Consider the following 143,390-nt stretch of genomic DNA (forward strand, 5'->3'; position numbering starts at 1 on the left):
AGAGTGATCAAAAGAAGGATTATTATACTTATCAATGGTTCATCCCAAGTAGGGTGTCTTCTCCGACTTGGTTCGTACCAAGTTTATGATATTGAGGCATTACTGCATGAGACAATAGTATTATTATTTTTCTAATGTTTTATTTCTTATTATTAATGTCATATATACTTGAAAATCTTATTGAATTTTAAAGTTGAGCCCCTTTAATTTGAAAATTTATAATAGTTAGTGATGAGGTTTATGTAACACCTCACTTTTAAGATCACTTATGAAAATATAAACAAACATTTCACTTGTGTTAATTACCAAGCACATAAATATTTATTTATTAAAAAATTTACCATATATCCATACGATTCAGATTTTCCGCAAATAAAAACACGGAAGAATTATAATATATGTATAGATAGAAAAATTATTGGCAAAGAATTACACGGAAGAATTACAATGAGATTATAAGGAACGAAAATAATTAGCAATAAATTTCAATAACAAGTAGATAGTTCTAAAACTTGTCATTGCAAGATATTCTATTATTATTTAGATTTTTTAATAATTATATTCGTTACTTCTTCATTGCAATTCTCTCTTAAATTTAAGGCTTTTTTTTAATTATGTTTAAGCTTTAGCTAATCATGCTTATAGAATCTTAATTGGCTAATTTAGAGGCCAATTTTGTTTTAGTTTAACGAAATTCCATTTCACTCAAAATTGAAAAAAAAGGATAAAGAATATATAGGATTAGGAGCTATAACCTTTTTAGATTTTGCAAATCTCCTTTTCAATAGGACTTCTAATTCTGGAAACTAATTTGCGTCATGCTTTTAATTCAATCTTAATCTTTATTTAGTTATCACCTCGGGTCAAGATTCTTTTAAGATTAATTTTTGGTAAAAAAAATTAAAGATAAAACATTATTAAATAATAATTTCAAAAGTTAATACAGTTTTCTTGAAAGCTGGCTACAAAATAAAAAAATGAAAAGTAAAGGAAAGATATTTTCTTATGAAAATAAAGAATTTAAACTTAATTACTTTTAAAAGATTTCAGCAATCTTCTTATATTATCTTATTTATAGAAAATCTATTTTTTAAAATTCAAATCACTAACTGATTTTGCAAATCACTCCACATGAAAATTCAAAGAATAGGATCGAGAGAATAACAACATAAGAAGAGAGAAAGCAAAGAGAGAAAAGGAGGAGGAGGAAGAAGGAAGCACCATGAAAGGCAAGCAAGAAGAAGAAGGAAGCAGCAGCAGGAAAAGGACATGGATGAAGCATTTAAAGGACTGTTTGAATTTTATATATATATTACCTCTCATGATATTTAATTCTCTTCTTTCAATAATAACACGACAACATCGTCTACCCAGGTAATTAATTCCTTATTAACTTCACACGCACACAAATAAATATGGAATGTGCAGAAGAACTATATTGTTTCTGCATAACGACACACACATATATTGATATGTATAACCATCTTTAATTTTTGAAGCATAAAGAAGTTCATAGAAGAAGAAGAAGAAGGAAGCATCAACAATAATGATGAGAGAAGCCTAATCAGCAGCAGCAGATGGTCAGAAATTGGAGATGATGTCTTTGGTTTGATTCTACTACGTTTATGTCTGCCTGATTTCCTTCGAACCCAAGTTGTCTGTTCAGGTTGGCGATCCATTGTTGCTAGGTCCATCGCTAACCAGTGTTGTCCACCATTACCAGAACTACCACTTGTGTTTCTTCAAACAAATGACTCCAGAAAATACTTTTCATTCTTCAACCTGTCCACAAAAACTGTCTTACGTTGTCCTGGGCCTTCACAACTTGGTTGCTGCTGTGGAACCATACAAGGTTGGTTGATCATGGTTGATGATCAAGCTTCTAATGATTGAGCGGGTAATTGTATCGGAGGCATCTTTTTCTTCAACCTTAACAAAAGCTAGGATTTTGATGCCATCAAGGCTACAATGTGAAGGTACGGTTGCAAAAATTGTGGCATCAACAAAACCTAGTGACCCGAATTGTGTTGTGGCATGTCTCTTTGACGATGCTAATATGCTTGCACTTAGTGGCATTTCTGATGAATCATGGACTTTGATTAAAGGATCTCATCAAAAAGAAAACATCATCTTCAAGGACATAGAGATTCTTGATGGGAAACTGTATGCTTTGAACCACCCAAAGTTTGATACTCCTCCGGTCCTTATTATAAGACCCAATTTGACTTTTTATTTGGTCCTAATTATAAGACCCAATCCATTTTGTCTCTTATATTTATGCATTTTTTTCCAAGATAATCCTTCTAATAATGATAGTTTTAGCCAATATACTTAATTAGCAAGGATATTTTAGGAATGACAACACTTATTTATTATAAATAACCAATTTAACTTACTTCCTTAATCTCCTCAAATAAGTCAATTGGGTCTTATAATTAGGACCGGAGGAGTACTATATTAGTCTGTGATCTGCAAAATAAACCCATAGAGCCAAAACTCTTGGCAGCTGAGAATCCTTTAGCAGAAGTTGATGATTTGGTTGATCAATCTGATATTGTTGATCCAACTAGGTATTTAGCCATTGATGCTTCATCTGGAGAGTTATTGCTTATTTATCTGTTTGAAGAGTTATTAATATCAACTGGTCTTTTTCCGACCTTTATAGGAAGTAGAGTGTTCAAGTTCAACTTTACGACAGGTAGGGAAGAAGGTGAGTGGATTGAGGTTAGCGATTTGGGAAATCGAATGTTGTTTGTTGGAGGATTCAGGAGTTTAGTGGTATCAAATGTTGGTCTTCATGGTTCTCAAGATTTGATTGAAGACAATTGTATATATTTTACAAGGAAGATTCACATAAAGGGAATATTTAAGCAAAGGAAGTTCATGAGCATTGGGAGGTACAGTGAATCTGATAAAAAGATGGATTATTATACAAGTAAAAGCTTGATCCCAAGTAATGTGTTTTCTTCAGTTTGGTTCATACCAAGTTTTTGGTAACTCTGATTTGGTTAGGGAGTGTTATTTTTACGTCGTAGAAATCTTTTGTATAAGAGGCAATATCATTTATTTACGTAATGGTTTTATTTTTTTTATTATTATTGTTATTAATATTATGTACTTGAAAATTTTAATTGAATTTTAAAGTTGAGCCCTTGAATTTGAAAATTTCTATAGTTAAGTATCCATCATACATAGCATGATGAGATTTAACTGTGTGGAGAATTTTGGGAGGAACAGATCTAATTCCAGTTGGTAAGAGGAATCTTAAACTAATAAAAGTTAGGAGATACATATATATATTATCACATTTTTTATCATGCATATATGACCTTATATATATGTGTGCATATGCATGCTTGCTATTAGCTGTATAAAAATTTTAGAAAAATAGTTAAATCAAGCTTCGTATATCACACATCACACTTGATTATGCGTATTATTTTTGAAATATTAGCAATTAATAACATTTAATTATAAACCCAGTGACATTAAAAAAAAATTAGGATGCATGATCATGTGTGATTAAAGGACTTGACATGCTTTCCTTTGTATGAAAAAAAAAAAAAGGACTTGACATAAGAAATATAAGGAATTTGACTTATCGCACATATAATCATAATGAATTGGACAGAATTAACATTTTCGAAATTGATATTTTTCACATGAGCAATTTTTGGGATGAGTTATGCCAATTATAGTAGAATGCATTATGTTTGCTAAGTACTTATACAGAATTTTCGCCTCATAATTAAATCTCTTTGAAATAAATCTATAATACTAGATTCATTCTTGTACGGATTCAATTTTGAATGAAAATCAATTTCACTCAAAACAAAAACAAAATGAAGAATAGTAGTATATAGGAACTATCTTTCAAGATTTTGCAAATCTCTTTATTAATATGACTTATAATTCTGCAAATTGATCTGTGAATTCAAATTTGATTTAGTAATAATTTTGGGTCAAAATCGTTTTAAAATTAATTTCTGGCCAAAAGTATCAAAAAAAATAATTTCAAAGTTTAATATCTTTTTCTTGAAAGCTATCTACAAAAATTTAAAAATAAATTAAAGCAAAAAAACTGTATTTTTTAATATGGCGTTGATCATCAAAATAAAGAATCTAAAACTGTTTTTTTTTTAAAAAAAAAAGAAGATTTTAGTAATCTTCTTAATCTTATCTTATAATTTGTTTCTTAAAATTCAAATTTTGCAAACCGCTACTTCGTCGTTAAAATTCAAAGAATAGGATCTAGAGAAATTATATAAGGAGAGAAGTTAAAGCAGGACAGAAGGAAGAAGAAAAAGAAGGCACAATATGAAAGGCAACCCAGAACAAGAAGGAAACAACAGTACAAGGACATGGACGAGGCATTTAGAGGGCTGTTGGAATTTTATATACATATTGCCTCCCTTAATTGCTTCTCTTCTTTCAAATTCAACACCCAGGTAATTAATTAATTACTTGTTAACTTCATAATACAACTTGTATAATCTATAAGAACTATATCGTTTAATTTCACACACACACACGAATATTTCAATGTGACAATGTTTTTTTAATTTTGAAGCACAAAGAACTTGAAAGATGATGAGGGAAGCAGCAGCAAATGGTCAGAAATTGGAGATGATGTCTTTGGTTTGATTCTACAACGTTTGTGTGTCACCGATTACCTTCGGACCGAAGTTGTCTGCATAAATTGGCGAAACACTGTTGTTAGATCCATGGCTAAGAAATTTTGTCCACCATTACCTGATAAACTACCACTTCTTTTTCTTCATCATGCAGAAAATAATCACTCCAACAAACACTTTCCAATCTTCAGCCTCCCCACAAAAGAACACTTTTCAGTGTTCAACCTCTCCACAAAAAGTGTCTCCCCTTGTTATTCTGGAATATTATCTTTAGGATTCTCTGATTGCTGCGGCACAGTGCAAGGTTGGTTGATCATGATTGATCGTTGGAGTTCTGGAACCATCTTTTTCTTCAACCCCTTAACAGAAACTAGGGTTTTGATGAAATCAAGATTACAATGTGATCACAGGATTGGAAAAATTGTGGCATCAGCAAAACCTAGTGACCCAGATTGTGTTGTGGTGTGTCACTTTGCGGATGCTAATATGATTGCACTCTGTGGGATTTCTGATGATTCATGGACTTTGATCAAAGGATCTGTACAGGAAAACATCATCTTCATGGAAATAGAGATTCTTGATGGGAAATTGTATGCTTTGAACTGCCAAAATTTCGACTCTCTGATTGTTTTTGATCTGCAAAATAAACCTCTAAAGCCTAAACTTTTAGCAGTTACGAATCCTCCATCAACAATAAGAGCTTCATTAGGTGATGCTAGGGTTGGATCTTTTAGGTTTCTAGCCATTGATGATTCATCTGGAGAGTTATTGCTTATTGATATGTTTTACAACTCAACATTATATGGCTGCTACTATTCATGGGAGACTAATGACAATCTCTTTGTACCTAAGTTTGTGGGAAGTAGAGTGTACAAGTTGAGCATGAAGGGTAGTAGTAGTGGTAGTGAAGAAGAAGCTGAATGGATTAGGGTTAAGGATTTGGGGAATCGAATGTTGTTTGTTGGAAAACGAAAGAGTTTAGTGGTGGCGTCAAACGTTGGTGGTGGTGTTCATGGTTATGGCCCTCGACATTTAAGGAAAGACAATTGTATCTATTTTACATTCCAGGTTCCAAATAGGAATGGAAAATCACAACATCGGAAGGGCATTAGGGTTGGGAGGTATTGTGAGTCTGATAAGAAGACAGATCATTATATATGCAAACCATTGATGTCAGATATGTTGGTTTCTTCAATTTGGTTCATACCGAGTCTTTGGTAATTCTAACATATACTCACCCTTTTTGTAGTGTAATTTACATTACAAAACGAGTCTTATATTAAAAACCGGAAGAGCATATTAAGATATTACTAGAGCTTGGGCTTTCCAAGTGAGGACTTTTTACTGGAGCTTTGATAGTTTGTTTCAAATTTACGTTGGTATGCCAAAATCAAATCAATTAAGTAGAAATCTTTTGTGTAAGAGACAATATTATTTATTCATTTATTCACTCTTCTAATATTTTGGCTTTTTGTTATTAATATCCTACTTGAAAATTTGTAGTTATTAGTATATCTGCATAGCATGATGAGATTTAATTGTGAGGAATGTTTTCCATTTGGCCTATGGTTCAGTCATTTTCTTCATGTATAATTCATTTGGACGAAGCATTTAGAGGATTGTTTTGATTTATATATCTCAGTAGTATCGTAAGTCGGCCACAACACCTTCTAATCACGCAAATTACTTTTTGACTTCAAAATATACGCCTTGATCCATAATCTCAGAGTGTGTGTATAGAATCTTTATAGGTATTACTCCTCCCGTCTTTAATATAAGACCCAATTGTTGAATTGATTTTGATCCTAAATATAAGACCTATTTCTCATATTTATGAATTTTCTCTAAATGACCCCAATAGATACTCTCTCAACCATAATCAAGTAGAAGAGAAAGAGAGGATATTAAGAAAGATGATTACGGTATTTTAGGAAAAATGTGTCACATTTCTTATAATTAACTAACTTACTTAACTTCTTTAATCTAATCAAATTAGTTAAATGAGTCTTATATTAAGGACCGGAAAAGTATATTGTTTTTTCCACATACATAGACAGCTAAGAATCTTTAGTGAACTTGGTATCTAACCATGACTTGATAATGATTAACACAGCATTTTTTCAAACATGTATATATCCTGAGTTTGGTCTGATTCAATATAGAATGAACTTATAATCATGAAGTTTACTCAATCATATAGATTATAGCTTCGTAAGCCTAGCCCATTAGCAATTTCAAATTTAATCGGGTTCAATAATATTTTTGGTATTACTATCACGCATATAATCATACTGAATTTGATAGAATTATTTGATCAGGCTGTATTGTATACACAAGATTTTCGCCTCATAATTAAATCTCTTTGAATTAAATCTGTAATACTAGAAACAAAAAATTTATACTTAACTGTACTTGGAATCAAAGAAGCCAGCTCGAAAGAATTACTCATCTGGTCCTATAAGGGTCTTGTATTTAGAACCGGAGCAATAAATCTGTCATGAGAGTTCTTTTTTCGTTCACAACATTATTTTTTTTTCATCTTTATTATTTCCCCTTTCTCTCCCCTCTTGATATTCAATATACAGAATAAGGGGACATTCCCAATTTTGCACACATTATACATTTCTGAACTCAGCACTTCAAAAGTCACTTGGCTTTTCATTGCCAGTAACATCTTATGGACTCAATCCTTGGAAGCCACAATGGATCTGTAAAATCTGCTATATATCCACGTCCTCTAATCCTTTGAGTTTAGGCCCCACCCCTCCCCACATGTCATATTTGGGATAATGATCAAGCAAATTGGATTTCCTAAAGTGATTTTAGGGGAGTGATAGACAAGTTATAATAATGGGTTTCACTTTTGTGGGACAGAAAGTGAAATATACTGTTATGTATCTATCTCTCTTTTCACTTTAGTAAACTTCAGAGTCCTTGCATTTTAAAGTGATTTGTGCTCATGATCACGTGGTTAGTTGATCAGGAAGAGAGTTGGGGGATCCAAGAATTTTACCACCAACATCAGGAAAGGTCTCATGATCTGGAAGTGCAGTGACCGTCCCGTCTGCACTGATTTGAACTGGATACTGCATCAAGTGTCCCCACATGATCCCTGCATCGTCGGACACATATGCAGACCAGTTCCTTTTGGCAACATTGTTGACATATCTCACACATTGCAGGCTCTCTGGTTCATCAAGAGTATCTTCAACACTACCCAGATGCTCAGCCCACAATGACATTCGGTAACCATACACCTACATCAACATAAACTTTGTTGGACTTACAAAGGAAGAAAATACTCCTAAATTTAGTATGCAGAATGGAATGGAATTGGGGGGGGGGGATGACTTTTTAGATGAGAAATGTCTTATCTATCCCTGAATAAAAAAATAATAAATATATAGCTATTGTTAGGTAATGATAGTTTGCATGTATTCAGGTATGAAGAGAAGGATAAGTCCCCCAAGATTTTATATGTTTGATTGAGTGAGGATGTGCTGTCAAGTTTTTTATCTATCAATTTGGACCCCCGGTCATTTTTACGACGGGTGTTCATTGGTACGGTATTGTCCCCCATATTAAAACAAGGAAAACAAAACAACAATGCTGTTCAATCCCGTCGGTACCAAGAGATTGTACAAACTTAGATCCTTTACAATCAAGTAACCATGCATTCCGCGTAACAATGACATAAAGGGGTGAGAATAAGGCTGATTTCCATTCTTTACATTCATATCTTCTATTCTCCATCTCTCTAACGGTATTATTTGTGACCAACTGTGACTAGAAAGCGTCTAGATTCATACATGTTTAACATTAGCAACACTTAATAGAACGCTAACAAACAGCATTGATTAAATTGAAAATTAAACTACAAACAAATTTTTAAAAATTTTTATATAGGACTAGAAGAGTAATTTACCTTAAAATTAACATGAACAATTTTGCCAATATTGCTACTGTGGCACAAACCACCCCATAGGAAGAGAGCTCGGGAATTCTAACCTGGCCATGTGGGCGAGCCTTCTTTGCTTTCTTTGTGTATTTTGGTTGATAAGCACCCATTGCGATTTCTGTATCCCTTGAACCATCCAAAGATCTCTCGTTAATATTTGCAGATCCAATGAGGACGTACTCATCATCAATTATCATTCCTTTGGCATGAACATAGATCATAAACCGTCTGAATTTTTTCACCGATGTCTGCTTAAGGAAAGGGGATTTTAGTAATCAGCAATACACAAAGAAAAACCAACACAAAATAGCAATGCTAGCTTCAGTCTTTCTAAAGATCAGATTGCCAGTCAACAAAGAGATCAATTTCTCGACTGCAGCTACTAGCAATTTATAAGTGAATACATAAACGCAAAAGCAACAACCTTTTCAGGCAAACTTAGATATGCATCAACAGCTTGATCTTGGTGCTAAATTCAGTAATCGTAACTGCATATGATGCAGATACTTTCATAATAATTACAGTTGTGTAGCATACCAAAGTACGGTTTTCAGCTGATTGAAAATCCGGTGATGGACTTTGAGATATTTGAGGCTCACGCTTTCCGAGGCAATAAAAGTTGAGATAATCTTGTGGGTGAGAACGGTCAGCGAGACCTGCCTTTTGAAGGGCATCTGCAACAATCCTGTACATCATAGACATTGTCTGCCCCTGTAGTCATTCAAATTCCATATAGAAAGGTTGTAAGAAGTACCTAAAGTTGCACCTAGATAAATATTCATCACTTATGGACTTGTTTGTCTCCATAAACATCAAATCCAGATCAACAATCTCACTTGAGCTAAATTTTCTCCGACAGCTTGAAAAGGACAGAAAAAGAACTGTGTCAAATTTCACATATTCTTCATCCACCAAAAATCAAGATGGCAAATTCAAACATATCTTTTAATCCTTTATTAAGCTCCTGATTAGTGCTACTATACATTATATTATCCCTGATATCATCTCCACAATTACGTAAGATCCATTGATAAACCCTACTAAGGTCATGGAAGAACCAAGCTCAGTCTCAGCCAATCATGACTATCCGGCTTATAGATGTGCAAACTGGACATGTTAACTTGAAAAGTTTAGCTAATAAAAACTGCAAAAAAAAATTGGTCTGACCTGCCAGAACAAGATTTCCTGTACAGCAGCACTAGATGGAACCCCTTCTGGCCACATGGGGATTACTATATACACAGCAAAACGTTCTCTGGCACTGATCTTGCTGGCAATTTTCAAAGCCAACTCCATAGGAACCAAGTTATGTGCACCTTTGAAGCAATGCATATAAAAATTTTTAAAAAAAATGCCCTAAATATATGCTCATAACTCATAAGAACTACGGCAACATGTATGTGGAAAAATCAAATAATTAAATAAACACAAGAAAGCATAAGTATGCAGTGCCTTCAAACGCCAGCACGGAAAAGCAAATTTGTAGGCTCTGAGTAACTATAGAAAATCATGATGAAACAGGAAAAAGAACTACTACATTGATTAGCTTTTCAGAGGTCTTTTTTATGTTCAAAATTACCTATTACATTTAGAACAATAGGTTATTAGATAATCAATGCCAGATTTTACACCAGTTAAAAGCCGGTTAAATGAAAACATATTTTCTTTATGAAGGGGGAGTATCTCATGATGTAGATCAACAGATACCAACAGAATTGGCCAAGTCTAGAACATGTTCATTTTGCAGTGAACTTAGAGCAACAGATAGAAATAGAATTATCTATGTTTCAGTATAAAATAAAAGCATCCGTACATTCAGATATGGGCAATAATATCTCCATAATATGGTGCAGATATATGATGCAAATAACAGTTGGAATGAGGGGAGAAAGATTTAAGTCAAGAAGAGGAGATTTGAGAAAGAGAGAGGAGAGCAGTTTCAATAGTAATCTCAATTCTATATTCAACTCAGCGATAATTGGATAGTGCATAGTGATCCTAAATCTATCCCAAAAAGTCCCAAAGTACCAAAAACGCTTTAGTAACCCCTAATTATTTATGAAAAAGCAAATCAATACAAATTCTTCATTCATAAAAATGCTAACATTCCATGATCCTAATATTATTACTACATTTCTTCTAATGAACACACAAATACATCATAAGCTTCAATCCAAAAATGTCAATAGAGGTATCTAACAAGTTAATAGTCAATAAGAATACATTAAATGAATATCTGAGTTCAGAACAACAACATCACAAGTAAGAAAAGACAATATCACTACAGTCATTTAATGTCAATCTAAAGAACTATAGTATTGAAAAAATTCACTTCATATACCTGCAGTTTTGTAGGTAGGCCAATGAAACGAGGATCCAAGAAAATATTGATTCTCTATATATATGAAGCGTTGAGCTGATCTTATTGCATATACATAAGCAGCATGAATGCTTTTGTCAACTTTCAAATTTTTTCCGCAGATAAGATTCTGAAAACAGTCAAGATTACAGGTAGAAAATCAAGAAGGACTTCTTGGATCTGTGGAAGCACTGACAAATAAAGATAATAAATATTGGATTCATTAAATTTTTATTAGTCATTATGGTCTCCTTCTATGTTTAGAATTAGTTTCTATATATTGAAAATTTATATATGAATTCTTGGAGTTTTGATTTTCTTTAAAAAAAAATTCCTATTATTAAAATTTGGCCAATAGGGATTTTTTTTTAAAAACAATTTGCATAACCATAAGGATTAAATTAGAAATTTTTACACCATAGGACCAGATTAAAAGTTGAGTGAAAATCAAAGGACAAAAAGAATAATTTAAACAAAAAGGTAAAATTATGTTTGTGCAACCTTGTTCTCACCTGAGCCTTAGCTTCCATAGCATCCTTTGGAAAACCCTTGACAGATCCTGAATCTATGGACCGAAATACCTGTAATTAATGCTGTCTTGTAATTATAGGATTTCATAAAGGATGATATGATGCAGTTCATTGATTTCTATCACCATATTTTCTGCGCACCTGCACATTCCAAGTCTCAGGATCGTTTTCTTCAGTTACATAGACACTTGTGTCATCACCCACACCAATAGCTGGTGTGACAATCCATGATATTCGATCTAGCCTTAGTAAAGCATCATCATACCAATTTGTAACCTTGTTTAGCCTTAAGTTACGCCATTTTTTGGCTTTCCTCCATCTTTGCTCAAAATTAGTTAATATATCATATGCAGCTGGGCCCTCAACTTTGCAATGCAAGTCATGCCATGGCTCTCTTGGTCCACTAGTACAGCTGGACTGTATCATACAGAAAAACTATTTCAACATATGACTTTTACAAATTTCCATTTAAATAACATTCTTTCATTTCCGGGTTCTAATTCTTGCCTAGACATTGTCATAAATGATCAAAATGTCAGCTCATATAACAAATAATACACAAAATCACTTTATAATGCCATGTCAGTCACACAATGAAACAGAACTCTTAACTGCAAATTACTTGGATACTCAGGCCGGTCAAGTCACTACTGTTTGCAGCTAAATGGACTTTAAATTTTACGACTCTGAAGCAATGTACAAGTTAGATCAATAACCTCACTCATAAACCAGAAGACGAAAACTAGGAAAATCGAATTCTCTGATTCAATGCAAGTGGAAAATCAGCACGCTGACATGCCAAAAGACCAAAGCCGATAGTCTATATTCCTGATTTTTTTTTAATTCACATTAATTAGAATCCTTTTACCTTTTGTTGGCCCTTTTGTCTAAAAAAAGTAAACTTTCGTACTCCGATTTCGTACATAATTTGATCTATATACTGCTTTCACTCAAAAGGGGAAAAAAAAAAAAAGGTAAACTTTTTCATTTCAACAGAACTACTCAACAAAATTGGCAGAAGATTTAGGAAGCGCTACTGCATGTGTTACTTTAAATCCGCTCTCCCAGTCTCTTAATATTTGATCTTTTCACTATAGGAGTATACCTTATCATTCTCTCTTGTATCTTGTTAATATCCTATCTTCTTTGCCAAGAACCAAGTAATTCAAACAGAAAAGACAAAACACATGTCTCCCACATCTTGCACTTATATTTAACTTTTAAGAGAACTGGAGGCAGTAAAAATTGAAATTTAGGCCACTAGATGTTGCAGGTTCTAATTGCTATCAATGGTCACTTAAATCAAAAGTTTATGATCTGGAGTGAAGGACCAAAATTGATTTTCTTAAAATCGCAAGCTTGGCCATTTATCAGAAAACATTTTTGCACTTGAAGTGCGGACAAAGTGATAAATAAATCAAAGGCCCAACGTACTTTATGATGAACTGTAAGTAAACTTTAATAAAGAAAATAGGAGAATGCAAGTATCAAACTGTGAATGATGCTGGTATTCCATGGATAAAAGCTCTGGATTGCACAAAAACAGAAGCAGAAACAGGAAGGCTGCATGTGACAAGTCACAGGCCAAAGCTTCCAACAAGGGAAGGAAGGAACACAAAAGACTGAAACAGAAAATAAACTAATGAACAGAAATATAAATCCTCAACAGACAGGAAAAGTAACAACTAAAATGCAGATCAAGAGGAACTAAATTTGGAAACAAGTCGATCAACCTATTTTGGGGAACTAGCCACTAGTGATTGGCCAACGGATTCAATAGATCCCTTTAAATTTTTTAGAGATGTACAGGGTATACCTAATAAGGGCCGTCAGCATTTTATTTATTTTTTCTTATTTTAATTTTTTATCTTAAACACTCGGGACCATCCAGAAAATATGTGCAGGAGACCAAATTAGTCACAGATTTGAAGAACTAGCCATTGGAGATCATCAAACCCAGGTTTAGGTTGACAAGCTGATTACCAACACAAATACGAGACCACTTGGTAATTAGAGGTCTGTCACAATGTCAAGAGCCACTTTCAAGGAAAAAGTTTAAGCTGAGCGAAGGTCAAAGAAAATTTTTTATAATAATCTCTAAAATTCTTCAGTTATATTTCTCTCATCTATATGTTCACTCCTTTTTCCACTTTCACAAAGCTCGCCATTTTAGTTCTTCAAATTTTTTCCTGTACTACGGCAATGCTTTAGATGCTACGCAGAAAAAGATTTGTCTGCCATGTTGACCACTTTTAGGGAGGGATAGAGTGGGGACTGCACCAAGACTCAATCCATACATTTAAACTTTCTAGTCAGGTCCATATTCTAATAAATTCCTTTTTTTGTTTTTGTACAAAAGCAAAACAAATGCATGACATTTTTCTCATGACAAAAATGCATCAGTACATTCCATTTTTTAGAAACTTCCCCTGATAAATATTTGCGCTACAACACAGACATGAGATTACTGATGCATAAAGAAAAACCGTAAAAAGGAATTGTTCTTGCATCATACCACTCACCGAAAGTATAGGATTATGGAAATCATCTCTAAAGACAGTATCAAGATCAGTGAAAAGCCGGTGCTCAGGGGTATCATATCTGCCGTCACATAGATCAAGGCCACCAATAAAAGCAGTTATTTTCCTATTATTCCCAGAAGCTTGAGTGTCAAGAAGCACGCACTTCTGATGATGTGTAAAAAGAGTTCCCACAACCTGCAGCAAACAATCAAATTAAATGTGTAGTTTTTTAGTATATTAGGAGGGTTTGAACTCTAGAACTCTATCCATGCCCTAACTCACCCTAACCAACTTAGCTATCCCACTCCCTAACCGGGTGGCTTAAACAAGTATTACTTAAACAAACGAGAAAAGGAACAGTGCTACATCTCTCGTATTGGAGCAAAAACAAATGTGCAGTCTTCCAACAAATCACAACCCCAGTATTCTTGTCCTGCATAATATAAATTCGAAAGCAGGAATTACATACATGTTGCTTGAAAATACTGAGTTTATTGCTTGGATAACGTGGAGATAGCACGCAATGGACAGTGGAGTGTTTAAAGAATTTTTTGGTTGCTTCATCATGTGTCTGCATGACACCTTCCTGCAATCACAAAAACCAGTTATCACAAAGGACACCAGTTATAGATGTAAGGGGTGGTGTACTCAATACAATATTGTCAAGCACTTCCCTTCATGTTCACTAGTAAAATCAGATTTCAGAACCTTAATAGTTGAGCATATCATGATTGAAGATTGCTATAAAATTCCAGAGGATGGTCCATTATAAGTGACCCATAAAGAATGTACATGAGAACTATCTCGCATTCTGTACCCCCTCCTAATTTCTCCTTTCCTCTACTCATTCATTTCGATAATTTAAATGTTCTGAGAAAATAGGATCTAAGAATTTCAATACCTCAATGCAATATCTTAATAGTAGACAATTCAGCATAATGAAAAAAGATACCCTGAATTGATGGAAATAATCAATATGAAAACTTCTAAATAGAAATCATGTTTAATTATCTCATTGAAGTAATTAGAATTACCGTTTTTAAAAAAAAGGTGTCATGTGATGTTCTGTCGTCCCAAATCAAGATAACCACGCGGACTCCTTCTTGTGATTTGTATTTCAACAATTCTCCAAGTGAAAGCTCTCCACCAGCAGGTATCGGTTTTGTTGGTTCTCTGACGAGCTTTATAGGGTGGTAAATAGACCACCCAATGATATATATTAAATGGTGAGCTTCCAAAATGGCATGGCATATATCCTCCCAACATCTACCCTGGTTAAAGACCTTTCCCCCCTCAAGTGGAATTTCGGGTAGCATACCATTTGGTACATGTGCATCTTGATAAAGAGTCACACTCCCTCCTTTTCGGAGAGGGAAATATGTATTAGGAACACCAAAATAACTTGTCCGATTCTTGTCCCCCACGGCCAAAAACTTTAAAGAGATATGCAATTCAGGATAAGGCTTTAAGCAGTTTCCATTACCGACGATGGGAAACCAATCATTAAGAGTGTTTCCCAGCAAAATCTTCTGAACAGATATCTCCACTACTCCAATGAGTTCAGCTCCAAAAACGTCATCATCTTTCACAAGAAACACAACTTTTTGAACAGGGTGAGCAACTGGCACAACAAAATGTTCATCCCACACTGGGTTCTCACAATTAGATATGACTCTAGTTTGAACTACAGTAGCCCCTGCTAGAGAGACAGAGACATAAGGATCGCTAGTGATCATTTTATGTTTTCCAGAGTGTGTCTTGAGTCCTTTTACAAAGGGAGGTGCACAATTGTTTCCTGCAGTTAAACATTTTCTCATGGTTTCAGTATGACAATCCATATTTGGAAGATTTTTTGCTTCTATGATATGAAGATCCAAGTCCCCGTGCAAGAAAACTGATTCTTCAATGCCCTTCATTCCCTTGATTGGAGGCTTCTGGGGAAGATCACCTTTATAATCCATTTCAACCGATTGAAAGTTCAGCCAGCCAGTTGCAAGTTTCTACATTATATATTTCCTCCTCTGGTACCAAACACCAAATTCAAATATGCCTCAATCATGAATCTCTTAAAATCCATTTCCTTAACTCATATCATTTTCATGAAGTCCCGGATTTCTCTTTAGTTGTTTCTCAGATCCCAATCTCCATAAACTGATCCGATGTGACATCTGCCACTGAAACCTGGTCAGATATGCGGAAAAAGTACCCCCCCCAAAAAAAAAAAAAAAACACACACACACACACAAGAATTATATCATTCTACTAAAAAATAATTACTCTTGATGGAATTAAGACCTGAACCACAGGCATGTAAATGAATGCTCGTTAATTGAGCTACTTTTTGGCTTAAAGGATTATTAGAAAAGAAAAAGAAACCAAAACGCAACTACTATTTCATACAATGACATACAAACTGCACCTAGCTAATATACCCATTCCATGATATTGTTATAATGTTACTACCATACATACACAATCATGTCCATGTTGAAAATTCGAGAAGGGCCATTTAAACACGGAGAGAGTGCAGAAGAAAGTGTCGATGATGTACATCTTCCAAACACCATTTCGAACCAAAATAGCTGATAAATGACAATAAAGAGATTACTAATTCAGTATTATAAATATATGCATCCATTCTGAAAAGATCGACGGTGTGTGAGGTAAATGAGAAAATGGGATGGTTGAAAATAAGGTAAGAGCAACTTAGTCTCCATTTTCACTCTTACCAGGCCACATTATGTTGAAAATAGACGTGATCCAGAAGAGTATGCCTCGAGTTGTTCTTAATTCTCACCCGTCAATTCAAAAGCAAACGATGTGGGAAATTGGACAAAATAATCTTACAAACTAATTAACTTTTCATTAGCATTCAGCCATGTTCTAATTCCTCAGAGCGAATCAGTAGGAAGCAAAAACGAATTCGAAGAACTTCAAAAAAGGAAAAAGGAAGGACATAGATATATAACATGGTCCCCTGGTAACAACAGATATGATGGATGATTACCTGGTGACCAAACGCCATGACGAAGTTAATCCAGCAATAACCAGAAATGTAACGCAGGGTAGAAGGAAAAAAGAAAAGAAAAAAAAATCCGCGATGAACAAACGAAACCATTGAAGAGAGACGAGCTTTCGCGGGCCGAGAATGGCGGGAAATCTCATAGGACACGTGGAATTTATCCTTCTCTGGGTCCATGCATAAAAATCAAGTTGCAAAAAGATTCGTATAAGTACAGAAATATGTGCGTGCGTATTAAATTCCAACATTATTCTATCTCATATTCTTAATATAACGTCAAGTTGAATAATTTGAAAAAAATTTAAAAAATTACTAAATTATTTAATTATAGCATATATTACATGATACTACCTATGGTCCTTAATATAAAATTTCATTTGATTTTTATTTTAATCCTAAATATAAGACCCTAATTCACTTTGTCACTCGTATTTATTCATTTTTTCTCAAGATAGTCCTTTTAAGAATAGCAGTTCTAGCTAATAAACTTGATTAGTAAAGATATTTTTGTAAAAATAACACCATTTTATTACAAATTACTAACTTAACTTATTTTCTTAATCTATTCAAATTAGTCAACTAGCTTTTATATTTAGAATCGAAGGTAATATTTTTAAAATATTTATTTGTATCATTAGTTTATACATCAATTTATAAGTGAAACAAATTAATTTAAAAATAATAATAAATATAAATACTTTAAAATAATTTAGTAACTTTCTTAATTTTTTAAAATTAGTTAACTGCCTCTTATATTAAGAGCTGGAGGTAGTTTTAGCACCCCAAAAAAATCAAATGTTATTGCCCTACTATGTTAATTATTTTTTTATTAATTTATCAGAAATTTGTAATAGCTTTTCCAAAATACCCTTTTTCTAATAAGAGAGGAACATTAATCAAAAATAGATGTTGAGGTGTTGCAAATAGGATGAAAACAACCCGGCCATCCAACACATTTATGATCAAAGAGTAAAAGTTTACTGCTCGCTCCCGTGCAAAAAGTAAAAAAATCGTTACATATTATAAGTAATGATTTTGAAAGCCAAGTTTATTATATCAGATTTGACATTATTTTCATGTATAAGTAAAAAAATTGTGTAGTTGCTATAATTTGATTGAGTAATTTGATAATAGAAATGTTTAAAAAGAATTACAGTTAAGCTCAATACTTGAGATATCATATTTTAGGGTTTAACGATTTATCTTCATGATTTTAAGTTTTGTAATCATGAATTAAAACAAGACTAGCACTTCTCTGTTTTAAACATTGATCTATTTTTCCTAAGAATATTTTATCAAACTAGTCAATGCTTGGTTGACTCTTTTCAAAAAGAAAAAAGAACAATAGTTTCAAGGGTCAAATGTACTGAATTCAGAAGGGTTTGTAGTTAAATCTTGCTAATCCCATTCCTCCAACTTATCCTATATAGGCCCCAGGTTCCACATGAAAATTTTACTGCTAAATCCAAAAGTAATCATGTGGATTTTTTTTTTCAAAAAAAGAAAAACATAAGAAAAGCAAAGAAATAGAACTTCCATCATACTAGAAGTGGTAGTGTGGTACGTGGGCCTAAAACGAAAGAGAACAAAGTGATAATACATATATGCATAAAGAGATTCGGATGCGTGGATATGTCTCCTCAGGTTCAATCTCTTCTGCACCAGAAAAAGTACATACATCCCGATGGCTGATGGCTTATTATTGACTAAAAAATAGACCTACTGTAAGATGCCCCAGCACTTTCAAATGTATTACCTACGATATCTAAATGAAGCATGGCAAAATTCCTTATAGGAACCAGGATACATCCCTATGGGCTACTATGGCAAAATTAGCTGAGGTATAGAACCTGAAAACCAAATTTTTCAGAATCATTATAAGCAACTCTAGCTGCTTAAGCTGCACTTTTCTTGCTTCTGAAGTTCTCCTTCAACATTGCAAATTTTTTCTTGCACTGATTCACGGTCTTCCCGGGAACAGCAGCCGCAACTCGTTCCCATCTCTGGTTAGTTTCTTTGGGGAAAGCTTTCAGAGCCTGGACCAGTGCTTTTTCCTGAACAGCAGACCACACATCTTGACCTGAACTAGAGGAAGATCCATTGACTGTCGCAGAACCAGAAGAGCTTGGGCTGTCTGAAGTAATATTGCCGTGAGACCCCTCAGAGTTATTTGTTGCTAAGGTAGCATTGTTAGCAGGTCTTCCAGGAGCTGATTCACCGGTTAATTCTTCTCGGGTTGAGAGCGGAGATGCAATTGATGGTGCGGGTTTCCTTTTCTCAAGGAACGCATCAAACGATTTGGAAGAATCAGGCTTCTGGAGGAGAACTGTTTTGGTTGCCTTCAAAATTTCTTCCACAGATCTTCCTGTACCAATGTACTCTGAAACGACCTCCCACCTCCGAGAAGTTCCTTTAGGATATTTTTGCATGGCTTTTCTCAATAGCTCGATCTCTTCTTTACTCCAAGGTTTTTCCTTCTTTTCATTGGCGTTGCCTAGTAAGGCACTGCCATTAGTACTTGCAGAACTATCCTTTTTATCAGTTTTCCTATGTTTCTTGTCATCTGCATCTTTTTTAGAACCACAAGCATCTCTCAGAATTTCTGCTTTCTCTGAGATGGGCTTTCCTTCAAACATTTGGCACAAACTCCTCAACTTCTCAATATCAAGTGACAGGCAAAGACTTTCTACATCATCCTCAGACATGTCATGTGTTCTCTGGGACAAGACAGGTGCTGCAAGTGTTCGAAGACGATTTCGCTCTTTCCGCAAGAGCTTTTTCTCTTTCTCCTTCACCTTCTTTTGCTGCAAAGCAGCTTCTGCAGCTTGTCTCTCCTCCTCCTCCTTCTGTCTCTTCTCCTCTTCTGCAATTCTAGCAGCTTCTTCCTCCTGTAATTTTTTGGCCAGAATCTTGGCCTCTTTTTTCCTCTTCTTCTCAGCTTTTTCCTCTTCCTTTCTCCTCATTATTCTTGGGTCTCTCTTATAAGCATTATCAACAAGAGCACGAATCCGTGCATACTCTTCCTTCCTTGCTTTTTCTGACAATTTTGCATTCTGCCTTTCCATCCACCTCCTATGGTCTCGAGATTCAGCTTGTTCAAGATCAAATTCATCAGCATGAGGAAACTCCCTCCAGCTTTTAAATGCATACCAGAAATCGTAGAATGCATCAACTTCTTTTAGTGGAGTATTGTCATCTCCTAAAGATGGAACTGGTTGATTAATGGACCACCGCCCATTCCTCATAAAAGCAGGACCAAAAACTTTGAAGAAGTCTTGTGGAGAACAATCAGTGGGAATTTCATCATCAAACTCATCAGTGGAATCGTATATTCTTCTCTTCACCGGATCAATCAATACTTCATATGCTTCCTGGACTGCCTTAAAATGACTATCTATTTCATCCTTCTTTGCCTGTTTTGCAGCTTCAGTCTCCTCACCAAGCAGAAGAGCAGCCTGTTTATCAGGATGATACCTCAAGGCAGTTTCACGATAGCTTTTACGAATTTGATCCTCCGTAGCAAGATACCTTAGATGGCCCAAACCCAATAATGCATAGTGATCTTGTTGCTTGTCTCCAGCACCAGACTTCTTTTTACCCTTGCTGCTGTAAGAATCAGATGATGCAAAATACATCTTTTCCTTATCATCAACCACCTTCTCATCATCACCATCTGCATTATCTTCTTCAACACCAAGAAGTTTAAGGGCAGCTGAATGGAAGGCATGGCCAGCAGGTTCAAAGTTTGAAGCCTTAATAGGAAAACAATTTGAAGAAACAAAAATTGGCTGTCCATCTACAATCTCTTGTGAGTAGGCAATAAGCCGGAGGTTTGCGTGTTTGGCCATCATGATGGCCTGCCCAACCAGGAGGTAGGTAGTATGTTAGTGCTTGATGTCCCACAACAGCTCCAATTCAATTTCAATGTGTCCTCTAATAATTAATTATAAATACTGGAAGCTGCATTGACAATAAAAGTTCAACCAGGTCATTAAAAGACACCCTGAACAAGATACACATTGTGCAGCCAAACCACAGCATCAGCAGATCAAAATCAGAACAGGTATAGAGACTAGTTATTGCACCCAGGCATAGAACACATTGATATAGAAACTAGCAATCCAGAAGCTGCAGAGAGAGTAGTGTGTGGCTGTTAGACAGTTAACTATTGTTGTCAGCCCAATATCTAAAGCTCCACAATATTAGGAGGCCAGCTAAATCTTCAAGCATAATGTTTAATGGCAATTTTTAACTCCGGCAAAAGAAGAAAGACTTGGCTATAATATATCACATCAATGAATGCACCACCATGAATGAATTATAAATTTCCACGCAAAAGAGTTAAATACCGCATCATCTGCAACATAAAACCACATTCACCCATATGCATAGCATTGTTAAACCACACCATTAACATCCATGGTGGTAGCATTTTCTCAAAGTTATATAAAGGGGACTAAAAAAAACATATAAAATTTATTTATTTGCTATAGGTACACAAGTTTGACCATCCGTTGCATTAGGACCGGAAAAGGCACCGAAGTAAACTAGTAAGGAGTAAGTTGTTGATCCAACGATAATCATAAGCGGCTCATCAAGAACCAATAACCTCTCAAGGACGCTGCGTTAGTTCACCCATCGTCGGAGATATAATTACACGTCTTCTGGGAAAAGTGCGATAATGTCCGATCATGCCTTTAATCAGTTAATTGGTGATTTCTGTGGACGAGGCACAACTTATAAGCGTAAAAAAGCTAGTGTAGGCATTACTTCAAGAGATGCATATAAAATGCCAAAAAATTACTTTCTTTCCTCAAAATATTTCTCTTCATTGGTTCAAATTCCGGTGGATTAATTCCTTATTTCCTACTGACACTTGACTGCATTAAGTGGTGCAACGCAACAATCCCAAAACAAAAAACTGATGAATGATGTTGGCCTAAAAACAAAGGGCTTCGAAATTCATGCACAAAGGTCGGATTATGCACAACAATCGAAAAAAACGCAGAAAAATTCAGCTCTTGTACCATGAAACGGACACAAGATTGAAAGATGGAATCGTGACAGATCACGTAAAGAAACAAAAACAGGAAAGGAAAGGAAAGATAAGCGATGTTTGATCGGCAAATGACACAGATAAAACATGATCAGAGCACAAGAACAAAGAAAACTTACCTAGGAAAAAGAAAACGATTGACGAAGATACCAGAAAACGTTGAACTTGAAGCAGCTGAAGGAACACTGAAATGAATGCAATTTTGGGTTCCCAGATTGTCTGGGAAGTTTCGGCCTTTCTATATGGGCACTAACTTTCCCATCACAGATGTCAACCCCACAGCCAGTTAATTTTTTTGCATTTGCAAAGAAAACAAATCGGCAAGGAACAAATTGAACAAATACATGTTTACTTGGAACTTTGAATAAAAAAACTGTATATTCTTAATTCGTCTAGAATTCAATATGGGAAGATGCAGTTAAAATTATTTGAAATCAACAAGTATGTTGCAAATACAAAAAATTTTCAAAAATATTATTAACTCCATTCCTAATTATAAAAGCTAATTGATTAATTTGAGGAGGTTAAGGAAAGGAGTTAAGTTAGTTATTTGTAATAAATAGGTATTATTTTTCCTAAAATATCCTTGTTAATCAAATGTATTGATTAGAACTACCATTATTAGAATGACTTCTTTGGAAAAAAAATGCATAAATTTAATAGACAAAGTGGATTGGCATCTTATATTTAGGACCAAAATAAAAATCACATAAAGTCTTATATTAAGGACTGGAGATAGTATTTAATAATCGAAGGGTAACTTCTAAATAAATATTTATTTTTAATTAGAATGAATAAGAAAATCTTTAATATATACGTAAGACCAAAAAGGAAAAGGATTGTACTACTACTCCTCCTTCGGTCCTTAATATATGACCTAATTTTTAAATTGTTTTTTGTCATAAATATAAGACCTATTTTTCTTATTTATCAATTTTTTCTAAATTATTTCTATAGATACTCGCTCAACTATAATCAAGTAGAAGAGGGAGAGGAGTATTAAAAAAAATAATTATAGTGTTTTAGAAAAAATGTGTCACTTTTTTTATAATTGACAAATTTACCTAACTTCTTTAATCTAATCAAATTAGTTAAATTGGTTTTATATTAAGGACCGGAAGAGTATTTTTGATCCTAAATATAAAAACTAGTTAACTAATTTGAGAAAATTAAGAAGATGGGTTAAGTTAGTTATTTGTAATAAATAGATGTTGTCTTTCCTAAAATGTCCTTACTAATCAAGTGTATATGCTAAAATTACCATTATTAGAATGACTACTTTGAAAAAAAATACATAAATATAAAAAACAAAGTGGATTTGGATTTTATATTTAGGACCAAAATAAAATTTAAACAAAATTTCATATTAAAGACCGGATGTAGTATTATCTAAAAATTCTTTAAAAAGAAAAAAAATATCCTTGACAGATTTTTATTTTTCAAATGCGCAACTTTTGGACCACATGCGACATATGGAACTCATACTAGTTTTAAAAAAGTAACTACCTCTACTCGTGTCCCACGAAATACATTACTGATAATTTATTCAAAAATAAAATTAAAATATCCTGTAATTCACCTAAAAATATTTTTAATAATTTGAAAAAAAAATTAAAATTAGTATATATCGTTAATACAAGTTTTTTTAAAAAAAAATCGTTAATATAAGTTTCTAATTTTCAACTATGGCAAAATTTTCAAATATGTACTACCTTTGATTTTAATTATAAGACATTATTTATAATGACCAGTAGTAGTTTACTAAAGTTTTGATTTTTGTTTTTTCTCCCTAATTCTTTCCAAAAATATGCCGAATCTCATGGTAACATTGTTGCTACTTGCTATCAATATGTAAGAAAATGTCTCATCTAATTTAAAATGAAAAAGTTATACATGCATGAAAAGTAACATGAGCTAACCTCTTCTATGTTTTTGTTTTTTGGGTGAATCTTCTGTGTTTATTTTTATTCCCATGTAATGCGTATTTAGTTCTCTAGATATTTAATTGTAGCAAAGAAAATAATGACTAATTATATTATTAATAATCAATATTACTCCCTCCGGTCCATAATATAGATAATAAAAAAAGTTGGTTAACTTCCAAAAAATGGAGGTTTAGTCATTAAATTTGTCATAAAATGATAAAGTTTTCTTATTTTACCCTAAAAAAAATGATAAAGTTGCTTTTAATGTTATACTTTTATTATCTTTTATCTCCCTCCTATATTTAATCGAGGCGAAACTATATTTAATGGAGATGAAAGTGAAAAAATCACATTAGTTATTCTAATAATGTCTTATATTCTAGATCACAATTTTTTTTCTATAGGATGTCTTATACTACTTCCGGTCCTAATTATAAGAATTAGTTGACTAATTTGAGAAAATTAACAAAAGAAGTTAAGTTAGTTATTTGTAATAAATAGTGTTGTCTTTCCCAAAATATTCTTGCTAATTAAGTATGCTGGTTAGAATTATCATTGTTAGAAGGACTACCTTGAAAAAAAATATATAAATATGATAGACAAAATAAATTGAGGTCTTATATTTAGAACCAAAATAAAAATCAAACAATATCTTATATTAAGGGTCGAAGGTAGTATTATGGATCAGAGAGAGCAATAATCAATTATCAATTGAGTTTTTCATAATATTTAAGTCAAAAAATTTATTATTAATGAATAATATAATTTATGCATGCTCGAACATGCTCTTCCCACCATGCAAGTAGTACTTCTCCGCGAGTCCCGAATTTGAGAAATGCACATTCATAGGCTTTGGGATCTGTGAATCTCTTAGCATTTGCAATTCTGCGTTCATGGAAGATCATAGCGATGGAGAAAGAAAGAAGCAGACGTACTTACGAAGAACAACATCAGCTTCATCCCTCTCTAAATCCTTCACATTCCCTTAACCTACTAGACACTCATTTTGCTCATTCACGGCATACTGACATTCCTCGTCGTCAATTTCATTTCTGTTGCAATTTATTTTTCTTCGTTTTCCGTTGAAATTTATGGGCAAGGGACCGTTCTCCTTTAGCCGCTTTGGTGGCCGTCACCGGCAAAAGAGAGTGACTGATCTGCAGCAGCCGGTGGCCGGAGGGTCCAGCTCCCCGGGGAACACCGAGCATGGACCTGGCCTCATAAGCAAGGCCAAGAAGAAGCCCGGTGGCGTGAGGTTGTGGATGAGGTTCGACCTGTCGGGTCGATCAGAGCTGGTTGAGTTGGATAGGAACGCGGTTATCAAGCGCGCAGCGATTCCGGCACGGGATTTGAGGTTCCTGGGCCCTATCTTCTCCCAGTCCTCCAATATCCTCGGTAATTATTTTGAGATTTTGTCATGTTTGATTTTCGGGACCTCGAGGGGTTTGATGTTGTGGTGTTCTTTGTGTATTGTTATATTAGGTATGACATTGATTAGACTATGACTGCGTAATGCTTTAAAGTGAATGTTTGCTGGTAGCAGAACTTGGCAATTGGAATGAACGAAGAAAGTGATTATATGTTGTGCTATATTTCACGGAACACGAGTCTAGATATTCTGTTGGTGCTGAAATTTTTATTCTCAATTGTAGATATAGATATTCTGTTTACTTATCTTCCCCATATTTGGTAATAGCATGAATACAATCAAGTATGGAATGACATAAAATCTCCTTTTCAGCCAGAGAGAGAGCAATGGTAGTTAATCTGGAGTTTATAAAGGCTATAGTCACAGCTGAAGAAGTGCTATTGCTTGATCCTCTTCGCCAGGAGGTTCTTCCATTTGTTGAACAACTAAGGCAACAACTTCCAAATAAAAATCAACCTCAATTTCATGCCCGTGCAGTTGAACAAGAAACGGAAATGCAGGTTTCAACTGGCAGACAATTGCTAACAATGCCAGAGCCCGAAAGTTTGCGATCTGAGCTTCCATTTGAGTTTCAAGCTCTGGAGACTGCTTTGGAAGTTGTCTGCACACATTTGGAGTCAAATGTGGCAGACCTTGAGAGAGCTGCATACTCTGTATTGGATGAATTAATTAGGAGTGTCAGCACCAAGAATCTCCAAAATGTTCGAAGTTTGAAGAGTAATGTTACTCTTTTGCTGGCACGTGTGCAAAAGGTACGCTGCTTAGGTAGTTAAGTACTGATGCTATTTGGCTGTGGATGGTGATGGATAAAGCTTAAAACTTATCCGAAAAACAAATATGCCAAGTGAACTGGAGTCCGTATAAGCAGGATTTCTCATTATCCAATTAGATAACAGCCAAAGGCCCTACTTTATCACTAGTAATTTTCTATCTTAAATAGATCTCAGGGGTCTATTTAATTTTGTAGTCATTGCAATGGGATGAAATTGAACATCATCATCTATTCACTAGATCATGCTTGTATTATAAGTGCATGGTCCCCTTTTCCAGGTGCGGGATGAAATTGAACATCTGTTGGATGATAATGAAGATATGGCACAATTATATTTGACGAGAAAATGGATACAGATTCAGCAAGCTGAGGGTTATTCAGGAGTCATAACCACAAACAGCATCAGCACTGCAGCCATATCTCGTCAATTTTCTTACAGAAGCGGAAGTCTTGTGACTAGCAACTTTGTGGGTGATAATGATGTGGAGGATCTTGAGATGTTGCTTGAGGCATATTTCATACAGTTGGATGCAACACGTAATAGGATACTGTCTGTAAGTGTTCTTTCTTGATCAGAGCATAACCATGACAAAACTACATCTCTAGGACCTGATCATGTCCAATGCCTTCATCAATTTGTATTTTTATTCTTCTGTCGTGCTATCCTAGTCAAGTTTCCATCATACTTACACTTGCTTACCAGAAATCAATATAATCCATATGCATGGATGTGGGTGAGCAATATTTTGTCATTTGGCTTACCTCTTGTCTTCCTCATATATAAATAAGTTAAAAGTTATTAGTAGATTATCGTAAATCTTGATCCCATCGAGGCGGTAAATGATAAGTGGGGCGGATCATATTGAATTATTGAACTTTCTGCTCAGTTTGATTCTTATAAAGCCCTGTTCAAAACGGACCTTGAGAGTTTGACTGTACAGACTAAAGTACTGCTTCATTTGTTGTTCTTGATAGCTGGTACGATTCTTATTGACTGTTAGCTTGCAGGTCAGAGAGCACATTGATGATACAGAAGATTATGTTAACATCCAACTCGATAACCAACGAAACGAGCTCATTCAGCTGGAGTTGACACTAATCATTGCATCGTTTGCTATTGGAATTAATACTTACATTGCTGTCACTTTTGGCATGAACATTCCTTGTCAGTTTTATGAAAACACTGATGGACTATTTTGGAAGTTCGTCGGTTGTTCTTCTGCAGCTTGCATGCTTCTTTTCCTGCTCATGCTGGCATATGCCAGGTCCAAAGGGTTGCTTGGTTCGTAAGTGTACTTTGATATCTAAAATTAGTGTTCTGGCATTTGAATACACGCTTCCCAAAAGAGCATCTATTCGATGAGAATTGCAAGTTCATTAATTATTTACATCAGAAACCAAGTAGTTGTGATGCAGAGTTAACCGTTTTGTATTTTATGAGTATAAAAATCATTTAATTTATTTCATGTAATGACTGTTACGTTATCAAATGGGGGGCGGAAAATTTGCCTTTAGCTTCACTCCGATGGTTCTCGATTAATGATTCAATGTAAAAGAAGATCCATGTGAGATTCATATGATAATGAAAATTTTCATATGAGAAATGTGTACAAAAGTAATTATTTTGCTGATATTGATCATATAGACTGTTTCATACCAGAGTAGCATTTGAGTTTTCCTCCTTTTTCCCCTCTTTTGGCCTGACTGTTAGACTACAACCAAGGTTTGAAGTTCTAGAAGTGGGTAAAAGTTTACTTCAGTTTAATTGGTACCCAGCTCATATTAAACTCTTTAGTTTGTTATATAGATAAAGTACAAGTGATTAAACTTTTAGTGTGCGTCATGTCCAGTGGCATTGCTATATTTTTATTGTAAGAAATATCGAAAAGTCTTCAGTTCTCTCGATATCTTTATTTTTCAACATTTTCATACAACAAGACTATTTTTTCAAAGAAAGATACAAAAGATATGAGAAGAGGATGTGCTCCTTGATAATTGGTGAATGCTTGAAGCATTCACTAAAGACCAACACACAAACCACGAAGCATTAAAACGAACAAACCCAACAGCAAATTGGACAAGCATAATGTCGACATCAGCACAACATAAAAGCAGACATTCTATATTATCACTTGAATTTAGTTTGAAAAAGTTAGTCTCCCATAGCATAATAGTCAAAATTCAAAATCTTCGCTGAGAAAAGTATTACATTTAAGATCAATTTATCTCAAACAGGATTGCCTTCATAAAAAAAATATTCATACCTAACCCAAAAAGAAAAACATACAATCTATACTTGACCAAAAAAAAAAAAATTCAGAAACAGGTTCAACCAAAACGACCAAAGACTCGAACCAAAAAGTTAAAGCCACTAAAAAACAGTGTGGCTGTTGCATCCTGTGACCCGAAATGTGCTGACCACAAACCATTCAAGATTGCTGATTGCCACTAAAAGCAAGGTATCTCATAGGATACTGAAAAATGCTTACTAATTGGGGGAAATGGCATGACCACATAGTGATGAAATGTTAAAGCTTTTAACTATATACAAACCCAACAGCAACATTGGAAAAGCATAATGTCGACATCAGCACAACATAAAGCAGACATTCTATATTATCACTTGAATTTAGTTAAAAAAGTTAGTCTCCCATAGCATAACGAGTCAAAATTTAAATCTTCGCTGAGAAAAGTATTACATTTAATGATCAATTTTATCTCAAACAGGATTGCCTTCAATAATAAAAAAATATTCATACCTAACCCAAAAAGAAAAACATACAATCTATACTTGACCAAAAAAAAAATTCAGAAACAGGTTCAACAAAAACGACCAAAAACTCGAACAAAAAGTTAAAGCCACTCTAAACAGTGTTGGCTAGTTGCATCCTGTGTACCCGAAATGGTGCTGACCACAAAACCATTCAAGATTGCTGATTGCCACTAAAAGCAAGGTATCTCATAGGATACTGAAAAATGCTTACTAATTGGGGAAATGGCATGACCAACATAGTGATGAAATGTTAAAACTTTAACTATGTATTATATATTATAAAATGAATATTGGCGTCATCTAAGATATTTATAAAACTTATACACCTGTCACAGCTTTGAGAGTAAAACATATTATGTATATATTTTATAATAATTCAACAATAAAATTCGATCATCTGCTTTTGAGATGAGGTTGTTGATAGCACTTAGCACAAATGATTCTTCCTCTAGAAGGGGATTGCATCTTAGCGAGAGTGCTCCATTTGCATTTCTTAAAAGTTGGTTCTTTCACCAACTAAACAAATTTTCAAAAAGTGGGTAGATTCTCTCATTGGTTCTCTGATCATATTTGATCAATTTGGTTGGAAGTTCCAAATATATATATATATATATATATATATCAATAATAGATGGATTATGTGGGAAGGACTCTATTCTTTTCGAATAAGGTTGATGATTTGAATGTTATAAAGAAGAAAAATCATTTTAGAAAAAGCTACCCTCAATTAATTGACTAGCAGTTGAATCTGATTTGATAGCATCAAATGCTAGATAAATATATTAAGAAAATTAAAATTATATTGACTATAATCCTATTAATTAGAGTCCAATTAAATATTGCTAAATTATACTTTTTAATTAAAATGTTAATATGTAGTCCTTCACCTCTTTTATAGACACGTCAACCATCTCGTCAAAACCAAAGAAATAATCGAGTCATCAAATTTCTTTGAAAATGAAAATAAATCAAATTTATTATCATATTTAGTCATAAATTACATTTTGAGAAATGAAAAAAGAAAATAGTATCAAAATTTAAAATGGGGAAAATATAAAAAGTATGTAATTATTAAGAATCTTTTGGCCAAAAAAAAATTATCAAGAATCACTTATTCTTCTAAAAAGAAACCGGAGGAATATTATTAATAATATCCATGTTATTATCAATATATGCATAAAAGATGGATTATGCTTCTGAATAATATAACTTTACCTATCTCACCCTTTTTTTTTGCTTCGCATCTGGTTATCTTTGGCTAGTCCCTATTCACGGAGAATTCAACGGGCCCAGACTAATCCATATTCAGGTTCTGTTGGTCCTGTATGGGGGAGACCCTGGCTCCTTACGCTACTACGTTCTCACGTCTCGAACTCGATACCTGTGATTAAGTTCGGATTACTCTCACCCCATCTTCTACACAAACATTTTCAGCTCTTAGCATGAGTAATTTCCTCATAATGTTTGTGGTCCCATAAACAGCCCATAAATAATGACCCAATAGATAAAATAACGATGATCACTGAAATGACTTGGAATATAAATATCATATTCTGATTTTTTTGGATGAAAATTGAAAAAATCAGATTACAAAAAAAAAGTAAAAAAACTTTGACCCCAAAATCAGTCCCAACTTTTCTTTTCTTTTTTTTTTTTACCTAACATAACAAAATAAGATTGGATGTGTATATCTTATATGAATTATTTAGATTTATTTACACTATCTAATTTTCTTTTGTTTTTTTCATGAGGGCAAAAAATAGTTATTTTTTAAATAACTGTACTTCATATACAATGTTATAAATCAAATCACTGTGTCTAGCTAACATATCACTTCAACAAAATTTTATTTATGTTATGTCTGCTAATCACTTTTAGTGGCCAATTTTTTTTTTTAACTTCTCTTCTTCTTCTTCCAAAAACAAATTCCTCCTATTATTATTGTTCAAAACTTCAATATAAAATGTAAAACGGATTGTGGTATCTTACATATTTCAATTAAAATGTACTTTTCTGTTTTTTCAGTTTTAAACACTATAATAATTTGTTATAGCTCAAATAATTAAATAGTAAGTTATAAAAAGTAAAAACAAAAGAAAAAAGAAAAAGTTTGAAAAATTCTCCTGAGCAACTCATTCGCTTTTTAAAAACACATCAATTATGCTTCACTAGCAAGCAAACACGTAATGCTTGTTATTAACGGTTAAAATTTGTTCATAATATTAATAATTAATATTAATGTCTGGTGAACATGAGAATTCATTCGTTTATTCTTTCCAACTTTATTTTTTTGGTCCAGATCACAACCCATACTTTTCAATTGTAAATTCCTTTCTTAAATTTTTTTTTACTATTTACAAGCTAAATTTAAGTTGAATATGATAATTAAAAGGAAAAAAAAACCAAGCCTTCCTTTGAACTAAAATGCCAGACAATAATACTCCCCCAACAATCCTAAATATAAAAATTAGATAACTAATTTATAAAGATTAAAAAAATTAATATTTATAAAAAAAAATATGTGTATATTTGCCTAAAATACTTTCTTAATTAATATTCTTTGATAAAATTTTTTTTAATATATATGCACCATCAATAGGATAGCTACACACTTATATATATTTGAAAATAAGTTGCACATATTTTTTACTGTATTGATATCGATGTTAATACTAATACCAATATCAACTTTTTAATTGAGCAGAAACTAGAATAAGAATTATTTGAAATTATTCATGATAATTTATCCTTTTTATAACTAAATAATTTATTCAAATTTCATCCAAAAAAAAAATAAACCACGTTATCTGAAAGAAAAAGATTGCCGGAAAAACTAGAGTGGTTCTAACACTTGGCTTGGCTAAAACGAATTTAAGTTGTAACAACAGGTGTCATCGGAATAAATGAGAAATATCGGGGTCAAACTGTAAAATAGCAAAAGTTGCAGGGATGTATATATGTATTGTGTTCACCATTTTAGCGCGCCGAGGGAGGAAATATCGAGACGCAGCTTCAACGAGAAGACAGAAGAAGAGAGAGGGGGGAAGAGAGAGAACGGAGTGGGGGGAGAAACAGATTAAGAGAGAGAAAGAGGGTTGGCATAAAGAGGAGGAAACGAAGAAAGTGTGCTTTAATTTTTAGCCTTTGTAATTGCATTTCGGGATCTCGAATCTAAAATCTCCCAAAGGTGAGCTTTTGATGTATTTGTTATTTTCGTTGGGTTTTTTAAAATGAAACTACGTTCGGATGTTTGCTTGCAAGATGAATTTGTCTTCATTTTATGCTTAGTTCATTTAATCATCTTGCAATTATAAATTAAATTGATGCCCCGACCCCATTGTCGTACATTGCTGCATCGCGTTTGTACAATAATCGATTTCGTATCTTTGGGATTCTCTTTTCTTCTAAATGCACGCTGTTGTTTATTCTGTACATTCATGCCTTGGGTAGATGCTATAGTAAGGGCAGCAAAGGAACGTTTCGATCTTTTTTTGCGTCCGTCATCTTGGACCTTGGAGAAGAAAGAAATTTTAGCCTGCCTGAAACCGAGATTTCTCTCTTTATCTCTCTCTCTACTGGCTTTTGGCAGTTTTTTATTCTCGTTAACCCCCCCCCCCCAAAAAAAAACTTGGTTCAACTTAAAAGTTTCTTGTGTGGGTTTTCTGCTGCTTTGTTGGTGGATTGTTCATGTGTGAGTTGTCTGCCTCCGAAGTTTTGGTAGTCACAGTTGTTTTATCCCCCCCCCCCCAAAAAAAACAAATGTCAAATCAACAGCCAACAACTGCAGAATGTCAGTTTGTTCCACATGCTGGCAGTGGCTTTTAGTAAACAGTTCTAATTATTTTGCTTGATCAAGTAACAAACTATAGCGTGAGAACCTGACTGGTACTTTACATGAGTCAACGAGATATACTAGGGCATTAATTTATATGTGACGCTGCTGTACTGAATGGAAAGGACATACAATGTAGGCGACTTTCTGGAATAGAACATATATAAGAGCTTGATAGATATAGCTTCACGAGATGGCTGGATGAGTGGTGGAGTTATGTTTGGGTTGATGAAGAAGAAAAGTGATCCGTAGAGCTGATAGGGGTGCCAAGATGGCGCAGAGTTATTTTGATCTCATGGAGTTTTTGCTCTATTGAGCTTTGGAAAGCTCTCTGGCTTTCATATATGAACTGTGTTTGTACTCAGCAGTTGGATCCTCCTTTCAGTGGAATCCTGGGTTATTTAGCTCTTAGACATTATCTGTTAAGTGTCTATTTATAATAGTTTATTGTCGTTGAGATTACTAAGATGCATGTGAAACTGCCATGGTTAGAGGTAGTTGTTTTGTTTGACCATTAATTGAATGTTTTGATATTTTTCTATTGATACTTAACATAATTGTCCGTGCTGCTTTATTAAGTGTGATTGGCTTATAATCTTCCCTGGGTGCATGTCTTTGGTAATTTATGGTATGTTATTTGACAGGTATTCTATGGCCAATTCAAAGGGCTCGTCAATATATTTTGGAAAGCATTCTCAGCTTCCCCCCAAAATTCCATCCCCTAGTGTTCCCCAATCATATTCTGATTATGTCCCAAATTCTATCATTGGTTCAAATGTTGCTCAAAACCTAGAGAGGGCCACAATAACCTCCGAAGGACTTCATCTGAGAGCCTTGTCAATGTGATAGAGGAGCAACCTTCATGGCTTGATGATCTCCTTAATGAGCCAGAGACACCTGTTCGTAGAGGTGGCCATCGGCGTTCTTCAAGTGATTCTTTCGCTTACACAGATACATTTAATGCTTTTAACATCAGTCGCACAGATCAGGATGAATATAAGTATAAGAATTCAACATCCATTCCATCTTGGGCATCACTAGACATAGATAATGGAAAAGTTGCTTATCAGATACCCCCGTATGCAGAAATGAACTCTGTAAAACAGAAAAATAGGGCCTGGGAATCTTCTGTGAATGCTGTTACACATCCAAGTGGCCCACACGGGAGAGACAATGTTGCTTTGCAGAGTCCAGGATCATCATGTGCTTCACGTGAAGCAGATGGAGTTGCATCAGCGGTAAATGAGAAGTATGAGTCAGTAGACCCTGGTGTACAGGATGCTAAATCGTCTGCTGGGAGAAAGGATGGTTCACATGCAAAGCCATCTGCTTCTGAAACAGATACAAAACGTGCCAAACAGTACGTGATTGTTTTATGTTTTCTGAATTTGTGGTTATTAGTTATTACACTGTGTAATTGATTTTACCATGAATTTATGACTCGAGGCTGCAAGCTCTGGTTAATGTTTTGATTCTCTCTTCGGTTGTCTTTCCATTTATTTTTCATGCATGTCTTTCCCAGAGCACATCCATTAAGACATGCGAAGCTTCCCCTTTTTAGCCTCTGTCATGGACAACCCTTACAACCCTTGTTGCCTATTTTTATCCTAATAGGCTGAGAGATTCAGTGTGTTCTTAGTTCCTTTTTTAGAAAGATATCTTCCACCTTCATTTTTTCCCTAATAAATGTCTTTTATCAGAAAAACAAGATGCCTGTGTGATGGAAATATTTTTAGTAACTTACTTGAAGGAGAATGGTTATATCTTGAGTTATTGATGTATGCATTATCAAAGCTCAATTGGCACTATTTCTCATGTTTGAGCCAAAGATTAGGGGATGTTGGGTTGGGAGGGGGGGGGGGAGGTTAAAGCAGTGACAGTGTATGTGTATTTTTAGAACAAAATTAAGTGTATTTGCTTGATTTTATGTGTTGATCTGTCAAAATTAAGCATTATGCACTTCATATGATGCAGGCAGTTTGCTCAACGTTCCCGGGTCCGGAAGCTTCAATACATAGCTGAGCTGGAAAGAAATGTGCAAGCTTTACAGGTAAGTTTCAGCAGAAGACAATACTCTGCAAGATTTTTGATTGATGCTTATTTGAGAATGCATGTAGGTTTGTGGGAAAGTTCTATTCTGATTCTTACTTTTTAATAAATAGGTGGAAGGGAATGAAGTATCAGCTGAACTTGATTTTCTTAACCAGCGGAATCTTATTCTGAGCATGGAGAATAATGCCCTCAAGCAACGATTAGAAAATTTAACACAGGAGCAGCTTATAAAATACAGTAAGTTTATCTCCTTGACCTTGATAGAACTAGGCAATGAGCATGGAAGTCAAACTGCAAATAGAATCGTGTGAACAGGAGGGCTAATTTTTTGAATCATGAATAATAAGATTTACTATGCGAAGTTAAAAATAAACAACTCAAGATTGATTTGCATAATAAAACATCATTCAATCATTTCAAAATTTGACAGTTTTAGATTTAGATATAAGACATAATAAGGCTTTCTGTAAACAAGTCTTAGGAAACCTATATGGTGCATTCAAGAGTCCTGTTCAACTTTTTTTCTTTGTGCACATGGAAGAACCATCTTAGCTAGGATGTAATCCTCTTCAGTTGAAATATTTAACAGGCACAGTACTGTTGGTAGGTTAATTATATATACAAACAAAAGAAGATTGAGTCCTATTACCACCGTCCTATGATTAAAAAAAACAACAACGTTTGGTGAATTATAAAATGGTGAACTGCAAATGCCCCTTTATTCAGCACTTTCGTCCCTCACCCCAATTTTCCTAGGCAGGAGGTAGACTAGTGGCAGTGAGTATTAATAAGCTGGACTTGAAGAAAACATGTCTTTTTTGGCTAATTCTTCTCAGGCATGAGTATTTTCTTCAGATATGACAGGAATTTGTTTTGTGAACTAAATTGTACATTGTAATCTCAGTGGAATATGAAGTCCTGGAAAGAGAAGTTGGAAGATTACGTTCCATTTATCAGCAGCAGCAGCAGGCACAACATCTGCCCCCACAGCAATCTTCTTCTGGCCTTCGACGCACGAAGAGCAGAGACCTTGAATCCCAATTTGCAAATCTTTCTATGAAACACAAGGAGTCAAGTTCAGAGCGTGACCCTGTGACTGGCCCCCTCCGTAGTTAGATTCACAGTCGACCGGTGCTTTCTATAGTTAGTTCTGCAGTCTAGCTGTATCTTTGTTCTGCCTCTAGATTCAACTGACATATCCAAACCTGCAACATAATTGCTCACCTCTCATGCGGGACTGTGCAGAGGTCTCCTGCTTATGTCCTCTCTCTGCCCGCTTTTCACGGCAACATTTGCCTTACCTTAACCCTTCATTCATGTTAAAAGCGAATCATTTAATTTGCACCTGGTGGTCATTACTGAGAAGTGAAAACACACTATTTGCATCAGTTGACTTACCGGAGGTGGTAACTTTAACGGTTTCACCCCTCACTGTACGTTCTGGTGACCATTTTGTAACCATATGCCCCATCTGTTTCTGAATATCCATAGCCATGGAAATCTGCCAAATATAAAACAGCAAATATCTGTAAGGCTGTTTGGATGTGCATTATTTTTATAGATTATGTTGAGCTGATGCTTGTATTGTAAAATAATTATACTAATGAAGCTAATATTCCATTGCACTGTTCGATGCTGGTGATAAATTTGACCTACTTGTTTTAACTACTGTATGAGTTATTTTATATGCCCATTGTTGTTGGGAGTTTTGACGTGTTACTGTCTTGCATGGTTCCGTAGATTTTGTTTTAACTTTTCATGTTGCTGCGCATCGGGAAGATATTGATGTAGCTTTACTTATGTGTTGATGCATGACAAGAATATATTGATAAGAACGAAAATATGATAGAAAATTATCTTATTGGTGGTTTTATATTTATGTTACGTACATTGAAAAATTTGAGAATTCAAGAGGGATGAGGGGGGGAAAAATTTTTCATGCTCGTTACAGATTTGGACGGCTATTATATTATAGTATGTCCTACTTGTGATCATCTCAACATATCACAGTATAAATTAAAAGGAATTTCCTGTGATCTGGTAATTTTTATTTATAAACCAATGATAAGCCCGGAAAAGTCACGAGTACCTTTTTTCCTGATTATTAGACTGTCGCAAGTTTATATAACTAGCATCTTAACTTCTGTTCTAGATTACGCTCTATCCCTTGGGTACCCCAAAATGATGGAATTGAGATAAAATTATGCCACCAAATACTAAAATGTTATTAAAAATCTGAAGCGTACGAGAATAATAATGGCATTATGAATGGAGAGATTAATCTAACATTCTGATGTGGCTAACAAATATAACTAACTAGTATAATCATTCTGCATAGAAATTAATCTCAGAAGCCTATGAATGACTATGTATACTGATCAGTTCTGGTGATTCACCGTAACAACATTGAGAGGATAAAAGATACGAAAAGCAGGAAAGAAGAAGAAGACGAGTGAAAAGCAGCAATATTGGGCAGGGTAGGGTAATTATCAGGACTGGGCATAACACATTCATCTCCATTAAATAAAACAGTTCTGGGAAAACCCCATCCTCCTGTGAAGGTGAAGATTCCAGCATCTTTGTGAAGTAGCATCTCTGTCTGTACATTCCCATTCTCCCCATGTGTCAGCAACATGTCATTGTAATACTTTATCCCCCAGAACATCACTGTATCATCTGAAAATTTTCCCCAAATATTATGTCACTTTCAAAACATATGCATTCTCATATTTCATACAATCACATAAACACAGTCAAGCTCCTTTGGTTTGTGAAATGGAATGGAAAAGAAAGAGTACATGAAAAGGGGGCAAAATGACTTCTCTGATGTGAAATGTTTTTGTTTGGCTTTTATTTATTTCTTCATTGTCTAGTTAGCTTCTCGATTAGAAGGTTTTCTGCTTTGATTCTTTTGAAGTGCTTATTTTGTTTGCATCAGAATCAAAGTGAATATATCATTTTCCTGTTGTAACAAGACAGTGACTTATTAGTAAAGTATACACAACTTTTTTTTCCCCCACTAAACTTATCATGAGAAATGAAGCAACTTACTGATATCCCCAAAAATTCTGAGAGGTTGATAGTTGAAGCTGAAGACTTGTGTTAAACTCTGCAAGTTAGGGTGTAAGAGCACAAGATTCCACTGAGAATAGTTCTTAACAAAGTTATAATTTGTGATTGTGACCTTCACCCTCCAATACTTTGTATAGCTCTGCTTCACATGCCAGTGAATCCTAATAGGGCACATGTGCTGTGAACACCTCACCACTGGTTCTGTCTCTTGTGTGCTGCTATCATCTTGTGGCAATTTCAACAATGAAGGAGCTTTATCAGAACTGAAAGAGGGGGGGAAAAAAACATCTGATGAGTAATTAGTTCTTTGAGTTTGAAGGAATGCCCTAATTTTAGTGAACTCCAGTGACCCAACCCATCTAAACTTTTTCTTACCAAAAAAAAAAAGAGTTGGTTTTAATTAAAAACCTCATAACAACAATATTAAGTAGCTGCATATAAGAGAGGGGGATAAGAAAATGTACTTGACACAGTTTGCTCCAGGTAGACCTTGGCAATTACAGCTGCATTTAGGGCAAGGAACAATGGTATCACTGTAGAAAGCAGATAATGACACGCAACATTTTGGGGCTGATGCTGATAAGAATTGAGAGTATATACAAGTCACATTCCATGTTTCTGCAATCACATCAAATTACATCTCAAATGTTAACTTGTCTCATTCCAACACTATCTAAAACTAGTTTTGGACTCAATAAGAGACGGTAAGAGTCCATCTCAACTATAATCACCGCTAACACATCATTTCATTGTTCTCTTAGTGGATCTAAATCCTCCTAAAACTATTTGTAAAATCATAACTCACCAAGAACTTGTGTCCATCGACGACCATCAGTGGTGAACTTGCTAGGAGGGACCTGAGTAGGATCACTACAAGAGTATCCGGGGATTCCAAGGCTGAAATTAGCAGGCACGGTGATGTTGCTAGGGTTTAGGACAGAGGGTTTATTAAAATTCATCTGAAACATGGAAGTGACTTGTGAGGGATCTTGAGTGAGAGATGATAGGATGCCTTGTTTGCAACAATTGGGAACTTGCTTGTTATAAGGTGTGCCAGGAATAAGATCAATGATGGTTGGTTGCTTCTCACAACAATGTGGCTTGTCTTGTCCCTTAAACCTTGAACAGTTCCCTTGCTCTGTCGTCTCTGCTCCTGACATGCTCCATATTACCTCATCACCTCTCCATGCCCAACTTAGCCTCCAACCCGGCTTCTCCACGTGTCGGTATAGTTGCCAATTATATATCCATACCCTCACCTACAGGTAAAACATCAAACTCTTTCATCTATACTTTAAATGGTATTAGAATTAAGATATGACTAAAGGGTCCTTGCCTCTCTATGATTCAACAATTTATCAAATAGGTGCTGATAACAGCAAGTATTATTCCATGAATTGGATTCAGTTACATGGATCATCACATTGTTATGTTCTATTATAAGAGTGTTTAAATGAAAACCAAATCATGGTTTCAGAAGTGATTTTACGGTCTACGAGATAAATATGTAGAGGAGTTTATCTCGATTTGCGGAAAAGTGCTTTTGAGAAGCAAACACCCCCTATGATTTGTTATTCAAATACACCAATTTTTTCATGAATAATTTATTATAATAATATCATAACCATGAATGTAAATCATCTCAAGTGAGAACCTCATAAAATGCCCTGATTCATGGCTTCTATTATAATAAGGGAAATCAGAAATTCTGTTGGGAGAAAATTACACTATCAAGTTACACACCTTATGTTAACATCTACATTCGCTGCTGCTAAATATAATTAATAGCTTTTTTTATTTTGTAAAAATTGGGAGAAAAACTAGAGAGACCTGCATGTAAGGCAACCAACACAATATTTTCCTTCTATAGAATTGAATTTAAGCTATAAAATAGGTAGATTCTCCACCATACAACATATTGTACTATTCAATAAACAATCCTCCTGGATTTCCAATCTCCTGCTAATTACATTAAGTTGAACCCAATGAAAATTGTTACCAAATGTATGATAATAAGGTTCTAATGGAAACTAAAATCAATGTTGAATTTGAAAACTTCAATGAATGAATCCCACATTTATTTTTCTTTTCTTTTTTTTTCTTTTTTTTTTAAAAAACATGAGAGCAAATCAGAGAACAGGGCACACAGGAGGAGTGTTTATGTGGTCCATGGAAGTGAAAGTGACTAACACCAACCAAGCAGACACAAAACTCAGGTCCCACAGAATCAGGCACCAAGGGCAGGATGACGTGGATGTCATTCATTGGATCTCGATCGGGCACAAAGAGAAACTTGTGGGACTGGGCGGAGCAGAACAAAACCCAACCGGAGACAGACATCGGGTACACCATCGTCTTCCTTAAAAACATCGAAAATTCGCAGACTTTTTGAACTCTCTTTTTCACCCATTATTTTTTTCCCCTATGATCTATATATTCCCATTTTAAAAAAGGGGCCTGAACCTCTCCGTTCCCAACCCCCTAGATTATAAAACTCGATGGCCAGAACACAAAACCCCAGAAACTCAGAGACTGACTGAGAATTTCATTTTTAAAAAACTACTAAAGAATTAAAAAGAAAATAAAAACTTACATCGTAAGTGTCCCCATTATCTGCCAGGAAATCCCATGTGATTGTGATGTTTCCATTGGGATCCAGTGGATCGTACCCATCTGCAATGATCCAACTCCACATTAACAACAGAAACCACCGAACAAAAACACACACGCACACGTGTGTTTATTAATAAACAAAAGCATGAGTATATATATCCAAGGAAGAAAGAAGAAGTAGAAGAGACGAGTGGAAAGGAGGTTGGTTTACAGGAAAGAGGCGAGAAGGAGACGAAGACGAAGACGACAAGGAAGGAGAAGAACAACAAAGTCGAAAGTTGAGCCATTGATAAGGGATCAATTGAGAAGTCACGAGAGAAATTGATTAGTATTCTCAAGAAATGGATTGGTGATGAGTTAAGAAGAAGAAGAAGAAGGTGACGGTGGAAATGGCGGCTGGGTGGGCGAGAGGCTTGGATTTACGACGCCATTTGTTTGTAGGAACGAGGTAATAATAGTTTTGCATGTCTTGTTTGGATCTGCCTCTCTTTCTAAATCACAGGAAGGACCAAAAATGAAAAAAAGAGAGTAAAACGAACGAAAACGAAAGGCTGCATTAAATGGATTCCCAATTACAGCGGATTGGGTGTCCTTAGGATTTGCCATTTCAGTGTCCCATTCAAATTCCATGTCCTTCGTCGTACTTCCGTTTACGTTTTTCCCAATTTGCCACCATTTATGGTCCCCTCCCTCCTCCCATCTATCAAATTCTCATGCTCCTCGGGAAGGGAGGGGTTTGTACTGGGAGAATTACGAGGTTAATAATTACCAAAAAATTTTAATAATAACCTCAAGAATCTATAATAATAAGTTTCAGATTCTGTAATTTTTTTTTTTGAGATCTTATTATAATTCGCTTTTGGTCTCTCGCTAAATTAAGGTTTGAACATTTAATGAGACAAAGGATGGTTGTGTAGGAAAAAAAAAGTTCTAAATATTAAAAGTTGGTTAAATTTGATTCTAAATATAACAACTCATTATATTTTATTTTTCATATTTATTCGTTATTTTCTACAACAATCTTTATAGTGATTATATATATGAAAAGGTTTTTATTCTAATATATATTATTAACATGTGTATTTTAGAAAAGACAATACTTATTTATTATAAATAACTAATTTAACAAATTTTATTAATATTTGTAAATTAATTCTAACTCCTATGCCATGGACAAGAGGTAGTACTAAGAACAAGATGTAATAGTTGTTTTGTTCTTTGTCAGTGCTAAAGAATAATTGCTTGATTCTAAACATGCCCTTACTCTCAATTTGTTTTATAAAGAAATGGAGATATTCGGCTGGCTTAAAAATAGAGAGTCCATTCTTTTTAATTTATTAATATTTATTAGGGTTAAAGATAAAAGTTAAGAAAATCTACATCATTTTCATATTTTTTTTATATCGGTAAAATAGCTAGAAATGATTTATATTAAGAATCAAAACATAAAAGGTTTGTCGCGGCGCTGGGGAGGCATCACCATAGCTAAGTGGAAGCGACCTCTTCTGGGGCTAATTCTCATGTGGTTAATGCTCTTTAGCCAGGGGGAGGTGGAGGCATGTGTACTCTCCTGCCTGGTCTGTAAAGTCGTGAAAACATGAGTTAGGTGTCCTGCCCTTAGATCGTGGGTGAGCCCGACCCCTTTCCTAAAATTTTTTCACCTTTCCTAAAAAAAACATGGAAGGGTTTGAAAGATCACTGCTGCCTAAGATTCAATTCAATGTACTACTTTTCTATTTTGTAAAATCCAGTACTACTAATATGTCATAAATTAATTTAGTAGTTAAATAATTTAGTTTTATACTTGCTATTCATATATTGAGTGTATTTACATAGAGGCATGATGTTTGAGATATTGACTGTTTATAAAATATCTATATTAAATAATAAGTCCATGTTACTGACTTGTTGTGAGACTTTTTCTACAATTTACATTCCTTTCTTAGAATCTATATTTGATATTTTTGGGGGGAAAAAAGGCATTCGAACTTTTAATTTTAAAAGCAACATTTAACTTGTTCGATATTTGATGCATATTCAAAAAACCCTAGATATTTTTGTTACGAAGTTAATTTTTGTGACATAAATTTGCATTATATTTTTAATATCGCATTAAACTAATTAAATGGATGTTATATTTGATAAGTTATTTTTTTGTCCCACACATGCATACATATATATATATAGAGAGAGAGCATGTAAAAGATGACTCATCAAAAAATAATCTATATCTTTGCCGCTTCTCATATAAAAATAAATATTTATTATGAAACCTTCATTTATTTGTGTGCGCGTGCGTGCGCACACACACACACACATATATATATAAAAGTAACTCAAAATTTTGGAGTGTAGTTAGAGGCTTGTCGCTCAATAACACCAAATATCTCTTTTAAATCCCTCTGAGATTAAGTTCAAACTTTCGGTGACAAAGGAAAAAAAAAAAAAATTAAATAGAGGAGAAGAAGGTGGTTTTAAGCGCCCAAACGGAATTAGTAAGCATTGTTGACTGTAAAGATACCAAAAACCGCAATGGAACAGATCAACATTAGCTGTTCCCACCTCTTACCTTACCATTAGTAACTAGCGATGCCTGTTTTGCATTACCACTCACATTATTTATTGGGAAAATTTTGTTTAAAGACCACAGTATAGAATTAATTTCAAAAAACTCTCAAAACTTTCTGAAATTTTACTGTAGGATCAAGGGGGCAAATTGATATTAATTCCACAAAGAAAATGATGATATTGCTCCTCATAATACTTGTTGTTGGGTGACATGTACATAGACTAATCACAGTTATAAATAAAGGTATGTATGTTGCAAATTGTCTAGTTCCACTTGTAAATAAGCTCTCCTACACTTATTCACTTATGGACACTTTCTTCAAGTGAAGGAGGTGACATATAAATGAGCTAATTCTAGTTGTAAATAAATGTATATATATTGCAAATTATTTAGTCCTACTTGCAAATGGACTCTCCCACATTTGTTTACTTATGGACACCTATTTCAGGTGGTAAAGAAACTAATTCCAATTGTAAATATATGTATGTACTACTCTGGTCCTATTTATAAGGCAGTTCCAACATGTTTCATACAGACTAAGAAAAACCTTAAACTTCATTAGCTCTCATTTAAAATTTAATGACTTTTCAACTTTATCCCTATTTAATAAATATTATACCTCATATAAACAAAGTCAACACAATAATAAATTAGGGGTAAAATTGTACATTCATGCAAAAAATTTCTCTCAGTGCCTTATAAATAGGACCAAAAAATACCTTATCTCTCTACCCTATAAATAGAACCAGAAGAGTATGTTACAAATTGTCTAGTCTCACTTGCAAATGAGCTCTCCCACTTTTATTAGGAGGGACAATAGCATCATTTTCGTTATGGAATTAATATGAATTTGTCCTTTTAGTCCTGTAATGAAGTTTCAAAAAGTTTTGGAAGTTCTTTAAAATTAATTCTATACTATGGTCCTTAAACAAAATTTTCCCTTATTTATTTATTTCACACGTTTCTAAATAAATGTAGAATCACTCTTATATTTTAAGTTAGTCAAAAGAAATTACTCTTCTGTTATTTAATGTAAAATTTAATTAGCTAATTTGAATAGATTAAAAATAATAGTTAAATTAGTTAATATATATTTTTTTAAAAACATCTTGACCATCTTTCTTAATTTTCTTCCTTCATCTCCTAATTAATTATTATTGAGAGAATAATTATAAGGCTAATTCGAGAGAAAATTGATAAACATATGAAATAGGCTCCAACATTAACTATATAATTAGGTTTTAAATTAATAATAGATATTACTTTCTACAGTCAAAACAAGCTCCTCTTTGCCCATCAGTTTGAATTGTGACCGTGTGGTTGCTGGTATTCAATTTCCGTTTTTCACTTTTCTTTCAAGAGCTGCTGTTTACATTTTTCTTTACATAAAAAAGAAAGAAGAAAAAGAACTAAACAGGAAGAAGTTTGCTGCAGAAGAAAACACAAAATATGAGCTACGCGGCTGCTATTTTTGGATTGCCTGCTAAGCATATCCTGTCTAGCACCACGGGCTATGCCTATAATATCCATGGGCACCTCAGATTCTCGCTCCTATTTATTATTACTTTTAATTTTTGTTTTGGTTTCAATTAAGTAATACAATAATTAAATTAGTTATGATTACACAGTTGAATTAGAAGACAAATGTTTACCAACCAATACATATAATCACATAGATAACATGCGCACACAAGTAATCCAAAGATATACAACAAAGCTGTCTTTTTTTTTTAATTATTGTAATAAAATTCTCTTTTTAAGGAAAAAAAAAAAGAGAATATATAACATGCATACTATTCTTATGACATCGCAACTCTTTTCCCAAAGTTTGTACACGCAGGGAAAATTCGTCCAATTAATTACCCATATATCTCAACACTAAATTGCTATAAAGATCTTGGTTTAGAAACGGTGGCCAATGATGGCCCCAAATTCATACTGTGAACATAAGGGGTTTATAAATTAAACCCTCACATGTGTCATGTAGTAGAAAGAAAATGGAAAACCAATTAACTTGCAATGACAAAACTTACTCCAATATACAATCCACAGAATGACTGGAGCTTCTGAATTCATCATTTAGACAGGGGAATCTTATAACATGCATAAATGTTACAGCAATTATTACTAACATCACACAGAAGAGCTCAAACTAACCAATGGAAGAATGTCTCAGGCTACCTTCTGCGCTTCAGTGGGCCAGTTTTGTATCCACTCTTGGTTGGTTTGCCCCAAGGAGAAACAGAGACTCTCCCATATTTTCCACTACTCTTGCTCTTGCCCTCTCCTCCACCATGAGGATGGTCTACGGGATTCATCGCCACTCCTCGAACTACAGGCCTTCGACCGAGCCACCGGCTCTGCCCAGCCTTCCTAAGCTCCCGATCTCCGTGGGTTGGATTAGACACTCTACCTATTGTAGCCCTGCAACGAGAATCAATCAACTTTGTCTTCTTTGAAGGAAGTTCAATTAAGACATATCTCGATGAAGGGTCTTTCAATATCTTTGCACAAGTCCCAGCTGATCGGACCAGTTTGCCACCTTGCCCTGGGTTCATCTCAATGTTATGAATGATTGTCCCAATTCGCATAGCTCTAAGCGGCATGCAACTCCCAATTTGTGCATTTATGTCAGAAAACATCATTTGATTCACCATTCTCTCATGTGCGCTATGAGAATTTGCATTTGCAGAACCTGTGAATGTGAATAGAAAAACAGAGAAATTTAAGGATCGATAACACATACACATGGATTTAACAGTGGAGAAAGGGGAAGAAACTACATGTTACAACTTAAATCAACATCACATTTTATGCCACACTTCTATTCTCTTGCCATTCTTCTTATTGACCACCAGGAACAAGGGTAAAATATTTTAGCTTGGCAAACCTATTCATTCTAATCTTTGCATAACATTGTAAATGCAGATATTTGTTATTTCAATACTCTAAGCAAAACAGCAAGTTATGTTTCTATTCAATTCCGCATAATCAAAATAAAAATAATATACTTTAGTTGAACGAAAATGGAAATAAATATGGATTTATGTATGCACAGTTTTTCATCATTCTAAGAAAATGGTGAGGGAAAAATCATAGAGCAAGATGGATCTAAATTATTTGAATTCGGTCTTTAAAACAGCCTATTACACAAAAATAAAAGAAATTTGCGTTGTATGTCCCAAACCTAATTCAGAATTTATCATCATTTCTACGTCACTAAAACAAAATTCAGTAGCAAGCATTACAAATTCTCCACGGTGATAGAGTTATCATCATTACAAATTTGTCCTTGGCTTAACAAGAAAATTATCTCCACGGAGAATAGAGAGCTCTAACTGGCAAGTATTACATCTAGGGTTCTGTATTCACGCGGTCGACGCCATTATACTTCTTTGAACATTTAAAAATGAAAGATGATCCTCTACTCCACATCTACAAATAAGAGAGCTAGTCAAATCCCATACGGGGGAATGGTAAAACGGGCGTTCCAGCCTTACCAGGAAAGAAAAATGTAGGGGTGGGGGGGGGGGAACCTTGAAGACCATTTTCAACCAATTCATTTTCCTTCGTCTTCACTAAAATCAGGCTAAATCCTTAGAAACTTGGTGAAAATTCAACACCTTATCACTCACTCACTCACTCTCAATACGGCATAGGCAACCATGGAGAAAATAAAGAAAGCTGTTCTACTTAATCCAGAAAAGCAGGGGAGCTCTTCATCTGGCTAAAAACCAGTTTAAATATTTAAATTCTCATTAAGAATCAACATTAACAGATGAATCATTTTGAAAAGGACGAGTACCTAAAGAGAAATTGCGAGAAGCATTGTTGAGGAATGAGAATGGCTTCAGGAGGTTGAGGTTGCCGATTCTGGAAAACGCAGACGAAGCTGCGCGAGCTCTCCACAGAGCCATGGATCTCTGCACTGTAACGAACTAGGTCATGTAATTGGAAATTAGCTTCAATTGCGATTCGGCAGGGACGAACGACGCTGGGCTTGTGGACCTCCATATCCATTTCGCCATCACCGGCCCAATCCATTTTCTCAGTTAGACTTTTTAACAAGCATAATCATTAAAGTATCATATAAAATAAAATAATTATTTAGGACCAATTTTATTTAAAAATAAAAATGTATTTTTATGAGGGAAAATTTATGGAAAATCCTCCATTACAAAATTTATTATCCTGTAAACAATTTTCCCTTTTATCAATGCTCATAACCTTTAAATCTTACTATTAATTACTTCAACTCCTCAATGAATTGAGAGACATGATTTCTTTCTTGATGAATTTTAAAAAGACAATGCAAACACTACAAATTAAAAGTAGACATTATTCCACCCCCAATACAATGAATGTATTAATTTCTCAACAATACCCAAGTTAAATAAAGAAATTACAGTTTGGGTTAGCTAGCCAAATGTTTTAGGGGATTTCATGGACATACGCCTCATCTTTTTTTCCCCCCAAATTTTAGTTTTAACCATCCATATCTTATTACTACCTCCAGTAGCTAATATAAGTACTAGTTAGAGATTTAATTTGATTTTAAATATAAGAATCTAATTTATTTTGTCTTTAATATTTATCCATTTTAGCCTCAAGTAATCCTTACGATGATTATACATGTTATATATTAAAGAGTTTAATTCCTTCAAAGAAGTAATTCTACTACACATGATTATTGATTAACAGAGGTATTCCAAGAAAGATAACATGTATTCATTACAAATAACCAACTTAACTAATTTTCCTAATATATATAAATTAGTTATCTAAATATTATATTAAGGATCAGTATTATTTTATCATTTAACATAAAAAGTTATAGCATAAAGTTTATTCCTATATGAAATCCAAGGCCTTTGATGTATGCAAACAAGTCTTTGTGACTTTATCTTCATCTTTATGTTGTTCATTTCCATAATAGTAATGTCTTCATTTTCTCCCACTCCATTATACTTACTCCTTATTTTCTCTACACAAAGTGGTGTATTAGCCATGTAATTAAACCAGTGGTTAGTCCAGACACGAGAGTGATGAACAAGATTGCTATTAATTACGTCAAGCATATGAAAACCAAAAGTCTTGTATTTTGTATATATCTCGCACATATAACTTGGATAATATATATACACGCACACAAACATTTTGAAGAACCAAGACTTTAAAATATATATATATATATGACTTAATAAAATACTACATCCGGTGCTAATTATAAGAGCTAGTTGACTAATTTGAAGAGATTAAGGAAAGAAATTAAGTTAGTTATTTGTCATAAATAGGTGTTGTCTTTCCTAAAATATCCTTACTAATAAAGTGTATTAGCTAAAACTACCATTGGTAGAAGGACTATCTTAAAAAAAATACATAAATATAAGAAACAAAGTGGATTTGGGTCTTATATTTAGAACCAAAATAAAAGTCAAACGAGGTTTTATATTAAAAATCAGAGGTAGTATAATGTAAGTCTTATATATGCATATAAATCATCTCTCCTCTCAAAATATATATATATAATATATTTAACAATAATATAAGCAAAACACTTTCAAAGCACTTATTCTATAGTTATTGTTAATTACTAATATAATATGAAAAAAAATAAAAATTAGTTTTATTAAATTCCTTTAATATTTCATTCATAGTTTTATTAAATTTCTCTAATATTTACTTTCATTCAAAATTTTTATTAAACACACATAATGCCATAAATTATTGTGTAAAAAAAAAAAAGAATCTTGATCAATTATGTTATTACATTCAATTACATGAACTTTAATTAATTAATTGTCATCATCAGGATCCACTCCTATATATGTAAACGCCTCCTTCTTCCATCTTCCTCCAAATCAAATCAAATCAAAACAAAAACTACTTAACCATCATGTCTGGAATTAACTTGAACAATAACATTCCGGTGATGGCTTTCAAGCAAGAAGTGGTCTACTTGGAGTGTCTCCATAACCATGCAGCCTCCCTCGGTAAAGTAGCCACAGATGGCTGCTTTGAGTTTCTGCAACGTAACTTAGACGATATTGTTGCCGACGACCAGCACGGTGGCTCATCGGAGGCGTTGCTTTGTGCAGTTTGCAACTGTCACAGGAACTTTCACCGGAAACAATTTGTCTATACTCCGATCATGACAATTGACACCGCGGTAACTATCCTGCCGCAGCAAAACCACCAACAGCCAAACTTTCCGGCAACTGCAGTGGCTGCTGCTGATGAGGGAAATGCGGCCGGGGAGATCAATAACGATGACAACGCTGTGGCGTTGGTGCCGCCGTCGCCGACGAGGAAGAGGAAGAGGAGGACCCAGTTCACAGATGAGCAACGGAGTCGAATGGCGAGTTTTGCAGAGAGGTTGGGTTGGAGGCTTAAGAGATCAAACAAGGAGGAGATCCTCAGTTTTTGCATGGAAATAGGGGTCAGTCGTAGGATGTTTGTTGTTTGGGTTAGCAACAACCGACCAAAAGTGGATGAACATCAAACTGATGAGTGATGAAAAGCAAATATGAAAAATCTCAAGTGATGTTTCACTAAGGGGAAAAATTTAGGTTTTTTTCTTGTTCGGTTAAGGGTTTTTTTTTTTAAAAAAAAAAAAAGAACTGTGAATATTTGAAAGTTATTTTTTTACTAAACATAATTTCAGAAGTGTTAAAAATGAGCAATTTCGTCTTTCGCGTTAAAATTGTAAGCATTAGTTTTTCAAGAGAAAAAAAACAATATTTTCTTTAATACTTCTGTAATGACATCGAGAGAGGAAAAGAACTTCTGTCCTTCGCAAATACTACTAAGATAAAAAAAAAAAAAAGACTCTTAACATTTTCTTACTGTCCTTTTTAAGTGTTTTATCTGAATAAAATATTCTTTGTGGCTGAAATGATTATTTGGTTTGTTTAAGTTATTTTTTTTAGTGTTCTTTGATTTTTCTAAGCTTTTCCCATCATCTCTTATGTTTTTTTCTTCGAAATTTTGGTTGTTTTTAAGTTTTTTTCTTAATTCTCTTACTTTACCATTCCCATGGCTCACTATCTAATGATGAGTATTCAATAACTGAAAAAAAATATGAAAGAAAGCTTAAATATCTTAATTTTAAACCACGTTTAATACAAGTGGGCAGAAAATAAGTTTAATAAAAAACCATGAAAGAAAATTTAAATATCTTAATTTTGCTAGGAATGCAACATAGATTTCCATAACTTTGTGCTTGATTTGCACACAATATATTTAATCAAATATTTTTCTTTTCCGGTTAACCTTTGGCTCAGTCATGTTGAATATCCATATCAATAAGAAATATGAAAACTATAATTGACGGCATATATCATGAACAGTGTAATTTATTTCACTTACACACACACACACACACACACATATATATATATATATATATTATGGCTTCAGTTGTAAAGAAACTAATTTTTTACTGGTAAATTAACGAATTTTCCTATCTAGGGAGTTTGTGTAAATTTAAAAATTTGTAGCAATTGATTTTTAAATTTGAATATTTAAAAGAATATATAAAGTGAGTCAATAGTTCAAGAAAATTCTATACATTAATTTTGTTATGTATTGTTCTTACCTTCTTCCCCTCTATACCTAAACTTTTCTACTTTTTTTTCCTTTAAATAAAAAATAATTGAAGATGCATGCATGTAAACAATAAGTCATGATACATCCATAATTTTTCACTTCAAAGAATCTAAATTTAATGTGAGAGATATGACTTTAAAAGAATTCAATCATGAAACGACAAAATGCAATATGACAAATCCGTTGACGTTGTAAAGATGGTCGATACATTTAGAGAGGAGATGGAGAAAGAAAAGAGTGTAATTATAAGACATATACCTCGTATCTTATTCAAATTCTCATACATTTTATAAAGTGAAGACTTCATCACCATAGTTTATATAGGATTCATTTTCACTTTATACAACTACTAGATAAAACGATTAAAAGTATTAGGTTCGTGGATCATTAGGGAGTATTTGGTGGAGCAATAACTGAACAAAATGGGGGGGGAAAAAGAACTATACAAAGAACATGGTCAAAGGTTCAATGCTCAGTCACCGAGTGAAAATATTGACTATTGAGATTCATTTTTTACCAGAGAAGTTCACTTAATGAGTTGATATAAAGAAAAAAAAAACTTGTGGAAGCAAAGAAAAAAAAAAGAAGAAAAAAGTTGCCGTAAGTTATCAGTAATGTAGGTAGTTATCTCTTTTGAAATGTGTATATATTAAATATAGATAAAATTAGAAAATTGTTATATTTTAATGGAGAGTTAATGTATTTTAAAGTTTTTCTTGGTCTGTGTGAAATATATTAGAAGTACCTTATAAATAAGACCAGAGAAGTAATGTTTTTGTATATTTTAATTAAACTATACTACCTCCAGTCCTAATTATAAAAGTTGGTTTACTAATTTGAGGAGATTAAGAGAAAAAATTAAGTTAATTATTTGTAATAAATAAGTGTTGTTTTTTTTAAAATATCATTGCTAATCAAATGTATTGGTTAGAACTATCATTATTAGAAGGACTACCTTGGAGAAAATACATAAATATAAGAACAAAATGGATTGGGGTTTTATATTTAGGACCAAAATAAAAATTAAACAAAGCCTTATATTAAGGACCGAAGGTAGTATTATCTTAAATGACCGAATTGTAAGTTGATCTCGAAGTAACTATTAACTCTTAAACGATTGTCTTGAGCGATTTAATTTTCAATTCAATAGTTTGATCCAAACTTGACATGAGTTAGATGCGTTAGGGTTTTCTTGGGATTAAGGCAGCCCGATTTATGGAAGCTCTTTTATTGTAGTGCCTTCATTTTGTTGACTATTATGATCCGTTATAGAAACGTGCACCGTAAGGAAACTCCAAATTTAAAGTTTCAGGATCAAAATATACCAACATCTTCATCATGGCGGTGGTAGTGGTGATGATGATACTAAAAAACAAATTCATGCAAAACGTGAAGTAGGTTGAGTATTTGAGATGAGTAAGGTAGTTTTATACAAATTATATATATTATATAGAAATATAGATATTTAAAATTATTAATTGAAAAATAACGCTTCGTTTGACATAAAAAGATGCCTAATTATCAAAGACGGGCAGTATTTTTGCTTCGCATAATGCCTAATTTGTATTGGAGATTATCCTCTTAATTTAAAAAAAACGCCCTTAACATGAATAATCAATAAAATTTGAAAAAGAAATTATAAATTTAAAAGATAAATTAGATTAAAATTTTATATTTAAAACAAAAACAAAACATCTGCCTTTAATGGCTATTATATTTAGTATACTAAGAATTATCATAATACCTCTGATTCTTAATATAAGAGCATGCTTGATTTTTATGTTGATCATAAATATAAGACCCCAATTAATTTTATCTTTCATATTTATTTATTTTTTTAAGATAGTCTCTGTAATAATGGTAGTTTTAACTAATACAGTTAATTAACAAGGATATTTGAAAAAAGATAACAACTATTTATTACAAATAACTGACTTAACTAATTTTCTTAATCTACTCAAATTAGTCAACTAAATGTTATATTAAAGACCGAAAGTAGTATTATATAATATATTATCACAAAATGAAAATGAACCAATCTCGCTTCGCATTTGTTTCTTACCATTCAGAATGCAACCTTTAGCCCATCATTTTCGGTTCCATGATTACTTTATGTTCTTGTTCTATTCTAGGAAAAATAAATATATAATTGAAGTGGATGTTTCATTCCACAAAGTGTTATTTTCCACGTTTAACTCATTTTTTAACCTTGCGTTACGTATCTGAATACAGTCTGCACACAAACGAGTACGACAATTCTATAAAACTATCTCTGGTCAAAAAAAAATTCTATAAAAGGATCCCCATAACAAGCACGAGAGTCCATAGCAATCAAAACCTTAGCCCTTCATCCTCTGTTCATATCTTACTGATAAGTCCTACCTTCTAAGCAGCTCATAATGTCTCTGTTCATATCTTACTGGTAAATTAACGAATTTTCCTATCTAGGGAGTTTGTGTAAATTTAAAAATTTGTAGCAATTGATTTTTAAATTTGAATATTTAAAAGAATATATAAAGTGAGTCAATAGTTCAAGAAAATTCTATACATTAATTTTGGTATGTATTGTTCTTACCTTCTTCCCCTCTATACCTAAACTTCTCTATTTTTTCCCCCTTGAATAAAAAGTAATTGAAGATGCATGCATGTAAACAATAAGTCATGATACATCCATAATTTTTCACTTCAAAGAATCTAAATTTAATGTGAGAGATATGACTTTAAAAGAATTCAATTACGAAACGACAAAATGCAATATGACGAATCTGTTGACCTTGTAAAGATGGTTGGTACATTAGAGAGAGATGAAAAAAGAAAAGAGTGCAGTAATAAGACGTATATCTCATATTTTATCAAATTCTCATACATTTTATAAAGTGAAGACTTCATCACCATAGTTTATATAGGATTCATTTTCAGTTTATACAACTATTAGATAAAACGATTAAGGGGGTGTTTGGATAAAAACCAAACCATGGTTTCAGAAGTGCTTTTACAGTTTACGAAATAAATATGTGGAGGAATTTGTCTCGTTTTATGGAAAAGTGCTTCTAAAACTATGGTTTAGAGGTTACTAAACACCCCCTAAAAGTATTAGGTTCATGGATCATTAGGGAGCGTTTGGTGGAGCAATAACAGAACAAAACGGGGAAAAAAAAGAACTATACAAAGAACATGATCAAAGGTTCAATGCTCAGTCACTGAATGAAAATACTGACTATTGAGATTCATTTTTTACCAGAGAGGTTCACTTAATGAGTTGATATTTAAAAAAAAAAAAACTTGTGGAAGCAAAGTAAAAAAAGAAGAAAAAAGTTGTGGGAGACATAGAATTTTAAAAACATAGTTGATTTTTTTTTAAAGTTGACTACTTAATCAGCAGATAGCTGTAAGAAAAGATTTTTAAATGCATAATTAATATTTTTTTAAGTTGACCTAAAAAAGTTTAATTTATGGAAAGGTTGTTGAAGTACATAGATAAAGGAGTCATACTCCTATCTGTATTCAACTCATGAGATTTGATTTTCAAAGAATTTAATTACAAAAAACAACATAGAACAATGAGAAGGTTTGACATTCAACCCTTAAATTAAAATTTTTTAGTTTTTACTCAACTTTAAATAATTAAAAATATGAAAGATAATTGTAAAAAAAATATTTAAGCCTACTAGTGAAAAATTTTAAAAACTTATTATTAAAAAATGTTAGTGGAGGTTACCAAAAATATAGAAGATGAATACTGAAAATATGTGAAAAACAAGTGATAAAAAAACTTAACTCAGAAAATATTTTAACAAAAAAATTACACCAAAAAATTACTTTGGCAGGTTAAGTGCTACCAAAAAATATTTTTTGGTGTTGGATGCATATTCACTTAAAGGATTTTTTTTTTTGGAAGTTAACGCCGGAATTAAAAATGCTCTTAAAAAAGTACTTCAAGGGCAAAATTACTCCCAAAAAAATACTTTTAAAATTAGAATTGCAACATAAAATGTTTTAAAATGTTATATGAAAACACTTCAGGTGCTCAATAAAACTTAATCCTAGACCAAATTGTTCAAGATTAAAGGGGTAAAAAACAATTTTGACAAGGCAAACATAATAAAACCATACCTGCAAAAGCTTATTTTCATGAGATAATTAGATTAGGTTTTGAAAATAATCACTTTCTTAAAATGTACTAAGTTGTTAGAATGAGTTGAAAACAGATTTTCTTAACTAATCTAACTTATGGTTGTTTATCGTTTAACTTGTCACAATCACTTTTTTTAATCTTAACAAACTAGCTCAGGTGATTAAAGCAAGGTTTAAACCCTTATCATATAGCCAATAAAAAAATAATTAGAAGAAAAACAAGTAAAGATCGCAATACAAGTTCTCCTTGTGTAAACTAGCTGGAAGATAAGCACAAGGCAAGCTACCCCATGCCAAAAGATGAAGTCAGCAACCCTCATATTTTGTAAGTTGCTATTTTAGAATAGCATCATCGCCTTACAAGAATGTGTGACCTTCTATAAGAGATTTGTTAAACCATTAATTTTTTTTTTTTCACTGGGGACAGGTAATATTTTTTTTATAGACAATTATGTTCAAAACACCTCTATTAATTCTTATGTAGGAAATTAACCATTTCTGTTAGACTCAAGTACCACTTATTTAACTTATGGGTTGAGTACTAGTATTGATCTCAAAAATATATACGTGTTATAATGTCCAAAAATTAAGAATGTCCATCATTATTCTAATCCTATATATAAGCTTCGCTTTTGGAGAAAAGTCCGGTCCAAAATAAAAACTTCATTTTTTAGCTTGTCTAAGCATTTATTACTTTTTTACCTATTTTTCCTTTAGTTGATTGTATTTAGGATTCCCTGTCTCTAATTAATATTACCCTCATATATTCTCTTTTATCATTATTTTTATTTATTGCCCCTCTCATTTACTCTCTTAATAAATAAATTTGAAAGAAAAAAAAAATACATTTCTGACTTATTTACTAATTTTAACTAATTCTAACTGTTAGTTGTTAAATATGATTCAGTTATTTGAAACTCATATATACAACTAGAGAAAGTAACAGGTGGCTTTGGATTGAGTGCTGTTGGTCTACATCAAACACGGAACACATTAATTAGAGTAAAGCGGAAGAGCGCCCTCAAAAAAAAAAAAAAACAGTTATAGAATTAAGCTACACAAAGATACTGGGATCAACAGGAAAACCATATTATATTACTGCTCCAAAAATATACAGGGCATACAATAGATTACCCACGCCAGGAGCAAATAGTGAAACTTAGAAAGGTAAAAATGACAATGAAAAAAAATGTTTCACAAAAGACCACCTAAGTTCAGTCTTCGTATTCTGTTTCTTCATCATCATCCTCGTTGTTTCCTGCATATCTCCAACCATCTTCAACGTTGTCTCGATCTTCCTCTGTTTCTTCACTGTCTTCTTCCTCGTAGTTTTCTTCTTTCACCGGCCAAGGTTTCTTAATCACCTTCATAGGGGTTACAGAAGAGGGTGTTGACGTTGCTTTGCGCCGGGCAATTTTTGTTGGAGGCAACTTCAAGTTTGGTTTGGCCTTACTTTGCTTCTGAATCCTACCATTTGACCTTTTGCCACCATAGGCATCTTGATCGCTTGCTTCATCTAATTCGTTGTCAGCATTGTTATTAGCCTGAGCATTCTCTGCAACATTTTCATCACCATGCCCAGGATGCTCCCTCTTCAAATGGAGTTTAAGTTTATATTCATGGATATAGGCCTTTTCACACCCTTCATAAGGACAAACAAACGGACGATCAGACGATGCAGAAGCATAAGCACCCCCAGAAGGTTTCGCAGCTTTTGTCGGCTTCTCGGCAGGTGGAGTATTATACTTTGTCCCATTGGGATCTACAGATCCATTCTGTAAGAACAAAAATGAAAATTTTATTGTTCCGAAATCTCTTGTATAATTCAACGTTTCTACATGCTTAACTTCATCCAAAACTGGAGCAGTCATAGTTTTTAACATCCACATCTTGCAGGAGGAACGATCATGAGTATCGTATAGGGACTAAACCAGCTTGACACATGGAATGTGAAGATATAGAAACAGAATTAAAACTAAAAATAAAATAAAAAGTGATTTTGAATATAGCAGATCAGTTTGGCTCCCTACTAAACAAGGCACCAGGGCACTCTAGATCCTGCCTAGCCCCAAACAGAAGAACTGGATGCATCATCATACTCAGGCCCATGTGGGCAACAAATTTAGAACTCAGCCCCATTCTCATTTAATCCCCACATCCATACAATTTCCAAAAGTAAATTAGAGTTGGATATTTTTTGTGTCCACATTATGACCCTGCCAAAATCTATCTTGCAAAAAAAATTGAAACTAACAGTACAAAAAGGCCTTAAATATCAACTATGTACTTGGTTGGGATCACATTCCCACACAAAAGCATTTATTTACGTAAACTAAGACAAGCCCTTTCTCACATACTGACTTCATATTCCGTAAAGCACAGTTAAAAAACTACTTTTGAAAGATCCTAACGTCATGTCAAACAAGCATTATATAATCCAAGGAGATTTATATTTAAAAAATTGTCTTTATACCATCCAGTTGACTTGGGCTCATTTATTAATCCTTTCACCCAGACCCAAGCAGATAAATTGTGCAAGTAACCATTGATAACAGTATCATGCCATCCACTTGTAAAGGTATCAATTCTACGATACACACAAATCGAGCATAATTGGGTCATGTTAATGACTAGCCAAATAAAATTGAAAAGAAAAAAGAAAAGAAGAAAGCCAGACATGCAATTATTAGCATAAGCTATTGTGTATGGATTCAATGGTCGAGGAATAATAGTAAGAGATAGCCCAACCTTTTCATGGTGTGCTGCAATGTGATTTTTAAGCTTGTATTCATGAGCATATCTCTTCCCACAATCTGGGTATTTGCAGACATGGTAGTTCTCATGTGAATGTGTTTTCATGTGAGACTTTAGGTTGAAATCGAGGGAGAAGGCCTGCAAATACATGTTGTGACAAGATGTTATGGGCACAAAAACATTCGCATAAAGGCCTTATATGAAGCAATATACAATATCGGAGCTCATGAAAGGCTAATACAGAGAATATAAATCAGGGAACTTTCACAAAAGGATACTTTATCTAGTCACAAGATTTGAACTGCAACACTTTTAGATGTATTTGAAAAATAAATAAACAAATACACGCTGCCAAAATATTGTGAACCATAAATCAACTTCATGTCAAAGTCATTAAATAGAGCAGCTATCTCACATTTCGCAAGCACCAAATTAGAATCAGGTCACAGATCCATATAAGCAGGCACTAGAGATGAAGAAGCAGAACAATTGATTCCAACTCAGGAAAGTCTGTCCTTAGAAGAAATAAGAATAGACAATTTCAATGGATAGATTTATTACCTTACCACAGCCTTCAATGGGACATACATAAGCCCTTTCCCCAGTATGGATGAGAAAATGTCTTTTCAGCTTTGAACTATCCAGAAATTTCTGCAACAGAAAATGAATTTTTTGTAACAATGCTAATTGTAGATCTGACAGTCTGAAATATGAATAAAATCAACCAAAATATAACAAAAATGAAACCAGTAACATGCTATAAAGCTTATAACTTGACATAACTAAAGATGAATAAAACTTCTTTTCCTTTATAAAAGGAAGTAATTGTTTTCCAAAAAGTATTTCACTGTTTTTCAAAAATCTGTACAATACAACGGGTCTTTTTCTTATTAAATTACAAGATAAACAAAACCGATTGATATTTCCTAACATTGGTTTATCATTCTTTGGTACACATACTCTATGCACCAGATATTAATTGAACACAAAATCAGCTTTGCAGCTGGCTTAAATGCGGACCAAGAATTAGGGTAAAAAAATGCAGGCTTACAATATGTGCCCATGCGAGTTCACAATTTTAAAAGGATAATAATTAAAAGCAAACCACCTTTCCACAACCCTCATAGTGACAGACAAATTGTCTTTCTCCATGGATGTGAGAATGTTTTCTCAAAGCACCAGCATCTATAAAAGTTTTCCCACAGCCTTCGTAGCTGCAGAGAAAAAGTACTTCGGTTGTTGGCTCAGGTTCTGGCTCAGGAACTGATGGTTCTTTTTCCTTATCCTTCAAGGCCTTTAAGGAATCCTCTAAGAAAAATAAAACAAAGAGACACTCTCAGAACCCTTAGTAAGACAACAATCACATGTGAGAAACTCATAGCACGTAATCAAGGAATACATAGAGATTTTTTAGATGCAAAACATGGTTAGACTTACTATATCAAATATGAGCAAAATGGGATCAAGAAACAGTCACATGAGACAAATTCGTAGCATGTCATCAAGGAATACATAGAGATTTTTCAGATGCAAGACATGCTTAGATTTAATATATCAGCTATAAGCAAAATAGGATCAAGAGTAAGCAAAGAAGTCATCTAAGTCTTCCAAGTAGCACGAGCACAAACCTCTTACCCATCTGAAAAGCATGCACTTCCCACCAGTGGCCACAACATCCTGGGGAACCCTGGCAGGCAAGTATATTTTTTTCTCAGCATTAGCACGCTAGACAAACTCAAATGAGCAATAAAGAACTTAAGGAAAATTGAAAAAAAGCTGAAGCACCATGACAACAAGAATAATATAGACCATACAAAGATAGGGTAAAAAAATTGCAAAAGGAAAAATAAAAAAATCGTAAATTCTCTATTTTTTTCCCTGTGACTCCTCTGCCTCCCAGATGTCTGAAAACCTTGTGTTAAAATATTGTGAACTTTGAAGATAGAAAAACGAGGTCACTAGATGGAACGTTATACAATAATTTACATTATCTATGTTTTAACATATTGCATAATTTTCCTTCTTCCTGCGACCACCACTAAAAATAAAATGTTACATGAGGGATTTAGTTTTTTTTTCTCTTCTTAATAGAGAGATTTAGTTTTCATCAAGTGATCTAAAGTTTGGCCCAAAAAATGACAATTTGTCTCCTTGGTGAAATATATGACCAATTGTCGGAACTCCAAGATAAAATTCCTTTTTTTTCCTTAGATGTCTCCAAGAGTGTATCACTTATGCCGTCTGCAGAGATACAGTAAATCCAATCTGTTTCTCAAAGATAACTTATGAAGCTGCATAGCATAGTGGCCTAAACTGACCGACAATGGCAGGTATAAACTATATATTCACCAGAATTTCTGGTGTCAAAAGCAAAAGAAAAAAAAATCAATCTGGAACAAGAAAAAATGTCCAGTTCCTAGTTCAATATCCAATTCCCATCCCAGTTTCTCGTGACCTAATAACTACTGAGAAATTTCAGTTGAGCTCCATGAACATCATTTTATTTCATCTCTTTTCAAGTCGAGTTAAACATGGAAACTAAATATGCACATGGAAAAAAAAAAATATGGGGAAAATATGATGAGATTTTTCCACAAGATTCAGACTTCGAACCCCTAAACAACATGATATGTTAATTGGCCAAAAAAAAAAAATCAACAGCACAAAACGTACAAAACAATTTGTCAAATAAACCTATAGTACCATTCTTTAACCCATTTAACGGCGGGAGTCTTAGACTTGATGATGGGATGCCTGTCGAAGAGAGTGTACTGAGTCTCCATCTCTCAGGCGCGCGCGCACACACTCTCACTCTCTCTCTCTCTCTCTGTGCTCCCCTCTTCAAAAACCTCCTGCGAGTAAAATCTCCAAAGAATATTTTTAGGGTTAGGGTAAGGTGCGAGTTTAGGAAGGAATGGACGAAGAGAGAGAAAAGGATCGACTGGAAGAAAACAGGACCATGGAGAAAGCTTGAGGATCCATGGTCGTCTTTCTCGTCTTGGATTCCACCGGACCGGACCGGACGCGTCACGGCTTACATTCATTGACCGAATTGCGCCGTGTCTGAGGTGCTTACAAAATGGGCTTATGGCCCAATATTATCATGGGCTAAATCAAGTCTTCATTTTCCAATGGGCCTATATTATCTCTTACTTTTACAGCCTCTTTAATCAATACTTTTTGTGACCAACTAACGGAAAGTATTTATAATTAATACTCATAGCCTCCAAATGCCAGCTTGGGAGTTTTCTATGATTAATACTCATAGCCTCCAATTATGTAGAGTTATTCATTGTTATAAACTCTTGAAAAGAATTTAAGCTTTTGTAGCCTATAAATAGTAGGTATGTACTAAGTGATTGTAAACTTGAAATGAATAAGAGATTACTTTGACCACTGAGGGTTGAATTTAGCAGAAGTGGTTAGTCCTTCACAATGTAACAAACTAGGATTCGAATCTTCGTTGGAAGAGGTATCCACATTTAGTGCCCGACAGTGCCTGGAATAGGATTACCTCCAATAAGAGGATACTTATGCTTTAGCAAAAAAAAAAAAAGAGATTACTCTGTGTTCCTTCTCCAATTCTCCCTTATATATCTTCTCCATCTCTCTCATCTCAATCCCTGGTTTTTTTTTTTAATTTTACAACACACACATATAAATTATAGAGCATCTAGTGGGAGTTTTTCTTTTTTCCTTTGACGTGACATTCAAACTTCAAAGTGACATTGAGAGCCAGGAGTTCATAGGGAAAAAATTAGGACGTGAGCTGCATACATGATTAATTTGCATTAATTTGTACGTGTAATTAATTTATGTAAGTATTTATGGCAAACAATTAAATAATCTTAAGATTACTTTATGAATACAAAGCAACTTTATCAAAAGGAATGATTATGAGCAGCAGAGAAGTGAGGAAATTAACAAAGAAGGAAAGGAGGAAAGAAAGAAGAGAGAGGTGTGAGAAAGTCAAACAGCTAGAAATTCGTTTCATATGTGCTTTTTAGGGGTAAATAAGGGGGATAACGGCTGTTTGCAAAACTAAATAATAAATTTAAATTTAAAACTAACTCTAATTTTATGTGGGGATCTAATTGAATTAGTAATCACAAAACATGATTCTATAAAAAGCTGCGGTTTTAATTAAATTTGATACAACAATTTTAGATGTGGAATACCAAATTGTTAAATTAATATTAAAAAAAAGAGTTTCGTTTTTTAAACTACCCAATCAAAAATTGTCTAATTTGCCAGTCAAATTTATCAATTTAATTTTTTTATAAGTCGAGTTTCATTATTTACAAATCTAACCTGCAATGTTAAATTTTGAATGACATATTAGTGTTAAATGAAATTCGGAAAACACATATGTATATAATTTTCTAAGTTATGACCTATTGATAATTTTCCCAATGTTATTCATTGCTCTGGTTAAATAAATCGGTATACTCATTACATTATTCATTGAAAATTTTCCCCTTATTATTATTCATTTGATGAAACTGATATTTAATTATCCAAATTTTGAGCCTCACCTCACCAGAAGTGCAAATTTTATAGTTGTTTACGCATGATACTTCAAGTGACAAGGGATATTTCTGTCTATTTCACATCAATATCAAATCCATCAGAACCTGCAAATAATTTTGAAATTTTTGGTTAAAAATTCTTATTAAAAAATTTAATTGATTAATAGAATATAAATTTGAGTGTGTGTAATATATCTTTAACTGTGTGCAACATATCATCAATAATATGTAACAATCATTAATATAGAATTCATTTACATACAGCGAAAAATATGTTATACTTACGAATTATACTTGCGTGCATATAAATTTAAGTCTTAGCTAATTAAATTTTTAAACAAAATTTTTTTACCAAATGTCCCAATAATTTTGGTCTTTGAGGGTTGGAATGTTTTATCCTTACGTGGCCTCAAAATCAAAAAGGAGAGGAAGAGACATTTAGGGACCTATACAAATGACGATGGACGATGAGCTCACTGCTACGTGGGCTGGGACCGGCCACATGTTAGAAAACCTCCTTCAGGATAAGGTACGGCTGCGAGCGTGTGGGCCCCACCTATAAAGAGGACATTTCACTTGCCCCCGCGCCAAATTGACTTGGCCGTCAACTGTATAATTGACGAGTGACAACCACGCGCTTAATCTGCGCCTAGCCCTGCATTTGGCGCTGGGGCCACTTCCATTATTAAAAAAATATATTAAAAAAACTATTTAAATGGTGAGCCTCTAAAAAACTACTCATTCAAATGATCAATTTGCAAATAATAAATAATTTGTTAAATTAGTTTAAAATAATAAATATATTAAAAATATAGTTTTGTTTATAAATATGATCTAAAAATAATAAAAGAGAATGTGTGAAAAAATGTGAGATTATGGCAAGAAAAGAGAATAAATAATTTAGAACAAATTTAAAAAATGCATTAAATGTTAAAATAAATCTCAAATTAAAACTTATAAAATAGAACATATTCCTCTCTAAATTTAAAACTTATAAATAAGATTGGAGGGAGCATTACTATCAAAAAAATTAGAATGACAAGTAAGTAACTATGAGAATTTTTGGTAATTATATTTTTTGAAACTAAATAGTGATTTTTTTTTTCTTGTTTCTACCCTGCTTTGCATGTTAAATATGATTTCGAGCTTTTTAACCTCTTGAGCTATCCGTTTAGTTAAAAAAAATAAAATTGTTGTAGTAATTTCATAAAATTTCTCATATTGGTGCAAATAGTTTGATCCTTAATTCTATTTATTCATTTAGATGGCCATGAAAAAGAAAGTTTACTATATTATTTGACATATTTTTGTCAATAATAAAATACCTATTTTATGTAAAAACACAAATTCTAGATTTACATGAAGAATATAAGTACACAATTCACAGTTAAATTTAAAATACAATATATATCAATGTAAAATATGAAATTTATGAAAAAGCATATTATTCATAATTTATGAACACTACAACTCCTTTTGAGTTTCGTGCAGATTATCGGTGAGCAATCTAATGTATTTTCATGCATTTTAAGGAGAAAATGACAAAAAAAGCTGTTAAGATTTAAAATAATAAATGAGTAATTTTGATAAATATTGACATATTAAAATCATTACAAGAATAATAAAAAATATTACAAAAATAATAAGTATCACATATTTATCATTTTAAAATTTAATATTTTTTGTCATCTTTTTTTTTAAATAAGGTGTTTTTATGGGCAATCTTGGAATCAAAAGCCATGTTAAAGCTGAGGCAATTTTTTTAAAGATTTGAACATTTCTAAAACTAATTTTTTTAATATATTATTCAAATAAATTGTCAAACTATTTTTTTAATAAAAATTTGCCTATACGAAAATTACCTTCTAATCCTTAATTTTAACGAGGCATCAAATTCAACGCAGGGGGATTTTGGTACCATGCAAGCTATGAATGTTGTTCTGAACTGTACGCACTGTACCAGCCAAAATAGTACCATTATTGGCAACATCATCATATAACCCCACGTGTATGACCACATCACTTTTACCTTCTTCTCTTTTACCGCCCCTTTTTATATCATTGGATCCTCAATTGTACCTTTTTTTATGTTTTTTATTACTAATCATTATTAAAAAAAAAGAGTCAAATTGGTGAAATTTGTCTGAGGCTTTTAACCAGACTAAACAATTTAAAAAAAAATCAAGGGGCAAATGTATTTATTTATTTATTTATTTATTTTCATGTTGTGAAATACTTTTAAGAAGGGGAAATAATAATAAATACGGAAAAGTGCAGAGTAGCTCTGCAAAGAATTTTCTGCCGTCACCACCTGAGATGGAACAATGGTAACCAGCACAAGTCTGCGAGCTCATGTCACTTTTGCAGCTTTACATTTTTATTTTAATATTTTCCTACGCTTTTTATTAAACAAATGTATTGTTTCATCACCATACACACAACTTAAAAACCCAGTAAATCTAGAAATTAATTAAACAAAAAAAAAAAAAGCGTAGCTCAATGTATAAGGCTTCACCCAGATAAAATCCAAGGAGTGATAGATGTGCGTGGCCTCATCCTCTTTGGCTGGCAAGGGAGTAGTCTCTAAGATTTAAACATGTAATCTCTACCTTTCGCGACAATGACCTCGTTTGGCAGAGATTACATAAATTGAGATAAAACTCTTCACACATATTTTTTCGTATTCCGTAAATCACTATTAAAAAACAGCTTGTAAACTATTTATAAAATGTTTCAAACGGGCTTATTAATCTAACTGATGTTTCTAGACTCATTATCTAAATCTAGAAATTAATAAATAGAACAAAATTCAGGAAAAAAATTAAGTTGTTTATGACACCATTTATAAAGTGAAATCTCAAATAGTTGTTTATGGCACAGGAGTGGATTAATATTAATTATGATCAAATAAGATTTGAGCATTATTATTCTATTACTTATATATGATTTAAATGGTTAAAAAATTCACCAAACTCAAAACCTTCAGGCTAAAGGGTTTTTTTGGGGGGAAAAAAGTGTACTACAGGATAGAGAGAGGGGCAGGAGGAGGAACGGAAAGAAATGAAGATGGCAAAAGTAAAACCTTTTGCTTTCAGACATTACTGCCAACACATTAAATAACACAAAACTACTCATTTCCTGACACACTCTGCCATACCCTTTATTTGTGAATGTGATCATCCCATCATTACTTTTTCATTAATTTTATTAATTTTCTCCCACAACAATGCACTTGAAATGTTAAAAGGGATGTTTGATCAGAAAATAAACCTTACTTTTAAAAATAATTTTGCAATATATAAAATAAACATATAAAAAAATTTATCTGTTTACAAAAATATACTTTTTATAATATCCAAACACCTCCTTAAAAATACTAATAAAAAATAAAACATCTTAAGAGAATATTTTTAAAGTCAAAATAAATATAATTATTAAAAAGAGAATAGAATAGTCTGTAATAATAAGTTTTAATGTGGTGAAAATTATCTACTTGTCATGAAAATTTTTGTTGTAATTATTTTTTTTAAAATTCATAGTAATTCCCCCAAATGTCTCTTCCATAAACCTACAAGAAACTAATTAAGAAACTAATAAATAGGTGTTCTGTAAGTATTTTTATATGAGATATCATCTAACCCTATTTAGCTCCAGAACCAAACTTACCTTAGCTTCCTATGTTACAAAAAAAATGTCTTTTATATGTTCCTCAACTTTTTTTAAAAAAAATGCATCTCATGTGTTTGTAAATTTAAAATTTGTGTTGAAAAGTTCCTGAAATCATGGTTATATTTAATAATCATAATGATTGTCCAGTTTTCTAAAATTCACATTCACATGTTAAAGAGATTATTTTTCACAACACTTCATAGCAATGAAACTTTTCAAAATAACATCTTTTCTTAATGTCCCCGTTACATGATTTTTTTAAAGTTTGTGTCCTTAATAATAGTCTTAGAATTATTAATTCTTACCTTGCCAGAATAAAATTATTAATTCTTATGTATTCTCTAATCAGTACATATCAAATACTAATAATTATGTGTTTTCTGATTACATATAAACGAACTTGCGCAGATTTTTTTTTTTTTTTTTGCGAAAACTTTCACATAAATTAATATAAAACTTATTTTATATATTATAAAATTACTTTTAAAATTGTGATTTGGTTTTAACTTAAATACTACTTCCGGTCTTTAATATAAGACCTTGTTTAACTTTTATTTTGATTCTAAATATAAAATCTCAATCGATTTTATCTCTCATATTTATACATTTTTTCAAGATAGTCCTTCTAATAAATATAATTTTAGCCAATACACTTGATTAGTAAGAATATTTTAGAAAAGATAATATTTATCTATTATAAATAACTAACTTTATTTATTTTTTTAATCTCTTTAAATTAATTAATTAGTTTTTATAATTAGAATGATAGTATTATGTTAAAGGGTTGAAAAGATATTTGTTTTTTGAGAAAAGGAATGGATAAGTCTCTGCCAAGATCCTTTTGAATACAGAGAAGCAAACGAAGAGAGTATGATGGACGAATAGTGATTCTCTCTGAAATCACTGTCCTCGCTTAGCAGGCAGTACAGTCAAATTAATATCCACCCAATTTTCGCATTTACATTTGTGCCCATCACTTGTTCCTTTATTTACAAAAAGCCGTCTAATCAGATCAAATAATGTCAATACACTTAGGGAAAATTACATTTAGGGGCCCACGTGCCATGAATTGAAAAAAATATATGTACATACTCAAATGATACAATGATGAAGCTTACTTAAATCAATAACTAGAGTTGTGATATTCTTAAAGCTTGGCAGTGGTTTTCTTGAAACAAGTTACTGATAAACTTTGTACGACTTAGTGATTTTGATTTTAAACATTGTATATAAATCAAAATAGGGTTAATATTGTTGGTGGAAAAAAGGGTTGATATCATTTTTAATTTCTGAAATTTGATCTTGTTTTAATTTTAATCCTTTAAATTTGAAAGGGTTAATACAAAATTTAATCATTTAAGTTTACTTTTATTTTTATTTTGGTTTTTTAAATTTCAAATTATAGGTTTTGGTCCTCAAATTTCTTTTTATTTAAAACATTAGTCCCTATAATTTAATAAAAAGTAAACAATTTTGCTTTGTGAGGAAACAAAATATATGATTTGAAACTCAAGGGACTAAAACAAAAATGAGGATAAATTTGAGAGATCAGAGATTATCTTAACCTAAATTTGAAACTGGTGATTTTTATTCTAAAATTTGACTTCATTTCAATCACTAGAATAGTGTTTTAGGTTCCAAGAGCTTAAATTATTGATTTCAATTTTTAGAAACTAATATTAAAATAAGATCAAATTTATCAGAATTTAAGTATTTTTGTCTTTTATTTCAAGTTTTAGGTTAAAAAAAATGTATTTTTGCTTAAGAACAAAATCTCACTGGGCATTTGCAGTCATCCTTTAAAACCATATCACATCCCAATACGATGAAATAGGACGAATTGAAATCTCAAGACTTCACTTATTTAAACACTTACCAGTAAGCTTCCAAAGAAATACCATGAGACTTTTTTTTTTTTATAGAGTACGTTTTATATAATTTAGAAGTAATTATTGTTAAAATCAGTAATAAGTTTTTTGAAATCTAATTATAACTCCTCTTGAAATCAATGGTAGTTTGTATAGTCTAAAATTAAGAATGTTTGGGTCATCAAATATAATTTAAATGAACGTGAGAAAAAAAATTAAAACAAAGGAACTTCATGGCTACCAAAATTTTTATATAAAGTAGGATTACCTTATTACATAAGATCCCTTTGGAAGATTATTTTTGTAAAGTTAAGATCTTTGTGGTGTGATTTTCCTTTAATCCACTGTGTCTTTTTCCTGTTATATTAAATTAAATAATAAAAGAAATATAATATATTTTTACATTGGTGTCATGATATTGCCCAAAGTGAGGGCAAGGTTTGGTTGGGAATAGTTTTATAATAAATGTGATCTGTTAGTGATAATGGCAATTGATTTGATGAATTTAATAATCCTCAGAAGTTAGAGGAAAAGATGAACACTGGGTTTGTGGGGTTAGCTCAATTCCAAGTGGGTCCAGCTTGTATTCCTTGGCTTATCTGACTTTATATATTTATATATAAATAAAAAATACAGTTTTGAATTTTTATTTTTTTTTTGCATTATTGACTTCAATAACAATACTAAGAAAATCCAGAATCATATGGACATCACACAATTGCCCGAATTTTAATTTAATGTTGCATGGGAGTATTTTAGAAAAATCATGTCACTTTTATTATACTTAACTAATTTATTTGATTTTCTTAATATATCAAAATTTATTAAGTAGTTTTAATATTAAGGATGAAAGGAATATATCTTAATATAATACTTAATTTGTAGGGTAACTTAATATTAGTATATGATAAATTGCGAAAATATATGGAGGGATAATATTCTAGTCTGAAAACAATTTAGTTAACATTAAACTTAATAAGTATATACAATCATTAATACTGGTATATTATATAAAATTTTTTTTTAAGGAAGGGTATTATTTATAAATTATTAACCGTGTGGCTCCTTTAATATTTCATTCATTGTTTGATTCTTTCAATCTTTCTCAGCATGTTTCAGTTGCCCTGCCCCAGCTTTCTTTCTTTTTTTTTTTTCCTCCACACGTTTTAACAAAATTTAAATATTAACCATTAAGTCAATTATCCAAGAACTTCTAAATTATTATCAAAAAATGTCTAGTTTACTCAAAAATTACAATATTGTCAAGACTTTAATGTCCTAATAACATCATATATGTCTCTGAATTAGCATACACGTATAAAGAAAAATAGGGAATACATTTGTAATTAAAAAAAAATAACGATATTACGTCCGGTTGATTAATTTGAGTAAATTAAGGAAACTAGTTAAATTATTTATTTGTAATAAAAAAGTATTGTATTTCCTAAAATATTCTTGCCAATCAAGTATACTGGATAGACTTATTATTGTTTTAAGGACTATCTTTAAAAAAAATGAATAAATATGAGAGACAAAATAGATTTGAAATTTTATATTTAGGATCAAAATAAAAATCAGATAAGTTCTTATATGAAGGATTAGAAGTAATATTGAATAGATGCAAAGCTATAAATTCGATCTTATTGTCTCTTAAACCTGAAATTAAAAAATAAATCACAACATGAAAGGTGATCGTGGTCCCAACCGCACGCTTGATTTATAAATTGAATTGTTTTAAGCATCTTGAATATTTTGAATTTAGACCCGTGATTAGATTTATTGTATCCAAAATAGAATAAAACATATCTTTACAATTCATATGCAGATATATCTCACACACAAATCGTCAAACGCAAGCAAAGCGCGGACGTTTCAACATATTATTTAAATAGAAAGGTGACAAATAAATGGGGAAAAAATTTCCCATTCACTGTCTGAAAAATAAAATCTAGCTGTTATTAAATACTAGTAATAATAACAAACATTATAATAAAGATTACATTTTTATTTTTTAAAAAAGAATAATTAGAAACGAATCCTAGGTAAGTCAATTTCAAGCCTTCATTTAAATATTGGGTATGACAAAAAGGAATGAATGAATAAATAAATACTATCCATAATCTTTAATGCGAGAATAATAATATTATAAATAATGGTTGATAAGCTAACACACATATGCTACCTAGTACCTCCGGTCCTTAATATAATAATTAATTCGATTTTCAATTTGGTTTTAAATATAAAATCTTAATCTATCTTGTCACTTATATTTATTCATTTTTTTAAGGCAATCATTATAATAACTGTACATTTTAAATGTTTCATCAAACGGTAATTTTAACTAGTATATTTCATTCGTAAGAGTATTTTAGAAAAGACAACATATATTTATTGAAGATAATTAACTTAACTATTTTTTTAATATACTCAAATTAGTCAATTAACTCTAATATTAAAGAATGAAGGTAGTATATAATAATAATAATAATAATAATAATAATAATAATATAGGTCATTGATAGTGGACGGGACTTTAAATTTGTTTAAATATTTTGACAAAGTAAACTCGTGATAATTCCACTTCATAATCAATTTGTTTCCCCTCTACAATATCTTTATGCACACATAAAGGCAACTCTATATGAGAGTAAATGATGCCACCAACTAAAAAACTAAAATTGCAAAATCGTTGGTTTAAGGGCAAATCTGCCTTTTCACTTCCCCTTCAGGTCAAAAGGCATAAGCCAGCTTAATTTGACCACTGAGCAAAAAGAAAAACATTTTTATAAAATATTAAATAAATAAAAAAAGTTGCGGAAAAAGTCCTTCATTGAGAAATTTATTATTCAAAAATTCATAAGAACCCAAGTCCTTATGAGTAGATGTAACTTATTTTCAGTAAATGTAATTATATTTCAAGTGTGTGTTAACGTATCTATATCCGTACGCAAATGTGTTCTATTTTTTATATATAGCGGAAGACAAATCTTACACAATTAAAAAAATTGCATTTACTAAAAATAAATTATAATTAGGACTGTGAACAAATTTTGCATGCCTTTTGTTAACAAAAATTTTGCAATGAAGAAATTTTCAGAATTTTTTCCTAAATAGATTCTATTGAAATTTTATTGAACTTCTAATTTTTTTAAATTATAAACCAAATTACCTTGTACTAATTGTTTTTTTTTTTTGCCAGCTATATTCTGCCAATTTAAATACATATTTTTAAGGTAAGAAAATTGAATGGACAAATCAACTTTTCCCCTCCTCCGTGTACTATTCTTCATTCTTTTCAATATTTTAGATTGTTAAAAATAAATGTAAGCAAATTGAATTTATTTTTTAATTATAATATTTTGATGATTATTTTGCAAAAATAATGACTGAAAATATTTTCTTTTACATCATGCACATCTGATATAATGAAATTAAATATGAGCTATCCATAGCTGGTTGCATAAAAATTTATTAGCTAGGATTTTTTTTTAAAAAAAAAATTGAAGGGGTATTTAAGTAATTGCAGAAAAACAAAAAGCAGATAGAAACAAACAGATAGAAATTGAAGTCTGGGTTGGAATGGGGATGAGCTGTCAAATGTCAAGGTGCATTAGATTCTTTTATTTGATGCTCACCTGTTTTCCAGTCCCACTCTCCATTTCTTTTTCCTTATATATTTATTATTTATCCAAAATAAATTATTCATAAAGCTTAGCTAATAAGCCTCATTTTTTAATGTCTGATTATTCACTTTAACCTATCCTTATCCATTTAACTAAAAATATTATTGACCATGGAGTACAGGTGTATATTCTCGGCTCAATTATTATTCCTGATCAAATTTAGCATTTTAATTACATGCTTTTAGATACCAAATTTAAAATGAACAATTTGAATTAAATAGGAAGGGAGATAATTTTTTATTTTAACGAAAATGAAGTTGGAATAAATTTCAATTGCTATCCATTCTCTCTCTTCTAGTATCCTTCCATCTCCGAAATTTGAGTCATATTAAATACGTCTCATATAAGTCAAAACAAAACTTTTCTTAAATACTTATCTTGTATTTTGTAAATCATCATTGAAAAACTGTTTATAAACCAATCTAAACAGGTCTTTGGAAATGACAATAGTTTGCCTATAAATCTCAGTACACAAATTTAAATCTTCTTATTTCCTCAATCAATAACATAAACCAGTTAGAGTTTAAGATGGATCGATCAGGTTATTAATAAGATTTGCTAGTAGCTCGATTTAAACTGGAAAATTATTTTCATAATTGAATTAGATTGGATCAAAATTAAGTCAGTATTAAATTAGAACTCAAAATTAGATCAAAGACCAAAACTAAAAATTGAATAAACATCGATGCTTTCAAGATCAAGAGCTAGTGACCTTTTGCATTTAATGTTTAGTCTGACTTTTAAAATATCAACAGAGATACAAACCTTTTCAATTATATTATTGAAAAATGAGTGATCTACTCAAGAGATGAGAGTTCTTACCTGGCTACACTTATGCTTCCTTGATTTGGTTTTAATTTTGAATATCTTTCCTAATAAATTGACAATAAAATTTTATCTTGAGCAGACAAGAGACTAATATAATCAGAAATAAAAGCATGTAAAATTCAAATACTTACTTTTTTTTTGTTGTCATTCAAATACTTACTTTACATCTAGTTACCGTCACTTAAGATTTACTTTACTACTCCTCCGGTCCTAATTATAAGACTCAATTGACTTATTTGAGGAGATTAAGGAAATAAGTTAAGTTGGTTATTTATAATAAATAAGTATTGTCATTCCTAAAATATCCTTGCTAATTAAGTATATTGGCTAAAACTATCATTATTAGAAGGATTATCTTGGAAAAAAATGCATAAATATAAGAGACAAAATGGATTGGGTCTTATAATTAGGACCAAATAAAAAGTCAAATTGAGTCTTATAATAAGGACTGGAGGAGTATTAAAAGTCATCAATTTGCTTCTAAGAAAAGCTACTTTCTACGCGAGAAAAGGGCAATACCATTGGTTTTCAAAGGAGAGTGAGAAGGTCAATTGCATAATTACACAACAAATTAAAAACCTAATTTTTAATTACAAAAACGTGAGAATTCATGACCTGGGACAAAATGATCGCCAACTTAAAATATTAAAAAACTCTAATAATGAATAAATTGTGTTATGAACTGGGTGATGTTTATTTAGAGAATCACATAAAAAGAAGCTGAAAATTATAAATCCTAAATCAGGTTTGGTAACACAACTTTATTTGGTATTGACAAGTCTGAATTTACAAATGATAATAAATTTTTGTTAATATTTCTTATTTGGCATTTACAAAATTTCATCTTCTTTTTTTTGTCATTGTCCCTTTTGTTTATTGTTTACTATTTTTGTTTGCTCTATGCATAATTTATTCTATTATTATTATTATTGTAATATATTTAAGCATCATTTTATTAAGAAATTTTTATTATTACTCTTTAAATTAAATTTATTTGTATTTGCTTTTATTCAAATTAATATATTTCTAATTTTGAATAGGGGAAAACTGAACTCAAATGTATTCTTCTGAACTGGAAAGGAAAAATCTCAACAACAAAAAATTACATTTTAAAATTTATTGACAACATTTGAAAAATAAACGACAACACATTTTTTTAGTCATTCCTGATTTAGGATTTTAAAATTTTAAAACTATTTTTTTGGGGATTTTCCAACTAAAATCCGCAAGAATGTATCCCTAAAGTAATTTATTTATCTAATAACTTTTTTTGCTGCCCAAAATGCATTGATTTATCATATTATATTTATATATCTCCTAGATATTGATATATGACTAATAAAAGTTGGTCCCAGTAGTAAAAAATCACCTTATAACTCATTTGAGTCCTGTTAGAATTTTGTTGGCCGTAGTCTGTAAGTCTCTTTGAACCAGAGGCATTTTCTAAGCTGACGAGACCAACTCACTAAAATTTCATTTTAATCCAAAAAAAAAAAATACTGATATATGGATATCGGCTGGCAAAAAAAGGGATATTTGGATATTGAGTGATAGTACCAAAAACGACACACAGGAGACAGCACAGCCTGGAAATAATGGAAACAGTAAAAATGACACGAGGGAAACACCAGTGGGCTGGTGTGCTGATATAAACTACTGATAAAAGTATAGAAACTGATTGGGGCATGCTACGTAATTTCAGATAAAAAATAATAAATATAAAATATGAATGAATACTCCCTCCACTTAAACAAATCAAGGAAATTGTGTATTGAACAGCATCATGTTTTGTAAAATTAATTTATTATTTCCCCATTTATTTTATTTTTCTTCAACTATTCAGATAAATTCCACATATTTTAAAATTTAAATTTAAATGAAAATAAAAGGAAAAAAGAAAAAATTGCTTGGAAAACCCCTCGTAAAATATTTATTGTCCAATGTTATCCAAAATTTGTTTAAAGAATTTAAATGCAATACACGCTATTTATCTCTAACTATATATAATATAAAACATATTTATATATAATTAAAGACAAGTTGCACATAATTTGAAGAAGAGTTATATTAGAAGAAAAAAAGGAAAAATTCTAAAAAAAAATAATTGTTGAAATTTAAAATTTAAAATTAAAAATTACTATAAAAATGTGTTGTCATTTGTTTTTTGAGTATAGTTATTTTTTTTTAGTCTAATAACTAATACTGATATAAAAATTTGCTATTCAATAGCAATTTTTTTGTAATTTTTAAAAAAAAACTCAAATCCTTTTAAATTTACGAAAAACTTCTCAAATAGGGATGCTTTAGTAATTTTATGATGAAATAAAAAAATTATAATATAGTTTTTTTTTATAAAAAAAATCGTACAAGAAACTAGAAATCCAAATAAAGACATTGACTTTTGAAGCAGGGAAGAGAAGAGAAGAGAAAAAGCATACGAGCGAGTGTGAGGAGGCGAAGCAGAAACAGAGATCATATATTTACCAGAGACCCCACGAGCGGCCTCCTGCTCCTCCTCCTTCCTCCTCCCTCCTCCTTAGTTCTTCCTTTTCCTCCTCCTCCTTCTTCCCCCAAAGGTCCCCCACCATTCTCTCTCTTTCTCAGACACTGGTCAATCTCTGAACCCCACAAAAGAACTTGACACCCCATTTTTTTTATGCCATGAACTTGCATCATCATCGTCGTCGTCGTCGTTGAATTTCTCGCCCCAAATAATAAGCCAAAAATTATTATTATTTATATTATTGTTAATAATCCCTCCGTTTTTTTGGCCTCCTTCCCCACCTCCTTCCCCACCTAAATGGAACTATCAGATTTGCAAACCAGCTCATCCACTCATCACCACCACCACCGCCAGAAGCAGCAGGTCTCCTCCACGACGTCGTCTCAGGTTGTGGTCCCCAGTTTTGATGGCAGGCCTTCACCTTCTTCCTCCTCCTCTGCCTCTTCTTCATCATTCATGGGCTCCATCTCCATCCAAGCTGGCCTTTCTTCCTCGTCTTCCTCGGCTTCGTCTTCTTCTGTTTCCTTATCCAATAATTCTTCTTCTGTTTCTGCTTCTACTGCCTTGCCTAATTCTGCTGCTTCTGCTTCTGGTCCTAATGCGTCCGCTGCTCCTCACCTCATTGATGCTTCCTTGGCTATCGCCACCAGATCTGATGCCCATCCGCCAGCTCGGCCTGGAGGGGTTGTGGATGCCGTGAAGAAGACTCAAATTCAGCAGCACTTGTCGATTTCCACGGCGGTCACGCCGCCGGCGAACCCCCCTAAGAGGTCCACCAAGGATAGGCATACCAAGGTGGATGGACGTGGCCGGAGAATTCGAATGCCGGCGACTTGTGCGGCTAGGGTTTTTCAGTTGACGAGGGAATTGGGGCATAAGTCCGATGGGGAGACAATTGAGTGGCTGCTGCAGCAAGCGGAGCCGGCGATCATCGCCGCTACTGGCACCGGCACGATTCCGGCAAATTTCTCGACACTCAACGTGTCGCTTCGGAGTAGCGGGTCGACGATCTCGGCCCCGCCTTCGAAGTCTGCTCCTCATACGTTTCACGGCGCGTTGGCTCTCAGTGCCCATGGTCACCATCATCATCCTTATGAAGAAGCTTTTCAACACACTGCGCTCTTAGGGTTTCACCCTCACCATCACCACCAACAGCAGCAGAATCAACCTCATCTACTGACTGCCAACCAGATTGGGGAAGCGATTCCGGTAGGCGGAGGCGGCGGGGAGAGTGGCGGTGGCGACGCACCTGATAACTATTTGCGAAAACGTTTCAGAGAAGATCTGTTCAAAGAAGATAGCCAATCACAAAACGAGAGTGGAGGGAGCTCACCCAAGACATTCAAGAACAATTTGCAACAAATCCCAAAGCAACAAGAAGCAGCTGGATCTTCGGGCCTTCTTCGTCCTACGAACATACTACCCGCCGCCGCTACCATGTGGGCGGTAGCACCAGCCCCGGCGAGTGGCGCAGGCAGCACAATCTGGATGTTGCCTGTGAACGCCGGGGGTTCCGGTTCAGGTTCGTCGTCGGAGACCCAAATGTGGCAGTTTCCGACCGCACAAGCTGGTTCTGGAAACAACACCGCACAGGCGCCCCTGCAATTCATGCCTAGGTTCAATCTTCCGGGGGGCCTTGAATTTCAAGGAGGTGGAGGTAGAGGGGGTTCTCTGCAACTGGGTTCCATGATAATGCCTCATCAACATCATCAGCAGCAGCAACAACAACCATCTCAGCATCTTGGGCTGGGTATGTCTGAATCTAATCTGGGCATGTTGGCTGCTCTGAATGCCTATTCCAGAGCTGGTTTGAATATGAATTCTGAGGAAAATCATCCATTGGAGCACCAACACCATCATCAGCAGCAGCAGCAGCAAGCAACGGATAGTGGAGAGGAAGGTCCTAGTAGTTCTCAGTGACTTACAAGGGCGAAAAAGAAAAAAAAAACAATTGGTTAGTTTGCTTAATTACCATCTCTGTATATAATAACAGCTGGGTTTTTCTCCTTTCATGTTGATTTTTTTGTAACTTGTGAAGCCAGAAGTATAGAGTTTATTGGGTTTGTTTTTTTGCAGATTATTTGAAGTTGAATTTGTGATGATGAGTGCTTGAAAAATATTCCATGGATGTTGGTCCTCTCAGAACTGAGTTTCTTAGATGTGTGGTAGTGATGTCTTTCTTCTTCTTCTTCTTTTTGTGTTTATTGATTTTTCTTCCTCTTTGGTTTGAGGAAGTTGATTTCTTAAGCTTGATTTGGAGAACTTTGTACTGTGATTCTATTAGCTTGATCTGGTCCAAAGGGACTGACAGGTAGCTGGCAGAGAGAGCTTGTATAGGAGGAAATTTATCTTGGTGTTGTCATTTTCTAGTTTGCTTCTTTTTGTTTTTTTGGCTTTTTTTTTTTTGTATAATATATGTTGGAAATTGAACATTTGGGAAAAAAATATTGAAAGCAAAATTTCAAACCTCTCTTCACTTTATATATACATAGGTCTCTATCTCCGCCTTATGTGACAGTAAATAAAAATGACAAATGATTGATTTTTTTATTGATGATAAGGCAAAATAAGCAAAAATACTTCAATCTTCTCTCTTTCCATATATGAGCTGTTTTGAGCACAGAAAGGCTGTGATTAGAGAGTGAGGATCCAACTAAGCATGATTATTATAAAATTAAGAAGAGAACTAGAGAGTTAAATAAAGGAATCTGAGTATGTACTGATTATTGGCTTTCACTTATATTGTTTCTATCTTTGAAGATAACTCACAGCAAGCATGTCAGGAGCATTCTAATTCTAGTTTGCCCAAGGACCACCCTCTTTCCTTCCCTTTCTGTCTGTCTGATTAAATTAATTACTTCTATTTTTAGCCCTTAAAACATGTTCATTTTATCACTTGAATCTCTGAACATAATAATTATTATTAAACTGGTCTTAGGTTTTTCTTTTTCCCACCAAAACATAAATTTGATTGTGTTTTTACAGTGCCTCTTGGGATATGTCTGACCATGGAAAAAGATTGAATTTTAAAATAAAAATAATTTTTAGATTTTTAATTGGAAAACAAGAAAATAATGAATAATATATTAAATAATATTGTGGATGATCAGTGATTTATTTTTGTTATGGCAGACATAATTGTTACATATTTTACTAAGAATCCAATTGTATTGTCATTGTCAAATACCAAAATAAAGATGATTGACTAGTAATTACTGACTCAGGGAAAATAATATTGGTAATACTTCACTTATTCACAGTAGTTACTGATGTTCTTGAGACATTTAGATTGATTTGATGAGAATAATTTTGTTTAATGAGGAAATAAAAATTATAGTTTGCTGAGAGTAGAACAAAAAAAAATCCCTTTAATCCTTAACACATCTGTCCAAAAAAAAAAAATCCTTACATAAAATTTAGTTAGGAGTAGAATTTGACGATATATATTAATCCACTTCACCTTCCACGTTTATTAATTTTTTTAGAAATTAATTTGTCTAAATTATAAAATAATATATAATTTAATGTTATATGCGGGCAATTTAGGGAGACTAAATTACATTTGTTATAATTAACAAGTTTATTTATCCTTCATAATTTATCTATATTAGTTAAGCAGCACTGATATTAAAGATGGAAGGGAGTAGTTGATAATTAATTGATGATTTATTTTCCTGGCAAAAGGAATTAATTAATATTTTATAATCAACAACTAACCATCATCCATTATTTAATAGCATCAATAAGTTGGTATATATCAGTATGCATGACCAAACACAGCATGTCTACTCTAATTAACATTCTGTTTCTTTCTTATTATAATGTGCTTAATGTTGTTTTTTATATTTATTGCCAAAATTATTTATAAATTTTCCTCTTTTTTTTGTTATTAATTGATTTTTTATAAGCTCTGACCCAAAAAAGAAAATTGAATGCTGATTAGCCTGGCAGTCAATTATTACTTTATACTTTATTTATTTATTTCTCTCATCATCTATGCTTATGCATATGTCTACATCTAACCGGATAGATAGTTGCCAGTTTGCCCTAAATTGTACCATGTTTTTTTTAAAAAAAATTTCATGTTAATTTATCAAGTTTTGATTTAATTTTCAGAATGCATATTTCATGATTAAATGGAAACAATAACGACAATACCAAAAAAACACGCACAGAGTACTACAATTTAGAGGGGGAAAAAAAGTAGTAACCTAAATATAAATATCCTAGATAGGTTCTCTTTATACCGTGTAAAGCATAAAAGATCAATGATATCTTCCGTATTTAATATAAAACATATTTAACTAGTTTGATTAAATTAAAAAAGTTAGGTAAATTAGTTAATTATAATAAATATGACATGTTTTTTTTCTTAAAACATCATAATTATCTTTCTTAATATCTCTCTTCCTTTACTTACTTGATTATGATTGAAGGAGTATCATAGGGATAATTTAGAAAAAATTGATAAATATGAGAAATAAGTTTTATATTTAGGATCAAAATTAACTTAATAATTAAATCTTATATTAAGGACCAGAAGGGTAATTCATTTTAAATTTTGTATTAATTGATTGACATTTACAAATAGGTCAAAAAGATTTAGAAAAGAAAATAAAAATTTTGCTTTCTCTTTTTTTGCTAAAAACAATAGAAGCAAAAGCAAAATTTACAGAAAGATAACTTTGCGAGCAAGGCCGGGCTGGGCGGCAAGGAAAAGGACTGTTGGTGTTGACTTCAACAGTCAATTTCACATCTTTCAATCTTCTTTTTCTCTTTTTTTTTTCCTTTTTCTTTTTCTGCAAATTTTCATCACTTTCTTCCATTTTCCTTTTTCAGTATGCTACACTCCTACAATTCTGTGCCGTATATTATTTTGAACCCTTTTGTATAATTTCACCTGCCCTTATTAATTATGTATAAGCTACACAACTTTTTCCATATATCATAAAATATATAAAAATCACGTTATTCATGTTTTACAAAATTCATATATCTTATTATATATGAAAAAACAAACAGTAGGATTCATTTCTTATACTTTAAGTAATATATGAAAAATATAATGAGCTTACACTATATGTTAATAATGGTTAATTCACTCGAAAAAATATATAATGGTTAATAATGCAAACCCATTTCTTTAAATTTTTTTTAACGCAATTTAAACTTTGGACATACTGAAATAATAAATCCCAACAATTTAAAATTGTAGGGAGATGCATTAAAAAAAAAAATTAAAATGCATGATTGACCACCAAAGCCAACCAAAAAAGCAAGAGGTTAGGTTTCATTTGGCAATTTTTTAAGAAAATATATTATGATATGATACTTTAGTTTGTCAAGTAAATCCTCCATATGATACCGTATCTTTTAGTTTAATATGTCACTATATGTTTTAGTAATTAATAACACCGAAACTAAACTTTCACATACTCTACAATAATTTTTAATTTTTATACAACAGAAAATTTTGCCTCTATAGTCACATCTGTAATTTAATTTTAATAGTAACGATGATGATGATAATAATTAGAATAGCAATAGTAAATTATCAAACATTAAGAAAAATAAAATCATAAAAATTTTCTCAAAAAATCTTAACAGAGGTAACTAGGTAGTTTCATTTAAAAAAAAAAAGAAAATTTGCTAAAAATTAATCTTAAATATAATAAATCTTGCAACAAAAAAAAAGAGTGAGTATATATATACATTATAAACTAAGAAAAATACCCGGATCAATTTTTTTTATATCTATTATATCAAGCTCTTCAATTATACATGACTGTATGTTTTATTTTTTTTCATATGAATTTATAATTAAATGTTAATGAAAACTTCACATAACAAATATAAGAAATTGATACAATTATTGTTCATAACCTGAAACTAGTACCGATGGCTCTGCATCAACTTGAATGGATTCGGAACTCATTTAAACAAAGTCTCAAGTTTTAATTTTGTAAATAAAAAAATTGCATCAAAAGTCTCTTTTAACCACAAAAAAAAAAAAACCGAGATGGCTTGAATAAATAATCAGTGATAAATTTCACTAAAAGAGGTCCCATATCAAGTCGACGTCAAAAATATATTTTTATATTCCCCACAAAAATCACAGCCTCGTTTTTCTGCAAGCAATCTAATGATTTTGGAAAAATAATATAAGAGGAAGTTAAAAATTAACATATTCTAATTCAAATACTTAAGAGGTCAAAATCTCAAAAAAGAAAAAAAAAAGTTATGCCTGATTTGGTATTTTGTAAATGTAGTTGAATGATAAAAATACTCTTGTATAAAAAAGTTTATTAACATGTTGTGAATCGGTAATTACAAGTGTTAAATAGTAAATAACAAGAAATATACTGACAATAGTAAGTTATTTATTAATAAATTGTGAATTGATAATAATAAGTGTTGAACAACTAATAACAAGAAATGTGCTGATAATAACAAGTTTCATAGCTCTTGAAATATTACAATTTTTAACTTCTTTTTATGTTATTTTTCCAATGATTTTTCTTTAAAAAAAGAGAGCAATGTGTGCTAATAATATACTAACATATGGTATTAATATAAAAGCTAACTAACAAATTTGAATACATTGAAAAAATTTATTAAATTAGTTATTTGTAATAATTAAATATTATATTTCTTAAAATACTCTTACTAATCATGTGTATTAGTTAGAATAATTATTTAATAAAAATTTTAACATGTATAACTATTATAAGAGCTATTTTGAAAAAATAGATAAATATGAAAAATAAAATAAATTGAAATATCATATTTAAAATCAAATTAAATGCTAAATTAGTTTTTATATTAAAAATTGGATGTTGTAGCTTAGAATTATAAGTTCGACTGAATTTATAACCTCACAGAAAAAGCCATTTTCATGATTGCCACATCAGATATATGCCATCTGAAATATATTTTCACTTCACATGCAAGTTAATTTTGAAATATATATTTACCCAAAAAAAATTAAAATAATATTTTTAACGGAGCATATTTTTGTTGATGAAATGAACGGTGACGATGAAAGAGGAAGGATGCGGTGAGATGGTGGTCACGGATGGCACAGTGGCAGTGGAATTGAAGTTTCGGGGACCACTTTCTGTCCGATGATGAACACAATAAAACCAAGACAAAGTCCCACGCGCTTCACGTGCTCTAATCATAAACCTACCCATTGAGAGGAGTTGGTGTGGGTGGATATTATTGGAGCGCGTGGACTCACAATTGCCTCACAAACATTCTCTCTTTTGCCACCCTGTCAAATAAATAGTTTTTTGGCCAGCAGAGGAAAAATCGTAAATAACAGCCCTGAAAAATATAAAATTTCATTTTGAGTCATTGAATTCAAAAAATTACTGTCACAGGCCAAGTTCTAAATATAAATCAGTAAATATTGTGTAAAAGACCAAATTGTCCTCATGTTACTTGAAATACTTAAGTTGTTGTTTGGAATGTTAACTTGTAATTTTTAATACTTTACTTATTTTTTGATAGTATTATTTAGAATATTTAAATTGTAATTTTTAATATTACACTTGTTATTCTTAGTAGAAGAAAAATTTGGTCTTTTACATAATATTTGCTAATTCACATTTAAGATCCGGTTCTTAACAGTAATTTTTTGAATTCAAAACCCAAAGTGCATTTTTAAGTTTTCTAGTGTCTTTATTTATGACTTTGCCTAAACAAATTTTAATATATGTATGTGTCATATACTCCCGTGTACTCAATTTAGAATTGGTTTTAGTCATAAATGTAAGATTTTATTTTTTATATTTATCATTTTTTTTAAATCACTCTGGTAACACTCCACAACCATAATTAAGTAGGAGAGATGGGGAAGATATTAAGAAAATGATTAGGATATTTTAGAAAAAACATGTCATATTTATTATAATTAACTAATTAACCTAACTTTTTTAATATAATCAACTTAGTTAAATAGGTCTTACCTTAAGTATAAGAGTAGTATATATTATGAAATAAAGGGAAAATTACTAACAGTCAAACTAAACCTCGAGAGTTATATGTAAATATCACGTGTACTTTTGAGGGGTAATTGTGTAAATAAAACCAGCCAATGAAATACAAATAGGAATTTAATATAAATTATATATTGTATGTTGATACTAATACTTTTTTATTCTTACAATTAGGCAAGTAACTTTATACATTAATTAGATCACCATTTTTAAAGTAAAAATGAACTCATTGTGTGAGTTTAAACCTTGCGCCTTGTTTACACTTTTAACTAATTTTTACCGCCTAAACCAGTCTCAAGTGACAATTTTCTTTTTTTTATTTTGGCAACTACCTCATGTAGCAAATTACTCCTTCAGTCCTAAATATAAGACTCTTATATACTAAATATAATACCCTTATAAACACTAGTATAAAGGTATTATATTTAAGATTGAAGGAGTAATTCATAATTTTATTAAGAAAACAGGATATGTAAAGAAACTAATTGCATATGCTGTACATGATCTAAAATTTACGGCATTATCTAAATAAAAATGAAATTTCTTCAGATCTAATTCCTAAATCCCAGCAATCAGAATACCATTCTCTTCTCTGCATTTGGTTTGTCTTTTCTTGTGTGAATCATATTCTCATGAAAAGGCTGATAGCTAGATTTTAAATTAATAACAGGTTGTCCCAGTGGGAATAACATCCGCCATGTTTAGTTGAGCTCGAGGCCCGGCATTGGATCATAAGCATCCTTCTTTTCATTCCATACGCTACCAAACAAATTTTACAATTCTATTTCATTTACTTTTTTGTTTGGGAAAAGGACAAAAAAATATTCTTGAATTTGAAAATTCTCAAATGATCACTTAAATAAGTAAAATAACCAAATTGAGATTTTCAAATTCACAAAAATAACCATATTCACCCCTTTTTTAACCATTGAGCGCCTTTATTGGTCGGTCAATCGCTAGAGCTCTAATACCCGTGATGGCCACCAGTCACTGGAGCTCCAGTGACTGACCAACAACCAATTACCAGAGTTCCGATGGCTGTCAACTATTTTTTTTGAAATTTTTTTCAATTCCAGTAACATGATTAACTAGCTTTTTAATGCTATTAACAAGTTCATTATAGCAGTTAACAACAAGTTTTTCAGTTAATCATTTTTACAACTTTAGTAATGGCAGTGTTAACAAGTTCTATAATGATGTTAACAACTCTTATAACGCTATTAACCATGTGATCCAAAAGCTTTTTACATTTTGACAGAATAGTCATGACATCGTAAATAGGGAATTTTCAAGTTTTGTAACGTAGTTAACAAATTCTTCAACGTTATTAATAAGGTATTGCCATTACTATCGGGTTTTCTAAGAAATTGAAAAAGTGACATTTTTCCAACTTTAATAACGTGGTTTGCAAGTGTCATGTAACAATATTAACAGTTTTCATAACAAGTTATATTATGATATTAAAACTCTCATAACCATAGTGATTGTCTAAAGAATGAAAATTTTTTTGTTATACAACCTTCATTAGGAAATTTTATTACTGGTGTTATGAAAGTTGTTAATATTGTCACATAACTTGTTAACCGTATTACTAAAATTATAAAAATACAGTTTTTTGAATTTCTAAAAAACTTATTGTTAACAGTAATATCAAACTTATTGGACTTGAAAATTATTAAACTTAATAATCGCATTATTGGACTTGAAATTTTTTTCAAAAATTGTCAACCGTCAAAGCTCTGACATCTAGTCATTAGCCGGCCGCCAAAGCTCTCACCAGAGCTCCAATAACCAATTGGCTAATACAGGTGCTTGATGGTTTCTTTTAAAGAACAATATAGCCATTTCAACAAATTTGAAAATTCCAATTTAATCAGTTATACCTAAACTAGAATTTTACTTATTTAAATGACCACTTGGAAATTTTCAAATTTAAGAATAATTTTTCTTTCATAACCCCCCCCCCCCCCCCCAAAAAAATTGAAAGCGAGAAGGATGCATCCAAAGTCAAATCACCCGTCTCTATCTCTCCAAGTGAACAAGTTGAGAGGGCAAACTGGAGGCTGCTTGGATTGCGATTGGCAAAAACTGATAATAATATTTCTACACTGTGCGGTTCAAAAATTGGAGCAAAGCTAGCATGACTTGGCTGTGATACGCTATATTATAAGATCAATTACAGAGAAATTACATTGGCCTTTCTTTTCTGCATGGAGTGTAAAGAGCAGCGGCATCTGAAAACATGATCATCAGGATGCCAAAAGAACTGACAGGAGAGTCTGATGCTTCCACCTCCAACTGTACCCGGAAAAATAACTGACAGGGTAGGGAAATTCTCGATGACCGTGGCAAAATTCCTTCCCGGAGTTTGCACGAGAGAATTGTAAAAATGTAACGTTTAAAAATATGTCACGTTGATCTTGAGGAACTCTGCCGTCTGAGAGGAAGGGCGATGCCTTCAATCAAAGGCGCATCTTCAGTATGCCTAGGATGTCTAACAGGTAAAGATGTATGCGAACCTGCACATGATCACCTCACAGATGTCAGTAAAAAACTTTCTGTATTGCCAGTGAAAATGGAAGCAAGAGACTTATTCTACTTTCTTGAGCTTAAAGGTAAGGGTTCCAAGTCAGCAAAGCATACCATCGGACATATCCTTAGTTTTGTGAAGAAGAAAAGTTCCTGAAAGGATTGTCACAAACCCGCATATCTCTGTGACAACTTGCGTTGGACTTTGCCTATCCCAGTCCTGAATCGAATTAATAAGTAAATCAGGGATCAATATCATGACATCACAAATAGAAGGTGAATATGGGCTGCGTAGATATCACTCTAAAAAAGACTGAAGTGATTTAAGCATGTGAAAAGAAGGCCGCTAAGGGTGCCATTGTAGAGAGTTGAGTAGATGGTCTTTACCCCATTGAAAAGACATAGAGGGAGACTGAATGCATTTCAGAAAATTATAGAACGAACTGTCACAGTAAATGACATACATATGATTAGCTTTAGGGTCATGCAGTCTATATGGTAAACCTCACTTGATAAGATACCAATTATTATTGTTTTTGTTGTTCCAACCCAAGGTATGGTTTCTCACAACATCAAAAAGCAACGGCCAGCTTGAAGAAAATGGTCTTTCACGTCACCTTGAACACTAATGTCCTGTTAAGGAGGAAGGGGTAGGAAAAGAAAGGATTTTGGGGATTGGGGTTTTCTTTCATAGGTCTGTATTTTTCAAAGAAAGAAACGAAAGAATTGGGAATGGGAAAAAGCTGAGTGCGGCATAAATTTTGCACTGCACGTAATCTATCCAAGATGGGAAGGAAAGGAGAGACAGAATTTTTACTGTCAACCTCACAAATAATTTAAGATAAATAGAAAAGAAAGCATAATTGAATTATAAAGAAAAATGAAAAAAATAAAAATCTTATCATAAGGTAATTTGACATCTATATATATATATTATTGGGAGAAATATGCCTAAGAACCAAATTTAAAAATCTTTTACCCTTAAAGGACCACTAATGGTAAATATTCGTTGTTCTACTTGTAAATTTGTGTTGTCTGAGTGATAGTGTTAAATATCTTTGTAGTAGTAAATTTGTGTTAAGCAAATGGCAAATACTCAGTTTGACTGGTAAATTAGAGGGCTTTTTTAATAAATAATTTGTAAATTTGGTCCTTCGTATATTGTTTTCTTACCTTCCCCATCATGAAACCCAAACAAAGGGAATTTTCTCTGCCTTTTCATCCTATCATATCAAGTGTAAGATAACCCATCGACTCTCTTTTCCTTCCCTTTCTATGATACCAGACAAGGCATAAAAGAATATGGTTGATAATTTGCACATGATTCCAAGGAGTGACTAGAGTGCCCATTTCAAGAAACAGGTGAAGACATACAAACAACAATAAATTTTAATTTGTCTCCCTTAATCTCTATATTTACTATTGCTTTGTCTTCTGCAATTACAATTTAGGATACACTAGTTAATATTTAAAAGAACAGTAAGACCAACATTTAAAAAAATGTAAAATGCACAAACAAGATGTAGGAAATCACGGTGATTAAGGAGATTTGATATGCCATTATTATAGGAGTTTAAATTTCAAATTGTTTCCAGATTACAGTAGCTTGATTCTCGGCCCCTCTTTAATAGGCCTGTTGTATTCATTCTGTATATAATCACTCCTGTACATACCGAATATGATTAAGGAAGAAGTTTACTCCATTGTCGTCTCCTTTCCTTCATGGTATCAGAGCAAGGGGGGGCGACATCTGAATCTTCCGACACTGAGATGGAGTCGAACACGCAGCCAGAGACGATACCCAAAAAATCGGCTCAGGCAACTGGCGATTCCTCCGCAAATGGCGCCTCGCGCCTCGTCGCTGCTGGGTTTGAAGGCTCGGCGGTACTCATTGTTCCAGAAAAACTCTCGGGAGAGAATTACCGAGAGTGGGCTCAATCCATGCGCCTCGCACTCGACGGTCGTGGCAGGCTTGGACACGTCACCGGCGAGACAGCTCCTCCTCCACCGTCTGATGTCAACGCATTGAGGAGCTGGAGATCCGAAAATGCATTAGTGTCCTCCTGGTTGGTGAATGCGATGATTCCCACGGTGAAGAAGAGCTTCATGTTCTTACCGACTGCACGAGACATCTGGGAAGCCGCGAGAGAAGCGTACGGGGACGGTCAAAGTGCTGCCCAAATATTCGAAATAAAGACCAAGCTGTGGCAGTTGAGGCAAGACTCCCGTAGCCTGAATGAATACTACCTGGAAAAGGTTTCTTTATGGCAGGAATTAGACTTAATCAGTGAAGAAAAGTGGCGGTGCGCAGAGGATGCCACTAGTCACAGAAAGAAAGTTGAGGAGGAGCGCTTGTTTGAACTACTCGCTGGACTAAATTCAGCATTTGATGATATTAGGGGACGGATTCTAAGCCAAGAACCACTGCCATCAGTCCGTGAAGGATTCGCAATACTACGCAGAGAAGACTCACGGAGGAAGGTCATGCTCACGGGAGACCCAGCACCCAGAAATAGTGCCACCGAGGTATCTGCCCTTGCTGCCCGCTTTGTTGAACAACGACATGGCAAGAATCGCCCCATTTGTGAACACTGCAAAAAGACAGGACACACTAAGGAAACCTGCTGGGATTTACATGGGAAGCCACCTGATTGGAAGCCCAAGAAGGGTAGGGGCCGTGGTTTTGTGGCAGAAGCTTCAAGGACTGATGAACCAAGTACCTCCTCGTCAATCCAAAACAGTGACCCACTCAACAAAATTCTGGAAATGCTTACCACTATGCAGAATAATCAACAATCTCAGAAACAGCCTACTGCTACGGTGGTCAAACGAGGTAATTTCTTCAAAGCATTGGCAACCATTAAAGGTATGAGTACTGGTAATTGCTGGATAATAGACTCAGGGGCTTCCGACCATATGACAGATGATGCTTCGTTATTTTCTTCTTACACTCCCGCTAAGACTCGACTCACTGTTAAGATTGCTGATGCTTCTGATTCTCTAGTAGTTGGCATTGGAAGTGTTAAAATTTCTGCCACTTTAACGCTTCGCTGTGTACTTCATGTCCCAAATTTGAAATGTAACTTAATATCTGTTAGCCAATTAGCAAGGGATGAACGGTGTAACGCTAATTTCTTTGCTACTCATTGTGTATTTCAGGATCTGCTCACGGGGATGACGATTGGCACTGCGAAGGTGTTTGATGGACTTTACTACTTAGATGAAAGTAATGATCAGCATGTTAAGTTTTGTAATAAAGTGTCTCTCCCTAGGACTAGTGAATTGGAGTTATGGCACAAACGTTTAGGACATCCAAATATTCATTACATGTCTCAAATGTTTCCCTCAATTTGCTCAAATAAAGATTGCACTAATTTTTGTTGTGACTCTTGTGAATTGGCCAAACATCATCGAACCTCTTTTCAACGGGTTCCTTATCAGGCTTCCACACCTTTTGCAACTATCCATAGTGACTTGTGGGGTCCCTCACGTGTGTCCAATCGCACTCATTCAAAATGGTTTGTCTCATTTATCGATGATCACACACGGGTCAGTTGGGTTTTCTTACTTAAAGATAAAACTGAGGTCTATCAAACTTTCATAGATTTCTACCATATGATCCAAACCCAGTTTCAAACCACCATCAAAACTCTTCACACTGACAATGGCACAGAGTACTTCAATAAGAGCCTCACTACTTTCCTAAAAGATCACGGCATTTCCCATAAAAGCTCCTGCCCTTATAGTCCTCAACAGAACGGTATCGCAGAACGAAAAAACAGGCACATTCTTGAAACTGCTAGGGCACTTATGTTCAGTACTAATGTCCCAAAATACTACTGGAGTGATGCTGTTCTCACAGCCACATTCCTCATAAATAGAATGCCCAGCAAACCCCTGTCTTTTCGCACACCTTTACAAGTCCTACATGATCACTACCAAATTCCATACCTAGCAAACACCTTACCCTTGAGAGTATTTGGTTGCACTACTTATGTTCACCTTCATCACTCAAACAAACTTGACCCTAAGGCCCTACGCTGTATCTTTCTCGGTTACTCTGCCTCTCAAAAGGGATACAAGTGTTATGATCCAGCAACAAAACGCCTCTTTGTCACTTGTGATGTCAGTTTCCATGAAACCATTCCCTACTATCCTAAACATTCAATTCAGGGGGAGAATTGGAGCGAATTGAATGACAAAAGTGACACCACCAGTATCCCCATTATACCTGATCTACAGCTGGAACTGGAACCCCAACTCATGTCCAAATTGCCTTTAGAAACCTTACTTGACAACCCCACACCTGAGGAACACGAAAAAGAGGAAGTGCCTAGTGATACAGGAAAATCTAATCCAGGGGGAGACACTACCAAAGCTGTAAAATTCTATACAAGGAAAAACAAGATAAGTGAAGTCCCTCAGGCACCCCGTATGCGCCAAGAAGCAGAACCGGAGGCAGACCTGGAAAAAAGGCAAGAGGTAGCTAATGATGAGGAGCCACATAGTAGTAATGAGAAAGTTGATCTTGATTTGCCTATTGCAGTGAGGAAACAGCCTAGAACAAGGCATCCAATCGAAAGATTTGTTTCATATAAAGCACTTTCCTCGAAGTATCATGCCTTTATCTCTCATCTCGACAGTGTCAAAGTTCCAAATAACATAGATGAAGCACTCGCCATTCCTGAATGGAGGCAAGCAGTTATAGAGGAAATGGAGGCTTTGAAAAGAAATGGAACATGGGAGGTAGTAGATCTACCAAAAGGCAAGAAACCAGTTGGTTGCAAGTGGGTGTTTACCCCTAAATATCTAGCCGATGGTACCCTTGACAGGTATAAAGCAAGACTTGTTGCACAAGGCTTCTCTCAAGTGTATGGGCTGGATTATACAGAAACTTTTGCCCCTGTAGCGAAGTTAAATACAGTCAGAATCCTCTTGTCACTAGCAGCAAATCTAGATTGGTCGTTGCACCAACTAGACGTCAAAAATGCCTTTCTCAATGGAGAGTTGAAAGAAGAAGTGTACATGAAGTTACCTCCAGGATTTCCCGGAAGGACATCAAGGCAAGTCTGCAAACTCAGAAAGTCGCTGTATGGACTAAAACAGTCCCCTCGTGCATGGTTTGATCGCTTCACTCAAGTCCTAAGAACTCAAGGTTACATTCAGGGCCAAAGTGATCATACCCTATTCTTTAAACACCAGCATGCAAAAATCACAGTTCTAGCTGTGTATGTGGATGACATTGTACTTACAGGGGATGATCTTACAGAAATTGATAGAATTAAGGGAGCACTGGCACAAGAATTCCAAATTAAAGACCTAGGAGAGATGAAGTACTTTCTTGGAATGGAAGTAGCTAGATCAAAAAAGGGGATTTATATTTCACAACGAAAATATATCCTGGATCTCCTAAAGGAAACTAATATGATTAGTTGCAGACCAAGTGACACTCCCATCAGAGCTGACAAGATCAGTGATGAAGAAGACTTGGGAAAAAGTGTAGATGTGGGAAGATATCAACGCATGGTGGGGAAGTTGATCTACCTGTCCCACACGCGTCCAGACATAGCATTTGCAGTTAGTATGGTGAGTCAACACTCGCATGATCCGAGACAGAAACACCTTAATGAGGTTTATAGGATCCTACGATACTTGAAAGGCTCTCCAGGGCGAGGACTATTATTCAGCAAATCTGATAAGAGGAAGGTTGAAATGTTTACAGATGCTGACTGGGCAGGTGACCAGGATGACCGAAAATCAACCTCAGGGTATTGCACCTTTGTTTGGGGCAATCTTGTCACATGGCGAAGTAAAAAACAGAGTGTGGTCGCTCGAAGTAGTGCAGAAGCGGAATTCAGAGCCATAGCTCTTGGAATCTGTGAAGGTATATGGGTGAAACGGGTACTTGAAGAGTTAAGGATGAATGTTAACCTACCCATTAAACTCTATTCGGATAGCATGGCCGCCATTAACATCTCACACAACCCAGTTCAGCACGATCGAACAAAGCATGTGGAGATAGATAGACATTTCATAAGGGAAAAAATTGATGGAGGAACAATTGATCTGAGATACATTCCCTCAAGGGAACAAACAGCAGATTTACTCACAAAGGGGTTAGCCAAAGACAAATTTGAATACCTTGTTGGCAAGTTGGACATGACTGACATTTATGATCCAACTTGAGGGGGAGTGTAGGAAATCACGGTGATTAAGGAGATTTGATATGCCATTATTATAGGAGTTTAAATTTCAAATTGTTTCCAGATTACAGTAGCTTGATTCTCGGCCCCTCTTTAATAGGCCTGTTGTATTCATTCTGTATATAATCACTCCTGTACATACCGAATATGATTAAGGAAGAAGTTTACTCCATTGTCGTCTCCTTTCCTTCACAAGATACTAAAGGTAAACTACAATTACTGGCAATGAGCCTCAACTGTTCAACAAATAGATTATATCGGACAGTGAATCCAGATAATCTGAATTCTGAACACAATCATCAGAGACTTGAAATAAAGCGAGGAAGGCATCCAACAGTATCAATTAGCCAAGTGACCTTACCTTAAACATGATAATGCTAGCCAAAATGGTTAACGATGTGAACATAACGTAATATATGGGAGATACCACTGCTGTATTGAAAGTATCCAGTGCCTAAATTGCAGAAACATTAGAATAATTATCATATGAATAATAGAACCACAAGCACTTGACAAAGACCAAATAACTATAAAGAGGTGAATACATGTAAATGAAAGCAGCAGCAAACTAATCCAAAGCCACACAAATCTTTAATCAAGTTTAAAGGCATCAAGACTATGAACTTGTTCTCATATGACCAGTTGAATATTCATTCCTGAAAAGACTTGTATGAGGACCAAGTGAGGAGCAAATGGAAAAGTGATGGGGAAATTAGATGACCCACTAACAGTAGAGAAGGGTAGAATGTGTTTTTCCATGCTCATCTCAACCTTAAAGGCCGTCTGACTATTGCTTTAACCATTTAAACAAATACTAGCTGCCTTATCTGCATTCAAATTATCAAACCATTCATTACAACTGCTGCCCCAGGTCTTCTCTCTATTGATTACCATCCTTCAAGTCATTCGAATCTTCATTAGGATTTCATTTCAGTTTTGATCCACTACTTAATCCAGATAGAGCAACCGTGAGTACTCAAAATTGCTATTCTCCCTCATGAACAATCATCAATATGTCAATACATAATATCAAATTTATAGCAAACAACATTATTCATAACTCATAGACAATGCGATTTGTTCCTGAGACGCTGCAACATGCACAGAACCTAAATTCGTTTATGTAAAACAAGCAGATTTTAAGAATTCAATTCTCTGTCGCAGAGACCTTCCAAAAGGCTACAGAAGAATTCCACCTCCCTTTCAATTGCATTTCCCCCCATTTGAAAAAAAATAAAATTACACATCAGTAGTTCTTAGTTTTTGATACACTCACCTCATGATCCTGCGAAAATTATTTTCATTTCCTTAGTATCTTGTATGAATTAGGAGTTTAGCATAAGTTATATTTTTACTTGTATAACCCACTCTTAGTAGCAGGCCGAAACTAAGGAAACTGCACCTATGCAGCCCCATTGGCAATTACACACAACAGCCTTCTTGCCACATAGGTGAAAATTAAAAACATATTTTTAGAGCTGAGAGGGTTTTCTAAAAGCGTGAAAAGATAACAAATAAATAAATAAACAGAAGTTTTAGGACAGGGACAAACAGCCATGTCAAAATTTTCTCGTTTTCTTACTTAAACTTCCCACTTCTTCATTTTATCATCAATGTTTTACCAACACATTGTAATTTCTGTTTATCATGTCAAAATAGATAACTACTCCGTTCTCTCTCATCTTTCCATACTTTATACATTGGATGATAGTAAGGCACATAAGTCCTCCACCACCAAATTTCAACAGAAAAAAGATGAACAACACCCACGAGTCACAGAGTTACAAAAATGACCAAAGGTCATGAACCATACCAATATGCTTAAAGGCTTTTTATGAAAATTGCCATTCAAAAAGCATGCCACGAACAAGTTAGATGAATATTATACTTCAACTGCACAATTTTATCTTCTTAACAATATATGACGTGAGGTGCTGAAATCAAGAGCAGGGGAATAATAGGCATAAACATGAAAACACGTGATACTGTACACATTCACATCTTTATATGGAAAGCTAAACGAGCCATTTCCAAGGGCACTAAGGAATTTGAAAATGAGAATTCAGGAAACTAACAAGAAAACAAGGAATAACAGGCAGGTTACCTTATTTAGATAATTCATTTGGGTAAGAACACAAACAATTACAACCAGTGTGAATGCCCAAGTTTGGGGATAAAAAAGTTGATTCATCCCTGAGAGAGTTAACTTCAAGGCAATTCCAAGTGCCTTTACACTCATGACCTATCAAATGATAACTTTAGAATAAATCACTCAGAAAAGGGCATAATAAGGGAAAGGTAAGACAACTAGAAAGTTAACAATCAGACGATAATGTGACATACCGACAGAGAACCTACAAGGGAACAAACACCGATATAGACCATTATGTGTGTCTGGCCATAGAGTGGAATAAAGTAGACGATGAGAATGAAGACAGCTATTAGAACCAAAGCTGCATATAAGATAAATGCTGCCAAAAGAAAAATTACAGGCCCCTGATTAGAAAGGAAAATCCAGTGTGATATTTTGGATAAAGATAGAGTCTCAGCCATAAATCTGACTACCTGGATCCATAGCAAGATCCCAAACTTGTGTCACTGATGTGATTTCACTCTCTTGAGGTGCGTGTAGAACAATTGTTGTTGAACCCACAACACACAGGATACAGCCAAGGATTCCAAACAAATGTAGCTTCTCCTGTAAAATAACATGAGCAAGTGCAGCACTGCAAGACAGTATCGGACGTCAGCAACTACACCAAAAAGTCAAGAATAAATAAAAGCTCAATTTTGGCATGCCTGATAATGATGCTCAGAGCACCAAGTGGGGTGACCAATATAGCTGGAGCGAATGCGTAAGCTGCAAAATTAGCTATCTCTCCGACAATCACTGTTTGAATTACAAACGCTTGTTAGAATAATGCTCTGGATTTCTAAAGGTTCTTTGCAGGCTAAAATTTTCTTTTAAAGTTGATGATCTACGTTACTTTCCCTACTTTTAGAATAACTATGAAGTAGTGACTTGCTCAAAGCCGATACCACGGAAGCACTGGATATAACAAATCAATGAAAAACTAAGAACATAAGTCAATAAGTATTGCCATTACAATAATATTTTATAATTATATTACCTACCATTCTACTATTGAGTTATACATAAGCATTCATGATTTCCTCCTTGCTCTCTCCAAGGAACCTTAATTAATTAGCTTCTCCTTTGCTTAATAATTTGAGCTCTTCCACAATCCAATCAATTCTTAATCTTGTTCTTATGAGTTTCCCAAGCACATAGGGATTTTGTTGGGTTTCAAAATTACCTTCTAATGTTTTGATTTTTAAAGCACATAGAAATGCAAATCACAAAAATGAACCAGCTAAATGTGACTTGACTTGCTAGAATTCAAAAGCACTCAAACCCATGACATCTAAAGAATTAATACAAACAAAGTCCAAATTTGATCCAGTAATCAATCCATGAAAAAGCATAATCAAATATAACTCACTTGTTATCATGCCCACCCACCAAAGAGGCTCATACAAGTAAGAGTAGCCTCCGTTTCCTGCCAATCATCGAAAAAGTTAGTCACCATCAACCTTGATCTATCACAGAAATGGTGTAGACAATACAAGGGAAACATGCACTAAACAACATCCATTCCTGTAGTAAGCTCAGACACTTGCGAGTTGTGAAACACAATTACAAACTCAAGGTAAATGAAAGCTGCTCCACAGAGAACAAGGCATCCCTATTGCCTTTACAACATTATTGTTTGTGCAGACTTATTTAACATCAACATAAAGGTCTAGTCAAACTCCATTATTCGGTTCAACTACATGAGCACAAATATATGCTAGGCTTGACAAAAACAAAAGGTCTAACGATGAAGTAGTTAATGCAGCATTAAAAAACTAAAGAAAAATCAACAAAACAACACATTTACTCAAACTTCAGATTTTGGTCAGCTCTGAACATGCTGTCCCCATTCAGTAGGTGAGACTACTTGTGGTGGTGGTGGTGAGCTCAGATTACATCTAAAAGTTGAAAAAAATTCCAGATCCACAATTTTATTTTCAATGCATTCCTGTCATCTATCACAACAAAAGCCCAGAAACATGTGGCAAGGGAGCAAAACTGACAAATGAGCTTCCAAGTCTGAGATGATTCCACAGTGACGAATAACTACACATTAAAATCTGATCCAATGTTGTTAATTGATAAGGATGGTGTAGATGAACTTGTTTTTGGTGATAACATGAGGATGCGGCAAGGGCAGCATGTATTGGAGAAGCGATAAGGAACAAGCTCATCTAAATCAAAGGGTTCGAGTTCAACATCAATTGCCAACATTGAGGAACTAGAGGCTGATACAGACAAGACAGGAATAGATTGGAAGTAATAAATCCAATGAAGTAGGAGGAGAAAGTGTTGACATTGGTGGGCTGAATCTGAAAGTTTCGATTCAGACAACTAATATGGTAGTTGATAGGCTTTTAGATTACTTTTTTGTCTTTAGAGAATGTTTAGAACTTGAGGAGTGCATATATCATTGAGGATTGACGTGGCTGATATTTTTTTTTTTTTCCTTGCTCACAGTCATAACTTTTTATAATTTTTGCCTTGAGGATGCCTTTCACCTTTGACTACCTTACCCTGGTCCTTAATGGTACCTCAAAGCTTTTATGGAAAAACAGACAAAAAGAAAAGACACGTCAAAGCACTACGCTAGTTTTGAGTCTGAGGTTCTTAATGGCATCTCAAGCCTTCTGGGTCTGAGATGACTTGACCATAACTAACAGTTAAACTCTGGTCCTTAAAAGCAAATATTTTATGAAAAGAAAAGGCTCGTCAAACAACTATATTACAAATCTAAGCGAATATTCCAAGTACCTACTAAGGAAGGATAAGCATCCATACGAGATCAAATTTATCACGTAAATGATACGATAATATGATCTTCATACCCATTTCGATCCAATTGATGCTCAGGCCTAACAGCAGAACGAATCTCAATTGATCAATTGAATTCGCACCCTAACCCGCCAAACCCCATTATATCATCGCTGAACTAAACCCACACTTCTTAAATTATTCCAAGAATTACACAATCAAAACCCATAATTAATTAAAAATTCGAGGGGGAAAAGAAGAACCTGCCCGTACTCCGCAAGAAGCAGCCTTCTTCAAGCCTTTCTTTTTCACAATGAAACTGGCACCAATGAAGAAGCTAGACGACAGAGCAAGACAAAGACCCTTCACATTATCGGATGACATCCCCCTGTAGGTGTCACGCCAGCTGGAAGTCGCCATTACTAAGAGAAACCCTTACTTCGCAAAGACAATGCCGAATTTCCCCAGTCCCCAGTGAGTGGGAACTCCGACTGGGTAAAGGGCGCGAATGGATCTTCGTGGCGAACAAGAAAAAGCAGATTCCTATGCAGAATTTCGTCGGTTATTGCAGTTTGGTGGAGGATAATGCTGCGAGTTCCCTGATCGGAAATCAATAAACCATAATTGGAGATGAATGGAAAGCCATTTAGGGTTCCAAGTTTGAATTCATCGATATGGAATGACACTCGTTCACAGTCCCAGCAAGGATAATGACGATATGAGTTCTACTCTCCATTTTTTTGGCATCGTGGTATCCAAATCCAAATGTTCTGTAGATTCGAAATGGAAAATTGGAAATAGTGATTGAGCCTCCAACGTGCAACTGTATATGTACGTTTCCTTTCCGTCTTCTCCGAAGCGTTCTCTCTCTATCTTTTTTTTTTGGGCCAACTCGTACTTTCTCTTTCTGTTTTTGGTAAGCACTTATCGTACTTTCTCTTCCTACCTGGGGCCTGGCCGCCTGGGCTGGGGGGGGGGGGTCATCCTCTCTTTATTTTTGGTTCGTTATCATTTTTCATCTCTTCGTCTATTTGGATATTTCAATTTAGTCTTTTAATTTTTGAGAAAATTTTATAAAATAAGTTCAAAATTACAGATTTCAAATTAAGTTTGATAATAATATTTTATTTAATTTTAAAAATACTTAATTAGCTAATAACAATAAATTTTTGTTGAAATTTCTTATTTGACATTTAATAATTTAAACTTTTTTTATGGGATTCTTCCTAATTTTTCCCCATCAATTATTTGAGTTCTAAGCCAGTTTATTATGGTTTTCCTTGCCAGGATTTAATTTACTACTCCCCATTATTTTATATATCAAATAAAAGTAACTTAATTATATAGATAAAAAAATTTTAAAATTAATTTTTTTGGCATAAGCTAAAATCAATTAAAGATAATAAATATTTAAAAAGTATTTTATTTTCATACACATTTTTATTTATGGAGGGAGAAAGAATGAATGAGAAAAAAAAATGAGTAGAGCAACTTTAATTTTTTATTCGGGTCCTAATCCCGTGCTCCGTATGACGAAACATGATAGGTTGATAGCCTGCATATTTATATTTATATATGTCAATTATATTCACAATATTTAGGGTTTTATGATGAGAAAAAGATAGAAAAATAATAGTTAAATCATGAAATTCCCAAAATGGTTACCTAAATAAACAAAATTCCAGGTTTGATATAGATGACCAATTTGCAATTTGCAAATTTGCAGAAATAACTGTATAGCCATTTATTTTTTAAAAAAGAAAACCCCAAACATCCTTACGACCAATCGCTGGAGCTTAGGTCGTTTGATGGTCAACAGAGCTTAGGTGGCATGCAACTATTTTTTTTACAGATTTTTCCAAATTCAGTGATATGATTAACAAGTTCGGTATATCAGTTAACAACAAGTTTTTTCAGAAAATTTAAAAAATAATTTGTTTACAACTTCAATAATATGGTTAACAAGTTATTTAGTGCTATTAACAAGTTTAATATAGTATTTAATAACTGATTTTTTGAAAAATTTAAAAAGTGGTATTTGTACAATTTCAGTAACTTAATTAACAAGTTATGTAATTATATTAATAACTCTGATAATGCTATTAGTAACTTTAATAATAAGTCATGTAATGATATTAATAATTTTTATAACCATAATGACTACCTAATAAATGAAAAAAAAAAATTGTTGTACAACTTTAGTAGGGAGCTAATACTAGAAATACCAACCTTCATAGGAAAATTATGTTAATGATATTATGAGAGTTATTAATATCGGTACATGACTTATTAACTACACTGCTGAAGTAATAAAAACGTCACCTTTTAAATTTTCTAAAAAATCTGTTGTTAATTGTTATATTGAATTTGTTAACAGTATTATAAAACTTGTTAATTGTGTTATTGAAGTTATAAAAATATCGTTTTTTAAATTTCTTGGAAAACATATTGTCAGCTTCTAACCATGCTCTTGCCAACCTTTTTTTTCCTTCTATTTTTAATCGTTATATACTTTATATTAATGTTCTAGGTATAGGAAATAAATAATTCCCTTAAGAAAGTTAATTAATTTAATTATTGAATCTTTAAAATATATGATTTAATCATTTGTATTAACAACTACCACGGATGATGAAAATTCTTTTTAGCATGCGCAAGTAATGAGATTGTTTGGGAAAATAATTACTACATCTGTTTCTATACATAAAATACAGATGAATTACATAAATTGAAAATTAGTTAAAGGTACTAAATGTATAAAAAATGCGTTTCAGTCTCCAACAATAGCTTTATTCAAAAAGGAAGGGAGAGTGTGATATATCTTTTGAAAGATTGCTATAGAGCGAAACAAGTATAAAAAGGCTTTTATTCACTCTAACTCCTATACTGTCTTTTTTCTGGTAATTTGCAGGAATGGCTTCACTAGAATGTGGTACGATCACCAGAGAGGATCAAATCCCCAGATATCTCATGGAATCAGGTGTTTGGAATATTGTGCTGGCTAATCTGGAAATACATATGCCAGAAAATATTTCAAAAATGCGAGGCATCAGTATCTGAAATCATTCATCACTGCAATTCCCTACTTATGGAAGTGGTTGAAAGTGGAAAGTGAAAGCACAAAATATTCAACAATCAATATCTGAAGAGCAGTCAGTGGGTTCCCCAGAAGTAGGATCAGTCAGAGTGGATGTGGATGCGTCGATACTAGAGAATGACCAAGCTGCGTGTGGAGGAGTGATCAGAGATGATGAAGGTTGATGGATTGCAGGCTTCAAAAGAAGATTAAGAGTGCTACCAACTGCAATAACTGAGCTATCAGCGATTCATACAGGCTTGGAGGTCTGCAAATCATTGAACTTATAAAATATCCAGCTCTGCTCAGATTTCATAGAGGCAATTAACATGGTAGATTGAGATAGTGGGAGAGATCACCCTTTTTAATGAGATAGAGGGAGTTAAGAGTCTACTTTATGAGTGGCATAATGTTAGAATTAGTTACAGTAATAAAGAAACCATTGAATATGCAAATAGCATGGCTAGAGCAGGGCATCAGGTAGGTTTGAGAATAGTCATTTTGTCTGAGGTTGACCCTGCCTTTAGGGGAAGATACACGAAAGACCTAAAGCATTTACGAAGGGTGGGTGACTCATCCAACTGAGGGATTTTGTCTGCCCATGTTTTGTTATCTCAAGCGCTAGCTTGCCTTTCTTACTCGGAAAAAAGCAAAAAAAAGAAGGAAGGGAGAGGGAATGACTCAAAAGGTGTTGGAAGAGAGCTAATTTATGCAGTGATATAAAATGTAATTGACTGGGATAAAAATATAAAAAAAAAAAGGTCAAAGTTTCAAGCATTTTTTAAAAAAAAATTACAATGAGGTTTTAAAAAAGAAAAATAATTACAAGACAAAAAATTTTATTTTCTATTCTGAAACTTGTTATTATAAACTGTTTAGATTAATATTAAGACTTTTTAGTAATTAATTTTTTTTATTAAGATCTCATTATAATTCTTCTGCAATTTTTGAAGGAAGGTCAGAATTCTTCTCTTCCTAAAAATTCACCTCACCATGGGATCAAAAGATAGATAGTTTAGATTTAGGCTGCGTTTGGATGACCAAGCAAACCATGGTTTGGAAGCTGAAACCATGGTTTGCTCCTGAAGTCATCCAAACAGGCCTGCTCCAGCTGCAAACCGTGGTCCTGGCTGAAACCATGGTTTCCACCGGTGAAACCATGGTTTCAGCATAAGCCAAAATTTTTCGCTTCCTGGCTCTAATAATTGAAGGCAACGTCTGATCCCAAAATACCCTGACCGACACTTCAGACTCTCCTTCATCCGCTTCGCCCGCTACTTCATCCTCAGGCTCTTCTCGCTTTCTCGTCGCGCCATCCGCTTCGCTCGCGCCTTCATCCTCAGGCTCTTCTCGCTTCGTCGCGCCATCCGCTTCGCTCGCGCCTTCATCCTCAGAGGAAGCTCGCTCTGCTCGCGCCTTCATCCTCAGAGGAAGCTCGCTTTGCTCGCACCTTCATCAGAGGAAGCTCGCCTCTACTCGCCGGTTCGCTCTTCTCGTGGAGCTGCTCCGAATTCCACCGTCGATCTTCACTTCGCCGTCGCTGCTCGCCGTCGATCTTCACTCAGCTCGTCTCTGAGCTTCATCAGCTGAGCTCTTCCCCCTTCTTTCGCCGGCCCTGCTCCGATCTCTTACCTCGGTAGTTCGCCCAGTCAGGCCTTCGATCTTCACTCATGTTCTGAGTGCTGCACCTCCGCATCGAAGTCGATAGGGGCAAAGCTCAGTGGAAGGCCCGATCGTGGCAACTCGTCCTCGGGTTGGTGAGGTCGCCGTTGGTCAGGTAAGCTATCTCCGGTGAAAAAAAAAAATTTATCGCTGGCTTCAGTATTTTCCCTGTTAAACCGAACGATTGGCTTCAGTATTTTCCTCCCACTTTTGCTTTTGAAATTGTTGATGACTGGCATGTTGATCGAAGGAATGAGATATTATTGCTTGCTTCAGTATTTTGCCTGTGGTAAACCGAAAAATTTGATTGCTGGCTTCAGTATTTTCCCTGTGGTAAACCGAAAATTTGATTGCTGGTTTATTGCTTGATTTTTGTATGAAACGAAATGTGGTTCTGGAGGCAGGGAATATATTTGGTGATATTGTTTTGGAGACGAGAAAGCCTGCGAATTGAATTCCACTGGGTATATAAAATGCAAATTCGTTTTGCTCTGGTTGCTTGGCGTGGGATCCCTTTTTCCTGTCCAAATTCGCCCAGAAGAAGCCTGTGAAGTCGAACAATATATTGGGACATTGCTTTTATTTTTGGAATGTGAGGCAGGAATGTGTTGTCGTGAATTATTGTATTAATGACTTTGATAAATTTATGGCTAATTTTTGAGAGCCAGGACAAATAGAATCACAACTCAAATCCGTGTATATATTGAAAGAAGTGATTTGTATTTTGGTTAGAGGTTTATATTGCTGGTGTTTTATATTTTCAGTTGACAAATCAATAATTACATTCATCATGAATATTTGTATTAATTACACACATGAACGAATTTTTTCGAAAATTATTTGTAATACACAGTTGTTGTAAAAGTTGAGTACAATATGATTTATGGTGCATGATGGTTCAAATATGATTTATCTTATTATTTTGTCTTTCAATCATCTTTGTACAATAGTTAAGAAAAGGAAAAAATATATATAATTATTTAGTTAGTTTTGACGTTTTAAAAGTTAGTATTTTTAAACAAAAATAGATAATGAAGTTCCGAATAGGAAGGGTGTATTTTTTCTGGCCATTTAAAATTACAATTTTCTTGTGTTATTTCAATTGATTTTGAGTTGATCAACCTGTGATGACTGAAGAGCTATAATTGTGCTATAGCATAATGCGTAAGAATACGGTGAAAGCTTCCTGGGACCTACGAACCACAAAAGTGTTTATTGACCTCTGCATTGAACTTGTGCAACAAGGGGAAAGAAAAGGTACTAGCTTAACAAAGAAAGCTTGGGATATTCTTAGTGATAACTTTACTGCCAAAACTGGAAGAGTGTATGAAAAATCTCAATTTAAGAATAAATATGATTCCCTACGAAAGGAGTGGCAGACATGGGATAGGCTGCTTCGTGAGACAGGATTGGGATGGGATACTGAAAGGAATACTGTCAGTGCAACTGATGATTGGTGGGAGAGAAAAATAAGGGTAATTATTGAACCTTTTGATTTTACATTTTCTCTACTTGTTAATGTTTTGTGTATATTTACTGTTTTTGGAATATTTTATGATATTATTGGTGTCTAATGTGCAGGAAGTTCCAAACTACGAAAAATTCAGAGAAAGAGGACTTCAATTTAGGGATGAATTGACTCAACTATTTGGAAGTGTGGCTGCAACTGGACCACAAGCATGGGCACCTTCTTCCATGACACTTCCAAGTGAAGGAACACCGAATGAAGATTTGGAAGAAGGGTCCGGAGATAGTGATGAAATTTTAGGTGCACCAACTGGTATAAGTGGGGAATTTAACACAGTGAACTTCAATGATAATAGTGGAGGTAGTGGAGGCAACACTGAATTGAGGCAGGATACCAGTGGTGGGGGTACAAGCAGAGGTAGGAGTCGACCTAGTAGCTCACTGGGGGTCAGAAGGAAGAGTGAAGTCAAGAAGAAACGCACATCTCCCTCTATGAAAATAGCGGATGCAATTAGCAAGATTGCTGAAACAAATACTTCTGAGGCCGAGCGTGGAAATGAGGTCATTTCACGAGCAGAAGCTAGAAGGTTGGAAGAAGAAGCGCGTGCTTATGAGGTTTCAATTAGGGGAGTCCTGTCTCACCTGAAAACAGTTCCTGAAGTTGTCAGTGATCCTGATTTCTTTAGACGGTGCACACAACTCCTTATGGAACGGCAGGATGCACGAGAAATGTATGCAGCTCTGAAGGATCAGAAGGAACAGCTTCTACTCATTTTAGAGCATTTTACTAGGGATTTATGACTTGTTTATTATATTAGACAGTTCCATATGTGTATGTTTTATGTGACCAGTGGATTGTTATATGAATCAGACAACTCTGTAACTTTTATAAATGTTTCGTAATTTCTACGTAGGAATTCTAAACTTTATGTGTATGTGCACAGGATAAAACGAATATGGATGATGAAATTAAACATGTGGAAGAGCATGCTAAGGGACGGAAAAAAAGAGTTAACAAAGTTGCAGCATTGGTTGGTGCATACGCTACTTTGAACTTGTGTAAGGAGCCTCGGCATACAAGTGCTTATACAGGCTGCATATGGGTAAGGGATGTTTTAGATGGCAACTCCAGTCGTTGTTATAACATGTTTAGGATGGAACGGGATGTGTTCTTAAGTCTGGTGGAACAATTGCAACAACATGGTCTAAAAGAAACTAAAAATATAGGGATACATGAATCAGTTGCAATGTTTTTACATACCGTTGGGCATGCACTTAGTAGCAGAATGCAGCAAGAAAGATTTCAACATTCAGGGGAGACAATTAGCAGACATTTTCATAATGTCCTAATGGCATGCTGTAGACTTGCCATGTCTAATATCAAACCAAAAGATCCAACATTCCGGCATGTTCATACAAAAATTCGGTTTGGTAAATACTGGCCTTTTTTTAAACATGCTATTGGAGCAATTGATGGCACACATGTTTCCTGCGTTGTCAGTGCAACAGATCAAACTAAATTTATCTCTAGGAAAGGAACAGTGTCACAAAATGTCATGGCGGTTTGTGATTGGGACATGTGTTTTACTTTTGTCTTGGCCGGATGGGAAGGTAGCGCACATGATGCTCGGATATTTGATCATGCCCTCACAACTCCTTCAATGAACTTTCCCCATCCACCTGAAGGTATTTTTTTATTTCCTATATTTTTTTTTTATATTTAGCTTAACAATAGAAACATAATTTACAATAATTTCATTTTTTATATAGGAAAATATTATTTGGTGGATGCTGGATACCCAACACCGAATGGATATCTCGGCCCATACAGACGGGAGCGTTACCATTTGCCTGATTTTCGAAGGACATCTGGGTTTGAAAATGACAATGAAATCTTTAATTATTTCCATTCAAGTTTAAGGAGTACAATTGAAAGAACTTTCGGAGTTTGGAAAAAAAAGTTCGCAATCTTACAAAACATGCCATCTTATGATTTTGAAACACAAGTTAAAATCGTTTGTGCAACGATGGCTATACATAATTTTATTAGAATGACATCTATTACTGATCCTGGATTCGTTCAGTTGGAAGAAGAAGGTACTTATGCAGAAGATGATGATGATGGGGTTAGATTTTCACGTATACATTCATCAATTCAATCTTCATCTTACATGGCTCAGGTTCGTGACAGCATAAGAGACGAACTTGTTAATTCAATACGAGGATAGTAGTCATGTCTTATTTATTTCCTTTTATCATAGATTGTAATATGTAGTTAAAAACAAAACCTATTACAAATGCTTTGTATCGATGCATCATCTTAATGATTATGACACTTCTTTATTTATATTTCTCTTATTAATATTATGCCTTATATTCTCAAGCTAATTATTACTTACTTGAATAATTAATAAATTATTTTAAGACGTGTTTATTCTATTTTGCAACAAAATAATTCATCTTCTCTAAAAATATTTTTCACTCTTATATTTTATGAATATATATGTGTGGTGACAATTAATTAATTAATTGTATTAAACATCAGAGGTTATTATACATGTAGTTATGAAAAAATGTTATGGGATTTCACGTTTACAATCTTTAAACAAAATTAATATTTTTCTGTTCTAAAAAAAATCATTTTTCTATAAACATTTAATATTATGTTTTATAAATATATGTACACATATTAATTATGTATTAATTATATTATCTTATATATTATTAATTATGTTAGTAAAAATTATTTCATTCACAATTTTATTTCTTCAAATCAAAATAAATCATAAAATCTATCCCTTATATAATTATCATATTAACTTATACCCTTTTTGGTCATTTCCACATGTCAAAAGCACTTCTGGTAATAACTATCCAAACACTCTCACTTCTCAGAATCACTTTTTCTCAGAATCTATTCTCCACAGAATCTATTCTCCACAGAATCTATTCTCCAGAATCACTTTTCCAAACCACGGTTTGAAGTCATCCAAACACACCCTTAGTCCATCCTTCTTTTCATCCAAACTCTAAGGGCGCGTTTGGTACGTTAATTGACCGATGAAAATGAAAAATGGAAATAGATATAAATCTGGAAATGGATATGAAAATGGGATTTAAAAATGTATTTGGTATGTTGATGGAATTTAACATAATTTTTATTTGAAAAGACCAAAATATCCTTATAAATTGGGGGGAAAAACAGCTCCCGTAAATAGTTAACATCATCATTGTGAGGGGAGTGAGAGAGGACGCAGATCCCACACCCAGACCTAGGGTTCACGAAAACATTGTCATTAGCAGCGAATAACTCTTCCCTAGTTTACATCATGCTCATGAATTAATAAACCCAAATTCAAATCCAAAACCCACTAATTGTGAAATACAAAAAATAGAGAGATCGAAGGAGGTCTTCATCCTTGAGATTGAAGAAATCCAAATCTAGGCATGGTTCCACTTTGGGAAACACACTCATTGGAGTCTGGGGTGTTTCGCAATCCTTAGAAGTGTTTTTTAAAAGTACTTTTTTATAAAACGAGACAAACTCCTTCATATATTTATTTTGTAAATTGTAAAAACACTTCTAAAATCATAATTTGGTTTTTATCCAAACATCCCCTAGATTTGGGCTCTACGCAATGTTCAGATCACAAGGCTTTTTACCAAGCCCTTGCAATAAACTATGAAACACTCTGCAGTGAGGGAAGGGCTCCGCGTCATGACGAATATGACGATTCAACATAACAGGTCCTTGAACTCTTGCACGAGCTTGCGAACATCGTCCAACATGAGCGTCGAGCCTTCCGACGGTGAAGCTCTGAAGAAGGCGTAGTTGTAGATCTGGGCTCTCCATGTACTCACCATCAAAGCTATGAAGAAGGCAAAGTGGGAGGAGAAGTTGCCGACGGTGGGTGAGAAGATCGTCGGTGGTGGGGGAGAAGCTTTTCGACGGTGAAGTGGGAAGCTCGCCGGTGGTGGGGTCGAAGTATGGATGGCCCGAAGAAGGAAGGGGCAAAAATGGATCATGGGTGTTGGAATTGCAAATCTTCAGTTTTTTTATGGAAATGATTTCTATGTGGAAGCTAATTCCCGGGTCTCCTTAGCACACCAAACATACTTTGAGGGTGTTTGGATAGCATGAGAATTGCTTTTAAAAAACATTTTTTTATAAATTCAGATAGACTCTTCTACATGTTTATTTTGTATATCATAAAATCACTTGTAAAACTATAGTTTGGTTTCTATCTAAACACCCATCTCAAGTATGGAATTTAATTCCATTTCCATTTTCTTGCCTTCAATTCCACTTCCAACATACCAAACGACGCATAAGAAAAAAAATAAGAGAGTGAGTATGAGAGGATTCAGACTCGTTTTTTTAAGTTTCTGTTTGTCATCATGATTGAAATTACTTATAAGCACGTTTTATGTAAGTCGAGACAAAATTTATTTCAAATATTTACTTGTTTCCGTATATCATGACTAAAAAGTTACTTATAAGCTATTCCAAACAGACTCTAAATGTATCTTCCAAGTGGAACTATACTTACATTAAAATTTGCATCATCTTGAGAAAGAGTATAAATTTATGAGATAAGGTGGATTATGATCTCACAATTATAACCAAAACAAACTTTTCTATTACCTCATAAGCTGTGTTTCTCATTTCAATTTTTTTAAAAAATATGAAAATTATCACAGAAAATCGTTAATCAACAATATAATTAGATCTTGAATAATACGGTTTGCTATAAAATTTAAATTTTTAACCACTCGTGTATCTATTTATGGTACTGCCTCCTGTTCTTATTTATGGATATGTCTAATTACTAATCAGATCAATTCACAACCTTGGGGACTTGAAACGTGCATCCAGCATTCTAAAATATTTTGTGGATATCCTGAAATATTTTTTAGATGCGTTCAGTATCATAAAATATTTTTTAGTACATCTAGTATCTCAAAATATTTTTTGGTGTATCCAACATTAAGGTAAAAATATTTTAAAGTACTGAATGCACTTGAGAAAATATTTCAGGAGGTTAGATGCATTTTAATCCAAAAAAACTGAGATGAGTTGACAACTCACAATTCTTACTTGAAATATTATTGGCATCCTAAAATATTTTTTTAGATGAGTTCAGTATCATAAAGTATTTTTTAATACATTTAGCATCTCAAAATATTTTTTTTAAATGCATCTAGCATCTAAAAAAATTTTTTGGTGCATTTAGCACTAAAGCAAAAAAATATTTCAAGATGCTGGATGTATATAAAAATATTTTAAGGTGCTAAATACGTTCAAAAAATATTTTATGATGTTAGATACATCTTAATCTGAAAAAAACTGAGATGAGTTGACAACCCGCAATTCTAACTTCAAATATTATTGGCATCCTCCGCTGCCAGTTTCTCTCGTGGCTTTCTTGAAGCATTCTTCGTGAATGTTATAAGAGGTTGCGTGTTCGAGACGTGGTATGGTATAGACTCCCTCCTTTAAACCAAACAAAACCCTTGAATAACTCTCCATGAGGTGTTTCAAAGCACCTCCCTTTTGGGTCCCAAGGAACCCAGACCAAAGAAGACATCTATATTTAGTATTCCTCCGATCCTTATTATAAGACTCCATTTGACTTTTTATTTGGTCCTAATTATAAGACCCCAATCCATTTGTCTCTTATATTTATGTATTTTTTCCAAGATAATCCTTCTAATAATGATAGTTTTAGCCAATATACCTAATTAGCAAGGATATTTTAGGAATGACAACACTTATTTATTATAAATAACCAACTTAACTTACTTCCTTAATCTCCTCAAATAAGTCAATTGGGTCTTATAATTAGGACCGGAGGAGTACTATCTTTCATCCTAATTATAAAAGCTAATTGATTAATTTGAGGAGATTAAAGAAGTAAGTTGAATTAGTTATTAATTCTAAGTAGGTATTGTCTTTTCTAAAATATCCTTGCTAATCAAGTATATTGATTAGAACTATCATTGTTAGAAGGGTTACTTTGAAAAAAAAAGAGACAAAGTGGATTATGGTCTTATATTTAAGACCAAAATAAAAGTCAAATATGATCTTATATTAAGGACTAGAGGTAATATTTGATAGTATTTTAAATAAAATTATTCTTAATAAAAAATATTTATAATTTGTAAGGTAGTGAATTCAAATACTACTGTTAATGTTAAAAAAAAGCAAGTTACAATCAAAGCATAATTTATTTCTATTTGAATTTTAAATGTATATTTTTTTAGATCCATTTTTTTTTTCTGCTTTTGCTGATATTACAAGATTGTTAAAATTTCTGTTATTCAATAATTTGATGTAGCGATAGAGGTTAATCAACTCATAATAGACGACGTTTTATTTTCTCAAGAGCTTTGGTGCCCCTTTGGTTCAAAAAATCATGGTTATGTAACGGTAGAAAATACAGTGTAATGACGTGATGATTACAAAGTAATTGTTTTACATGCCATCAAATAATCATTGAATGGAATTTATATTTTATCTAAAAAATAAAAAAAACATGAAATAATCCTTTTATCTTTATCATGGTTAAAAAAAAAAAAGGAAGGTATAAATGTCCAAATGTTCATTTAATTATAACTAGAGTTATATTGAATTATTTTACCACGGCAATCAAATACCACAAATCAGCATAGTGCATGATGACTACATATAATCACGACATATGGAATTGAATGAAATGTGCCGCTAAGTTTTCTCGCATAAAAGTTGAAAAGTTGTCACTCTAGCAAATCGAATAAATTTAAAATATAAATGTAAATATTTATAAATAAAAAGACGTTATTACAAACGTTTCCAGGGACGATGTGAAACCTTTTTTTAAAAAATAAAGCCAGTCTTGAAAAAGTGAAGGAGGAGGAGCGAGGAAGCAAAATCAAATCAAGCTTCTCTTTGTCTTGCCTACAAAATCTTTTGCCGCTTTTTTAGATGAGAAAATAGCAATAAGGCCTGCCTAAAAAAATTAAATACAAAAAAGTTTTTTTAAAATTATTAAATTATTTTGGAGTCTTAAAAGATCTTATTGTAAGAGATTTTATTTATTTATTTATTTATTTATTTTTTAAGTATATATTGACAAGTAAAAAAGCAGTCGTTAACAGTTTAAGGTGCAACGATTAGTAACTACCATGTAGATATTAACAACACATTTTCTCAGCGCTCATAAAAATATAATGCATAAGTTATCAATATTTGCTTTGATAGTTGTTAATCGTTACATCTTAAATTATTAATCACTGTACTTTTAGTTGTTAATGGATTTTTTTTCAAAAAGATAAGGACAGTTTGGTAATTAAACAAATAAAATATTTTGAGGCTGATAAATAGGTCACGGTGAAATATTTGTATTGAAAAAAATTTATAAAGCAGACCATATCCCTTTCAAACTTTGAGGCTGATAAATAGGTCACGGTGGAATATTATCAATCAATCATTAAGCAATCAATCACATTATTTAAAACTCGTAATACCCTATTCATTTAAAAATGAGTCGGTATAACATCATGAGATCCAACTATAGTCAATTAATGAAATTTGAATAATATTTTAATTGAGATTTGTAATACCTAATTCGTTTAAAAATGAGTCGAGTATAACATTATGAGATTCAAATATATCCAACTAATGAGATATAAATAATATTTTGATTGATATTTGAATATATTGAATTTAACGGGGGAACATTATAAATAAATAGAATTTCAATTAGAAGCTCAAATAAAAAAATTAATAATTAATTTTGAATTTTAATAATATTTTAATTGGAATTTGAATATATTGAATTAAATGATGAGTATCATAATTAAATAGTATGTCAGTTGGAAGTTTAAATAGAAAAATCAATAAATACTCTCAAATTTTTATCTATTTTTTCTAAATTCAGCATATGTAATTCAAATTTTATTTGAATGAATAAAAAAAATTATACTCTTGTAAGAAGTAAATCTTGAGTTACCAAAGATTATGTAATTTGTTGGAATTATTATGGTTATATTTATTAAATTTTCTTAGTTATAAAAATTGTGATCTTATTTATTAAACGAGGGACCTAGCTCCACTTGGTTCGCTAGTCGGGAATCGTAACCTTGTAGGATTTCATAAAATAGCAGATAGTCCAAAACACAAAAAAGATATCACCTTCCTCCAAAGGAATCTTCCGCATCTCCCACTGGCGGCGCCGTTTCTGTTTTCTCACATCTCACTGCGTCACCCGTGATCCCCATCTCCGACGTCAATGACTCAATCTCCTTCTGCAATGGCCGTCACTATGTGGGGGATGTCGACCCAGCCTCGTTTTCCAGCAATGTCTTTCCACATTTCCTTCAGATCTCCCATTTCGCGCTGTTACGCTTCGCTCTCTGAATCTCAGTCTCAGGTTGCCGTCACCAACGGGAGCCTCGCTGGCACAGATTCCGAGAGGCATGTGATTCGTCTTGGGTTACCCAGTAAAGGTCGCATGTCTTCTGATACTCTTGAACTTCTCAAGGTACCTTGGGCTTTTCTGCTTCTGCTTTATCAATTTCTTTCTGGAGGCTCAGTGGTTGATGAGAAAATGTCAGAAAATAAGTTTTCTTTTTGTAATTCTTTGGTGGGGTAGTTCCAGAGTCTTCACATATTGCGGTTGAACTAGAACTTGGATATTTTGTTCACTAAGGAAACAGATTAGGCTAGTTTTGCTTGGTTGTCTTCATCCATCCCTCCCTGCTAAGTTGAAGTGCCCCAAAATGCTCTGCACAATTCTTGTGAAGCAAGGAGGCAATATGGGAATCGTGTACAAAGAGAAGATTTTTGTGACCATGACTATATGGCTATGCTTTATGTTCAATTTTCCTTTTAATTTTTATATTCCTAACTGGCCTGGTAATACTAAGTTTTCGTTTGTCAGGAAAAGGAGTAAAGATAAAGTTAGAAGCTAGTTTATATTCACGCATTGTCATCCCTTTACCCTTCAATCTTTTGCAAGCGTAACACCTGACTTTTTTTTAAATGATCTTCCATGTAAAGGATTGTCAACTGTCTGTTAAACAAGTCAATCCCAGACAATATGTAGCTGAAATTCCTCAGGTGTGTTTCTCTTTGCCTTTGATTTGGTTTTTATAGTTTCAATCTTCGTCAGTTAATGATAATGAAAGAATGTGTTCCATGTAGTTTGAGTCCCCACCTACCATATGCAGCACATGCATGCCCGCTTATATTTAAAAACAGTCCATTCATGTGGGCAGATTCTGTTCTTTGCTGCACAGTATAGATATGGAAAAAAATTAAAATTTTTTTATAGAAAAATAAAGTAAAATAAGGACACTTCTGAGTCTAGTGCTCTAGATCCGAAGTAATTCATCAAAAGAACTTGTTGGTTATGTACAATCAGTGGTCACACAAGTCATCTTCAGAGGCGTCACAATGAGTGATGGATAACGATAGTGTACGTATTTCTTTCTTGATTATGATATATACCAAGATATGAAGTATAAAGTGTCAGGGGACTTATTCTATTGCAGCCAATTATTATTGTACTGGCCGCTCCTGCTCCTGCTCCTTAGTAATGATATCCTCATTAATGTCAAGTAGTTATGAATTTGAAGATTCTTGTGATAAATATTGCTTTACTAAATTCTCCTTATTCATCAAAAAGCCTCAATCGCTCTGTATATATAGTGAAGGAGCATCTATCTACAAATTTGCTTTCTTTTTGCTCCCGTCTATGCTACTTCCTTGAATTACATGCTGGGAAACTCACAGATTAGTTGTTGGTCATTCATCCTGGTTGCATGTGAATACCATGATCTGGATTTCTTCCCCTTTGATGAAACATTGCTGAAACCATTGGACCTGCATGGATGATGTAGGAGTAAGGCATATGCACTGGTTGTTTTTTCCATAGCATCTCTGTCCTTTCCTTTGCTTCCTTTTCTAGACTGACCCTGCATCTGATGTGCCGGTAAAAATGCATATAAACTGTTCTCACTATTTTGTATCATATGCTCAAAAGCACTTATTAGTGCTGTTTGCCTGAGACAAGTATAATGGTTACAAATCATATCATTTTAATTTTTTATTTTGTAGCTCTCCAACTTGGAAGTTTGGTTTCAGAGGCCAAAAGACATAGTAAAAAAATTGTTATCTGGAGATCTTGACCTAGGTATTGTGGGTCTTGATACAGTCAGCGAATATGGGCAGGTAAGTTCAAAGATACATGACATAATTGGTTGATTTAAACTAGGCTTCCTGGTATGTGCTTGATACTGTTTCTCTCATGTTAAATATCTGTATTTTTTTTACTCTAGCTATTGAAGTATAAAAACCTGACTGTCACTTGGTTTAAGGTTTCCCTAGTGTGTTCTTTTAGGTACTACTCTACAATTTATTGGTTGTTGATTCTGAATTTTTTCCTAATGGTTGTATGTGGTTCAACTTTGATTAGCGTTCATTTTTATTTTTGGAAACATGACTTTTCCCCCAAAAGAAAGAGGGCATTTCCTTCCCGTTATGAATGCAGCAAAGCTGTCCAATCCCTTTGTACGTCTAACAAATGCACTCCTTTGATGATTGAATAGTTGACAATACACCGTTGGAAGTATGTGCATTTCTAGTGACTGAATACGGCAGAGTATTGCAAAAACAATATTACCACTCCCTTTTGACTTCTTCCTTCTTACCAAAGCCATCATAACTTGTCTATAAAACATTGTTGAAAGTTAGATGATACAACCAGTGCTCATTGATAAAACAAAACAAGTGGCCTCGTGAAAAGGCAACAACCTGGCAATGGGGTAAAAAGGCGTGTGAGCAGTCCAGCAGATTCAGAATAAGGCAGGCTTATTACGCATCTATATCAGGCATATAGATTTGTTTGGTCTACACCTCTGGGGCATATCCTTTGTTTAATTGTTTTACTCTACAGACAGAATGCTAGAATTGGTTGCAATCACCAACCATTGTTTTTGCTCTATGTGCTATATATAGAAATATTTATTAGAGACATTTAATATTAACATGTAATTTGCATTGTCATCCTTGTGTTTTTGCTCTATTTACAGGGGGATGAAGATCTCATGCTAGTTCATGACGCTCTGGAGTATGGAGATTGCCGTTTATCCCTTGCAGTGAGTTAACATTTTGTTGTAGCCTTACTTCCACACGCTGCTTCTGTCGTTGGCCTTTACACCATCTTATATTGACTTACTCCGTTGTTTCAGATTCCCCAATATGGGATTTTTGAAAATATAAATTCACTGAAGGAGCTTGCACAAATGCCTCGGTGGACAGAAGAGAGGCCTCTGCGAGTTGCTACAGGATTCACCTATGTATCTGTTTCATTTTAATGTTACTAAAATTTTCTTTTTTGATAGATTTCCTTCCAGCATCTTTTCATAAAAAGTGGATCATGATCTTGTTTCTTTCAGCTGGGCCCTAAATTTATGCAAGAGAATGGGATTAAGCATGTGTTTTTTTCAACTGCTGATGGAGCACTGGAAGCAGCTCCTGCGGTGAGAGGCGGCTCGTACTTTTGTTGAAAAATTTCCCCCTCTAACTATTTTATGTCATAACTTTATTTTTCCTGTTTGGGGCTCCTGTTGGTTGCTAATTAAACTTTATAGTAGTTGATAGATGCCAGTAAATGGGTTCTGTAGCTTAATTGATAGTGTTTTAATGCTATGTTTATGAGGGAAAATATAAACAAACATGCTCTGAATGTCTAGAAATGTCACAGATGGTATGGCTTAATATTCTTGTGCACATTTGTCTTTGTACCTTGGAACCTGAGATGATATAATAATATATAAGTACCTGCTGTTATCAAACAATTTAGAGGGATGCTAATGGCATTTAGCACAAATGATATTTATCTATTTATTTGTTGCTCTTAATTAGATGGGGATAGCTGATGCTATACTGGACCTTGTGAGTAGTGGGACCACACTGAGAGAAAACAACTTGAAGGAAATTGAAGGCGGAACTGTGTTGGAAAGTCAGGTTAGCAATTGTCTTTTTTCAGCACAATTGATTGGTTCTTCGTAAATTGTAGGCACAAGGCAATTCCTTCTGCTGCGGCATATATCAGATTTGTCTCATTTGTGCTATTGGATTTTTTCAGGCGGCTCTTGTTGCAAGCAGGAAATCCTTGATGCAAAGAAAAGGAGTTCTGGAGACAACTCATGAAATACTTGAAAGATTGGAAGCGCATCTGAGGGCAACTGGGCAGTTTACGGTGCGTATATTGAAATCACAATCCTTTTCCCCCGAACTTCTATTTTATTGGTTCTTCTACTCCTTTTTCTGATGCCATACTTGACAGGTTGTTGCAAACATGAGAGGAAGTAGTGCAGAGGAGGTGGCTGAGAGAATATTGAGTCAGCCATCCTTATCGGGGTTGCAGGTATGATATTGGGTGCAGTCAAAAACCACTGTGCTTGTATCATTTGGGGTATCTGGAGGGAAATCCCTCTGGCATTTACTTCTTGCAATCGCGAACGGTTATTCATATTATGCTTTTGTAGTTATGAGAAGCATCATGTTTTCAACTACAACTCTTAGCCAATTTAAAGAGCTGGACTTGATTGATTTTCTTCAGGGACCTACTGTAAGTCCTGTTTTCTGCAAACGCAATGGGAAGGTATCAGCAGACTACTATGCCATAGTCATATGTGTGCCAAAAAAGCAACTATACAAGTCTGTATTGCAACTGAGAGCGGTGAGTCCAGTTTTCTTTCATGTCTTTATTGGGGTGGTGGGTTTTTGAATGGATGGACAAGGGAGGAGGTATGTTTAAATCAATCATGTCCATTACCTCTCCTGGCATCCAGAGTTATAATTTTTTCCCCCCAACCTGACCTGAAGGTATCGGTTTAGATGACACTATTGTATAGCATTTAGACACATCTTTAATCTAGTATGAAACTTACCTGGACTTGTTTCGGTTTACCTATTTTTTGGTCCATCTGGCTTCTCTGGTCCTGTGGTATGAAAAATAATAGGAGTTCAGTGGTCGTTAGCAAGAGGGTTATGACTTGGGAGCTTCATCTTTATTCTGCTGGATCTTTTCAGAACTGCTTGTCATTGTGTAGGAAAGATAGCGACACAAGGAGTGAACATGTGTTGGATCAACTTTAGCTCATCCCACTCGCTCGCTAGTTTCTTCTTATCCATCTTACATTAGTAGTGCTTACTGTGCATTTAACTTAAGAGCATCTGAATCCCTTAGTTTGGTTTTCCATTTCAACCGATTTGATGCAGATCGGCGGCAGTGGAGTTCTCGTGTCGCCATTGACCTATATTTTCGAAGAGGAAACTCCGAGATGGCGTCAGCTTCTCTCGAAAATCGGGATGTAGCTACTTAGAAGGTGAAATGGTGGAGCCTTTTGTTCTTGTTTTTACTGCTAGCCACCGCAAAGGAAAAGAACTTCCACCTGTGTTGTGAAAGCCTCATGATGAAGATGATGACCAGAGCCCAGCTATAGCTTTGCAAATCCACCGAGGGACATTTAATGTGGCAGGGCTTTCTGTATATGATCCCCTCTCCGTATTCTGCTTGAGGATGATGAACTTCTTAATTCTTGGCCTTTAAGAGTTGTTTCCTAAGTTTCTAGAGATGTTTTAAATTAGTTCATTGTAAATTTATTTTTGATAAAGTAATTTTGGTTTTTGTTGGGAATGTTACCAATCATTTGAGAGTATAAAACTCTTAAGATCATTTTCATCAATAAAATTAGAACTTTCAATCTTATTTAAGAAAAGCCCTGTTACTGGATTCAATCATCATTAGCAATACATATAGTCTAAAAAATTTTATATATTGGATTTTGCACACCAAAATTGGGTTTTAGAAACTGAAAACCAAATACATGCCTTTAAGTTCCAGTTTATTATTCTTTCGGTTCTTAATATAGGATTTAATTGTTAAGTTAATTTTGATTCTAAATACAATATCTGTTTTTCATATTTATCAGTCTTTTCTAAATTACCCTTATGGATATTCTTTCAACCATAATAGTAGAAGAGGGGGTGAGGATATTAAGAAAGATGATTATGGTATTTTAGAAAAAAACATGTTATATTTTTTATAATTAACTAACTTAATTTTTTTAATCTAATTAAATTAGTTAAATAAATGTTATATTGAGAACCGGACGAGTATTAGTTATGAGAAAAATGTTTCAGGTTTATCATCCGTTCATCTATTTATTTATCAGTATAAAAGCAGTAAATAAAAATAAGTACAATCTGACTGGATTTTCTATCAATTTAATAGAAATACTAAAATGTGAAATTAAAATAAAGTGAAATATTACTTTGGCTAAGTTGAAGCAATTTCGTCATTAGGATTCCCTCCTAAACTACGGCTATATATAATGATGTACTCGGTATTTGGATTACTGAAAAAGTGTTTTTAGAAAATATTTTTTAAAATCAAAGTAAATTTTTTTACATATTTATTTTGCACAAAAATAATTTTAAAATCATATTTTTATTTTCACCCAAACTTCGTGTGTGTATAACACACCCCCACACATATATAGAATGGGAGCACTAAAAATGCGTCTAGAATTAAACGTAGTTTTATTATAGTCTCTTAATTCTATAAAATATCTTTTAATCTTTTAATTTTCATATTTTTAATAAAAATGTTAACATTAAAATTTTAAAATGATGAGCTATTAAGTTTAATTTTTAAAAATAATAATAATTGTGATAAAAATATCATTTAATATTAATGATATTAAATCAAATGGCTAAAAAAAATACTTTATGAAGTTAAATAGTTAAATTAAAATTATAAGAGCTAGTTGACTAATATAAAAGCTAGTTAAATTAAAGTTTTATATTAACTTTTTAATATAAGAACTAGTTGACTAATTTAAGTATATTAAGAAAATTAGTTAAGTTAGTTATTTATAATCAATCGATATTTTCTTTTCTAAAATACCTTTCTTAATCATGTGTATTAGCTAAAATTATGATTTAATAAATTTTTTAACATGTACAATTAAATAAGAACTATCTTAAAAAATAAATAAATATGAGAAATAAAATAAATTTTTTTTACTAGCAGATATAAAATAGTTTAAAATCTTATATTTAAAACTAATAAATCAAATGTCAAATCAATTTTTATATTAACCAGAATAAAGAGCAATAATATATTTTTCACAATAAATATATCTGGAAAGATTTTTTTTTTCTCCCCAAAGCTCCCCAAACCTTTTCCCGAAACCCGGTAATCTTTACTTGAATAGCACCAATTGCAAGATGAAGGATTCCAATACTCAAACTGGACGACGAACCTCAGAAATCTCAGCAGCAAATACTATAATCTGATTCAGACTCTGGTCATGAGGTCGTTTCATGTTTTTGTTATTTTCTCTATAAATTAGGGCTGGCTTTTCAACTGAATTCGGTTTTTTCCCACTGAGAGAGTGTCGGACTTGCACAGTTGCCTCCTCTTTTGACTCTGCTACTCTTGACCCAAGCACTCCCATTTCGCTTCTAGTCACTGCCGGCGCCGCCGTCATTTTTCACTGTCGTTTTTTTCCCGGTGGATGATTTGCCGTCGGGGAGATCTAAGCAGTATCGAGAATGTGGCTACCATCATTGACTTACTAATAAATTATTATTCAGAAGGCTGAATTGCTCGCTAGTGGAAACTACATTGTTAATCGAATATGGATCTTCTTCTGGGTCTTCTTCTTCTGGCCTTTGTCTTTCTCTTCACCGCCCATTGCTCAGAAGATATTGCTACTTCTGTCCCTAGTGACGCATTGTCCCTTCTCAGCTTCAAGGACTCCGTCTCTTCCGAATCTTCTGCCCTTCTCGCTGGATGGAGTAAGGAGTCTCCTGAAAGTTACTGTCAATGGCACGGCGTCACCTGCGAGGATAGGCTCTCTGGCAGAGTTATTGCTTTGAACTTGACCGGACTTCGCGGCGGCAAGCTCACTCCTTCCATTGGAGATATGTCTGGGCTTCGAGTTTTGTCCCTTCCCCAAAACACGTTCTCCGGTGAGATCCCGGAGACCCTGGGGAAGCTTCGGCTTCTGGAGGTTCTTGAGCTTCAAGAAAACAATTTTTCCGGAGGGATCCCCAACCAGATAAGCTATCTTCCATCTCTTCGCATTCTTAACCTCTCTAATAATGCTTTGTCCGGCTCCATGCCTGGTAAATTGATTGGCTTTGGAAATGTTAGCGTCATGGACTTGTCGAGCAATCAGCTTTCTGGTCCAATTGTAGATAGCGTCAATAATGTCTTCGAATTTTTGAATCATTTGAAGCTGTCCGACAACTTCCTCACGGGCCAAATTCCGTCCGAAATTGGGAAATTCAGAAATCTGAGGACGCTTTTACTCGATGGGAATATCTTAGAAGGCGCTATCCCTTCTGAGATTGGGTATATGACGGAACTCAGACTTCTAGATGTCTCTAGAAATAGTCTCACTGGAAGAATTCCAAAAGAAATAGCCAACTGCCGGAAACTGTCAGTGCTTGTGTTGACTGATTTAGTCAATGATACTCCTTCTCCGGATGAGAGCTCGGTGAATAGCTTCAGAGGAGAATTCAATGCTTTTGTTGGAAATATTCCGCCGCAGGTAATGTTGCTTTCAAGTTTAGAGATTTTGTGGGCACCAAGAGCGAATCTTGGTGGACGGTTGCCTAGGGGCTGGACAGATTCATGCTCGCTGAGAGTACTCAACTTGGCAGAGAATTATATTATTGGGGGGATACCAGAAACCTTAGGGATTTGCAGAAATTTAACTTTCCTTGACCTGAGCTCTAACAATTTAGTGGGGTATCTTCCTTTAAAGCAACTTCAAGTTCCATGTATGTTGTACTTCAATGTTAGCTGGAATAATTTATCTGGCACCCTTCTAGGATTTGGGAACGAAAGCTGTGATTTAAGCAGAATCCTAGGTGATGCACAAGTTGATATTCTTGTTTGGGAATCTCTGATGGATGCTCTCCCTGGATCAGGTTCAGAAGATGCTGTCGTCATTAACCATGATTTCAGTTGGAATAACTTTACGGGATCTTTACCTTTATTCCTACTGGGAGATACTACAAGGAGCAAGATTTCCTACACGCTATCACTCAGTAATAACAAGTTCAGTGGAACTCTACCATATCATCTGGTTTTGAACTGTAATGATTTCAAGATGTTAAAGGTTAACTTGAGTGTGAACGAACTCTCTGGTGGAAATTTCCAAAAGTTGCTTATTGACTGTTTGCAGTTGACAGAGTTTGAGGCTGCGTACAACCAGATTGGGGGTTCAATTGATCCGCATATTGGTGACCATACAATGCTCCAGCGCCTTGATTTGAGGGGGAACAAACTTACTGGATTTCTGCCTGACCAATTGGGAAACCTGAAAGACATCAAATGGTTGCTTTTAGGGGGGAACAATTTAACTGGAGATATCCCTTCTCAACTTGGTCAATTGGCTTCCCTTGTTGTTTTGGATCTATCTCACAATGCTCTTACTGGCACAATTCCCGTAAGCTTGACAAATGCCACAACTCTTGAATCTCTGTTGCTAGATCACAACAAGCTCAATGGGGAAATACCTTCATCCTTTTCCACTCTTTCCAGTCTTGTTGGTTTTGATGTTTCTTTCAACAACCTTTCTGGTCATATTCCCCATCTCCTTAACCAAATTGATTGTGACTCCTTCAAAGGGAATGTACACCTGCATTCATGCCCTGATCCATATTCTGCCTTACCTGCTTATCTCCCAGTCCCTCTTGAAGTCCAAAATTGGCAGAGACGAAAAAAGTTGAAGACAATAATAATAGCTGTGGTCTCTTCAGTCTCTGTGGTCCTCTGTGTACTAGGAATAGTTTTAGTGATCACTTTTGGAAGGAACAAGTTTGGTCGGCTCAGCAGCCTTCGAAGCAGACTACTAGTGACCTTCCAAGATGTTCCCATTGAACTCAATTACGATAATGTTGTCACAGCCACAGGAAATTTCAGCCTCCAAAATCTAATTGGAACCGGTGGGTTTGGGTCTACTTACAAGGCTGAACTATCCCCTCGTTTCCTCGTTGCCATTAAGAGGTTGTCTATAGGTAAATTCCAAGGCATTCAACAGTTCGAGACAGAGATAAGAACCTTGGGAAGAATCCGACACAAAAACCTTGTCACTCTTATTGGCTACTATGTTGGAGAGGCCGAAATGTTCTTGATATACAACTACCTTTCAGGTGGGAACCTTGAAACTTTCATACACAACAATTCAGATAAAAATATGTTGTGGCCAATTATCTACAAGATAGCAATAGACGTGGCAGAGGCCATAGCTTACCTTCATTACTCCTGTGTTCCTCGCATTGTTCATCGTGACATCAAGCCCAGCAACATCTTACTTGATGATGACTGCAATGCCTACCTTTCAGATTTTGGATTGGCTAGACTCATGGAGGTATCTGAGACCCACGCCACAACTGATGTGGAAGGCACATTTGGGTATGTTGCACCTGAGTATGCCACCACTTGCAGGGTTTCTGACAAAGCAGATGTTTATAGCTTTGGCGTTGTGTTATTAGAGTTGATGTCTGGAAGGAAGTCACTAGATCCATCGTTTTCTGAATATGGAAACGGGTTCAATATTGTGCCGTGGGCTAAGTTGCTAATGACGGAAGGTCGTTCTTCTGAACTGTTTTCACCTGCTCTGTGGGAAGCAGGACCTGAGGAGAAACTGTTGGGGCTTTTGAAAGTTGCATTAATCTGCACGGTGGAGACGCTTTCCATTCGGCCATCGATGAAACAGGTTCTTGAGAGATTGAGACAACTTAAAAGTTGAAAAATTTTCAGAATCATAGCCTACAGTAATATTCGTGTCTGCTTGACTATACTGACCGTGACTCATTCCTCTGAGATACTGACTAGAGAGAAAGTGTGGTCTTCAAGTTCCTTTGCGTCTAGCTAGTTGCTTTGGAGCAACTTTTTCTTGTATATACGAGCAAGATTCAAGTAATCTGCTCTCTCAATTTTAATTACATGGATTCTTTGCTTTCTACTTCAGCAATTCCCATTACTTACAAAATCACTTCATTAATTATTTTATTATTCACATGCAAATGGCTAATTGTTAAAATGTTCAATTTTAATTATTCAAGATTTATGTCATCCAAAAACAATTATTCAAGATTTAGATGGGGGGCTCCTAATGACCACTTAAGTATTATCTTCACTGACGAGAGGTGGGTTGTCATGTAACTTAATACTTACTAATGCGGATGAATTACTCAGAAAGCAAATTTTTGTTCATATGCAGTATCATCAATTTTTTTGACGCAAGTTAAATGCATTTTTTTCTTCCACACATTGCAGGTTCATACGTCATTTTATATTATTAAAATTTGTGCTGGCAAAAACAAAATTAAATTTTTGAAACCTTTGAATGTCCATATCTCACTAATTATTTAATTATTACGGTTTCTTGAGATGGTTTCGTTATAATTTTGAGGTACAATTGAAATTAAAAAAAAAACATAAATCTAAAAAGATAGAAAGAAGAATAGAAATTGCAGGCATAAATCTGGGGAAAATAATTGACACGGCCATACGGGTGAACAAACTTTTGTTCTGGAAAGATTTGTGGACCAAACTTAATGTGCCTCTGTTGGAGGTTTACGGAGATATGATTCTGCTCCGTGTTGCCACTGAAGGTCTATAGAGCCGGGAAAACGGGCCGAGTCCGTCGGGCCGGCCCGTTTAAACCCGTTTAAATCGAGAGCCGGGCTTATATTTTGGAGCATTGAAAGGGAAGTCGGGCTTAAAAGGGCCAGCTTTGTAGGGCCGAAAAATAAACGGGCCGGCCCTGTAGGGCCGCGGGCTGGCCCGTTTAGGCCCGCCAAATTTTTTTTTTTAATTTCTGTCTTTTTTTCTTAACTTAAAAAAGAAAACCCTAATATTTTAAACATAGCATACTCTTAGTTTTACTTATCTTGGCAGCTCACATAGATAGCATTCACAAAAAGAAAAAAAGAATCACTATAGTTGTGGGAAAAATAACCAAAAAAACATGAAAATTGCAAAATTTAAAACTAGGTATATTCATAAAAATATATTGTTATTTATAAGTTGTCAAAACCTATTAAAATACTGTATCTATAATTTTTACAGTCTTTATTTATCATTCTCCCATATTTTTTATACTTGAAATATAATTGATCAAAAAATCTTTTAAACTAAAATAAAGATCTATATCATTTTTATAGTAGAAACAAATTTAGAACTAAGAATGATGGACTCTTTTCTTTTTTGTCGGTATGATAAATGATTATTCTTTATGTATACTATGTTTGTTAGTTAAACTTTTTTGTTAGTTATTTATAATCAAACTAGATCATCCGCATTGTAATTATTTACTGAATTTAATGCTTATTTAGTTGTTTATGTCTGTCCTCTATTTAGTTTGTTTATTCAATAGACTTTATTATACTGTAATATATGTTAGACATGATAATGTTTATATTTGTGACTCAATTTTATTTATATTTATACATTTTATTAGTAATTTTTATTGTTTCATTTTTATTATTTTGATAAAATATACAAAAAAATAATAAAAATTATTTTAATTAAAAAGACCAAAAGCCCGCGGGCTAGCCCGAGCCCGTCATCTCACGGGCCGGGCTTGAAAAAATGACTTATTTTTGAAACTCGGGCTTAAACGGGCCGGCCCTGCAGGGCTGGGCCGGCCCGTTTTCCCAGTACTACTGAAGGAGTCTCCAGTTATATGTTGTTTCTTATTTGCTGGTGCATATGGCGATATCAACTTGGAGGGTGTTTGGATTAGTAAAAAAAATGCTTTTCAAAATCACTTTTTTACGAATCGAAGCAAACTTCTCTACATATTTATTTCATACATCGTAAAAACACTTTTAAAATAATGGTTTTGTTTTCAACCAAATATCTGCTCAATTTGGAAGCAAATTCTAAAAGCAAATATAGCGGAGAAAATGAAATCCTTCTTATGGCTGATTACTCATAGCCAATTTCATATTGCTGCCATTCACCAGGGAAGAGATCATCTTGAAAACAACAATTGTCCTTTTCTTGCTAAGCAGATCTATTTTTTTATTGGAGGTAATCATACTTAAAGTACTATCAGATATTAAAAGTGAGTACCTTTTCCTACAAAAATTTGAATATCAGTTGATCATGTTGTGAAGGACTAGTCTCTTCTGCTAAACCTAACTCCCAGTGGTTAGAAATTGTCCTAATGAAGAGGAAAACTTGATGAATTTACTTAAGAGACTGAAACTTAGTGGATCTATTGTGATTCAAGGGAATCATCCATAGACTCAAACTTTGCTCGGAAAAAGGATTCAAGAAGGTGGAGGCTATCAGTCTGATCACTAGAGACTTAAACGAAAAGCAACCCCGCCCATGATACTTTGCTGGAAGCTTGGTTACTTAAGAGTGTGTTCAGGTGAGTTTTTGGAAAATAAATTTAGAGAAAAAAATTGGATTTTGAGAATAAATTTGGCCATCCAATCCAAACACACACTAGGGGGAATTGGTATGTAACTTTTATATAGACTTTGCTAGATGAAATAAGTTTGCTTTTTGAGGAAACTCCAGCGTAGTTTGCTGAATCACCTATTCATAAAAAGAACTGCAGGCATAAGGTTAAACATTCAAAATACAATTTAGTTTTATAGTTCAATTATTTATCTTATTTGTTTTTAATGTTTTTTGACAAAAGATTTTTTCTTTTGTGACAAAAGTTTATAAAAATACAAATGTATATGCCTACATATACTTAAATATTACCTCCGGTCCTTAATATAATATCCTGTTTGACTTTTATTTTGGTCCTAAATATAAAATCCCAATCCACTTTATCTCTCATATTTATGCATTTTTTTCCAAGATAATCCTTCTAGTAATGGTAGTTTTAACCAATATAGTTGATTAGTAAGGATATTTTAGGAAATGCAACACATATTTATTACAAATAACTAACTTAATTTTTTTTCTTAATCTCCTCAAATTAGTCAACTGGCTCTTATAATTAGGACCGGAGGTAGTAGTTGCTACTCGTTACAAATGTACCTAGATTTTTTTTAAAATACATGAGATGAATAAATTTAAAAAAAAAAGGGTCATGTTAGGTTAGTAAACAGTGGAGTAACAATATTTTGTTCACTATGCCTTTGCGTAAGTGGGCCTTCCATAATGATGTTTATGAAACAAAGTACAACTAACAAAATATATATTTTATAATTTATAAATAGTGTTCTGAGTTGTGAATTTTTTGTTTATCTATAACCGTTATTTTTAAGTTGGATTTTAGCATTATTTAGACTTGTAGAAATAGCTCTTTTTAGTTCTATAACTCTTTAATAGTTATTGTTTTTTTGAAAATTAAACTTAGGAGGTAAGTATTTGAGGATATTTTTGAAAATAGTAAGTTTGAATTAAAATTTTTTTGCCATTCGTTATTATTATTATTATATTCTTTTTTTTTTCAATAAGCATTGTCATTATCATAATCTTTCTTCCTTTTTCTTTTTTAGTTAAAGTATATATTTGGTCTTTTAATTTTATGTAAGGTTTTAATTTGTTCCCTTAACTTTAAAAGGTAAACTTTTAATCCTTTAACTTCAAAATTATTAACTTAAATAATAATTTTTTTAATAATTATAGTTGTCTTGAATATTAAATTCAATATGTTAATATTTAATAATATTTTATCAGTATTTAAGAATTTAATATTATTATTTTTTATTAATAATTTTAGAATTAAAAGATTAAAGGTTTACTTTTTAAAATTAAAGGACTAAAATAAAATTTCGAGTAAGGTTCAAATTACTGAAAGTATACTCTAGTTTTTTTCTTTCACGACCAAGTACTTTTGTTTGGGGCAAAATGTTGTGGCGCCTCCACTGCAGCGGCCAGCTCTCCAAACCCCTTAAACCCTATTGTGTCCCGAAGCTCTGCAATCTTTTCTAGAATAGAGAATAGCACCAAGAGCAGTATGAAGAAGGATTCAAAGCTCGATGACGAACTTCAGAAGTCTCAACAACAGATAGTGGAATCTGGTTCAGACTCTGGTTACGAGGTAGTTTCATGTTTTTGTTATTTTTTGTGGAATAGGTGTTGAAAGATTTTGTCTTTCTAATCTTTCGTGGTTGAAAAGTTACTCTAATGTGCAAGACATCTCATAGGGGTCCTTCACTTCTCGCATAAAATCAGCTCACAGTTCATCTTCACTTTATTTGATACAATACAATTTTCATGCCTTACTGTGCGAGCTACCGTTTCTCTCTCGCTCGGCAGCATAATGATTCAGCTTTAACTGCCGTTTCTGGGTTATGGGCGCATATTACGACCTGGCGCTTTCACTCCCCCCCCAAAAAAATAAATAAAGTAGTCATGTACGGCTGTAAATAGATTAGTTTGAATTCCAACTCTTTGATTTCAGGATTCTTCTCAAGATCATGGGTCAGAGGATTCAGATGCATCATCAGAATTTGAAGATGGAGCTAGTAGTTCATCTGGGGACGAGGTACTTTTCAATTGTATTTGGCGTACTTTGCGGTCTTGCAACGTAATGAAGAATACTTAACCTTTATTGTTTTGGGAAAAATGTTCTAGGATCATTTGGGGGATGATAACTCTGAGGATCCAGAAGCTGGAGAAAGTGGACCGTCTGAAGACGAGGTACATTATCATTGTGTTTAGCAGTATAAGTGTGCAAACTATAATTTGTTTGACGTTTTAAAGATTGTTATCTTGAACTGCACTACTTTTTGCTTAGCTGTTACCAATATGTGTAAGAGTTACCATGGCAGGACTTTATCAACACAGGTGGTAGTCATGCCTTGGGTGATGCCGATGATCAAGAAGATGGAAGTGAAGACTCTGAAATTCATCAGGGATTTGAGAGTGATTCTTCTGAAGATGAGGTTATCATCATATTAATCTTATAGTTGACCTAATTTTGTCCAAGTTATCCTCCTCTAACCAAGCTTGAGCTTGCATGTACTTTATCTTGCCTTTGATAGGTCACTCCCCGAAATACCATTGGAGATGTCCCTTTGAAGTGGTATGAAGACGAACCTCATATTGGATATGATGTCAAGGGAAAGAGGATATTGAAGAGGGAAAAGCAAGACAAATTAGATTCCTTTCTTGCAAGTGCTGATGATCCAAGCAGTTGGTTAGTTTGATATTTCTAATTTTATGCTATTTACTTCATTTGTATTTAGATGAGTTTTTCATGGCAGTTGTCTATTAAGATATCCTTGTCATCCTGTATTGTTTCTCTGGTAATGTATACTTATTTTTTATTCTATTTTGTAATATATATATTTGTGGAAAAATAGGCTTGCTAGTTTTATTGATATTATCTTCTCTTTGGAGAAGCATGTTAAATTCATATCTTCTTGAAAATTGAAGGCGTAAGTTCTATGATGAGGTCAATGATGAGATAGTGGAACTGACTAAAGAAGAGGCCAAAGTTATCTCTAAAATGATCAAGGGTCGAGCACCACATTCTGACTTTGATCCATATCCGGTCTGTAGTTACTATTCATTTTTTATCCTCTCTTTTCAAGGCTTTTAATCTTGTATAATAATATTTTTAGTAATTAGTATATGATATTTTTGTTCTTTAGTTTGATGTGTCACTGAATATTTTCAGGATTATGTTGACTGGTTTAAATGGGATGATGCTATTCATCCATTGTCTAACGCACCTGAACCAAAAAGAAGATTTATACCCTCAAAATGGGAAGCGAGAAAGGTAAGCATGCATTCGTTTCCTTTTCTGGTGTAAAATGATACAACTAGTGTGGAGAAGAATTAAGGCTAGATCAATTGCTGATTTCCTTTGTTATGTGCACACTTGTACAATTGTACAGGTTGTGAAGTATGTTAGAGCAATTCGTAAGGGATTAATAACTTTTGACAAACCAAAGGAGGAAGATGGTCCCTATCTCTTGTGGGGGGATGATTCTGGTTCAACAGAAAAATCGAACCATTTAGCTTACATTCCTGCGCCAAAGCCAAAAGTTCCTGGTACTGATGTGGCTCTGGAGTTCAAAAGCTGAACTTTTATTTATTTATTTTGCCCTAGAAAAGAAATTTAATTGATTTTATTTTGAGGTATTCTTCATAGGAAATATAACTTGATTATGCTTCTTAGGCCATGAGGAGTCTTACAATCCTCCTTTAGAGTACATTCCAACCCAAGAAGAAATCAATTCTTATCAGTTGATGGATGAGGAAGACCGCCCTAAGTTTATTCCTAAAAGGTACTGTGAATTTGGGATGTGCATATTCTTTCCCCTTTTTCACTTTTGTAAGTTTGCTAATAAACATCAATTTTGCCAGGTTTACATCCCTGAGAAGCATCCCTGCATATGAGAACTATGTGCAGGAGCGTTTTGATCGTTGTTTGGATCTATTCTTGTGCCCTCGAGTTCGAAAGAAACGTGTGAGTAAATTACTTGACTGAAAAATAATCAATTTACTTTTTTAAGATGTATAATTTTTTCTAAATCATTTTTTAATCAATATTTTAATTAGTTTGTAATCTATCTTTTTTTATTTGTACCAGCTGAATATTGATCCTGAATCTTTGAAGCCAAAGCTTCCAAGTCGAAAGGATCTTAAGCCTTACCCAGTGGCATGCTATATTGAATACAAAGGTCATGAAGATGCCGTTACATCAATTTCTGTTGAAGCTTCAGGGCAATGGATGGCATCAGGTATGGATGATGATAATATATTTTAGTTCCAGTGAAGTAGGGATGGAGGTGGGTCTCCTTATGTTCTGTTTTCTTTGAAGGTTCAAGTGATGGAACTGTTCGTATCTGGGATGTTCCAACTGGTAGATGTCTTAGACGGTGGGAGGTTGGCGAAGCCATTACCTGTGTTGCTTGGAATCCTTTGCCTGATATGCGTATTCTTGCTGTCTCTGCGTAAGTCTGGTTTGAGCGTGTAAAGTGTTTTTATTTTGTCATAGATACTATGAGGATTTACTCTTGCATTTGCATTAGGATTTGGCATTGTGTATGAATCAATGGAAAATTTTCTGCAGGGGACAAGATTTACTTTTGTTGAATGCTGGTTTGGGGGACGAAGAAGAACAGAAAAAGATTCGTGAGATTCTCCATGTTGAGTCATCTGCACCAGATAACTCAGGTTAGTGTTTGCTGTGATCTCTTTCTTCAACATACACGAAAAACCTGTTTAAAAGAAGGTTCCAAGATTTCCCAATTCGTGGTCCATAAGAATTATAAGATAATACTTACCAATTCATGTGAACAAAGATGTGGTAAGGACAAGGGGAAAAATAGGTAGAACGAGGAACCTCTTTACTGAAAGATTAACAACTGGATTAGTCTAAACATTTAAGGTTGTTTTGCACTACAAAATATGCTTCTACTCTTTTTTTAAAGGTAGTTCAAGGCATGGCAATACGTTATAAGTTTGCTTCAACCTAATGGAATGCAAAGGGCAGCAAAAGCTCATAACTCATCTGCCAACCACTGCTCATCTTTCTGTTCCATGAGCTCAATGTCTGCAGACTGGCTTATGCATTGCCCAACTAAACTTTTAATTGAAGCAGAACAAATTTAAGTTTGGGATTGAAAGTTAACTGATCAATAGGTGATGATATAGGCACAAGATTTAAGTAGGACAGGATTTTTAATGGTCCAAGCCTATTATTCTTTCTTATTTTCTTACCTTTCCTTTGTGTTTACAGATGGAAAAACCCCCAGTGTGAGCTGGCTTCAAGATAATAAGCACGAAGGTTTAAAGTTAAAGCATTTTAAGGTATTTTCTTGCTGGTCTCGAGAATGATTACATTTTAATTTGCTTGTTGGATTGAATTTGTGTAATTTTGTTTGACCCCAATTTATGTGTTCACGTAGACTGTTTCTGCAGTAGAATGGCACCGGAAAGGTGATTACTTTTCAACAGTTATGCCAGCTGATATCCTTTTTACTAGCTGCCTGAGTAATAGGGGTTTTCTTTCATTTCAAGCATAAATTAATAGTTACACATGCCTCATTTATTATTTAATGATAATTGCATTAGCATTTGACATGCCTAATATTGGTGCATCTTGAACATATTTTTCCCACAATTCAACTTGGCTATGTGGTCTTGAGCGCAGTATCAAGTGCAGAGGGCCTTCGACATTCTAATGCACATAAAGAAAAATATCATTTAGGCTTGATATTTTATTTTTCATGCCATGTTACCAATTCAAGTGTCTTAATCCTTGAACATATTAAAAGTAAACTGTACTTATTGGATCTTGTGCCCTTGCTTCTGCTTATATTCTCCTCCTAAGACGATCAATAGTAGCATAAAAGTTTTGAAATACAAACATTTAATCAGGAAATAGCTCTTTGTTTTTCTTAACATGTTCTTTACGTGAATCAAGAGCAGTTCTGATTCACCAGTTATCAAAGAAGCTTACGCAAAAACTTCCATTCAAGTTGCATGGACTTGCTGTTAGGTCAACTTTCCATCCTACCCGTTCCTTCTTCTTTGTTTGTACTAAAAAGACTGTCCGTGTGTATGATCTGTTGAAGACCAAGCTCATTAAAAAGCTTGACACTGGGCTCCGTGAAGCTTCCTCCATTGCTGTTCATCCAGGAGGCACGGTTACTTTTATTATGAGAATCATATTTTGTTAAATACTTTTCCTGTAGCCATATTGTCGGAAGTTAATCATCGTAGTTATTTTCTTCCATGCATTTCCTTTCAGGTGATAATCTGATTGTGGGAAGTAAAGAAGGGAAGATGTGTTGGTTTGATATGGATCTTTCATCTAAACCTTACAGAGTTCTTAAGTAAGTTCTGGCCCAATCTTTTGTGTGCGTCACAATTCAACCCATTAGGGACAAACACTTCAAATACGAGCTATTTATTTGGTTAGCAAAGAATCCTGGCTGGAAATTAATGTCATGGCATGGGTGATCTTAAATACTGTTGCAACTTTACAGGTGTCACCCAAAAGATGTCAACAATGTGGTCTTTCATCGATCATATCCATTGTTTGCTTCGTGTTCAGATGATAGCACTGCATACGTTTTTCATGGGATGGTCTATTCTGATCTCAATCAAGACCCTCTTATCGTTCCTTTAGAAATTCTCCGTGGCCATGCAAGTTCAAATGGAAGAGGTGAGAATTTCTACTATATACATTTGGTTTGCTCCTGAGGCACAAGGAGGGAATTGAGGTGTTAGAAGATGGGAAAATGACTTATAAGCATCTGCTATTATTCCTTCTAATCCTTAATGTAGGACTGGAGGGAATATTATTTTTTGACGTTTGAAAATTAGGGACATTAATATCATTTTACATTAAACCTTCCGACCATTTTCTTTTGCTATATTTGAGATTGACTTAGTTGGCTTCACTCTATTGCAGGGATACTGGACTGTAAATTCCACCCAAGCCTGCCTTGGTTATTTACTGCTGGTGCGGATAAAGTTATTAGACTCTACTGTCATTAGAGATAATAGGGAAGTTCTATTCAATACGAGTGTATGTGAAAGGTTTATCATTTTCTTTTTAATCACCCTTTGTTTTCAATTTCTGCAATATTCACCAGTCTGCAGAAATTGAAGATCACCCCTCTCTTGGCTCAAGTTTGCTGCAATATGTGTGGGAAATGCCTCATTTTATTGCCGTGAATCAATTTTGTATTAATTATTCCACATGTTGTAAACCAGCATGCAGTAGACCTGTATTCTTTAGACATTTTATAAAATTGATTCCGTGATTTTATAATTTTTCTTCTATTTATATTTTTTTTAGTAAAATCTTTAGGTGAGGGTTGATTATTTTGTCTCTAATTTATTAATTTAACTTTTTTGTAGCAAAAAAAATTATTATAATAGAAAATTTTTATTTGTTTTTGTAAAGAAGCTTTTATCTTCATTTTTGGCTAATGAAAAGGATGTGTGTTACACTAATGTGCACGAAATTGCAAAACGCTGCCAACTGGGCATCAGAATTAATTGATCTAATCAGTTTGCAGACATGGTGGTGTAGTCAAAGGGAAAATACAATCGCAAGACAAGCTCATTCATGTTAAATGGTCATATTTCAGTCTTTCCAAGATTTACATATAAGCAAGCCAAATAAAGTTCTCCAATGCACGCTTGAGTAGTGCCGGCTGAGTTTGCTTCCAAGTGAGTCCTCGAAAATCCGTGCATTTTGTTGCTGGGAATAACCTTTAGCCAGCAATTACAAGCGGTTAGGCGATAATGGAAAATATCATCCAAACCCTCAATTGTGGAATGGCAAACTTCACAAGCCCCATGCTCTTCAGCATTCGGGATGAGAGATCGTCTCATATCAAGCTAGAGAAAAGCTGGCACAAGTTGCATCCCTGGCCACTTCAAGCCTAAGTCCAGGATTTGTTTACATGATGCTTCTTTCAAGTTGTGATAGGCTGACGAATTGCTCAAATTCAGCCAAACGTCTTTTCTCATTTATTTCGATAATTCTGAAACCGATCCCCTGTATTGCTTCTTCTTCTTCTTGGCTTATTTTTCAATTATATTTTTTGCTATATAGGATGACTTATTGATGATCTGGCATCATCTATTGATGATAAGGACAAAATTGTTAAAAACAAAAAAAGTTGGGGATTGAACCCAATTGAAAGTTTGGGGAACGAGTTAAAATACCGAGTTATAATTGAGGAACTGCGTTTCAAAACTTTAAAGATTAAAAGATTAATTATTTTTACAAATTTTGAAAATAAAATACAGATTTATATACCTTCAATAAAATTAAAAATTAAACCTAATTTTCCAGTCAAACAAAAATAAAGTAATAAAACTATTCGTTGATTCCTTATGTTGAAAATTAGAGTACAACTTACTAATCTATTCGAAACCAACCCCATCACCTATTTGGCTAATCATTTAATTTAGACTTTTCTCCCAAACGAGGAGTTCGTACATGACAATTGATGCGCATATACGCACATGCATGCAATCTTAATGCCATGTTGTTAAGAATGCCAAGATATTCCTTTGATCTTATTTATAAATTACTTTCAATATGTTTTACATAGACTTAAAAAAAAATTAAATTCCATTAATTCTCATTTAAAATTCAACTTTTCAACTTGATTTCTTTTTGATATACATTATATCTCATATAAACAAAATCAACATCATAATAAATGAAAAATAAAATTATACATCCATAAAAAAAATTCTTTCAATGCCCTATAAATAAGATCAAAAAATGTCTTCTTTTTTACCAAAAGACTAACTTGCAATGGAGTTGCATGCAACACCTGAAGTTAGCTATAAAAACACAAGATAATTTCGCTCTAATAACGAACCCTTTATTCCATTTCTCGTGAAAGCATTTGAGTATTGAATTTATCCAAGAAATATTTCATCCTGCAGCTATATAAATACTATACAAATATGAAGTTGAAATTTGGGACGTCTCATTTGTGCGTCTTGTCCCCAAACAATTACAATTATCATCATAGGATCAAGACAAAAGCTGAACCGCGGCAATGGTAGGTATTTTTTCTCGCAATTTTTGTGTAACAGCAACACGCACAGTCATAACACCAGCAGCTGGACCTGTGATCCGGACCTTCACAATTGGCTCTTCAATGGCTACCAGCTCAAGAGTCCCATGAGCTGCTCCAACCAGGTACGGCCTTATTTCCTCCAACGCCTGAAGCAGTTGTTAATTGAACCACATTAACAACTAATGCGAACATTGAACGACAAGCATTTTACAAGAGAGATAGAAAATTCTCCCATGGCAATAGTGATCAAACTAGTCTTGACTTATTGATGAAATAGAAAGTATTCTAGAAAGCATTTACTGATTTGTGGATACGAGATCAGGAATCTTGCTTAGCTCATAACTGGAGGGTTTTACAACATGAATAATCCTCGGAAGTCGCTTCACGGTTTTATATTTTCTATTACATGACGAACAGTAACATCAAATTTTCAACCTTTGCCTTGATTTCTTTTCTAATTAATTACCAGGTATTAATCCATCATGTAGCCCCTGTCAGCTTTGATGACAAAAGAAATTACATGATAGGTAGTATTGATATTAAGAATTATAAATTTTAAATAGAATTAATATATTACTATTACAATTTATTACAATACAATATATTTATTACATTTTCTATTTATTATGCCCTTCTCTGCATATCTTTTTTTGTTTTTTTTAATAAAAAGAAAACAGCAAGGCCATTCTATTTCGACAAAATACCCACACCCAAGTTCCATAGCTTTGGGTCCGCTATCCCGATCATGATTTTCCTACCCCCAGAGGGAATCAATAAAAATTCAAAAATAGAATAATTCAATCAATATAAATAGAATAAGAAAGCTTAACCTAACCCCCCTCATCATTTCTTAAATCTCAGAAAAAGAAAACGTCTGTTTCTCTTCAAAGAATACCAAGTTCTCAATCATTATGCCCCTCTCTTTAATTATTGTTCAGGGAAGACAACCTAAACTTTGGAAATTCTATAATATTCAGTCAACCGTAGTTCATAGAAATGCTAGAGAAAACACAAACATAATGTTAGAGCATGTCGTAACTAACCTTCTCAATATTTTCTTCATTTAGCTCAAGGCCAGTTTCTTCATCAGCTACTTGTTCTACTGCCACTATTTCAGGGATCTTTTCCATTAGACGACGCTCAATACCCAGTTTCATAGTAGTAACAGATGCAGGACAGGAGCCGCAAGCTCCTTGTAGCTTCAACCTTACAACATTGCCATCAATTTCATGCAAAGCCACATTCCCCCCATCAGAAATTAGATACGGACGAACTTCATCCAGCACAGCTTCTACGTTATCAGCAGTTATTGGCAATTCCACAGCTGGATCCGGAGTAGCAACAGCCTTCACTACTGAAAAAGGAACATGAAAATAAACCTTGAGGTGTTTGACATTAATTAACTGAAACAGGGAGAAAAAGAGAGTGGATTTAGAATTATGGGCAGACCAAGGCATCTGTGCTACTACATTAAAAGAGGTGTATTGTCGCACATATTGATCAACGGATTCTTATAAAGGTGTAATATATCAAAATTCAAAAGCACTTTATTTGCCATAAATAGTAATAATATATATTTCCAGTTTTAATCTAAATCTATCAAACTAGGAGGTAAATTCAGCTTTTTGTACATGCATCTTCGATTTCCTTCTGGAAATATCAACATAGGAAAACATTACAAGGTCACATCACAACTAACTGTTAAATTCAATTATGAATTTCAACCAGAGGCAATACAATCAGTCTTCCAGGTGCTTCACAATTTAATTTATCAGTTTGGTAAATCAAATAGAGCCAGCTCACTGATTAATTTGAAAGACCTAAAAGGAGAGGAAAAGGATTGAATGGATAAAGGTTTGGCATCTCTAGTTCCTCAATCAAGTTCTATGTTTTACTTTCATTAAAGTTCAACATAATTATTAAGAAACCCCAGACTGATGAGTAGTGCCAATCAACCTTACAATCTATGAGTAATCAAGAAGTATTACATAATCATTTTAAAGAATAAAACAAACGAAGCGACTAATTTCTCAAGGAAAGGGACTTGGAAATGAACATGAAGCGATTTAACTTTTAAACCATCATTCTAACGAATGCAGTGAATATCCGTTTCGGAGTCGTGATTCTTCAACTCAAACCTCACAAGTCTCACCAGCTTTCAGAAATTCAACAACAGCAAACAATACGGCTCGAGATTAAGTGGCGAAATAAAAAACCAAAATCAAAATCAAAGTACTCACCAAGCCGTCGTTTCCCATGTGTCAGACGAACACGGCCAGAGCGCCACAAACTCTGCCGCACCGGAAAACCTCTGTTTTTTAGGTAGACATGGTTGCCAAAAAAGCTTGTACCCTGCGATTAATCAGAAAAGACGAAAATCCGATTAGGAACATGTCGTTTGACAATACAAAATGATTTATGCAACAAAAAGAAGCGGAAAAAAAACCTTTGAGGAACGAGAACAAGAAGGCGATTCTAGGGCTTGTTGGGTCCTGCAGTATGACGGCGTATTCAGAACTACTGCTTGCATCGCTGTTCTGTTTCTAATCAAGTGATGTCAAATGAACTTCAGATGACAAAACGCCGGCAAGTGATCGAGATTCTCTTCCCTTTTACCGTCGGTTTCTCAGCGCACAAACCCGACCCGATGCCAGCAATGATAACCAGAAAATTCAGGCAGCCGTCTCGCGCTATATCTGAGTATCAGGCGTCGCTGTTCGGTGCTTCCGGCTTATTATATTTTATTATTTTATTATTTATTACTATTGTCATTGCTCTTTTTCCCGAAAATTTGCGGATGCGAAATTGACGAGTTCAACCCTCAATTTTGTGTTTTGGGCGATCATATCCCTCAATTGGAATTAGGCTCTTGGCCCAAAGAACCACAACACCCCCTTCTGAGAGACAACACCGAGCTCCAAGTCCAACCCAAGATGCCGACCGTGTTGGTAACAAATGAGTATTATTTTTTAAACTATCATTTTTAATTATATATATTTAAATTATTTTTTAATAAATTTTTTGATAATTAATAAAAATATTTTAAATAAAAATATAAATTTGAGGAATAAAGTTGGTCTTATTTTATGATGCAATTTTATTTTTAGCATAGAGTAGTTGACTTTTTTTCTTCTTTTTATCAGGTTTTATATGCTCCTCCAATCCTTAATATAAAACCTATTTAACTAATTTGATTAGATTAAAAAAGTTAGATAAGTCGGCTAACTGTAAGAAATATGACATATTTTTCCTAAAACATCGTTATCATCTTCTTTAATATCTACCTTTCCTCTTTTACTTGATTATGGTTGAAAGAGTATTTATAGGGGTAATTTAGAAAAAATTGATAAATATGAGAAATAAATCTTATATTTAGAACCAAAATTAACTCAATAAATAGGTCCTATATTAAGAAAGGGAGGATTGCATATACTACTTCAGTTCTTCCACCCTTTTTTTGGCCTTTTGCCATATAATTTTTTCAATTGTTAATACTATATACTACCTCCGGTATTATTTATAAGAGTTAGTTGACTAATTTGAGGAGATTAAGAAAATAAGTTAAATTAGTTATTTATAATAAATACATGTTGTCTTTTTTAAAAGATCCTTACTAATCAAGTATACTGGTTAGAACTAACATTATTAGAATGATTATGTTGAGAAAAAATACATAAATATGAGAAACAAGTAGATTGAAATCTTATTTTTAGGATTAAAATAAAAATCAAACAAGATGTTATATTAAGCACTATAGGTAATATCATTTTGTTTAACCGTAAAAAATGAGCGCTGGATTTTGTGAATTGTTTGGGGTTTCATCATTTCAGGGGTATTTAATCGGCATTTTTTTAGATCAATTAATATAAAAATGTAAAATTTACAATGAATGACTCTATTACTATCAAAATCATAAATAATGAACAATAAGATTTATTGGGGAGAAAGCAATGTAAGACTTTAAGTTGACAAAAAAATTATAAGATTTATTAAATTCAAGTAATATGCTGCTTTACCTAATTAATTACCTAATTAGTTAATAGGTACGGGTACGAGTTTAGTAAAAATTAGAAAAAGAAAAAGAACAAATTCCGCCGTATCAATGAACCGGTTCATTTTGGCCAAAAAAAAAGAAGAGAACCGGTTCATAGAAGATTCGAAGTTTTTGCTGAACCGGTCGGTGTCCACGTTAAAGCTACCGGTTTTTCAGTTTTCCTGCGCTGCCACCTGCTATCACCACCGCAGACAAAATGCCGCCGAAGAAGAACAAGCAGAAGCAGAAAGCCAACTCAGCTTCGTCGTCGAAAGCAAAGTCACAGTCCTCCTCATCCGGCCCGAGGCTGCAGATTTCGGCCGAGAACGAGAATCGCCTCCGCCGTCTCTTGCTCAACTCAGGCCGGTCCGCGCCATCTCTTCCTGCGACGGACGATGCTCTTACCAAGGCTCAAAAGGCGAAGAAGCTTAAAGCTCTTTACGAAAAGCTCTCCTGTGAAGGTTTCAGTAATGATCAGATTGAGCTTGCTCTTTCCACTCTTAAGGTATCTATGTCTGGGCATCGTTGGCTACTCGGCGAAAGAAACGTGGAGTACGAACCATTGGTCCTTCTGACTATGGGGAACCTGATTATCGAAACATTTCTGCTTAAAAACTAATTGAAACTAGAATGGCGTGGTAGTTCATATGTGTGTAATATAGTTGTAGTGCGAGAAACCACACTCCAATTTCTTTCTCATTTTCATTCCTTTATCTTAACTTCACTCGAACACATTTTTTTGAAAGCAAGGACTTATTTGGAGGATTATAACTCAAAGTAAAAGGCTTTTTGCGTTCCATTTCCTGCACTTAGGAAAATGATAGAAGATAGGAATAGATCTGATGCGTATAATGCCAAGTCCAACTTAATCTATTTCTAGTCGCTTGGTTTCGTATGACTTTCAGCTTCCGTTTCTGAGAAACTTAAAAAAGTGGAGTTTTCCCATTTCAACCATTCCTCTTTTCTTCTTTTCTTGCTTGGGTCCCCTATGTTTTGCCGTAGTAACAAGTGTGTTATTGTTTCAATTTTATCTTTTTCATATACCTTGCCACAATATTTTCAACTATTGATCGTGCCATTTCTTTATTGATATTTCAAGTTTGTATTCTGTTTTACTGTTCTCTGCAGGAGGGTGCTACATTCGAGTCCGCGCTTGATTGGCTATGCTTGAATTTGCCCGGGAATGAGCTTCCATTGAAGTTTTCTTCTGGAACCTCGCTGCATTCTAATGAAGGTATATCTTTACTTCCCTTAACGATATTATTTCTGTAAGATTATTTTAGGTTTGTTTGTAGTAATAAATTGTTAGGTTTTTGGCATTTTGGATACTGAATTTCTTATCCTCAATGCCTTGATAGGAGGTTCTGTTGGCGTTATATTAAATCAACGGGATGATGGGATCCCTTCGGTGGATGAATCTATTACAACTAAGGAAGAAAGTCCAGAATTTTCTGTCATAGTCAAGAAACAGTGGGATGATGATACTTTAGATTCTCGCCAGCCATCTCAAGCGGATTGGATCAGGCAATATGTAGAGCAACAGGAAGAGGTAAGTTCAAACACTGGCACCAAGTACGTCTCTACAAGGGGCCTGAAAGCATCAAGCTACTTGTAAAACTGGAAATATGATTAACGAGATAACTTTTATCACAATGTTGCAGACTCTAAGGATTCTCTCCACTTCGCAATTTTCTGGTGCTTGAGTGTATTTTATGTTGTCTTTTGGCGTGAACCTAGCCATAAATGTTATTCTAGAGATTAATTTCATGTTTGTTTTAAGATCAGAAATGTGTACTTTGTCTGTCATCAGCAAACATTAGATATGAAGCTGAGAAAGAATTCCACTGACCTATAATAGTACCAGACTTCAGGTCAGACGGGGGAAATGTGCCCAAATGGGTTTTGCTAGGCCTTGGATTGGTTGGCCTTTTCTGAGATAGAAATTGCTGGTGCTTATTAGGTTTCCTCAGGAATTTGTAATTGCCTGATTAAAACATGTTTGCGATGTGCAAGATAGAGCAATCGGAGCCCATCCTTTGGTGCCTTAGTGCCAGTATTGGTCTTTTGGGTTTTGGCCTACCCTGTTAAAGAGAGAGTCAAAGAGCGAGATAGCTTAGAAACATGACTTTTGAATAAAAAAGACACGTATATAGATGCATGCTGCAGTTCTAGGTCTTGTGTCTGATTTGAATGACTTAGACGCCCTTGAGACTGTCTTGAGAACTTCATGTTTCCATATCCTATAACAATAACAATTCTTTATCTCCCAGTTTTGATCCTTTTTCATTTTCAAGCGCTAGATTGCATCATGTACGGCCTTTTGCTAAAACCTGGGGCGACTTGTATATTGTCTTCCATGAAAGGTTCAATCGTAGAAACTTTTGGCCATCTTTTTCCGGTCCCATTCTAGGCTTTTAGCCAATGACGCCACTAACCATTACCAATTGCACACTGACAAGGAGATTTATGATCGTTTTTTTTTTTGCTAAAAATGAAGACTTGAAAGCTAAAATAGTTCATAGATCCACCCCCAGGTCTTGTTAAAGAAACCAAATGGCCTATGCCAAATCTACCAAGCCACCTCATGATGTTGACAAAGATGGTTATTTATCTCTGAACTCCTCAAACACATCACTCACATATCTGGTGATAAAGCCTATTAAGCCTGCCGGCCTTATTATCCAATTTACAGTTCTCCTTTTTTCTTGATAAGTTACTAGTTTGATTTTATTATTTGCAGGACGAACATAACACTTGGGAAGATGACATTCTTGAGGAGAGAACTGCCAAGAAGGAGGTATTTTCTTTCCTGTTGGTATCTTGTATGGTTTCTTGGAGAATATTAATCGTTATTTCACTGTAGCTTATAAGTTTAAAGGTAGCATTCGGTTTTGATTTCCTTTTCATGGTTCCCCCCCTCCCTGTTGAGTTTTTAACATGCTTAAAAGTACACATGTTGAATTATTCTTCTCTTGTTCTATAATTCTTCCTTTATAGAAAGGCACTTTTTTGGTTAGCTATCTTACTCATATTTGTAGTTGTTTTTATTTTACCTTTTGTGTTACTTATTTGCTGTCCATTATTTATACAATAAGAAGTTTAAAGTTTTATGTATTCTGTTCAATGAAGCATTTGGTAATTTGTTGAATTGATACAGCTTCCTAGTTTAGGTGACCTGACTGTTGGATATGGCTTTTTTTCGTTTTTTAATTTTAATTTTTTTTAACTCATTATAAGAACTTTGGATTTATTATGATGAAGGTTACTTATGTTTAGTTTTAGTGATCTCTTTTGCATTTAAGCGGGGAAAGAACTATTTGTCAGAAAGTTAACATCTTTGTTTTGCTTGGTCTTTGTTAATTATGTTGTGATAATATAACAGTTGAGTATGAGCTGTTTTCAGAAAGTTAATGCTTTTGTTCTGTCTGGTCTCTGTTAATTTAATAGTGATCGCTTAATGTTGTTCAGATAGCTTGAATGAGTCTAATTTACCCTTGTCTTTTATGATAGGCCTGTGAGCCTCGATCTTATGATGTTATTGCCAAAGAGTACCTTTCTGCAAGGTTGGAAGCCACAAAAGCCAAGGAAAATAGGGATAAGAAAAGTCAGGAGCTGGCAGGCAATATTATCCGGAAACTGAAACAAGAATTGGCTGCTTTAGGTTAAGTTTAACTTCATTTTCAATTTCAAAATTTTGTAGCCTTTAACTCATCTCATATGCTTTTACTGTACTCTGAGCAGGGTTATCAGATGAAGCTTTAGCTGCACAGCATGAGCTGGAAATAGCTTTTAGATCCACATCTGAGGAAAGATCTTCAGGTCCTGGGCCTGCTGATTGCACTAAAGAAGAAACTCCATGTGAACCAGAAGGTTATCCAACTGTTATTTTGTCATCTGATGAGATAATAGCTGACAAAAGTGATGCAAAGCAACATAATGTGAAGGAAAATCCTTCTAATTCTGATATTTCGGGTGCACAAGTTGTTAGAAAGGATTCTGCTGAAGAAGAAGCAGATGATGTTGAACTAGGTGGTTTCTTTTTGGAGGATGCCCCATCTAATGAAATGTTGCCTTCTGATATTTTGGAAATACAGAAAAAAGAAAAATTAAAAAATTATGCGAGAAGAAGAATTTGGAGAAGTTAGATGGCATTTGGAAAATGGTAAGTTCATAGGCTACAGTCAATGGCACTGGATGAGTGATTTTTGATGATAGTCAAGCATCTGAATTACTTTTAATCATTTTACCTTGTTAGGCTTGGAAATCATACTAATGGTCTTGTGGGAAGGGGCAGTTTTGAGGAAACCATATACCTTGTTGAAACAGGAATCAATGACACGAGGGCAGTGATATTTTAATTGATGGACGTACACATTTTGTTGGGCAACTTGCATGTATTCTTTCTCTTTAATTTTTGCAAAATAATGAATGCTATTAATATCCTATTTGAATTTAGGACCCTTGCGTTCTGTCATTTGTTTTTGAGCAATATTTTCTTGGGCAACTTGTTCCTTTTTTTATCTATATACCTCTCTTTATGTCATAATCTGATAGTATTTTTCTTCTCTTATCATATTTTAATTAACCGTAGGGGGACCCTCCCAAAATTCCCAAAGCTGTTCTTCATCAACTATGTCAGAAATCAGGGTGGGAAGCTCCAAAATTCAATAAAGTTCCTGGCAGAGGAAAGAATTTCTCCTATGCTATTAGCATATTGCGCAAAGCGAGTGGGAGGGGGAAGAACCGAAAAGCTGGGGGGCTGGTCACACTTCAGCTTCCCGATGGAGATGAAACTTCTGAATCTGCCGAGGTTGGTTCTTATTCCTCTCATTTTCATGTTTCTTCTCAAGCTTTTTTGATAATCTATAAGGAATGAAAAGATTGTTGAGAATAAACGATATGCTAGGTACCTCTATGTATTATTCTCTTTTCTTGAATAAATTTTTTTCCCCTAAAAAGATAAAATAATTTGCTTAATATTTTTTGTGGTACTTGAGTCGCACATTAAGATATTTTTGTTATGCATGCCTAAAAAGGTTAAATAGTTTGCTTCATATTTTTTCTATTCACAAATCTTAGAAGGCTTAGGGCAACAGAGATCAAGCTTAAGATCATTTGGGTGATTAATTGGGTTTAAATGCTTTGCGGATGGGTAATTCTGTAAGACTATATATCATTGAATGTGTCACCTCACCTTAGAGGAGATTAATATTTCTGAGGCCACTCCCCAGGCCCTGATGGATCCTAATTTTAGCTAGTATCAGTAATTGTGCATATTTCACATCCTAACCTTTGACTTGTTGGCCAAAAAGAAAAATCCGTACCTTTGACTGAGTGGTTTAAAGTGATATTTGCCTGTATTTGAGGGGTGCTTTCTTTTTGCATAAGTGGAAAAAATAATTAATTGATTTTCCTGTTACCTCTCTTTGTGGACTGTTTCTGAAGAATTCTCTAGCTCTTAGAACTTCTTTGCAAGGTTCTATTTGCACCCAATTTATTCATGTTATTATTTCCCTATTATGTGGAACAATTCTTATTTTCTCTCCATTTATGCACTTGTTAGCTTTATTTGATTGTAGGACGCACAGAATAAAGTGGCAGCATATGCGTTGTTCCAGCTGTTTCCTGATATCCCTGTTCACCTACCAATTACAGAGCCGTATGCTTCACTTGTCATGCAGTGGTTGAAAGGTTGTTTTCCTTGGTTATCGTTTTCATCTTTTGATTGAATCTTAGTCATAAAATTTGCATCAATAAACTTCAAGGAGATGAATTCGGAACGACAATAAAATTTTTACTTCTATCATTTTTTTTCCTGAGGATGTCTATGTAAATCTTTTAAACCATTTTTATTACGATGTTGTTTGTTTTTATGGTAGATATAGTGCCATTTTGTTCAAAGTTGATTCTTACTGCAATAATTCAAAACTTTCAGGAGACTCATCATCAAGGATTGAAGAAAGGGAGGAAGATCGTCGGTCTGGTTTCGTTGATTCACTTTTGAATGTGGATGGTTATAGTGAGACTGCATCTGTTGATGATATATATCATAAGGGTCCAGAAAATTTTGATATACTTGTCAAAAATAAAAACACAATTCCTGCCAGTGTTGAAGCAAAAGCTCAGAGTAAGTTTCCACTTTTTATTCAGAGTGCTTTCAATTCAATATTCAATAATTTTTCAAAAGGAAGGAAGCACATTTTGGATTTAAATATGGGCGCTAGTTGTGTAGCATTGTTCCATTTTGAGACATTCTGGGTTCCTCCAAGT

General features: G+C 33.8%; 13 protein-coding genes and 2 pseudogenes across 18 annotated transcripts; 8 read left to right on the forward strand and 7 right to left on the reverse strand.

Annotated features, from left to right (window-relative positions):
- Positions 1 to 7,144: 7,144 nt before the first annotated feature.
- On the reverse strand, positions 7,145 to 15,964 carry LOC114712892 (phospholipase D delta-like). The gene is made up of 11 exons (XM_028897452.1): positions 15,038 to 15,964; positions 14,473 to 14,589; positions 14,004 to 14,198; positions 13,454 to 13,456; positions 11,623 to 11,898; positions 11,464 to 11,532; positions 10,934 to 11,081; positions 9,760 to 9,908; positions 9,130 to 9,303; positions 8,643 to 8,840; positions 7,145 to 7,891 (listed from the first exon to the last, which is right to left on the reverse strand). The coding sequence occupies exons 1-11, from the start codon at positions 15,962 to 15,964 to the stop codon at positions 7,598 to 7,600; spliced, it is 2,550 nt and encodes an 849-aa protein (XP_028753285.1). The 3' UTR covers positions 7,145 to 7,597.
- Positions 15,965 to 18,596: 2,632 nt separating this feature from the next.
- On the reverse strand, positions 18,597 to 22,303 carry LOC114712918 (dnaJ homolog subfamily C member 2-like). The gene is made up of 2 exons (XM_028897480.1): positions 22,201 to 22,303; positions 18,597 to 20,985 (listed from the first exon to the last, which is right to left on the reverse strand). Exon 2 carries the CDS (start codon positions 20,874 to 20,876, stop codon positions 18,921 to 18,923), a length of 1,956 nt encoding a protein of 651 aa, XP_028753313.1. The 5' UTR covers positions 20,877 to 20,985; positions 22,201 to 22,303; the 3' UTR covers positions 18,597 to 18,920.
- A 2,672-nt stretch (positions 22,304 to 24,975) lies between these two features.
- LOC114712909 (magnesium transporter MRS2-4-like) lies at positions 24,976 to 27,693 on the forward strand. Of its 3 annotated transcripts, none has more exons than XM_028897466.1 (4): positions 24,976 to 25,401; positions 25,748 to 26,205; positions 26,483 to 26,761; positions 27,216 to 27,693. In XM_028897466.1, the coding sequence occupies exons 1-4, from the start codon at positions 25,098 to 25,100 to the stop codon at positions 27,495 to 27,497; spliced, it is 1,323 nt and encodes a 440-aa protein (XP_028753299.1). In that variant the 5' UTR covers positions 24,976 to 25,097; the 3' UTR covers positions 27,498 to 27,693. The 3 variants fall into 3 exon arrangements, with proteins under 3 accessions (XP_028753299.1, XP_028753301.1, XP_028753302.1); XM_028897468.1 differs by having other exon boundaries at positions 25,748 to 26,187; positions 26,486 to 26,761; XM_028897469.1 differs by having other exon boundaries at positions 27,209 to 27,317.
- A 5,126-nt stretch (positions 27,694 to 32,819) lies between these two features.
- LOC114712882 (uncharacterized protein At4g06598-like) lies at positions 32,820 to 36,551 on the forward strand (annotated as a pseudogene).
- Positions 36,552 to 37,109: 558 nt separating this feature from the next.
- On the reverse strand, positions 37,110 to 40,631 carry LOC114712893 (COBRA-like protein 6). The gene is made up of 5 exons (XM_028897453.1): positions 40,530 to 40,631; positions 38,742 to 39,195; positions 38,401 to 38,554; positions 37,916 to 38,199; positions 37,110 to 37,540 (listed from the first exon to the last, which is right to left on the reverse strand). The coding sequence occupies exons 1-5, from the start codon at positions 40,629 to 40,631 to the stop codon at positions 37,257 to 37,259; spliced, it is 1,278 nt and encodes a 425-aa protein (XP_028753286.1). The 3' UTR covers positions 37,110 to 37,256.
- A 4,314-nt stretch (positions 40,632 to 44,945) lies between these two features.
- Positions 44,946 to 47,065, reverse strand: LOC114712884 (60S ribosomal protein L2, mitochondrial). The gene is made up of 2 exons (XM_028897445.1): positions 46,924 to 47,065; positions 44,946 to 45,813 (listed from the first exon to the last, which is right to left on the reverse strand). Exons 1-2 carry the CDS (start codon positions 47,033 to 47,035, stop codon positions 45,296 to 45,298), a joined length of 630 nt encoding a protein of 209 aa, XP_028753278.1. The 5' UTR covers positions 47,036 to 47,065; the 3' UTR covers positions 44,946 to 45,295.
- Positions 47,066 to 49,014: 1,949 nt separating this feature from the next.
- Positions 49,015 to 49,632, forward strand: LOC114712894 (zinc-finger homeodomain protein 14-like). Its single transcript, XM_028897454.1, has one exon. The coding sequence runs from the start codon at positions 49,015 to 49,017 to the stop codon at positions 49,630 to 49,632; it is 618 nt and encodes a 205-aa protein (XP_028753287.1).
- Positions 49,633 to 55,928: 6,296 nt separating this feature from the next.
- Positions 55,929 to 60,574, reverse strand: LOC114712883 (zinc finger transcription factor YY1-like). 3 transcript variants are annotated; one of them, XM_028897444.1, is made up of 7 exons: positions 60,427 to 60,440; positions 60,318 to 60,397; positions 59,250 to 59,301; positions 58,723 to 58,922; positions 58,176 to 58,265; positions 57,609 to 57,752; positions 55,929 to 56,635 (listed from the first exon to the last, which is right to left on the reverse strand). In XM_028897444.1, the coding sequence occupies exons 2-7, from the start codon at positions 60,318 to 60,320 to the stop codon at positions 56,075 to 56,077; spliced, it is 1,050 nt and encodes a 349-aa protein (XP_028753277.1). In that variant the 5' UTR covers positions 60,321 to 60,397; positions 60,427 to 60,440; the 3' UTR covers positions 55,929 to 56,074. The 3 variants fall into 3 exon arrangements, with proteins under 3 accessions (XP_028753277.1, XP_028753276.1, XP_028753275.1); XM_028897443.1 differs by having other exon boundaries at positions 59,243 to 59,301; positions 60,427 to 60,434; XM_028897442.1 differs by having other exon boundaries at positions 59,243 to 59,301; positions 60,318 to 60,574.
- A 14,129-nt stretch (positions 60,575 to 74,703) lies between these two features.
- On the forward strand, positions 74,704 to 77,063 carry LOC114712852 (transcription factor TCP8-like). The gene is made up of 2 exons (XM_028897414.1): positions 74,704 to 76,648; positions 76,771 to 77,063. The coding sequence occupies exon 1, from the start codon at positions 74,992 to 74,994 to the stop codon at positions 76,612 to 76,614; it is 1,623 nt and encodes a 540-aa protein (XP_028753247.1). The 5' UTR covers positions 74,704 to 74,991; the 3' UTR covers positions 76,615 to 76,648; positions 76,771 to 77,063.
- A 7,703-nt stretch (positions 77,064 to 84,766) lies between these two features.
- Positions 84,767 to 97,142, reverse strand: LOC114712848 (probable magnesium transporter NIPA3). Of its 2 annotated transcripts, XM_028897402.1 has the most exons (9): positions 96,578 to 97,142; positions 94,930 to 94,986; positions 94,226 to 94,316; positions 93,992 to 94,152; positions 93,770 to 93,897; positions 93,531 to 93,668; positions 91,788 to 91,880; positions 85,338 to 85,443; positions 84,767 to 85,213 (listed from the first exon to the last, which is right to left on the reverse strand). In XM_028897402.1, the coding sequence occupies exons 1-9, from the start codon at positions 96,732 to 96,734 to the stop codon at positions 85,104 to 85,106; spliced, it is 1,041 nt and encodes a 346-aa protein (XP_028753235.1). In that variant the 5' UTR covers positions 96,735 to 97,142; the 3' UTR covers positions 84,767 to 85,103. The 2 variants fall into 2 exon arrangements, with proteins under 2 accessions (XP_028753235.1, XP_028753236.1); XM_028897403.1 differs by lacking the exons at positions 84,767 to 85,213; positions 85,338 to 85,443 and adding an exon at positions 86,257 to 86,496.
- Positions 97,143 to 110,612: 13,470 nt separating this feature from the next.
- On the forward strand, positions 110,613 to 116,284 carry LOC114712869 (ATP phosphoribosyltransferase 2, chloroplastic). Its single transcript, XM_028897431.1, has 11 exons — positions 110,613 to 111,041; positions 111,560 to 111,619; positions 112,619 to 112,732; positions 113,593 to 113,658; positions 113,752 to 113,859; positions 113,959 to 114,042; positions 114,428 to 114,529; positions 114,651 to 114,764; positions 114,852 to 114,932; positions 115,128 to 115,247; positions 115,790 to 116,284. The coding sequence occupies exons 1-11, from the start codon at positions 110,790 to 110,792 to the stop codon at positions 115,883 to 115,885; spliced, it is 1,197 nt and encodes a 398-aa protein (XP_028753264.1). The 5' UTR covers positions 110,613 to 110,789; the 3' UTR covers positions 115,886 to 116,284.
- A 1,814-nt stretch (positions 116,285 to 118,098) lies between these two features.
- On the forward strand, positions 118,099 to 121,535 carry LOC114712866 (LRR receptor-like serine/threonine-protein kinase RPK2). The gene has a single exon (XM_028897429.1). It carries the CDS (start codon positions 118,216 to 118,218, stop codon positions 121,339 to 121,341), a length of 3,126 nt encoding a protein of 1,041 aa, XP_028753262.1. The 5' UTR covers positions 118,099 to 118,215; the 3' UTR covers positions 121,342 to 121,535.
- Positions 121,536 to 125,439: 3,904 nt separating this feature from the next.
- On the forward strand, positions 125,440 to 131,310 carry LOC114712867 (ribosome biogenesis protein BOP1 homolog). The gene is made up of 19 exons (XM_028897430.1): positions 125,440 to 125,613; positions 125,977 to 126,060; positions 126,150 to 126,215; positions 126,347 to 126,460; positions 126,560 to 126,714; positions 126,954 to 127,071; positions 127,198 to 127,299; positions 127,418 to 127,574; positions 127,702 to 127,810; positions 127,890 to 127,992; positions 128,116 to 128,266; positions 128,347 to 128,479; positions 128,599 to 128,702; positions 129,268 to 129,338; positions 129,437 to 129,497; positions 129,945 to 130,172; positions 130,282 to 130,366; positions 130,520 to 130,698; positions 130,948 to 131,310. Exons 1-19 carry the CDS (start codon positions 125,530 to 125,532, stop codon positions 131,031 to 131,033), a joined length of 2,190 nt encoding a protein of 729 aa, XP_028753263.1. The 5' UTR covers positions 125,440 to 125,529; the 3' UTR covers positions 131,034 to 131,310.
- Positions 131,311 to 132,864: 1,554 nt separating this feature from the next.
- On the reverse strand, positions 132,865 to 135,763 carry LOC114712844 (nifU-like protein 2, chloroplastic). Its single transcript, XM_028897398.1, has 4 exons — positions 135,534 to 135,763; positions 135,328 to 135,439; positions 134,131 to 134,441; positions 132,865 to 133,233 (listed from the first exon to the last, which is right to left on the reverse strand). Exons 1-4 carry the CDS (start codon positions 135,615 to 135,617, stop codon positions 133,042 to 133,044), a joined length of 699 nt encoding a protein of 232 aa, XP_028753231.1. The 5' UTR covers positions 135,618 to 135,763; the 3' UTR covers positions 132,865 to 133,041.
- A 1,561-nt stretch (positions 135,764 to 137,324) lies between these two features.
- LOC114712895 (DExH-box ATP-dependent RNA helicase DExH7, chloroplastic-like) overlaps positions 137,325 to 143,390 on the forward strand; it is a 6,599-nt pseudogene continuing 533 nt past the window's right edge.

Source organism: Neltuma alba, unplaced genomic scaffold (assembly GCF_004799145.2).
Source record: "Neltuma alba isolate B1F8T4 unplaced genomic scaffold, ASM479914v2 tig00011398_pilon, whole genome shotgun sequence".
NCBI lineage: Eukaryota > Viridiplantae > Streptophyta > Magnoliopsida > Fabales > Fabaceae > Neltuma > Neltuma alba.

Bases quoted from the DNA above. Each gene is read 5' to 3' on its own strand.
- LOC114712892 (XM_028897452.1), bottom strand. From the start codon at position 15,964: ATGGATTATAAAGGTGATCTTCCCCAGAAGCCTCCAATCAAGGGAATG. The intron at 9,909-10,933 runs GTATATGAAGTG...ATTGCTTCAAAG, and splicing joins GCCTACCTACAAAACTGCAG to GTGCACATAACTTGGTTCCT. The intron at 7,892-8,642 runs GTTAGAATTCCC...ATGTTGATGTAG, and splicing joins AGGCTCGCCCACATGGCCAG to GTGTATGGTTACCGAATGTC.
- LOC114712918 (XM_028897480.1), bottom strand. From the start codon at position 20,876: ATGATGGCCAAACACGCAAACCTCCGGCTTATTGCCTACTCACAAGAG.
- LOC114712909 (XM_028897466.1), top strand. From the start codon at position 25,098: ATGGGCAAGGGACCGTTCTCCTTTAGCCGCTTTGGTGGCCGTCACCGG. The intron at 25,402-25,747 runs GTAATTATTTTG...TCTCCTTTTCAG, and splicing joins CCAGTCCTCCAATATCCTCG to CCAGAGAGAGAGCAATGGTA. The intron at 26,762-27,215 runs GTAAGTGTTCTT...GTTAGCTTGCAG, and splicing joins CACGTAATAGGATACTGTCT to GTCAGAGAGCACATTGATGA.
- LOC114712893 (XM_028897453.1), bottom strand. From the start codon at position 40,631: ATGTGGAGTTGGATCATTGCAGATGGGTACGATCCACTGGATCCCAAT. The intron at 38,555-38,741 runs GTGAGTTATGAT...ATGTGATTGCAG, and splicing joins TCGATGGACACAAGTTCTTG to AAACATGGAATGTGACTTGT. The intron at 37,541-37,915 runs GTAAGTTGCTTC...GAAAATTTTCAG, and splicing joins CAGAATTTTTGGGGATATCA to ATGATACAGTGATGTTCTGG.
- LOC114712884 (XM_028897445.1), bottom strand. From the start codon at position 47,035: ATGGCTCTGTGGAGAGCTCGCGCAGCTTCGTCTGCGTTTTCCAGAATC. The intron at 45,814-46,923 runs GTACTCGTCCTT...TCACATTCACAG, and splicing joins TTCTCGCAATTTCTCTTTAG to GTTCTGCAAATGCAAATTCT.
- LOC114712894 (XM_028897454.1), top strand. From the start codon at position 49,015: ATGTCTGGAATTAACTTGAACAATAACATTCCGGTGATGGCTTTCAAG.
- LOC114712883 (XM_028897442.1), bottom strand. From the start codon at position 60,397: ATGGAGACTCAGTACACTCTCTTCGACAGGCATCCCATCATCAAGTCT. The intron at 57,753-58,175 runs GTAATAAATCTA...ATGTATTTGCAG, and splicing joins CCATTGAAGGCTGTGGTAAG to GCCTTCTCCCTCGATTTCAA. The intron at 56,636-57,608 runs GTTGGGCTATCT...TTGTTCTTACAG, and splicing joins TTGCAGCACACCATGAAAAG to AATGGATCTGTAGATCCCAA.
- LOC114712852 (XM_028897414.1), top strand. From the start codon at position 74,992: ATGGAACTATCAGATTTGCAAACCAGCTCATCCACTCATCACCACCAC.
- LOC114712848 (XM_028897402.1), bottom strand. From the start codon at position 96,734: ATGGCGACTTCCAGCTGGCGTGACACCTACAGGGGGATGTCATCCGAT. The intron at 85,444-91,787 runs GTAAGGTCACTT...AATTCGATTCAG, and splicing joins CTAGCATTATCATGTTTAAG to GACTGGGATAGGCAAAGTCC. The intron at 85,214-85,337 runs GTATGCTTTGCT...GATCATGTGCAG, and splicing joins AACTAAGGATATGTCCGATG to GTTCGCATACATCTTTACCT.
- LOC114712869 (XM_028897431.1), top strand. From the start codon at position 110,790: ATGACTCAATCTCCTTCTGCAATGGCCGTCACTATGTGGGGGATGTCG. The intron at 114,765-114,851 runs GTGCGTATATTG...CATACTTGACAG, and splicing joins GGGCAACTGGGCAGTTTACG to GTTGTTGCAAACATGAGAGG. The intron at 115,248-115,789 runs GTGAGTCCAGTT...GATTTGATGCAG, and splicing joins CTGTATTGCAACTGAGAGCG to ATCGGCGGCAGTGGAGTTCT.
- LOC114712866 (XM_028897429.1), top strand. From the start codon at position 118,216: ATGGATCTTCTTCTGGGTCTTCTTCTTCTGGCCTTTGTCTTTCTCTTC.
- LOC114712867 (XM_028897430.1), top strand. From the start codon at position 125,530: ATGAAGAAGGATTCAAAGCTCGATGACGAACTTCAGAAGTCTCAACAA. The intron at 128,480-128,598 runs GTAAGTCTGGTT...AATTTTCTGCAG, and splicing joins CGTATTCTTGCTGTCTCTGC to GGGACAAGATTTACTTTTGT. The intron at 130,173-130,281 runs GCACGGTTACTT...ATTTCCTTTCAG, and splicing joins CATTGCTGTTCATCCAGGAG to GTGATAATCTGATTGTGGGA.
- LOC114712844 (XM_028897398.1), bottom strand. From the start codon at position 135,617: ATGCAAGCAGTAGTTCTGAATACGCCGTCATACTGCAGGACCCAACAA. The intron at 135,440-135,533 runs GTTTTTTTTCCG...GATTAATCGCAG, and splicing joins CTTGTTCTCGTTCCTCAAAG to GGTACAAGCTTTTTTGGCAA. The intron at 134,442-135,327 runs GTGAGTACTTTG...TTCCTTTTTCAG, and splicing joins ACATGGGAAACGACGGCTTG to TAGTGAAGGCTGTTGCTACT.